Raw genomic sequence first — 144,179 nt, 5'->3', positions numbered from 1 at the left:
TGATTCTCGTATGCAGCAGAGTGTCGGTACTAGTGACACTCAACCCCCTGGCGGCCTAGTACACCCTGGCCATAGACAAACCAGCACTGCAGTATCACAGCTGGTGTGGTGGCTAGCACAAGTAGTGGCCCGCAGCCACCAAGAATTCAAATGCAGATTCGTAGAGCCCATAGTGCCCTTCCTGATGCGCTTGCAAATCCTGATTGGCAGCCCACAGATTCTGCAGTGCCCGTACATCCCCTATTCACTGGTTAACCCAAAATGCAGGTGGAAACAGTCGATTTCACTCCCCTTGATTTTTTTTAAGCTGTTTTTCACAGAAGATCTGTACGAATCTATTGTGGACCAAAGCAATTTGTATGCTAATCAATTTATCACCGCAAACACAAATTTGACCCTTGCAAGACAATTTGGCTGTAAACTTATCACGGTTCCCGAATTTAAGACCTTTCTGGGCTTATCCGTCACTATGGGCATTTCTAAAAAGAGTGAGTTGCGGTCATATTGGTCCACTGACCCAATTCATCATATGCCCATGTTTTCTGCTGCCATGGCCAGAGCTAGATATGAGCAAATATTGCGGTTCATGCACTTCAACTGAACAAATTGGGCCCCTCGTAAATCACTTCAACCAAAAATATGCAGCCTTGTACATCCCTGTAAAAGATGTCTGCGTTTATGAGTCCCTGATTAAGTTTTCTGGCCGCCTTGCAGTTTCTCCCCAGCAAGCGTGCCAGATGTATGAGCTCTGGGACAGGGCAACAGGCTATACATTTAGTTTCCTAGTTAAGAGGGAAAAGATAGCAGGGTGGAGTCCCCCAACTGTCCAGACTACATAGGGAGCAGCGGCAAGATTATTTGGGACTTGGTGTCACCCTTTTCTCTTTCATTCATTGACAGACACAGCTCCTGATCTTCTTAACCATTGGGTTATACAGGAGTAGGACACTAGGCAGAAAACGAACTTGACTACGCCTTTGGGCAGTCCCAGGTGTTATACTCCCTTTCTCTGCTATAGGTACTCAGTTTTTTTCTGCCTAGTCAGGAGTAAGGACCTAGCTCCTTGCTGGGATCTCTGGTCCTAGCAATTTTTTACTTTTAGATAGATTTTTTTTCCTGTGAGATATACAATCAACTGCCGGACTGGGCGACGGGCTGGATAATCTAGATCCAGTGGTCACCCCAGTCTGGCCAGCAAGCGCGCACAGACCTCAGCTCTGTGCTAGGTTGGTGGCAACATAGCCCCACCGGATGGGGGCTGGGCTGCGGGTTTAACACCTTGCAAGGTTGCATAAGACCGGGTCTCGGCCTGCGTCACAGCGTTCCTCCTGGCCGACATTGCCCCGGTGTCACAAACTCTGACCGAGTGGGCTAAGCTTTTACGCCATGATCTGGAGGGTGAGCAGCTCTCCCCTGCCTTTGCAGAGCTGGTGGACCAGTTGGTCCAGGGGCTGCAGTTTATCTGTAATGCCTCTTTGGATGCGGCTCCCCTGATTTCTAGATGGTCTGTTTCCGCAGTGGTCCTTAGGCGTGTTTTGTGGCTCAAATGTTGGTCTGCGGACCAGACCTCTAAAAAAAGCCTTAACTGATCTTCCGTTTCAGGAAGATCGCCTGTTTGGAGCTATCCTGGATGACATCATTAAGAGTCTCACAGGGGGGAGGAGTACCTTTCTTCTGCAGGCTAGTAAGAGTAAGGAACCTCCTTGCAGACGTGGCCTGTCTTTCTTGGCTCACGGGAAGTATTTTCGTCCCTCAGGATCAGCTGACAAGGGTTCAAAGCCTTTCAAGCCCTCTTTGGGAGGATCCAAGCGACCTTGGTCTGGCAAATTCAAAGCGGGTTTCTCCAGACCAGCAGACAAAGCTCCTTCTGTGTGATGGTGCGCCCTCACCCGTGCCTGGGGTGGGGGAATGTCTTCGCTGGTTTCCGGACCCGTGGACCTCCTTGGGGCAAGACAAGTGGGTCCAGGAAAAGATGCGGTCCGGCTACAAGTTTGAGTTTTGTTCTTATTCTCCGGACAGGTTCTTTCCTTCTAATGTGCACCTGTCCCTGAACCGCTTGCAAGCCCTCTTCGTGTGGTGCAAGACCTGTTGCTTCAAGGTGTATTTGTTCCGGTTCCAACTCCGGAAAGTTTTCAGGGGTTTTATTCAAACCTGTTCACGGTCCCAAAGAAAGAAGGCAAGGTGCATCCAATTCTGGATCTCAAGGCCCTGAACTGCTTTGTGCGGGTACAGGAGTTCAGAATGGAGTCTATTCGCACAGTGGTGACATCCTTGCATCAGGGGGATTTCCTTGTCTCTATCGACATCAAGGACGCTTACTTGAGAGGAACATTATCAGTTTGTAGCGTTACCATTTGGTCTTGCCTCTGCTCCTCGGGTCTTCACAAAGGTGTTGGCTGGCGTTTTTACATTAGTAAGGGATTGCAGTGCTGGGCTAACTGGACTACTACAACTTCTCTTGTGAGCAGATTTTCCTACTGCTCTGATGGACAATGTGGACATCACTCTACAGACTCTGTGGGAGTTTGGCTGGCTTCTGAATTATCAGAAGTCTGCTCTGGTTCCTTCCACAAAACTGGACTATCTGGGTCTGACTCTGGACTCGGCTCTAGCCAGAGTGTGATCGTCCCTCCGGACTTGCATGAGGGTGCTGGGCCTGATGGTTTCTACCTTCAAGGCGGTCCCGTTTGCACAGTTCCATACGAGGTCCTTGCAAGTGGAGATCTTAGCCAAATGGGACAAGTGTCCGAAGTCTCCGGATGATCAAATCCAGCTGAGCTGAAAAACAAAAGGGTCTCTGATCTGTATTGGACAGTGGTCACCCCTGATGCCAGTCTGTCTGGGTGGGGAGGTGTCCTGGGTCGGAACCCCGCTCAGGGAGCTTGGACACTGGAAGAGTCCAGACTCCCGATCAATGTCCTGGAACTCAGAGCGATCAGGCTGTGCCTAAATCACTGGATAGATCGCCTACAGGGGGGTCCGGTGCGAATCTAATCAGACAATGCCAGTGCCATGACTACTAGGCTGGAACAAGAATTGTATTGGCAGCTCTGGAGGTAGCCGGCATTCTTTGGTGGGCAGATTTCTGCTGTACACATTCCATGGGTGAAAAATTGTCAGGTGGATTATCTATGTTGGCAGGCATTGGACCAAGGGGAGTGATCCCTTTATCCGGAGGTGTTTCATCAGCTGTGTCTCTGGTGGGGCGCCCCCAAGGTGGATCTCTTGGCATCTCAGGTCAACAGGAAGGTGCACAGGTTTGTGGCACGGTCATGGGATCCTCTAGCGGACGGCACAGATGCGATGGTGGCCCCCTGGGGCCAGTATAATCTGATTTAGGCCTTCCATCATCTCAAGCTTCTGCCAAGACTCTAGCACAGGATTGAGGCTGAAGGAATTCCGGTCATTCTAGTGGCCCCGGATTGGCCTCGCTGGTCTTGGTATGCCGACCTGGTGCTGCTGGTCACTAACGCCCCTTGGAGACTTCCTCTCAGGGAGGATCTGTGTCCCAAGGGTCAATCTTCCATCTTGCTTTACAGTTGCTGGCTTTGATGGCTTGGCTGTTGAAAGCCAGGTACTGAAGGATAGAGGTTTGTCTGGGTCGGTGATTCCTACGCTACTGAAAGCTAGGAAGTCTACTTCTAGGAAGCTCTACCATCGTACGTGGAAAGCATACATTTTGTGGTGTAAGTCGCTTGGTGTTCACCCTCGCTCTTTTTCAGTTGCTCGGGTCTTGACCTTCCATCAACGGGGGGGTTAAGCAGAAATTGGCCTTAAGTACCATTAAGGGCCACGTGTCGGCCTTGGCGGTCTTCTTTTAATGACCCTTGGCTTTGCACTCCCTGGTGCATACTTTTATTCAGGGGGTTCGGCATTTGACTCCACCAATGCTGCCCCCACTACCGCCTTGGGATCTCAACTTGGTGCTTTCAGCTCTACAAAAGCCTCCCTTTGAAAAAATTTGGAAGATTCCCCTGCTTACGCTATCCCAGAAGGTGGCCTTTTTGGTGGCAATCACCTCTGCGCACGGGTGTTGGAATTGGTGTTGTTGTCTTGTCGTTCCCCTTATTTGGTGGTTCACGAAGATAAGGTGGTTCTTCGCCCCTGTCGGTCGTTCCTTCCATCTGAATGAGGACATTGTGTTGCTTTCCCTTTGTCCCATGCCAAAAACATCCTAAGGAAATTGCGTTACATTCCTTCAATGTGGTTCGGGCTTGTCAGGGATTCACTATTATGCGCCGCAAACCGGCGAACGCCTATGCGCAATGCGCGTACGCAGAGGCGCCTTGAATAGTTAGAGGCTTCCATGGAATAGTTCGAGGCTGCCATTGAACAGTTCAAGGCTACCATGGAATAGTTCGAGGCTACCATGGAAGAGTTCGAGGCTACCATGGAAAAGTTGGAGGCTACCATGGAAGAGTTTGAGGCTACCATGGAATAGTTTGAGGCTACCTATCATAATTGGCGCCAAACGTTTTATTTAAGGGGAGTGGTCACACTGAATCCTTGCTGTGTGATCTTCAGCTCTCTGTACCTGAAATTACCTTCTGTTCCTGATCATCTGACCCGGATTGCCTTCGACCTTGATTAGCTGCTGCCTGCCCTGACCTCGGCTTGTCTTGACTACTCTTCTGCCTCACCTTGATCTGCTTATCCGCTACTGGCTATTGGACCTCGACCTGCTCTTGGCCTGGCTGGGGAATCCGGAGGACCGCGACCTGGTGTTAGCATGCAGCCAAATCCATCCCCACCATCAGGGGCCCTGGTGAATACCGGCTAGCACTTAGACTCCGCACCTCTGGTAAACCTGTGTCCTGCTAAGATATCCTGTCAGCATCCCTGTCCTGGGATCGCACATAGTTCCAGACTCTTCATCCGTGATTTTTTATTTACCATAAAATCCATTTCTCTGATGTTCATTGACGGACACAGCACCCACCCCTCAATGGAGTTGTATTACTTCTTACACTGTTTGTAACAAAACTGAGTACCTATGGCAGAGAAGGGGAGTATACCTCCTGGGACTGCCCAAAGGCGTAGTCAAGTTCTTTTTCTGCCTAGTGTTCTACTCCTGTAGAGGGCAGTATAACCCATTGGTTAAGAAGATCAGGAGCTGTGTCCGTCAATGAACATCAGAGAAATGGATTTTACGGTAAGTCAAAAATCCCATTATTTGGAAAGGGGTACCAATTATATGTGGACAATTTCTAAATCTCTTTTTAGGCACCTCTTTCAATTAGGAATTGGCACATGTGGCACTGTGCGATCTAATCACCGGGGCATTTCCAACGGCTTGTAAATGCCCCACTTAGTTAGGGGGAGAGAGCCTGCTTGAGGTGCAATGAAATGCTTGCAGTGAGGTGGAAGGACAAATGGAACATTTTCATTCTGTCTTCCATTCACACAGATATGGCAGTCCAAAATACAACGACGACTGGTGTTGTTGAGAAGCCCCTCTGTGTCCAGGACTACAACAGTAAAATAAAAGGGGTGGACTTCAACGACCAGATGATGGGGCCATACCTAACTGCCCGCAAGGCCAGTTGCTGGTACAAAAAAGTGTCTGTATTCTTTTTCCAATTGGCTCTGTTTAACGCTTATGTACTATACAAAGCATCAGGAAGAAGTGGATGCTTCCTAAAATTCCAGGGAGAGATCATCACATCCCTTCTGTATCCAGAAGGTGGTGTGGCCCAACTTCCCAATCAAGATGCAGTGAGCCGGCTGAATGAGAGGCATTTTCCGGATGTCCTTCCTGGTACCCCTATCCAAAGAGCACCCCAAAAAAGATGCCCTGTCTGTAGCAAGCGGGGGTATAGGATTGACACCCACTATTTTTGTCCCTCCTGTCCTGGCGAACCTGGTCTCTGCATCAGTGACTGTTTCCGTCGCCACCACACACTAGTGGAGTACAGTAAAACCTTGGTTTGAGAGTAACTTGGTTTGAGAGCGCTTTGCAAGACAAGCAAATTTTTTAAAAAAATTTTGACTTGATATACAAGCGATGTCTTGGGTATAAAAGAGAAGAGAGGCGCCTAAGTGTAGCAATATGGTTACATTTAATGAAGGTTCAATAATTAGCAGCTCACATGGTTGATGATTAAAACAGGCACATCTAAGTATGCAGGCATCCAGGGGAAAAGCTGTCTGCATAGACCATCCTCCACACTGCTATCTTCATCACACCCTTCCATGCTGCGCTCCACGAGCGATTCAAAGTCTCACTTTCAGATCACTCTACTGCAGGGTAGTCTTCCCAATCACATTTGCAGACTGACATCGGTGAGAGCCAGTGGTTCAGAAGATGGTCTATGTGGACACCTTTACCCTGGATGCCTGCATACTTAGATGTGCCTCTTTAATCATCAACCATGTGAGTTACTAAATTGTAAACCTGCATTAAATGTAGCCATATTGCTACACTTAGAGGCGCCTCTCTTCTCTTTTATACTCTGTAGCTCCTGTTGGATTTTGCCTCTAATAAACTGTAATGTTTTATTGTTACAATTGTAACCATTGTTTGCTTTGCACGTATGTAATTCTACTGTTTTACTGTACTGTTACTGTGTTTTGGTGTTAACCAATGTTTACTGTACGCCATTCAGCTTCAGCACCTATTTGTTTATTTTGACAGCAACAGGGTTTGCTCTCACGATACGTAAATCCGTGACTCCAGCACTGTAGGAGATGATTTCAACATCGCAGTTAAAAAAAAACATATATGCCAAAGCATAGGGGATGGGGTGGACAAAGAGGGCAGATCTCCCCTATGCTTCAGCCTATTTTTTTATTCACTTTTCTCGATTGATGTGAATGGAGTAATCTGTTAGGTTCTCTTTTTTCGTTCAGCCCACAGGCTGCATGGAAAAAGAACATTACAATATATGCCCAACAAGGACCAACAACGTAGTGGTATGTTGCTGGACTTTGAGTGGTTATACCGGAATGATGCCTACAGGTTTGGGCATCATCTTTTTTCAGCCAAAGGTTGGCTTTCATGTAAAAGCAATCCTAGCGGCTACTTATCACCTAGACTGCTTTTACAAGCAGTGGGAGAGGACGTTCTCCCCCCTCCCCCTGCCTTCAATAGTTTACTCAGGCTCTCCTGTCCCACCGGGGAACCTGAGAATGTAGCCGGTGGTTCTGCCAGCTGACCATAGAGCTGATCGGAGATCAGAATGTCTCCAATCATCTCTATGGCCTAAGAAACCAGAAGCTAAGGGCATTTCATTACTTCGGTTTCCTCGGATACAAACAGCGATATTGGGAAATTGGGAAAGCATCTTATCACACCGATCGTGGTGTGGTCAGTTGCTTTAAGGGCAGATGAGAGATCTAGAGTCTAATAGACTCCAAATTTTGACCCCAAATTTTTCAAAAACGAGTACCTGTCACAACCTATTGCTAACGTAGGGGATATTTACATTTCCTGTGATAACAATAAAAAATGATTTAAAAAAAATGAAAGGGACAGCGTAAAAATAAAATAAAAAAGCAAAATAAATAATAAAAAAAAGTTAAAGCACTCCTGTTCCCCCCACATGTTCCCTAATAAAGTTTTAACTCCCTGATTGCCCCACAGTTAACCCTTTCACTCCCTGTCACAGTGTCAGTGCAGTGCACAGATCGTTTTTTTCTTATCACTGTATTAGTGTTATGGGTGACACAAGTTAGAGTCCGCGTCAGTTAGCGTCAATCCCAGACATATTTTAACCCTTTGATTGCCAGTAACACTAACACACACACACTATATACCTCCATTACTAGTATAGTGTCTGAACGGATCAATATCTTTAGTCTGATCAGAACTATACAAGCGTCCCCAAAAGTATAGTAAACGTGGCATTAGAAGGATCAGCCCTGACAGCTGCCAGCACCTGCGTTTAGCCCCTCCGCCCAGTCCATCCAAACAAGTGCATTATCAATAGATTGCAGCTTTAGCAGAGTCAGGTCTGATCTCTGCTAGCACTAGCAGTTAATTATTTTTTTTCATAGTTTTAGCAGTTCAAACAGTCCTCAAAAACCAGGTGCTTTTTTAACTGTGAGTCACACTAGGTACCTGTAAATTTAGTGTAGTATGCTTAGTATACAAACCTGTAGCCTGCACCCTGACAGATAGCTCTGACAATGGAGTAGAGGTCCCTGATAAGGTCAGGCGTACCCGACCCTATGCTTCTGTTGCTGAGGTGCAACAATCACATGATTCTCGTATGCAGCAGAGTGTCGGTACTAGTGACACTCAACCCCCTGGCGGCCTAGTACACCCTGGCCATAGACAAACCAGCACTGCAGTATCACAGCTGGTGTGGTGGCTAGCACAAGTAGTGGCCCGCAGCCACCAAGAATTCAAATGCAGATTCGTAGAGCCCATAGTGCCCTTCCTGATGCGCTTGCAAATCCTGATTGGCAGCCCACAGATTCTGCAGTGCCCGTACATCCCCTATTCACTGGTTAACCCAAAATGCAGGTGGAAACAGTCGATTTCACTCCCCTTGATTTTTTTTAAGCTGTTTTTCACAGAAGATCTGTACGAATCTATTGTGGACCAAAGCAATTTGTATGCTAATCAATTTATCACCGCAAACACAAATTTGACCCTTGCAAGACAATTTGGCTGTAAACTTATCACGGTTCCCGAATTTAAGACCTTTCTGGGCTTATCCGTCACTATGGGCATTTCTAAAAAGAGTGAGTTGCGGTCATATTGGTCCACTGACCCAATTCATCATATGCCCATGTTTTCTGCTGCCATGGCCAGAGCTAGATATGAGCAAATATTGCGGTTCATGCACTTCAACTGAACAAATTGGGCCCCTCGTAAATCACTTCAACCAAAAATATGCAGCCTTGTACATCCCTGTAAAAGATGTCTGCGTTTATGAGTCCCTGATTAAGTTTTCTGGCCGCCTTGCAGTTTCTCCCCAGCAAGCGTGCCAGATGTATGAGCTCTGGGACAGGGCAACAGGCTATACATTTAGTTTCCTAGTTAAGAGGGAAAAGATAGCAGGGTGGAGTCCCCCAACTGTCCAGACTACATAGGGAGCAGCGGCAAGATTATTTGGGACTTGGTGTCACCCTTTTCTCTTTCATTCATTGACAGACACAGCTCCTGATCTTCTTAACCATTGGGTTATACAGGAGTAGGACACTAGGCAGAAAACGAACTTGACTACGCCTTTGGGCAGTCCCAGGTGTTATACTCCCTTTCTCTGCTATAGGTACTCAGTTTTTTTCTGCCTAGTCAGGAGTAAGGACCTAGCTCCTTGCTGGGATCTCTGGTCCTAGCAATTTTTTACTTTTAGATAGATTTTTTTTCCTGTGAGATATACAATCAACTGCCGGACTGGGCGACGGGCTGGATAATCTAGATCCAGTGGTCACCCCAGTCTGGCCAGCAAGCGCGCACAGACCTCAGCTCTGTGCTAGGTTGGTGGCAACATAGCCCCACCGGATGGGGGCTGGGCTGCGGGTTTAACACCTTGCAAGGTTGCATAAGACCGGGTCTCGGCCTGCGTCACAGCGTTCCTCCTGGCCGACATTGCCCCGGTGTCACAAACTCTGACCGAGTGGGCTAAGCTTTTACGCCATGATCTGGAGGGTGAGCAGCTCTCCCCTGCCTTTGCAGAGCTGGTGGACCAGTTGGTCCAGGGGCTGCAGTTTATCTGTAATGCCTCTTTGGATGCGGCTCCCCTGATTTCTAGATGGTCTGTTTCCGCAGTGGTCCTTAGGCGTGTTTTGTGGCTCAAATGTTGGTCTGCGGACCAGACCTCTAAAAAAAGCCTTAACTGATCTTCCGTTTCAGGAAGATCGCCTGTTTGGAGCTATCCTGGATGACATCATTAAGAGTCTCACAGGGGGGAGGAGTACCTTTCTTCTGCAGGCTAGTAAGAGTAAGGAACCTCCTTGCAGACGTGGCCTGTCTTTCTTGGCTCACGGGAAGTATTTTCGTCCCTCAGGATCAGCTGACAAGGGTTCAAAGCCTTTCAAGCCCTCTTTGGGAGGATCCAAGCGACCTTGGTCTGGCAAATTCAAAGCGGGTTTCTCCAGACCAGCAGACAAAGCTCCTTCTGTGTGATGGTGCGCCCTCACCCGTGCCTGGGGTGGGGGAATGTCTTCGCTGGTTTCCGGACCCGTGGACCTCCTTGGGGCAAGACAAGTGGGTCCAGGAAAAGATGCGGTCCGGCTACAAGTTTGAGTTTTGTTCTTATTCTCCGGACAGGTTCTTTCCTTCTAATGTGCACCTGTCCCTGAACCGCTTGCAAGCCCTCTTCGTGTGGTGCAAGACCTGTTGCTTCAAGGTGTATTTGTTCCGGTTCCAACTCCGGAAAGTTTTCAGGGGTTTTATTCAAACCTGTTCACGGTCCCAAAGAAAGAAGGCAAGGTGCATCCAATTCTGGATCTCAAGGCCCTGAACTGCTTTGTGCGGGTACAGGAGTTCAGAATGGAGTCTATTCGCACAGTGGTGACATCCTTGCATCAGGGGGATTTCCTTGTCTCTATCGACATCAAGGACGCTTACTTGAGAGGAACATTATCAGTTTGTAGCGTTACCATTTGGTCTTGCCTCTGCTCCTCGGGTCTTCACAAAGGTGTTGGCTGGCGTTTTTACATTAGTAAGGGATTGCAGTGCTGGGCTAACTGGACTACTACGACTTCTCTTGTGAGCAGATTTTCCTACTGCTCTGATGGACAATGTGGACATCACTCTACAGACTCTGTGGGAGTTTGGCTGGCTTCTGAATTATCAGAAGTCTGCTCTGGTTCCTTCCACAAAACTGGACTATCTGGGTCTGACTCTGGACTCGGCTCTAGCCAGAGTGTGATCGTCCCTCCGGACTTGCATGAGGGTGCTGGGCCTGATGGTTTCTACCTTCAAGGCGGTCCCGTTTGCACAGTTCCATACGAGGTCCTTGCAAGTGGAGATCTTAGCCAAATGGGACAAGTGTCCGAAGTCTCCGGATGATCAAATCCAGCTGAGCTGAAAAACAAAAGGGTCTCTGATCTGTATTGGACAGTGGTCACCCCTGATGCCAGTCTGTCTGGGTGGGGAGGTGTCCTGGGTCGGAACCCCGCTCAGGGAGCTTGGACACTGGAAGAGTCCAGACTCCCGATCAATGTCCTGGAACTCAGAGCGATCAGGCTGTGCCTAAATCACTGGATAGATCGCCTACAGGGGGGTCCGGTGCGAATCTAATCAGACAATGCCAGTGCCATGACTACTAGGCTGGAACAAGAATTGTATTGGCAGCTCTGGAGGTAGCCGGCATTCTTTGGTGGGCAGATTTCTGCTGTACACATTCCATGGGTGAAAAATTGTCAGGTGGATTATCTATGTTGGCAGGCATTGGACCAAGGGGAGTGATCCCTTTATCCGGAGGTGTTTCATCAGCTGTGTCTCTGGTGGGGCGCCCCCAAGGTGGATCTCTTGGCATCTCAGGTCAACAGGAAGGTGCACAGGTTTGTGGCACGGTCATGGGATCCTCTAGCGGACGGCACAGATGCGATGGTGGCCCCCTGGGGCCAGTATAATCTGATTTAGGCCTTCCATCATCTCAAGCTTCTGCCAAGACTCTAGCACAGGATTGAGGCTGAAGGAATTCCGGTCATTCTAGTGGCCCCGGATTGGCCTCGCTGGTCTTGGTATGCCGACCTGGTGCTGCTGGTCACTAACGCCCCTTGGAGACTTCCTCTCAGGGAGGATCTGTGTCCCAAGGGTCAATCTTCCATCTTGCTTTACAGTTGCTGGCTTTGATGGCTTGGCTGTTGAAAGCCAGGTACTGAAGGATAGAGGTTTGTCTGGGTCGGTGATTCCTACGCTACTGAAAGCTAGGAAGTCTACTTCTAGGAAGCTCTACCATCGTACGTGGAAAGCATACATTTTGTGGTGTAAGTCGCTTGGTGTTCACCCTCGCTCTTTTTCAGTTGCTCGGGTCTTGACCTTCCATCAACGGGGGGGTTAAGCAGAAATTGGCCTTAAGTACCATTAAGGGCCACGTGTCGGCCTTGGCGGTCTTCTTTTAATGACCCTTGGCTTTGCACTCCCTGGTGCATACTTTTATTCAGGGGGTTCGGCATTTGACTCCACCAATGCTGCCCCCACTACCGCCTTGGGATCTCAACTTGGTGCTTTCAGCTCTACAAAAGCCTCCCTTTGAAAAAATTTGGAAGATTCCCCTGCTTACGCTATCCCAGAAGGTGGCCTTTTTGGTGGCAATCACCTCTGCGCACGGGTGTTGGAATTGGTGTTGTTGTCTTGTCGTTCCCCTTATTTGGTGGTTCACGAAGATAAGGTGGTTCTTCGCCCCTGTCGGTCGTTCCTTCCATCTGAATGAGGACATTGTGTTGCTTTCCCTTTGTCCCATGCCAAAAACATCCTAAGGAAATTGCGTTACATTCCTTCAATGTGGTTCGGGCTTGTCAGGGATTCACTATTATGCGCCGCAAACCGGCGAACGCCTATGCGCAATGCGCGTACGCAGAGGCGCCTTGAATAGTTAGAGGCTTCCATGGAATAGTTCGAGGCTGCCATTGAACAGTTCAAGGCTACCATGGAATAGTTCGAGGCTACCATGGAAGAGTTCGAGGCTACCATGGAAAAGTTGGAGGCTACCATGGAAGAGTTTGAGGCTACCATGGAATAGTTTGAGGCTACCTATCATAATTGGCGCCAAACGTTTTATTTAAGGGGAGTGGTCACACTGAATCCTTGCTGTGTGATCTTCAGCTCTCTGTACCTGAAATTACCTTCTGTTCCTGATCATCTGACCCGGATTGCCTTCGACCTTGATTAGCTGCTGCCTGCCCTGACCTCGGCTTGTCTTGACTACTCTTCTGCCTCACCTTGATCTGCTTATCCGCTACTGGCTATTGGACCTCGACCTGCTCTTGGCCTGGCTGGGGAATCCGGAGGACCGCGACCTGGTGTTAGCATGCAGCCAAATCCATCCCCACCATCAGGGGCCCTGGTGAATACCGGCTAGCACTTAGACTCCGCACCTCTGGTAAACCTGTGTCCTGCTAAGATATCCTGTCAGCATCCCTGTCCTGGGATCGCACATAGTTCCAGACTCTTCATCCGTGATTTTTTATTTACCATAAAATCCATTTCTCTGATGTTCATTGACGGACACAGCACCCACCCCTCAATGGAGTTGTATTACTTCTTACACTGTTTGTAACAAAACTGAGTACCTATGGCAGAGAAGGGGAGTATACCTCCTGGGACTGCCCAAAGGCGTAGTCAAGTTCTTTTTCTGCCTAGTGTTCTACTCCTGTAGAGGGCAGTATAACCCATTGGTTAAGAAGATCAGGAGCTGTGTCCGTCAATGAACATCAGAGAAATGGATTTTACGGTAAGTCAAAAATCCCATTATTTGGAAAGGGGTACCAATTATATGTGGACAATTTCTAAATCTCTTTTTAGGCACCTCTTTCAATTAGGAATTGGCACATGTGGCACTGTGCGATCTAATCACCGGGGCATTTCCAACGGCTTGTAAATGCCCCACTTAGTTAGGGGGAGAGAGCCTGCTTGAGGTGCAATGAAATGCTTGCAGTGAGGTGGAAGGACAAATGGAACATTTTCATTCTGTCTTCCATTCACACAGATATGGCAGTCCAAAATACAACGACGACTGGTGTTGTTGAGAAGCCCCTCTGTGTCCAGGACTACAACAGTAAAATAAAAGGGGTGGACTTCAACGACCAGATGATGGGGCCATACCTAACTGCCCGCAAGGCCAGTTGCTGGTACAAAAAAGTGTCTGTATTCTTTTTCCAATTGGCTCTGTTTAACGCTTATGTACTATACAAAGCATCAGGAAGAAGTGGATGCTTCCTAAAATTCCAGGGAGAGATCATCACATCCCTTCTGTATCCAGAAGGTGGTGTGGCCCAACTTCCCAATCAAGATGCAGTGAGCCGGCTGAATGAGAGGCATTTTCCGGATGTCCTTCCTGGTACCCCTATCCAAAGAGCACCCCAAAAAAGATGCCCTGTCTGTAGCAAGCGGGGGTATAGGATTGACACCCACTATTTTTGTCCCTCCTGTCCTGGCGAACCTGGTCTCTGCATCAGTGACTGTTTCCGTCGCCACCACACACTAGTGGAGTACAGTAAAACCTTGGTTTGAGAGTAACTTGGTTTGAGAGCGCTTTGCAAGACAAGCAAATTTTTTAAAAAAATTTTGACTTGATATACAAGCGATGTCTTGGGTATAAAAGAGAAGAGAGGCGCCTAAGTGTAGCAATATGGTTACATTTAATGAAGGTTCAATAATTAGCAGCTCACATGGTTGATGATTAAAACAGGCACATCTAAGTATGCAGGCATCCAGGGGAAAAGCTGTCTGCATAGACCATCCTCCACACTGCTATCTTCATCACACCCTTCCATGCTGCGCTCCACGAGCGATTCAAAGTCTCACTTTCAGATCACTCTACTGCAGGGTAGTCTTCCCAATCACATTTGCAGACTGACATCGGTGAGAGCCAGTGGTTCAGAAGATGGTCTATGTGGACACCTTTACCCTGGATGCCTGCATACTTAGATGTGCCTCTTTAATCATCAACCATGTGAGTTACTAAATTGTAAACCTGCATTAAATGTAGCCATATTGCTACACTTAGAGGCGCCTCTCTTCTCTTTTATACTCTGTAGCTCCTGTTGGATTTTGCCTCTAATCCCCTAGTGGAGGCTGCCATTTGTGGATTGACATTTTATGATGACACAACCTATCACATTGCTATAATCTTTGTATATAGACTATAAACTGAAAGACTTATGAATAAATGGTTGTGGAACGGATCATCTCAGTTTCCATTATTTCTTATGGGAAAATTTGCTTTGATATAAGAGTGCTTTGGATTACAAGCATGTTTCCGGAACGAATTATGCTCACAATCCAAGGTTTTACTGTATTAGTATAGGGTACAGCATGGCACAGTCTAGGGAACACTTTCACACAGGGTCCTGAAAGACGTTGGATGGCTAAAGCATTTTGAGAGACCCTAACTTGGAACAATAGGTGCAATAAAAGTAAAAAAATAAAATAATGAAAACAAAAAAAAATAATAAAGCCAAAAATAGTTGTCGTTTTATTGTTCTTACTGTTTTACTGTTGTTTATGCTATACTGTAATGTTTTATTGTTACAATTGTAACCATTGTTTGCTTTGCACGTATGTAATTCTACTGTTTTACTGTACTGTTACTGTGTTTTGGTGTTAACCAATGTTTACTGTACGCCATTCAGCTTCAGCACCTATTTGTTTATTTTGACAGCAACAGGGTTTGCTCTCACGATACGTAAATCCGTGACTCCAGCACTGTAGGAGATGATTTCAACATCGCAGTTAAAAAAAAACATATATGCCAAAGCATAGGGGATGGGGTGGACAAAGAGGGCAGATCTCCCCTATGCTTCAGCCTATTTTTTTATTCACTTTTCTCGATTGATGTGAATGGAGTAATCTGTTAGGTTCTCTTTTTTCGTTCAGCCCACAGGCTGCATGGAAAAAGAACATTACAATATATGCCCAACAAGGACCAACAACGTAGTGGTATGTTGCTGGACTTTGAGTGGTTATACCGGAATGATGCCTACAGGTTTGGGCATCATCTTTTTTCAGCCAAAGGTTGGCTTTCATGTAAAAGCAATCCTAGCGGCTACTTATCACCTAGACTGCTTTTACAAGCAGTGGGAGAGGACGTTCTCCCCCCTCCCCCTGCCTTCAATAGTTTACTCAGGCTCTCCTGTCCCACCGGGGAACCTGAGAATGTAGCCGGTGGTTCTGCCAGCTGACCATAGAGCTGATCGGAGATCAGAATGTCTCCAATCATCTCTATGGCCTAAGAAACCAGAAGCTAAGGGCATTTCATTACTTCGGTTTCCTCGGATACAAACAGCGATATTGGGAAATTGGGAAAGCATCTTATCACACCGATCGTGGTGTGGTCAGTTGCTTTAAGGGCAGATGAGAGATCTAGAGTCTAATAGACTCCAAATTTTGACCCCAAATTTTTCAAAAACGAGTACCTGTCACAACCTATTGCTAACGTAGGGGATATTTACATTTCCTGTGATAACAATAAAAAATGATTTAAAAAAAATGAAAGGGACAGCGTAAAAATAAAATAAAAAAGCAAAATAAATAATAAAAAAAAGTTAAAGCACTCCTGTCCCCCCCATGCTCGTGCGCAAAGGTGAATGCAAGCAACGGCCTCATGTCGTATGTAAACAGCAAATGCACTATGCATGTGGAGTATCATCACAAATGCCAGAACGAGGCAGTAATTCTTGTAGTAGATCCCCTCTGTAAATCTAAAGTGATAACCTGTAATGGCTTTTAAAGGGTTTTAAAAATGTATGTAGTTTGTCACCGCTGCACAGGCATGTGCAATTTTAAAGCATGTCGTGTTTGGTGTCTATGTACTCGTCATAAGATCATATTTTATACTTTATTAAACATTTGGGAAATAGAGTGTGTTTTTGTGCATTAAAATCCAATAAGGTGTTTTTTTTTGTTAAAATTGTGTTTGGAAAATCGCTGCGCAAGTACTGTGTAAAATAAAATTGCAACACCCACCATTTTAATCTGTAGGGCCTCTGCTTTAAAAAAAATTATAATGTTTGAGGGTTCAAAGTATATATTTTGCAAAAAAAAATACATATGGCTCACATATGCCATGGGTATATGTGGAATTACACCCCAAAATACATTCTGCTACTTATCCTGAGTACGGGAATACCACATGTTTTAGACTTTTTGGGAGCCTAGCTGCGTACAGGACCCTGAAAACCAATCACTGCCTTGAGGCTTTCTGAGGGTGTAAATTGCTAATTTTACTTCCTTACTACCTATCACAGTTTCAAAGGCCCTGAAATGCCAAGATAGCAACCCACCCCCTCCTCAAATGACCCCATTTTAGAAAGTAGACACCACAAGCTATTTGCTGAAAGGCATGTTGATTCCATGGAATATTTTATCTTTTTCCATAAGTTTCGGGCAAATTTTATTTTCTTTTTTTTTACACAAAGTTGTCACTTAAATGGTATATTGCTCACAGGGGTATATGTGAAATGACATCCCAAAATACATTCTGCTGCTTCTCTTGAGTACAGGGATACCCCATGTGTGAGACTTTTTGGCAGTCTAGCCGCATATGGCACCTGAAAACCAATCACCGCCTTAAGGCTTTTTAAGAGCGTAAATTGTTAATTTCACTCCTCACCACCTATCACAGTTTCAGAGGCCATGAAATGTCTAGATAGCACAAAACCCCAACAAATGACCCATTTTCGGAAAGTAGACACTCCAAGGTATTTGCTATGAGGAAAGAAAAGGAAAAACATTTTTTTTTCTTTTTTCAATTTCCAAAACTTTGTGACAAAAAGCGAGATAAGCAAATAGCTTGGGGTGTCTACTTTCTGAAAAGGGGTCGGAAAATAGGAAAAACAGCAGGATGTATTTTGGGGTGTAATTTCACATATACCCATGACATGTGTGAGCAATATATAATTTAACCACATCCATACCGGCGCATAGTAATATGACGCCGGCAGGATGGCTTTACCGTTCCGGGCGGCCGTCATATGACGTCCGCCCGCTCTAGCTGCTACTGCGCGCCCCCGGGGGCGCGCATCGCAGCGATCAGGGATGAGGCTCGTCCCTCGGACATAGCCCATCCCTGATCAAGGTAAACAGCCAATAGAAATTGGCTGTTTACCATGTGATCGGCTGTGTCAATCACAGCCGATCACATGAGCGGCTCCAGCACGAGCCGCTCGTTCTCTCTGCCATGCGCGCCCCCGGGGGCGCGCAGAGCAGCGATCGGGGACGAGGCTCGTCCCTCGGACAGAGTCGATCCCCGATCTAGGTAAAGAGCCAATGAAATTGGCTCTTTACCACGTGACCGGCTGTGTCCAATCACAGCCGGTCACAAATGTCAACAGAGAACACGGTAACTAGCTGTCACCATGTTCTCCTCCTCACACACTGATCCTGTGTGAGGAAGAGAGTGTGGTAACAGCTAGTTACCAATCATAGTGCACCCCAAACACACTGATTGCCCCCCCCCCAATAAAGAGCACCTGTCACTAGCCCATCAAAGTACCCGAGTACCTGTCACTAGCCCATCAGGTACTCTGATGACAGGTACTCGGGTACTCTGATGGGCTGATGACAGGTACTCGGGTACTCTGATGACGGGTACTCTGATGACAGGTACTTGGGTACTCTGATGACAGGTACTCGGGTACTCTGATGACAGGTACTCGGGTACTCTGATGTCGGGTACTCTGATGACAGGTACTCGGGTACTCTGATGACAGGTACTCGGGTACTCTGATGACAGGTACTCGGGTACTCTGATGACAGGTACTCGGGTACTCTGATGTCGGGTACTCTGATGACAGGTACTCGGGTACTCTGATGACAGGTACTCGGGTACTCTGATGACGGGTACTCGGGTACTCTGATGACAGGTACTCGGGTACTCTGATGACGGGTACTCTGATGACAGGTACTCGGGTACTCTGATGACGGGTACTCGGGTACTCTGATGACGGGTACTCGGGTACTCTGATGACGGATACTCGGGTACTCTGATGTCAACGGAGTACCCGTCATCAGAGTACCTGAGTACCTGTCACCTACCCATCAGAGTACCCGAGTACCTGTCACCTACCCATCAGAGTACCCGAGTACCTTCCACCTGCTCATCAGAGTACCTGACGCCTGAAGTACCCGAGTACTTGCCGCCTGCTCATCAGTACCCATCACTACTCATCAGTACTCATCAGTACCTATCACGTATCAGTACTGATCATCAGGAACCATCAGTACAGTATCACCTATCAGTATCAGTACTACTCATCAGTACCCATCACCTGCCTGTCACCTGCCCATCAGAGTACCCGAGTACCTGTCACCTGCCTATCGGAGTACCCAAGTACCTGCACCTGCTCATCAGTACCAGAGTACCTGTCACCTGCCTGTCACCTGCCCAACAAAGTACCCGAGTACCTGTCACCCTTCATACAGCCACCATGTCCAAGTCCAAAAAGGTTTATATACGTCCTCCGTTTAAACCTAAATACCGGTGTTATGGCAGCAGATAGCTGCCATAACCCTGGTATTTTTTTAAACGGTGGACGGTTGGCTTTCCGATAAGGGTGGTCCCAGCGGCGGATTCGCCGTGGGATCACCCTTCCGGGATGGCGGAAGAGGTGCCCCCCCCCCTCCCGCCGCGTCCGGTCCTTTTCCCCGCTTACCGGACCCGCCGGCAGCGGGGAAAACGATCCGGTCCCGGATCCTCACAGACAGGATGTTGAGTGAGGGCAAGCTTGCCCTCACTTGACTCTATGGTCTTGGAGGACCGGAGCTACGGAAAATGTTGTTGCCTAGCAACCGGTTTAAAGGTCCTTTTTTTTTTTTTTTTCATTTTATATAATAATTTTTTTTTTTTTTTTTCTATCTTTTAGTGTACTTGTGAGATCTGAGGACTTTTTGACCCCAGATCTCACAAAAAAGAGGTCCTGTCGTGCCTTTTTCTATTACAAGTAATGTTTACATTTCTTGTAATAGAAATAAAAATGATAATTTTTTTTTTTTTTTTGTTAAACGGTGTAAAAATAAAAAATAATAAATAAAATAAATAGTAAAAAAAAAAAAAAAATTAAAGCGCCCTGTCCCCGTTAGCTCGCGCGCAGAAGCAACGCATAAGGAAACCCCGCCCACTTATGTAAACGGTGTTCAAACCACACATGTGAGGTATCGCCGCGATCGTTAGGGCAAGGGGAATAATTTGAGCCCTAGACCTCCTCTGTAACTCAAAGATGGCAACCTGTAGAAATTTTTAAATTGTCACCTATGGGGATTTTTAAGTACCAAAGTTTGTCGCCATTCCGTGAGCGTGCGCAATTTTGAAACATGACATGTTGGGTATCTATTTACTCGGCGTAACATTATCTTTCACATTATGGAAAAAAATTGGGCTAACTTTACTGGTTTCTTATTTTTTAATTAAAAAAAGTGAATTTTTTCCAAAAAAATTGCGTTTGGAAGACCGCTGCGCAAATACGGTGTGATAAAAAATATTGCAATAATCTCCATTTTAATCTCTAGCGTCTCTGCTAAAAAAAATATATAATGTTTGGGGGTTCTAAGCAGTTTTCTAGCAAAACAACTGATTTTAGCTTGTAAACACCAAATGTCAAAAATAGGCCTAGGCAAGTGGCTAGGATGCATGATGATGCTCCTTGGATGTTGGGCCCCTCTATATGGTTAGGCTGTGACAAAGTCTCACACATGTGGTATTGCCATACTCAGGAGGAGTAGCAGAATGTATTTTGGGGTGTCATTTTTGCTGTGTACATGCTATGTGTTAGGAATATCCTATAAATTGACAACGTTTTAGGAAAAAAAAGAAAAAAATTTCTTTTCTTAATTTTCCCAAGAATTGTGGGAAAAAATTATAACTTCAAAAAACTCACCATGCCTCTTACTAAATACCTTGGACTGTCTACTTTACAAAAAGGGGTCATTTGGGGGGTATTTGTACTGTCTTGACATTTCAGGGCCTCAAGAAAGGAGATAGGCCATCAGTACATCTGGTGTGATCAATTTTCAGTAATTGGTACCATAGCTTCTAGACCAGTGGTTCTTAACCTGGGTTCAATCGAACCCCAGGGGTTCGGTGAGTCAGTCTCGCGGGTTCGGTGGAGGTCAAGACACACACCCGACTCATATGATTCGTGATGACACGCCCCGCTAATTGGCTGCAGGCGATCACGCAACATCGCTTGGCCTATCTGTGTTGCAGGGAATTTGGCGCGCCCAGTAGTCGAATTGTAACTATCGTGATGGTCAGTCATGTGATTTCTATCATAACATCCCTTCATACTAACTATGTCAAGCAAAAAAAGAAAGTGGTCGGACGAATATGTACAATATGGATTCACATGTATAACGGAACGTAATGGGAGTCAGCGTCCTAACTGCATGATTTGCAATGCCAAATTGAGCAATTCTAGTCTAGCACTGGCAAAACTAAGAGAACACTTTCTTAAGCTGCATGGAGATGGAAAATACAAGAACACAAAGCTCGCTGAATTCAATGTGAGTAGAGCTAGATTCGATGAAAAGGCATGAGAGTGGCACTTGCCAAGGTAAAGCCGTGCATTTCTAAACTGGTCTCTGAAAGACAACAGCAGAAGTCACACTGATTTGCAGTAAATATTCATTATTATGTTTTTGTTTTTGTGTGAAAATCATGTTTTAATGGTTTTGTTCTTTGTTCTTAATGGTTTTGTTCTTAAATGGTTTTGTTCATTTTGTGCACCTATGTATAAATAAATACTTATGTTTTGAATTTGAAAAAATCATATTTTATTTTTCCAATTAAGAAGGGTTCGGGGAATGCACAATTTGAAACTGGTGGGGTTCAGTGCCTCCAACAAGGTTAAGAACCACTGTTCTAGACTCAATAACTTTCACACAGACTAAATAATATACACTAATTTGGGTTAATTTTACCAGAGATATGTAGCAGTATAAATTTTGGCCTAAATGTATGAAGAAAAATTATTTTTTTGCAAAATTGTATAATAGAAACTAAAAAAAAGTGTTTTTTTTTTCAAAATTTTTGCTCTTTTTTTGCGTATATCACGAAGAAAAAAAAAAAAACAGTTGTGATCAAATACCACCAAAAGAAAGCTCTATTTGTGTGAAAAAAATGATAAAAATTTTGTTTGGTTACAGTGTAGCATGACTGAGCAATTGTCATTCAAAGTGTGAGAGTGCTGAAAGCTGAAAATTGGTCTGGGAAGGAAGGGGGTCTAACTGCTCTGTATTGAAGTGGTTAAATTAAAACTTTGGGTAAAAATTAAAAAAAAAATGTTTGTCATTATCCCGAAACTTGTGGCAAAATGTAAAATATTCCATGGACTCAACATGGCTCTCAGCAAATAGCGTGGGGTGTCTACTTTCAGAAAAGGGGTAATTTGGGGGGATTTTGTGCTATCTTGACGTTTTAGGGCCTCCGGAACTGTGATAGGTACTAAGGAGTGAAATGAGCAATTTATGCCCTATGAAATTCTGAAGGCAGTGATTGGTTTTCAGGGTCCTATACATGGCTAGGCTTCCAAAAAGGTCTCACACATGTGTTATCCCCATACTCAGGAGAAGCAGCAGAATGCATTTTGGGCTGTAATTCCACATATAGCCATGACATGTGTGAGCAATATATCATTTCAGTGACAACTTTGTGTAAATTGTTTTTTTTTTCTAGATTTTCAATCACTTGTGACAAAAAAAAAAAAAAAAATGAATTATGCAATGGGCTCAACATGCCTCTAAGCAAATTCCTTGGGGTGTCTAGTTTATAAAAATGGGTCATTGGGGGGGGGGGGCTTGTACTGCCCTGCCATTTTAGCACCTCAAGAAATGAGATGGTCAGCCACAAGCTAAAAATTTCGCAAATTTCGTTTGGGTACAGCATTGCATGACTGCACAATTACCAGTTAATACAGCACAGTGCATAATTGAAAAACATGCTCTGGTCAGGAAGGGGTTGAAACCATCCGGAGCTGCAGTAGTTAGAATGGAAGGACAGTAAAAAATATTTTTGGTAGACAGTCTGAGGTTTTTAGTAAGAGGTATGGCGAAATTTTTGAAATTGCAATTTTTTGGTCACAATTATTTGGAAAATTAAGAAATCAAATAAAATTTGTTTTTTTCACAATTTTTTCTTACATACTGTCACCAGTGCAGTACTGCATCATCTAGTGATAGTTTGTAAAACAAAAAAAAAAAATGAACATATTTTAATTAATTTTTTATTCAATTTTAAAACATTTGTTGAACATATTTTTTTTACCATTTTTAATTTTTTTCTTTTTACACTTTGTTGTTACAGTGATGACCAGTGTAACAGCAATGTTTAAACTGTCAGGAATGGGTAACATTCATAACAGCTGTGATTTATTATTGTGTGCTGTGATAGGCCCACTGCTATCACATAGTACAGGGTGCTGTGATTGGCCCAGCTATCATGTGATAGCTGTGGGCCAATCACAGCATCACTATAGGAAACACAGCTCTTATAAATGATATTCATTCATAACAGCTTTTTTTACATTGTGATCGTATTATCGCATAGCGCCGCTGAAGAAGCAAGATGACGTACATTTATGTGATCATGCCTGGCTGTGCCGCTCTGCCGCAGGAAATGTACCTTGGCCGGGTGGCAAGCAGGTAAAAGGGAGTTGAAAAGGAACAGACTTATTGTCAAGATCACCAGGTGAAAATAAAGGAAAAAATATAAAAAAAAAAGTAAATAAATGCAGTCATCACATTTAAAAAAAGAAATATATATATATATATATTATAGCGTATCAATCATTGAATGTGGTGGCTGCAAGCGTTTTCTTTTTGTTTTAAGCTTTTTTTTCTCCTTATTTTGATCTGATGATAGGACAGTAACACACCTGTTTTAGAATGGCTACATTCCCTCCTCCACTGTACTGTATATATGGAGGAGCAACATAGCCACCCTTAGACAGCAGCATTATCGATCAATGAAGAGGGTAGTGTTAGATGAACTGATGACAGAGGACACAGCGATCACAGAGCGCGCCACCTGTGCGAGGCAGCGGGCAAGATCACGTGAGGATGTCATATCACTCCCTCTCAGAATTGGCTGGCTGCGCTGTAGCCTTCATTCAGCTATAGCGCGGTCAGCAAGTGGTTAAATCCAGTAATACCCTATTTGACCCTGCTCTGCACATAGTTGTTATCCATTTTTAGGCACTTCTGAGTTTGTAGAGGCTGATCTGTTGACAGTTTAAAAGCGTAATTAAACCCTCCTATTCTTTACAGCTATGGAAGCTGCTTTTGTTTGATCTGCAACTGCCATGGGGCCAGAGATGTATAGTAACTAAGTAGAACTACTTCTCTACTGTACTTAAAGTGGAGTTCCAGCCATTTCACTCACCTGTCCAACGGTCCAGCGATGCGGCCGCCCGAAGCCTCGATCCTCTCCCTCGGCGCCGGCATCACTGCTGTGGGCACCCGGCTGTGACAGTTTGCGGCTTCACAGCCAGGTACCCACTGCGCATGCGCGAGTCGCGCTGCGCATCTTGATTGGCCTGCAATCTTCTGGGACCTCTGACATGTCCTAGAAGATTGCAGGGAGGGAGGGGGAGAGGAGAACTTCCGTTCAGGCGCCGCGGCGCTCCGAGCGGAAGTAGGAGCGGGTACCTGTCAAAACTAGGTACCCGCTCCCCCCCCCCAAAAAAATGACATGCCAAATGTGGCATGTCAGGGGGTTAGAATACCTAAAGCGGAAGTTCCACTTTTGGGTGGAACTCCGCTTTAAGTACGGAAAGGCGGTATCTGTATTTTCCTGGAGTAGAATTTTTTTCTCCTACTTCCACTTTTACTTTACTACATTTTTTCAATGATTTCAATACTTCTACTCCGATATTTTTTTTTTGTGCTGCATAGTTACTTGTTACAATTATAAAAATTACCACTGCCAGAACAGTAGATGGGAGGTTTCATGAAGCTCAAAACGTGTGTATTATCAGCGCATACGAAAATAAATGCTACTGTATGTATAAATAAAAGCTGCATTTGAAATAATAAAAAACAATATGATGTTCAAACTTTTGACTTCTTTCTTTAACCGGTTGCTGACCGCCGCACGACTATATACTGCGGCGGTCAGCCCCGGCCAGGCAGAGTGACGTATCGGTACGTCACTCGCCTGTCACTGACTTGCGAGCCTATCGCGGGCAGGCGCGCGCCCGCCGCGGCTCGTTCACAGGCAAGTCAGTGCGTGTGACCGGCGGACTCGATGTCTGCCAGTCACACTGCGATCGCTCCTGTGAAGGGAGAAAGACAGAGCAGCTTGTGTAAACAAGCTGCCTGTCAGTTCTCCCTGTGTAAAAGTGAAGATCTGTCCGTTCTACTATGTAGAACGGTCGATCTTTGCTTTTACACCAATAGGAATGTCCCTACACAGTTAGAAGCACGCCCCTAGGACACACTTAACCCCTCCCTGTCCAATAAAGTTAACCCCTTCCCTGCCAGTGTCATTTTTGCAGTAACAGTGCATATGTATAGCACTGATTACTGCAGTAATGTCACTGGTACCCCCAAAAGTGTCAAAAATGTCAGTCAAGGGTCCGATCTGTCCGCCGCAATGTCGCAGTACCGAAAAAAAAATCGCAGATCGCCGCCATTACGCGTTAAAAAAAAAAACACCAAAAATGACAGAAATCTTTCCCTTTGTTAGTAAACGCGATAACTTTTGCGCAAACCAATCAAAATACGCTTTTTGCGATTTTTTTTACCAAACATAGGTAGCATAAAACAAATTGGCCGAAAAATGTTAAAAAATTTTGATTTTTACTTTTTTTTTTGGGGAATTTCATATAAAAAAATGTGAAAAATATTGTTATTTTTGCAAAATTTACGCTCTTTTTTTGTTTATAGCGCGTGATCAAAAAATCGCACAGGTGATCAAATACCACCAAAAGAAAGCTCTGTTTGTGGGAAAAAAAGGACGTCAAATTCGTTTAGGTACAGCGTTGCACGACCGCGCAATTGTCCGTTAAAGTCACGCAGTAAAAAATCGCAAAAAAACCCCTGGTCCTTTAGCAGCCAAATCCTCCGGGGCTTAAGTGGTTAATAACTACATAACACAGTACTTGTACTTTTACTTTCAGTACTTGAGTAGCAAAATTAAAAAAAAAAACTACTTGCAATACTTAAGTACAAAAAATGTTGAATACTTTAGTACTTCTACTCAAGTTACTTTTTGATCGAGCACTTCCACTTCTACTCAAGTCACTTTTTGATTGAGCACTTGTACTTTTACTCAAGTTTAGAGTACTTTATACAACTCTGCATGGGGCTGCACATGTGACCAGTTATGACACCAGCCATTTGATGGTTTGACAGTTTGGTTGAGCACACAAGCAAAAGCGACAGTTAGCAATCCTGGCATTCCAAGGAATGTAACTGTGTTTTGAAACTGTTAAATAGATGGGTTTAGTTCCGCTTTATTATTTACTGCTGTTCAGGGGCCCTGGGCTTCAGCAAAATGGCAGCCTCCGGCAAGAAGAAACAGGAGCAATGCTGGAGGCGATTTACAGCACACACTCATTTTGGTAGCATAATTACTCATGTAGAATGTATGTTTCTCGCTAAAGAACATTATTTTTATTAATTTTATTATGGATAGAGTTCTGCTTTAAGCTCAGTAAAGGAAATCAATCCTCAGAGGGATTACCAAACTAGCGGTTCCTGCAGGGGTGCGATACACAGACCTAAACCCAACAACAAAAATGTACCACGTGTTTCATACTGATCTGTAATATATGCATATAGTATAAGTATTTTGGTATATCTGTTCAATAAGTTCAAAACAATTCCTGTTGTCCCTGCCAGAAATCCAGAGATCTAATAACTTCTTACACTCTGTCCTAACTGTTCTCTTTGTTCTCAGCTTTGTGTGGGGACTACAGAAGCACAGCCCTCTGTTATGTAGAATAGAAGAGGGGTGAGGAGTTCTATGTCTGTCTCCTGAATGAGCATTTACATTCATACACACATGTCACACGAAGACAAGAAATGCATTACTGGATTACCTGGTCAAAAGAAAAGAAAATGAAGCCTAAAGAAGAAAACGTATGAAGTCATCACATTTTATCACTGGTGAGCTACAAAATATTACATTTTGGGTTGAGCATCAGAAATCAGTCTTGATCTCCACAAAAATGGCGTCTGTGACTTGACAGCGACCTGTTTTCTATATGGAATACATATTGTAGTTATTCGCTCGACCTCTAGTGGTGGCAGATTGCGAGTCTCCGCCCCTCTCAGGAAGACCGTGTTTGGAGGCTGGCACATGCGCTGTAAGCTGAGGGAGCCCCGTGTGGGGGTGACGTCAACTCCAGGCCAGCGCCGCCAGGAGGGGAGGAGCGGCATCGTCATCGCCGGCCTCCGCCATGGCTGCCATATTGGATGGGAAGTGAGCTGCCTCCCTCCGCCCACTGAGATTGGCGGCGCCGGTGCTCGTCCATTCACTGTGCCGTAGAGGATCCCCTGGCGCCGCCAGCCGCCTGATTGTTGCCGGTCACACCGAGGGGGGCAGATAGCGGGCAACATGGCCGACCCGGCGGAGTGCAGCATCAAAGTGATGTGCCGCTTCAGGCCTCTGAATGATTCGGAGGTGGTGAGAGGGGACAAGTATGTGGCCAAGTTCCAGACAGAGGACACGGTGGTGGTCGCGGTGAGTGTGGGTGAGGGGCACCGGGGAGCCAACCAAGTGTCTGCTGACAGGGCAGAGCCGCCCCCCCCCTCTATTCCCTGACACCCCCTCCCTTCCCTGACACCCCCCCTCCCCCCCCTGACACCCCCCCTCCCCCCCCCTCCCCCTCCCTCCCCCTCCATTCCCTGACACCGGGGCCCCCCCCTCCATTCCCTGACACCGGGGCCCCCCCTCTATTCCCTGACACCGGGCCCCCCCCCTCCCCTGACACCGTGCCCCCCCTCTATTCCCTGACACCGGGCCCCCCCCCCTCCCTTGACACCGTGCCCCCCCTCCATTCCCTGACACCGGGCCCCCCCCCCTCCCTTCCCTGACACCCCCCTCTATTCCCTGACACCCCCCCTCCCCCTCCATTCCCTGACACCCCCCTCCCTTGCCTGACACCCCCCTCCCTTGCCTGACACCCCCCCTCCCTTGCCTGACACCCCCCCCTCCCTTGCCTGACACCGGGGCCCCCCCCCCTCCCTCCCTCTCCATTCCCTGACACCCCCTCCCTCTCCATTCCCTGACACTGGCCCCCTTCTGTCTATTCCCTGACACCGGGGTCCCCCCCTCCTCCTCCTTGTGCCCCTCCATTCCGCCTCCTCCTGACACCGGGCCCCCCTCACTTCCTGTGCCCCCCCCATTCCCCTCCTCCTGACACCGGGCCCCCCCTCCTACTCCCTGTGCCCCTCCATTCTGCCTCCTCCTGACACGGGGCCCCTTCCATTCCCTGTCTCTGGGGCCCTCCTGCTGTCATAGTGAGTTGTAAAGTGGTGATAGGACTAGTTGAGTTCTCTGCCAGTTAGGCCTCATTCACACAGGTGTATGGTCCCTATGCTTGTGTGAAGGGGCCATCTTTGCCTTCCCGGGTTGCACAGGAGTTGTGTGTAGGACATCCAACATGCTGCTGAAATCATTTAGAGGGCGGCATGGAGCTCCGTGCTTCTCCTAGTGTCCATCCGTACAGGGCAGAACGCAGTCAGCCCCTTCTATGGCTGTATGGATGGGTACACCTGTGACTGAGGCCACCTTACTACAGTCCTACCTGACCGAGCTCTCACTAATGGGCTATCTGTCATCCCCATGGCCTCTGCCATTCTACAGCCATCATGTCCAGCTTGGTATGATCATTGTCTTTCCTATAAAGGCTACCAGAAGTCCTAAATTCTATTACTGGTTGGACTGGTATGGCTGATGTCAGGACTGGTGTGGTTGGAGTGTTCATGAATTTTCGGTCTAGGCTTTGATACGTTCTCCAAGTAAAAATTATCCAATGAAATCTCTCTCTGGTCTTTCCTGTCTCCTCTTTTGTCACCAGCACTATGACAGTTGCTGCCATTATTGAATGTCTTCCTGCCACTTTCCATAGCATAGTTGGCAGTGCACCAGTGGTACCAGCCACAACATGCAGACCCCAATTATCATTGTGTCTGGTGCTGCTGGCTTCCTGCCAACATGAAGGACTTCTGCCTCTGCTCCTAGTCTTCTCTCTTCCTGAATCGCTTTTATGTATTGCCACCTGTCCAAAATTGTATCGGCCAAGTTGCAATTTGGTGTAATTGATAATATGGTTACCCAGTAGCTTAGACTGTCATACTGAAGCATTGCATGATATTTCTGGGCAGTGCTTACTTTCTATGGTAGTCTGATCACCGACTGGCTATATGGGACATGTAGTTCAACTAGAATAGCATTTGTTACTGACTTGCTTCACTACAGCGTGGTCACAGAGCTGAATGGTGGAAGTTTCTATTTGTTCCCCAAGGATGGCTTTGTCATTTCTAACCAGATTTCCGGGATTGATTCAATATCCAGCCTTCAGTTGTTTTAGTGCATATAGGTGATTGATTTGTTAGTGTTATCCCAAGATAAACATTCCAGCTTTGAGGTGAAGTGTGGTCTAGTGTCTTTTTAATGAAGGTTTGTTGTACTTTGGAGTGAAATATTAAACGAGATAACCATAGATCTTTGCTTTGCAAGGAAGCTGTGATTCATGCCATCTTGTGCAAGAGACTTTCATTTTAAAGGTGGATACACTTTCTGTATTTATAGTCAATAGGAGTTGGGCCCTAATACATCTCCAGACTTTGCCAGGTCTGTGTTCGCAATGCATATATCTTCTGCTTTGTTACTGCATGCTGGGATGACATTTATTATTGCTGAATTTGTACATCTTCTGTTAGTAGGCTGAGTCTTGGCTTGGCAGCTCTATCCTGCGCTCTTCATAAAATCAGGCCAAATAAGATGCTAAAATTTCACAGTATATATAATGTGTTTTTATTCGTCAGAACAGATAGCAGGACCAGGCTTGTTCCAAAGAATAGATTTTATATTTAGTGGGTGTTTATTATAAATAATATTTATATAAAGTCAGTTATGCCTCGTACACACGTACCGATCGTCGGCCGACCGATCGGCCGTCTTTTGTCCAGGGCTGTCCTGTCCGCTGAAAAGTGCAAAAGACTGCACACGAATTTTGTCGGCCAACAACAGCCGACTGCAGAAGTGATGTCATGTGATGGTTAACTTTCCTTGTCTTTTTTCTTTTCTGAGCATGCCTAGTCTTGCAAATCTGCTGTTTGTCGGCCGAATTCTGTACTGACTGAGGAACAATCGGCCGTTCTGGTGTTGGCCAACAAAAATTTTAATGCCTGCACACCAGATTCTGTTCGGCCAAAAATGCGCTGTCGGAAGCATCATACTAACAAGCCTACAATCGGCCGATCGGTCGTCGGCCGAATATTTACGGCCGACAATCGGTACGTGTGTACGGGGCTTTAGTCTAAAGTCAATGTAGCCAAAGCATTTAAGAACAAATTTTACAAGGGGCCTGATTTTTTTTTCAGTGTCTTCTGTTGACAATGACAACCAGAATGTATTTCCTGGGGTCCTTTCACAGAGGCGTGTTTGGATCAGATTCACTTGTCAGTTTTTCTAGTAGACCTGCAAGGAAGCTCCATGTTATGCCCCATACACACGTGCAGATTATCTGCAGACTTTTGTCTGCAGACTTACCTTTTCTATGTAGTGCAAGGGCCTGCCGGATTGCATACAAATCGAAAGTGTTTAGGTTTGACCTCATATTATATGGTTTTGGTAAGTCTGCAGACAAAAGTCTGCAGATAATCTGCACGTGTGTATGGGGCATAAATCTATGGGCAGGACTAGGTCTGAAAACAGAAAAAGGTTTGTGCCCGTCTTTGGTTTTTCAAACCTAAACATGACAGATCGGAGGTAAAAGGATTTAAATGGATGCATGTTTGTTTACATTCTCCTGCCTATACCACTAACCTGGGTCTAATAAAGTTACACATACATTATGCAATTTTTTTCCTTCAACCATGGGGTAAAGGGGAGAAAATTGCTTGATTTCCCCATCAACAAAGTATTGATGGGGGAATCTCTATTGTGTTCTGCCAGCAGAGAGCATAGGAAGCATCCCCTCCTCATTGTACTGAAGTCGCTTGATGGATCCTATGTATATTAAAAAGAAAACCCTGTCCATTTCATTTTTGGACAAGTGAACCTTGAAGTTTCGGTTTTGATCCAGAATTTTTATTTCGGTGCGCCACTAATAGTACAGTGAGGTCCTCGTATTTTTTTTTTTTTTTTCAACCTACTGGGTTGAAACCGTTGAATGGAAAAAAAAAATCTATCTGTGCCAGGCTTTATTGTGTGGAGTTCTTGGGGAATTGTCTTCCAGTAACTGAATTTCCATATAAAGCATTCGCATATAAGAATGCTACTGGACACTTTTATTTAGAAACGAATAATTCTCTTATACTAAATGTCCTCTATTGACCCGTCCTGCCAGAAATCTTGTGAACGGATTACTTCCTGTGCTCCCCTTCTTCGCTGCACTGTTATCAAGTAAGTTGGCCATAGATGATTTGTTTTTCATGTTCAGTCAGTGCGGTGAATAAAAAAACAAATGGATGCTTTCATTCACACAAAGTGGCTGATCATTTTCTACCTCACTCTTTGGATTTTTCCAGCAATGTTGGATGGGAGAGCTCTGGAAGGGCCACCTACAGCCAGTGCCATCTTAAGAGCATTAAAGGGCCCCGGGCAATGCAGTGCACTGGGGCCCGGCCTACACAATCACCCACGAGAAAAAAATGTAAATTATCAATAAGGTGATATTTATTGGTACAGCAGTGCAAGGCTTATGACAACTTCCAAGTTGGGGCGGCTGGGTCCAGTGAACACACACACACGGATGGGAGTCACTCGCCTGTCCTGTGTGTGCCTGTTCCTGTGGAGGCGGACGGGCGTTCCTGTGGAGGCGGACGGGCGTTCCTGTGGAGGCGGACGGGCGTTCCTGTGGAGGCGGACGGGCGTTCCTGTGGAGGCGGACGGGCGTTCCTGTGGAGGCGGACGGGCGTTCCTACAGTTGTGGGCTCCCCTCCATGGCCCAAGTGGCCTGACAGCAGTGCAGGGCTGACGGGTCATTGCCACCTGCTAATTTCGGCGATGGGATGCACACCGAAATCAAGACTAATGCTTGGCTGGGGCTGGGTCCCTGGGCAAGTGGGGCACCCGGTCAACTGCCCAGCATGCCCATTCGGTAAGATGGCCCTGCCTACAGCTCAAATTTCTGCTCAAATTTTCTCCGTGTATGGCTAGTTTTAATAAATATTAACACATGTTTCTTCCCTGGGCCTAAATAATCAGGCATTACATCTTGGTGTTTGATTCCAAGAATACAAAAGAACAGAGTTTTCTATTCAGTCATCAGACCAATTCTTTATCTTCCTCCTCTTACTTCCATAAAGGAGATTGTCTGTCTGCTGCTAGGAGGAACAGATTGTGCCTGATCTGGCAAAGGAGCCAGGAGTCTGGGCCTGCTGAGTCCAGATGTTCTTTCATTGGGGCTTTTTTAGTGAAAATCTGTTTGCTGTAATAAAACGTTCTTCGAAATATCCCAATGCAGACTACATTTGTGATCTATAAAAATGCTCAAGTGGCCTGACAGAAAAACGTTCAGGATTGCTGGTTGTAGGAAGGGCTTTCAGACTGCTTTAGTCTGCACAGTATATATGTAATCCTTTTAATAATTGCTTTAACTGTAAAATCTAAGATTTAATTTAGTGCTGCCAAGCCTTTAAATCAGGCATGTCTGGCGTATTCATGTTCTCCTTTGAGAAGCTTGATAGATTACTTCATTGTTATTGTTTGCGGCTGTGAATAGCCGGTGTCACCTGTGGGATTTGTTACTCCCTCTGCTCAGTACGGATAGCTGGTAGCTGGGTGCGCTTTGTTAGTCATCCCACTCATCTTGCTGGTTCTTGTAGAGTAACTCATCGAAAATCTTCCTCTCTGCGGACCTGTTAGTCATTGAAGTGCTGGAGGTGACCGTTTAAAGGAAACCTGTCCTGAGAAATAGAAGGCTGCTATTGCAGACATTTTTCCTTTTATTCCTATAGGTGCTTGGAATTTTCTGAAATAAAATGTGTACACTCTAACAATGGGCGACTTCTTCTTTGGTTTCTTTTGATATGATAAATATACCACATGGGGTGTGGAAATCTTTGAAGAAAATGACTTGTCCATGGGACTAAATCTGGGTCCCTCGTGACAATTTACTTGTCCTGATAACAAAAAAAATGTATATATATTCTTTCCCAGGATGGAAAATATGAATGGTTGATGTTTTTTATTAGGCCGAGGTGCTTTTAGGAATGTCTGGGGCTTTTAAATAACGAAAGGGCTTCATGGTGACTTAACCACTTCAGCTCCGGAAAGGTTTTACCCCATTAATGACCAGGTCTTTTTTTGCGATTCGGCACTGCGTTACTTTAATGAAAAATTGCGCGGTCGTGCAACGCTGTGCCCAAATACAATTGATGTCCCTTTTCCCCACAAATAGAGCTTTCTTGGTGATATTTGATCACCTCTGCGGTTTTTAGATTTTGCACTATAAACAAAAATAAAAGCGCCAATTTTGAAAAAACCATATTTTTTTACTTTTTGCTATAAAACATTCCCAATAAAAAAAATTGAAAAAATCTAATTTTTTTTATCAGTTTATGCCAATTTGTATTCTGCTAAATATTTTTGGTAAAAAAAATCCCAAAAAGCGTATTTTAATTGTTTTGCACAAAAGTTAGTGTTTACAAACTATGGTGTAGATTTTTGGAATTTTATTTTATTTTTTTGTTTTTATTAGTAATGGTGGCGATCAGCATTTTTTTAAGCGGGATTGCGGCAGACAGATTGGGCCCCTAAATGACATTTTTGACACTTTTTGGGGACCAGTGACATTAATACAGTAATCAGTGCTAAATATTATGCACGGTTACTGTATAAATGAAACTGGCAGGAAAGGGATTAACACTGGGAGTGATCAAAGGGCTTAATGTGTACCTAAGTATGCTTACTGACTGTGTAGGGGGATGGTTCTGTGACAGGCACAGAGAGATCAGGGTTTCAGCAAACTTCTGATCTCTCCTTGCCTCTCTGACAGAAGACATGCCTGCTTTGTTTACTTAAGCAGGTGGGTCTTCTGTTTATCTGACGATTGCGGGAGGCCGGCGGCAATCGCCAGCGCTCTTCTCGCGGGCCCATCTTCCACTGTGTCCAAACACAGCTGGAGCGTGGCTCCTGCGGTGCGCGCACGCCGCTGAGACCTCGTGCACGAAATCACGTAGTACTCTGTGATTTTGCACAGCTGAGCCGCCCTGCCGCAGTAATGCTACGGTGGGCAGTCGGCAAGAGGTTAAAGGGTAACTCCACTTTCGTGAAGAAAAAAATAGCAAAAAAAAAAAAAATCTATAGTGTATACAATTGCAACACAAGTCCTATTGTAATTGAATGTTGTTAATAATGACCTTTCCTTTTCCATCTGCAGCTGCTGTAGTTTTCTGAAAATGCAATGCAATATGGCTACCTGGAGGTGTTCTGTCTACAGAATGTATACTGACCACACCCCAGAAAAATAATTTACTTCTTCTGTGATTGGCTCACCGATTTTCCCAGAAGTCTGCACTAAGATGCAACTTAGGTTTCCGGCATCCCCTGCAACAAAAATGTCCTTTTTTGGGGAGAACCCCCCAAAAGGTAACATGTCTAATGGGATGCCGGCCTTTCATCTGATTCATAATTATGAAACCACTCCTATTAGATTCACTTTCCCACATGGACACAGAGAAAAACATAGGGGGTTTTTCAGAATAACAAAAGGTAGGAATCTGCAACAAAGTTTGTTCAAATCTTTGTAATGTACATAGAGGGGGGGTGTTGCAATTTTTTTGTGTCCCACGGTATTTGCAGCGGTTTTTCAAACGCAATTTTTTTTTGGAAAAAAAATACAATTTTGAATTTTAATGCAAAAAAACACAATGTATACAAACCAATTTTCTGGTAAAATATGATGATACGCCGAGTAAATGGATACCACCATGCAACAGCGACAAACGGCATAAATTTTACTATCCATAGAAGCTTTAAAAGCCTTTACAGGTTTGCACTTTATATTTACTCGAGGTCTGGTGCTAGAATTACTGCCCAGGTTCTCTTTAGTGAGGCATCCTGGGTCTGAAAGACCTTGCATGTCTCCCCTGTGGGCCACTGAATGTAATACAATGCACATCGCACTGCATTACGTTCTTTTCTGGCCTTGATGGCTGTCAACGGGGACCCAGAAATGACGTTGCATGTCACTTCTGGGTCAACAACTAGAAGGGAAGGAAAGCAGATGTGTGTTCACTCTCCTCCCCCTGCCCCTACTACCCGGCAGCACTCGCTATCCTGGTCCCAGTCCCGCAAATTGGCAAGCAGAGACCCGATATACATAGTAGGGGGCAGACAAGGCGCCAGGTCGAAGCTTCTGGTCGCTATAGTTCCCTGGGGTATGTAAAGCCCTGAAGTAATAAACGCAAAAAAGCACAAATGTTAAATTTTGCAGCTTGCTAATTCTTAGGCTCCATGTACACGGGACGTTGTAAATGGTCGTTTAGGAGCAGTTGGGCGTTTTTTTCAGAAGCCCCTGAACCCATTTACATTTTATCTTATCTGTCCATGTACACAGGGTCGTTTACAGTCATTTGCAGGCAGTTGAGTTCAGGGGCGTTTTTTGGAACGCAATTATTTGCGTTCAAACGTGTGTTTCCCAGCATTTCAAGCGCAGAAACGCGGCCGAACGTGACCAAACCTGACCGAACGTGATGAGCATACGTTCAGCCACGTTATATAAAGTTTTTTTTTTTCTTCCATTCAAAATCAATGGTTCCCTATGGGAGCCTATTAATTTGAATGGAAGTCGCACCGCAAGTCGAATCAGGATGATCCGTCTTGCAGCGCGACTTGCACTGTGAAAATCTTGAGGGGGAACTCCACGCCAAAAATGGGAAAAAAACTGCGTGGGGGTCCCCCCCAGGTTCCAAACCAGGCCCTTCAGGTCTGGTATGGAATTTGAGGGTAGCCCCACGCCGAAAAAAAACGTTGTGTGGTCCCCCCCAAAATCCATACCAGACCCTTATCCGAACATTAAGCCCGGTAGGGCAGGAAGGGGGAGAGGACTAGCGAGCGGCCCCATCCTCCTTGGACCCTACCAGGCCACATGCCCTCAACATGGGGGGGTGTTGGTGCTTTGGGGCAGGGGGAGCTCTGCACCCCCACCTCAAAGCACCTTGCCCCCATGGGGGCCTCATCCCCACCACCCTGGCCGGTGGTTGTGGGGGTCTGCGGGCAGGGGGCTCATCGGAATCTGGAAGACCCCCAGATCCCGGACCCCCTCCCTATGTGAATGGTATGGGGTACGCTGTACCCCCTACCCATTCAGCCCATAAAAGGCAGTGTATGTAAATAACGACAGGAGACGTTTTGGAAAGTTTATTAAAAATCTTCATCTGTTCTTCTCTGCTCTGGTCTTCTCACTCTCCTGGTATTCTGGTCTTCTGATCTTTTGCTGTCCGCTATTCTGCTCTTTTGCCCTCGGCTCTTCTCTTCTTCTTCCTCCGGTCCTCCTCCAACGATGTCTCCGGTGATTATGCCGGTCTCCGGTCTCTGCAGCTTGTTATATAGCCATTGTGGGCGTGGCCCCCAATGACGTCATCGGGAGGCCCCACCCCCTCATGTCACAGATGTCATAATCTGACATGAGGGGGTGGGGCCTCCCGATGACGTCATCGGGGGCCATGCCCACAATGGCTATATAACAAGCTGCAGACACCGGAGACATCGTCGGAGGAGGACCGGAGGAAGAAGAAAAGAGCCGAGGGCAGAAGTGCGGACAGCAAAAGAGCAGAAGACCAGAGCAAAGAAGAACAGATGAAGATTTTTAATAAACTTTCCAAAACATCTCCTGTCATTTACATACACTGCCTTTTATGGGCTGAATGGTTAGGGGTACAGCGTACCCCATACCCATTCACATAGGGATGGGGTCCGGGATCTGGGGGGCCCCCTTGTTAAAGGGGGCTTCCAGATTCCGATGAGCCCCCTTCCCGCAGACCCCCACAACCACCGGCCAGGGTTGTGGGGATGAGGCCCTTGTCCTCATCAACATTGGGGCAAGGTGCTTTGGGGTGGGGGGTGCAGAGCTCCCCCTGCCCCAAAGCACCAACACCCCCCCCCCCATGTTGAGGGCATGTGGCCTGGTATGGTCCAGGGGGGGTGGGGCCACTCGCTCGTCCCCTCCCCCTTCCTGCCCTACCGGGCTGCATGCTCGGATAAGGGTCTGGTATGGATTTTGGGGGGGACCCCACGCCGTTTTTTCGGCGTGGGGCTACCCTCAAATTCCATACCAGACCCGAAGGGCCTGGTTTGGAACCTGGGGGGGACCCCCACGCAGTTTTTTTCCCATTTTTGGAGTGGAGTTTCCCCTCAAGATTCTCACAGCGCAAGTCATCCTGATCCGACTTGCAGGGCGACTTCCATTCAAATCAATAGGCTCCCATAGGGAACCATTGATTTTGAATGGAGGCAGAAAAAACGCTGCTAAAAGCAACGTGGCCAAACGTGCAATAACGCAAATGGAAAAAGCTACTGAAAGCACGTTTTAACAGCTGCTTTTTCCCGGCATCAGAACTAGCTTTGCAGCATGTTTTTTCTAACGTCCCATGTACATGGAGCCTTAGTTGGGATGGCTGCATTGGTTTTCTTGTTTAGGTGTTTTTCTTGTTGTTTTTACCTGGTGATCTGGCCAGTAAGTCTGTTATTTCTTTATCATACACCCCAGGACACTGGGCATCTTCATATTCATTACGATGGTGTTATTCTGCCACCTTTAGGAGATTAGACACTCACAACCCCTCTCAGCTAGGCATGACTTCCATTTTTTGCTAGTGTTTTAACGGCCAAAATTCCACTGTTCCTGGTGAGGACTCATTTGTACCAGAAGCCATAGTACTTCCTGGGCTCTTCAACATCAGGCTTTGGTAGCTTAAGGCCCCTTCACACGGAGTCCATTCAGATCCGCCTATCAGTTTTGGATGTCCCATGCATCTCTATGGGGCATCGGATGTCAGCGGAGACATGTCTGCTGACACCCAATCCGTCAAAACTGGACGGATGGAAACCCTATTTTCCATCCGTCTGGTGGATCGGATGAGAATGGACAGACGGTCCGTTCCCATCTGATTCCCCCATAGAGTTGCATGGGACCTGATAGCTCTGTCTCCGCACACAACGCGGAGACGCAGCTGTCATCCGCATGCTCAGCAGGGGATCAGTGGATCGATCCCCCGCTGAGAAAGAGTCCGCCTGGTGGACTCTGTGTGTGAAAGAGCCCTAAGTTAGTAAGACTGCTACCTGGTCTTCAGTTCACACTTTTACAAAATTTTACTAAGTGTCTGTTCATACCTCTGAGGACCTAATCTTTGGTCAAAGAGTCTTGAATGCTGCTGCGTGAGGTTCCCCCCTGTTCTAGTTTAGTTGTTTGTGACCTGTTGGCTTGTTGCTGTGTTGCCCTCCCCTCATATTCACTGCTTTTGAAACATCCCTATCTAAAAATGGTTGTAAATTTAGAATCGCCAATAACGTGCATCTCTGTTTTATCAAGATACAAAGTACCGTATTTGACGAATAACACCCACCTTCATTTCAGGAGGGAAATTTCAGGAAAAAAAATGAAATTTTATATAAAGAACTTTGAAGCAAAATAAGGGTCAGTGCTAGGGATGCACCGATCCGATGTTGGGATCGGATATCGGCGCCGATACTGCCACAATAGCTGGATCGGGGGATCGGTAAAATTAACAGATCCACGGGCCGATCCGGTTTTGTTGCAGCAGCACCTACCGCGGTGTCTGCTGAGTCCCGGCTCAGCTGTCCCTTATTTGCATGGAGCAGCTACTTCCTGTATAGGTCCGGCTCACAGGTGGAGTGATATCAGATGCACTCCGCCTGTAAATGGAGGAACCATACACATGAAGCAGCGGTTTTGCTCTGTACTGCAGCCGCATGCTTTGTGTGTAGTTCTGTATCGGTATCGGCAGATACACAATGCCAGATATCGGTATCGGGACAAAAGAAGTCAGATCGGTGCACCCCTAGTCAGTGCCCATTAATGCAGCCTCGCCAGTGCCCATTAATGCAGCCTCGCCAGTGCCCATTAATGCAGCCTCGCCAGTGCCCATTAATGCAGCCTCGCCAGTGCCCATTAATGCAGCCTTGCCAGTCCTGGATTACACAGAGGGATCTCCTGTTTACTCAGCGCTCGCAGTCACACATAGTCCTGCCTCCTGGAACGGCTCCTATGATAGACAGAACGCTGGTCCAAAGCCGGGACGTGTGACGTCTATCCTAGGAGCAGGTCCGAGGGGAGGAACTGTGGCTAACTGCGAGCACAGAGTAAACAGGAGATCCTGGCTCTGTGTAATCTGTGCTTGCCTCCCCTCCCCACTGGGGCAGCCAGGTAAAATATCGGCGTATAACACGCAGACATGATTTGCCCTCTTTTTTCAGGGGGAAAAAGTGTGTGGTATATGCCGATAAATACGATACTTTGTGTCCGTTTTTTTAAAAATTCTAATCCTAAATACCTTTTCTAACAGCACCACTGTGCTGTCACATGTCCTTCACGCTAGTTCCCCAATCTAATCTGATGTCAGCCGGCCAAGAGGGGAGGGGCCGGGAGGAGATCGGAACTGGTAGGCCGGGGGGGGGGGGGGGGTAGAGGGAGAGACTCTGAGCAGAGAGTGGGATGACGGAGGCATGTAAACTGACCATGGTATCATTGATCAGCAGCCTTGAATCCTGAGGTTTGGCACATGATCATGCAGAATCAACCAGGAATTTTACAAAATAGAAAGGGGCAAATTTACGCTGCAGAAGCATTATGCTATAGATCAGTGTTTCTCAAATCCAGTCCTTGGGGCACACTAACAGGCCATATTTTAAGTATTACTTTGGGGAGATGCAGATTAGAATACTGCAATCACTGAGCAGCAAATGATATCACCTGTGATTTCAGTTTTCTTGCAAATCTGGCCTGTTAGTGTGCCCTGAGGACCGGAGTTGAGAAACACTGCTATAGATCATGACCTTAAAGAACAGAAGATTCTTTTTTCTCCTTTTTATGGTTACAACCACTTATTGAATATGAAGATGCCCTGTGTTCTGGAATGTAAAATAATGTAAATGGGTAATTTTGGTTACCTGTAAAAACCTTTTCTTGAATTGCATCACAGGACTCGGGGATCCCACCCCTTTCCTTTATTTCTTGGTTTACTAAAATACTGAAGCCATGCCTAGCAGGGAGGAGTTATGTCTGGGCAGGGCTTTCCTTTCTTGTATTTTTTCCAGTGTGCAGTCACCCATAGGTGGCAGCATAACCCTATCATAATGACTATGAAGGTTCTGCTAATAGAACTGCTTGATTAGTCATTAAAAAATCGCAATCTCGATTCAGCCACCTCCCGATCTTGATCTGGCATTTCCACGATTCATGTTAAAGAGTAACTCCACTTTCGTGGGGGAAAAAAAAATAGCAAATAAAGAAAAACCAATCTAGTATATACAATTGCGACACAAATCTTATTGTAATTGAATGTTATTAAAAATGACCTTTTCAATCTACAGCCACTGTAATTTTCTGAAAATGCAATGCAATATGGCTACCTGGAGCTGTTCTGTACACAGAATGTATACTGACCACACCCCATAAACATAATTTCCTCGAAGTCTGCCTTAGATACAAGTCAGATTTCTGGCATCCCCTGGAACAAAAATTAAATTTTTGGTGAGATACTCCCAAAATGAACATGTCTAAAGGGATGCAGACCCTGCAGCTTCTCTTATTAGAGCTCTGAGCTGCCACAGCTGATAGATAATTTTGAAACCACTCCCATTAGAAACACTCAGCACAGAGAAGCAAACAATGATTTCTTCAGAATAACAAAAGATAGGAATCTGCCACAAAGTTTTTTAAAATCCTTGCAATGTACGTAGATCACACAGAGGGGAATGTTTTTTTCTCAACAAAAGTGGACTCTTTAAACAAGTGCAGAGTTGTTGTCTGCTCTGAGCTGTCAAATAAATAAAAAATAGCAGCCGGAAAATGTTTAACATTGCTCAGTGCTGAGAGATAAATAGAAACATTGTATCATTTGGTTCTTTTAGATCGAAGGGATAAACTTAAGCAAATGAGGTCAGTTTAACCACTTAAAGTGTTTGTTACCCTAAAAAAGAAAATAGAGATCCTGTTCCCTTATAGCAGATTAAACGGCACAGTGCTTGTGCTGTCTAAACTGCCTTTCTCTAAGCTGTAAACAACCTGGCTGATCCTGCCACTTCCTGTGTCCTGCCACTTCCTGTGTCCTGCCACTTCCTGTGTCCTGACCATGATAATCATGGCTGCTGAGCCTTGATCACTGTGGTCTGCCTGCGAGCCTCCGTCGTCTGCAGCTTTCCTCTGTCCTCCTCACCCCCTCCCTCCTTGCCTTTCAGCTCCATATGTGTCTCTGTCTCTGCCCCCAACATCCCCCCCTGCTGCTATTTAGTAGAGAATAAAATCTTACCAATTGTCACTGCCAGCACCCCTATTATATCTAGACATTCCACACTGTATAAGTGATTTAATAAAGTTAAGCTTGTAAATACCTTTTCTCTTACGTCCTCCGACAGTCGCCGCCATCTTCATATTCGTCACAATGGGGGTATTAGACTTTGCTCCGTAGGAGTAGCTAGGCAACAGAATATGTTAATATTAAAGCTTGTAACATATCCGACCCCCAGGGGGTGGTCCCCTCAGTCAATACCCTCCTACTTCCTTTATCCATACCTCCAGTTTCAATGTCTAGCTTGTCAGGAGTAGCTGGATCTCTCTATGCTGGGGCATTTTGTCTCAGCCTTTCTCTTCTTTTTTGATTTATTTGATTTTTTTCTCTTTCTTTACTTAGCTGTTACTTTTGTCAGCATTAGTTAGTTCTTCTGATGAAGAGGATCATGCGGGCTGGGTCTCGGGCTGATCCCCCTGGTCGCAGGTTGTGGGTCAGTGGCTTCCCAGCCTGCCATCGAGCGTTCAGTCAGGTACTTCTCCTGGCATTCTGAACGACCCATCCCTGTTCGGTGCAGGGATGCTATGGTGAGGTAGCTACCTCACTGGACGCTGTGCGGTTTCTCAACCCCAGTTCTTCTGCGTCCTGGATGCGACTCTCCCTGTCACATGTGCAGTGGCTTGTTCGCCTGTGCGGGCTCCCCACGCCATTTAGGAGGTAAGTGTATCTGTGTGGGGACCTGTCTGTTTGGGGGGTGTCAGTCTGGGACTGTGTAACCCTGCCTTTGGTCACACTGTTGGACTCCCTGTCTGCTGGCTGCATTCTGTGGGCTACAAGGAGGGGGGCTATGCTGCACTGTTCTGTGTCAGTTTTATGTGCTGTGTCTCACTGTGTGACAGGCTGTGTGCTGAGGGGCATGATTGTATCGTGTTATGCACATTGCGGCGACCGCTGCGGCAGTCCGCCATTATTTTTATTTGCTGCATGTGTTTTTGGCGGTTTCGCTGTGGTGGAGGAGCGGCATCCTTGCCTGAGTTGTACTTTTTCCCTGTGGGGGTCGGCTTGTGCTGGTGTGTGTGTGCGGTGGGCTGCGCTCGCCGCGCTTTTTAAAGGGACAGTTAACCCTTTATTCTTCCACATACTTTGGGGCATGGATTCTCAGGAAAGCAAATTTCCTACCACATTGGTGGGAGGCCAGGGGACTGCTGTTTCCCCCCCAGGGGGGGATTTGGCTACAGTTGTGGCTAACCTTGCTGTTCAGGTGCAAATGCTTGTGGCTGCTCAATCCACTAAACGGCCCAGAGTTTCAATTTCCTCTGATTCAGAGGGTGATGGTGATGGGGCTGCTATGGTTGGGGTCTCCTTATCAGGGTCCCGTTCCTCCCTGGATCTTGTGGGGTCCGAGGTGGAGGCTGAGGTTGAAGGGGTTGATAATTCTCCCCCTGGCTCGTCTGAAGAGCTTGCACTCATGGATGAATTGGTTGCTTCTATCAAACAAACACTGCGATTACAGGATGAACCATGTCCTCCTGCTGCCCTGGCGGCTTATGGGACGCAGAAAAGACGCAAGACATCGCAGGTCTTTCCCTGCACTGATGATTTTCAGCGCGCTGTTAAGGAACAATGGCGCAATTTACGCAAGCCTTTTGCTGTGCCAAGTAGGTTCAAGCTGCGTTATCCTTTCACGCCCGCTACTGATGAGCGTTGGTGTGTACCGCCCCCGGTGGATCACGCGATAGCGGTTTTGAATAAGTCCACTGCGATTCCTGCAGAGGATGCCCCGGTGTTCCGGGATGCCACGGACAGGAGGCTGGAGTCTCTTGCCCGTCATACTTATTCTATTACGGGTTCTATGCTAAAAGCTCTATTTGCTTCACTTATGGCAGCCCAGGCTGTCGTGAGTTGGACGCAGGTGCTTAGACGCGTCCTGGTGGCTGATTCTGCCTCACCGGCGACATTGGATACGGTGGATCAAATCCATCAGGGTGTCATGTATTTGTGTGATGCGGACTTGGATATAGTACCGTTGGCTGCACGTGTACACAGTGTGGCGGTATTGTCTCGCCACCTGGTTTGGTTGAAGTGTTGGTCTGTGGACCAATCTTCGCGCAAGACCTTAGCCAATCTGCCCTATCATGGATCTCGCCTTTTTGGCGACTCCTTGGATACACTGATAAAGGGGATCACGGGTGGTAAGAGCACGCTCTTGCCCCAATCCCACAAGGCTAAGGCGGCTCCTGGTAAGAAGCATGCTTCCTTTCGGCCCTCTCAGGGGTCCTTTCGTGCCTTTCGGTCGCACTATAAGGGCAAGCCATTTAAGGGTCAAGGCTCCCAAAAGAAGCCGTGGTCAGGTAAGCAGAAGTCCGGCCAGTCCGGACCCGCTGCCCATAACAATGCGGCCTGAAGGGGCACCCTCACCCAGTTCTGGGGTGGGGGGACGCTTGCTCGGTTTTCTTCAACCCTGGCTGGCCCGTGTTCGGGACAGGTGGGTTCAGGAAATCGTTCGGTCTGGCTACAAGATCGAGTTTCTCTCTCGGCCGGAGAGCAGATTTTCTCCCTCAAATCTTCAACTGTCTCCGGAGCGTTTGCGGGATCTGCACCTAGCGGTGCGGGACCTGCGGGCTCAGGGAGTGGTGGTTCCGGTGCCTCATCGGGACAGATTCGGGGGTTCTATTCCAATCTGTTCACCGTTCCCAGGAAGGAGGGCAAGGTACGTCCAAATCTGGACTTGAAGGCTCTGAACCGCTTTGTGCGGGTTCGCAAGTTCCGCATCGAATCTCTGCGGTCAGTGGTGGCTGCCCTGGTTCCAGGGGAATTCATGGCCTCCATCGACTGGAAGGATGCGTACCTTCACATCCCGATTTTTGAGGGTTACCAGAGGTACCTTCGATTCGCCATTGCGGAGGATCACTACCAATTCGTGGCGTTACCTTTTGGTCTCGCTTCGGCTCCACGGGTTTTCACCAAGGTGCTTGCACCGGTTCTGGCTTTGTTGAGAGCCCAGGGCATCTCTGTCCTGGGGTATCTGGACGACATTCTGGTTCGGTCTGCGACCAGCCAGGGTCTGGTGGAGGCCCTGTCCGTCACGATGCAGACTCTGCAGGAGTTTGGTTGGACGATAAATTTTCCAAAGTCAACGCTGTGTCCGTCGATTCGTCTTTCCTACCTGGGAATGATCCTGGACTCGGTCCAGGCGAAGGTCTTCCTTCCAGACGACAAACTCAGGACTCTTCAGGAAGAAGTCAGGTCCCTCAGGGACGCTCCGTGTTCATCCCTCCGGACGTGCATGCGGTGTCTGGGATTGATGGTCTCTGCTTTCGAGGCGATTCCTTTCGCCCAGTTTCACACGCGGGGTCTCCAAGCGGAGATCCTGTCCAGCTGGAACGGGCGGCCGCAATCTCTGGATCTCCAGATTTCGTTGAGTCATCGCACCAGAAGGGATCTTCTGTGGTGGCTCCAGTCCCCGTCGGTGTCGGGGGGGCAAGTCTTTTCGTCCTCTTTCATGGACGGTGATCACCATGGATGCCAGCCTGTCGGGCTGGGGTGGTGTTCTGGGCGTTCTGTCCGCCCAGGGTACTTGGTCGGAGGAGGAATCCTCCCTTCCGAACAACATTCTGGAATTGCGAGCGATAAATCTCTGCCTTCGACGTTGGACGGACAGGCTGCAGGGCTGTCCGGTTTGGGTGCAGACGGACAATGCCACGGCGGTGGCTTACATCAATCACCAAGGGGGCACCAGGAGTGCCCGAGCGGCTCGGGAAGTGGCCGAAATTCTGTCTTGGGCCGAGACACACGTCCCGGCAATATCGGCGGTTCACATTCCGGGGGTGGAGAACTGGCAGGCGGATTATCTGAGCCGCCAGACCCTGGACCAGGGGGAATGGTCCCTCCACCCGGATGTCTTCCAGATGTTGTGCGCGAAGTGTGACGTCAGACGCGTTGGTAGCTCCGTGGCATCAGTACCGACTGATGTATGCGTTCCCTCCGATTCAATTGCTGTCCAGGTTCCTTCGCAGGTTGACCTCGGAACCAAACGCGGTGATTCTTGTGGCACCGGACTGGCCTCGCCGGTCCTGGTACGCAGACCTCGTGAATCTGGTGGTCGACGCCCCGTGGCGTCTACCCCTTCGAGAAGATCTCCTGTCTCAAGGGCCGATATTCCATCCTGCTTTACAGTCGCTGGCTTTAACGGCCTGGCTGTTGAAACCGAGGTCCTGAAGAACAGGGGTCTCTCCCCTGAGGTCATTCACACTTTGATCAACGCGAGGAAGTCTTCCTCGGGGAAGGTCTATTACCGTACTTGGAAGGCCTATTTTGCCTGGTGCGAGTCCAGGGGGTTTTCACCTCACACATACTCGGCACATACTCGGTGTCTAGGGTGTTGTCCTTCCTTCAAACGGGTGTTGACCAGCGTTTGGCGCTGGCTACGATCAAGGGTCAGGTGTCTGCGCTGGCCGTTCTTCAACGTCCTGTGGCATCTAACTCCTTGGTTAGCACTTTTGTTCAAGGGGTGCGACATCTGGTCCCTCCTAGGAGGGAACCTCTGCCCCCTTGGGACTTGAATCTTGTTCTGTCCGTGTTACAACATGCTCCTTTTGAACAGATCAGGAAGATCTCGTTGTCTGTTGTCCAAGAAGGCCGCCTTTTTGGTGGCGATCACTTCGGCAGAGTGTCGGAGCTGGCAGCTTTGTCCTGCAATTCTCCGTATCTGATCATTCACTTGGACAAGGTGGTCTTGCGACCTAACCCTTCTTTTCTTCCGAAGAGGGTTTCGGAATTTCACCTCAATGAGGACATTGTCTTGCCTTCGCTCTGCGCGAAGCCTAAACATCCGAAGGAGGTGGAGTTGCACTTCTTGGATGTTGTTCGGGCGATTAGGGTTTACCTGAAATCGACTGAATCCTTTCGCAAGTCGGATTCCTTGTTTGTCCTTCCGGAGGGTCCTCGGAAGGGCATGGCGGCGTCGGCTTCTACCATCGCCAAATGGATCAGACAGACCATTGAACAGGCCTATGCTTTGAAGGGGAAAGTTCCCCCTGTGCCTGTGAAGGCGCACTCTACCAGATCTCTGAGTACGTCTTGGGCCTGTCGTCATGGGGCTTCTGTGGCCCAGGTGTGTAAGGCGGCGACTTGGTCGACCGTGCACACCTTCACAAAATTCTACAGAGTGGATGTTCAGGCATCGGCAGATGCTTCCTTTGGCCGCAAGGTTCTTAGTGCGGCGGTTCCTTAGAGCCCCTTGTTTTGGGCTCCTTGGCTGTTTGGGATATGTTTTTGTCCCTAGGATTATTTGTTTTTTCCTGGGTTATTGCTCCTGTTGAGCAAGTTTTTTCTCATGTTGCCCAGCTGGTTTCCTTCCTTTGGTAAGGTTCCTTTCTTTGATGTGGAGACTGCGTTGCCTTAGGCGCGGCTGCGTTTTCCACTCCTCATGTTTGCACTGCTTTGGGACGTCCCCATTGTGACGAATATGAAGATGGCGGTGACTGTCGGAGGACTCAGAAAGGAATTTTACAGGTAAGATTTTACAAAAATTCAGTTTTTACAGCTTTTTTCAGGCTGGTCACATGACTCCACTCCGTCTCCTACTCTGATCAAGGGCTACTGCTGGAGGACTTAGCAGCCACGTGACCTTCCCGGCATACATCAGAGGGAGATCTCGGCCCCTCCCGCTGTAGACAGGCCAGGAGTCAAGTGACTGGCCTGAAGATAGCTGTAAAATGTATTTACAAGCTTTGTTTTAATAAAAAAAACATAAGCCTCGTACACACGCAAAGAATTTCCGCCGACCGGTCGTCCGTCTTTTGTCCAGAGTGGTGTCTGTTGGTTGGAATGTGCTCTAGACTGCGCATGAATTTTCCCGCAAGACAAAATTCTGCTTCAGAAGTGATGTCATGTGTTGGATTGCTTTCTATGTGTTCTTTCTTCTCTGAGCATGCCCAGTCTTGCTCATAAGATTTTTCCCCATCGATATCTGTACTGACTGCACGAAAATCGGACGTGTTTTGACGGAGGACAAAAATTTTATAGCCTGCACACCAGGATTTTTTTGGCCGAAAAGTCGGAGTCGGTTGTCGAGAGCACCATACTAACGGTCGTCGGACGAAAATTCCCGGCCGATTTTCCACTCGTGTGTATGGGCCTTTAGCCTAGATACTATAGTGGGGCTGGCGGTGATATCTATTGTTGTGGTAACAACCACTTTAAAGACTAATGGGCCATACACACTATAAGATTTTCTGAAGACTTTTTCCTTTAGACTTACCAAAACCATATAATATGAGGTCAAACCTAAACACTTTCAATTTGTATGCAATCAGGCAGGCCCTTGCACTACATAGAAAAGGTAAATCTGAAGGAAATCTAACCACAAAAGTTGGATAGCGTGTATTCACCTTTAGCCTTTTTCTCTCCTCGCCTTCCAGGATGGCCCAACAGTGAGAGATGAGAGGCTCCTCCCCTACCGGAAACACAATCAATTAAGATTAGTTAAAAGGCCCACCTTTCCCTCTAGCCCTCAGTTTAGATTGTGTTTCTTCCTACAAGAAACGTTGGTTACGTGTTACTCACCTGCAGACTCCTAGAGTTGAAAGGTACTCTGTGAGCCAGGTTCAGCAGAAGGCCACGGGTTCCCTCTGGGGGACCTTACGAGCGGAGCTTTACCTGCCATCCCCTTCGGGAACTCACAGGTCGCCCACTGATGCACATGTACTCTAATAGAACAAGTTGAAGTTGGAAGCTGATTGGTTACTATGCATAGCTGCAACAGTTTTAGTAAATCAACCCCAGAGGGTTATAAGGTTAAAACAAACTATTACTGACAAGGGTGCTTACAATGGTTAGCTTTTATTAATTTATGTAAAACCTTTATCCCCTTTAAGAAAAAAAAAAAAAAAAAAACTCTTGCTGTAACTGTTTTAAAAGCATCAAGCTTGGTCATACAATGTACAAAGTTTGGTCTGTCCCGGAAGAACAACTTGAAATTTATTCTATTTGTGGACCCATTCCATTTACAAATATCAATTGTTCAGCTTTTGTTGAAGGAGTCTGCTGGAATTTTTCTTGGCTGATCAGTGGCTGCATCCAATTAAAAAATAATGATGGTGATTGTGGGGGATTGTTGTAGCGTTTGCTGTAATTTGTACGTACTTTCACATTATTATGGCAGACTGACCTTTTTTAGTTTGCCCTTTCTGTCGCTACTTTGAATCTTTGTGTGCCTTTCTAAGGGCTCTTTCACACGGGCGATCCGATCAGATCCGCCTGTCAGTTTTTTAGGCGGATCTGATCGGATCCTCCATGCAGCTCTATGGGGCAACGGGTGTCAGCGGAGACACCTCCGCTGACACCCGCTGCCATCCGTATCCGATCCTGTCCGTGAAATCTGGACGGATGGAAACCCTATTTTTCCATCCGTTCAGTAATCGGATCTGATGAGAGCGGACAGGCGGTCCGCTCTCATCCGATCCCCCATAGAGGGCAGCGGGGGCTGAGACACCTCCCTCTCCGCTCTGCAAGCGGAGACGGAGCTGTCACCCGCCGGCTCAGCGGGGATCGCGGATCGATCCTCGCTGAGCAACACGGATCCGCCTACGGAGGCGGACCGTGTGAAAGAGCCCTTAAAGTAGAACTAAAGGCAAAACTTTTTTTTTTTATGGATGGAGTAAGGGCTATAAGTTAACCCCTGTAAGGAAGGGAGAGGAAAACCGTTTTCCAGAGCTTGTGCTCCCCCCCCCCCATTGGAAGGTTTCCCTTCTTCCTGTTCTCCATGTTGCTGTCCCCCAAACATTTTCTACTTCCTGATGCAACAGCTTCACTTAGTATACGTCCTGTGAGCCCAGAGAGTGATAGATGCATTCTTTTGGGGGGACTTTAATCACAAAGAATCGCATTGCAATGGAAATCGCATTGTTTTCAATGGTGCCTGTTAACATAAGTGCAACTCAGCATGGCACAATTTTGGAAAAGATTCCTGTATTACTTTGGTGCGATTCTAGCACTATTTTCGCCCCATAGAATTTGCAGACCACTTCAAAGTAGCATCCAAGTTGCACTACATAATCGGATAAGAGCAGTGTAAACCTAGCTCGATTGACGAGTTGGGCTACCTTGAAGGACAACTGCAGACATGGCTGCTGAAAATGAGTCTTTGCAGTCATATCTGCATAATATATTGGGTTATTTCTACAGTGCATTGAAAACATATTCATGCCACTTGAAATTTTCCACATTTTGTCATGTTACCAAAAATGTAAATGTATTTTATTGGGATTTTATGTGATAGAGCAACGCAAAGTGATACATATTTGTCGAGTGGATGGAAATTGATAAATGGTTTTCAAAATGTTTTACAAATATGTGAAAAGTGCGGCGTGTATATTTATTGAGCCCCCCTGAGTCAATACTTTGTAGGACCACCTTTCGCTGCAATTACAGTTACAAGTATTTTTAGGGATGTCTCTACCAGCTTTGCATATCTAAAGAGTGAAATGTTTGCCCATTTTTCTTTGCAAAATAGCCCAAGCTCTGTCAGATTGGATGGAGTGTGTTTTGTAAACAGCAATTTTCAAGTCTTGACACAGATTTTCAATTAAATTTAGGTTTGGACTTTGACTGGGCCATTCTAGCACATGAATATGCTTTGATCTACAGTAAACCAGGGTTTCCCTATAAATTTTTCCCTTGGAACCCTTTGACATGGTATAGCAAAACTTTGGAACCCCAACAAAAAAATGTGTGCCATGAGTAGCGCAGCGCAGACTTTTCAATGAGCAGAGTGTATTGTTCTCTTTTGCTGGCAAATTCTTTTTATATCTGATTTAATTGTTGACAATTGTATTCACGTGTCTGCAGTTGCATCAAGTCAATTTCAATACTTTGTTTTTGTTGCAAAGTAAAGTGAGAATCCAGTTTCACATAAGTATGTGCTTGCAAATAGCAACAGAACTTTGATTGCCCCCCTTGGACAATTCTGGGTATTCTTTGCGTAAGGGTCCATTCACACTAGCGCGACTTGGTCGCCTGACAAGTCGCAGTCGGACGCCTGCCATTGATTAGCACAGGACCCGTTCTAATAGGAGCGACACAAGTCGCTCCAACTTAGAAAAAGGGTCCTGTACTACTTTGGGGCGACCTGGAGGCGACTTGCATTGACTTCAATTATATGAAGTCCGTGCATGTCGCGGTGCACCGCGACTTCACAGGTCGCCCCAGCAAGTCGTGTTGCCCCTGTCTGGGCTCTTAATCATCCCAAAAAGCACTAAGAGAAACTTCTTAACATTATTGGCTCAATTGACTGTCAGAAGTTATATTGATCAGATTCTCAAAATCTGCATCAGAAAAATTGGCTGGCTTGTCTTTTATGAATGGATTTCAAACCCAGTCATTATTGTTTTAATTCAAGAATGGAAAGTACTGATTGATGTGATTAAATGGCGACGATGATCTACAATTTCATTGCAAAGTTCATCTTTAGTCTCTGATTCTTCAAGAAAATCCTTAAGTGTTGGCAAAGAGTTCAAATTATTTTGCTCAACAGAATGAGGTCCAAAACTGCAGTTTACGAGACAGTGAAAATATTTTCTCTTGCATTAAAAATATCCGTGTTTTTTTCCTTGGAGTGATAAACATACATCATTTAATTTTGTGAATATGTCTGCAAGATATGCTTCTTTTATAACCACAGAGTGTTAATCGATCAGATAATTCAAATTTTAATAATCCAAAGCGGGCTGGGTGATGGCAGGGCTGACGTCCGGGCGGGATTAAGATCACGCTCCCGCGATCTCTGCTGTTTCCGACCCTCCGGGAACAGCAGTCGACGTCCATCTTGGATGTGGCAAACTACCGTGAAACCCCAATTTTGTTCTTGTGGAACACCAATTGGGAAACGCTGATCTAAAACATTCCATTGTAGCTTTGGCTGTATGTTTAGGGTCGTTGTCCTCTAGGAAGGGAAACCTCCTCCCCAGTCTCTAGTCTTTTGCAGACTGTAACAGGTCTTCGAAGATTGCCCTGTATTTGGCTCCATCCATCTTCCCTGTTCCTGCTGAAGAAAAGCATCCTCACAACATGATGATGCCACCACTATGTTTCACAGTGGGGATGGTGTGTTCAGGGTGATATACAGTGTTGGTTTTCCGCCACACATAGCGTTTTTGCTTTTAGGCCAAAAAATTAAATTTTGGTCTCGTCTGACCAGAGTACCTTCTTTTACATGTTTGCTGTGTCCCTCACATGGCTTCTTGCAAAAGGGATGACTTATGGTATTCTTTCAACAATTCTTTCAACAACAGCGATGATCCCCTGATGACGTCAGCTCGTACTGACGAAACGTACGTCGGGAACGTGCGACCGTAACCACTTCCGGGTTGGAGGAACACTAGCGTCCAGCAGTGCTCATCGTCCCGCTAATGTGATACTTTATACAAGCGATTTGACATGGAGATTGTAGTAAGTGCAATATTTTATCAATAAACCGAAATGTTTTAAACTTGCTGCACCATGAGAAGTCTCTTTTGCTTTACACATATGTCTGCATTGAGATCCCGGTTTTCTATCTGAGAGCTCGCCATAGGAGTATGGATATTGGAGCTGAGGGGCTGAGGATCGTTGTACTGAGTGGATTCAAATGTCTATATGAACCCCTATAATTAAGGGGTCATATACTTCTGGTAAGAAGTACCTTGCTTGAACACTGGGTGGCAGTGTGGAGGTGGTGGTTATTTTCAACACCACTATCAAGTCTTTGCTTTATTTCATATAGTATTGTCAATGCTTCATGGACTTTGATTCTCTGTTGCTGTATATGGACTTTACAATTTTGATATCAAGCTAATGTTGAGACTTTTTCACACCACTTTTTATGTATATATATTTGCACAAGCACCTTGATTACGATATATGTTGAGCGCAATATTTTACCCTTTTAAATTGTCACAGCTTTTTGTTTGCTGCTCACAGTGAGTAAGAAATTCCCCACATTTTCACATTTATTCACATATATTTACTTATATAAGGTTGTATTTATCACTGGGTTTTTTAACCCTTTTAGAGAATTAATCCTTTTGTGCATTTTCCTTTGGTTTTCACCAAATCTTATCTATTCTTTCAACAATGGCTTTCTTCTTGCCACTCTTCCATAAAGGCCAGATTTGTGGAGTGCACAACTAATGGTTGTCCTGTGGACAGATTCGCCCACCTGAGCTGTGGATCTCTGCAGCTCCTCCAGAGTTAACCATGGGCCTCTTGGCTGCTTCTCTGATTAATGCCCTCCTTGCCTGGCCTGTCATTTTAGGTGGACGGCCATGTTTTGGTAGGTTTGCAGTAGTGGTGCACCGAACTTTTCGGCCGAAAATGGGCTTATTCCATTTCGGCCGAACATGGGTTAAAGATGCCGATATTAATGATGGCCGCCGCGGGCGCAGAGCAGGCTTCAAAAGACCCGCCTCTGTCGGGCGGCCCGTCTCCCGGTGATGTCACTACTACTACGATGTGCATGAGTGAACTAACACACTGGGCGGGCGAGCGGCCGCTAATAGCTGTAACGAAGTGAGCCCTTCACTTCCCTATGAGGCGGGTATCTCCGCTGACAGGGAAGTGAAGGGCTCACTTAATTATAGCTATTAGCGGCCGCTTGCCCGCCCGCCCGATGTGTTAGTTCATTCATGCAAATCATAGTAGTAGAGAGTCACCGGGAAGCGGGCTGCCGGCCAGAGGCACGTCTTTTGAAAGGAAGGACACCGGAGGACTGGAGCTGAGAGTAAGGAGATTGCATCATTGGGATGAGGGGTGGGACGCTGAGGCAGGGGGAGGGACGCTGAGGCGGGGTGGGGGAGGGATGCTGAGGCGAGGTTACCAATGGTATTAGTATTATGAAGCATGAGGGGGTTAATGTATTGTCACTGCCACTGGTCAGTCACTAATGCATCAGTGACCAACAGTGGCAATACATTAACCCCCTCATGCTGCATAATACAAATACCATTGGTAATAAAATTAACCACCTGCCAACCCATCACAGTACATATACTGTGACAGGGTGGCAGCGACAGGTGTACATCTGTTTTTGGTGTATGCCCCTGTTCTATCTATTTTAAAATAATTTGGTGGAAAAAAGTCGTTTTCGGCCAAGGGCATCCTGCATTTTCGGTTTCGGCCCAGAATTTTCATTTCGGTGCATCCCTAATTTGCAGTTGTGCCATACTCTTTCCATTTCAGATGATGGATTGAACAGTGCTCCGTGAGACCCCGTTCACGCAGGGGCGACGCTACTTGCTGGGGCGACCTGTGAAGTCGCGGTGCACAGCGCGCACCGCGACCTCGGCGCGACATGCACGGACTTCATATCATTGAAGTCAATGCAGGTCGCCTCCAGGTCGCCCCAAAGTAGTACAGGACCCTTTTTCTAAGTTGGAGCGACTTGTGTCGCTCCTATTAGAACGGGTCCTGTGCTAATCAATGGCGAGCGACCCACCGCGACTTGTCAGGTGACCAAGTCGCCTGACAAGTCGCGCTAGTGCGAATGGGGACTGAGTTTTTCAAAGTTTGAGATATTTGTTTATAATCCAACCCTGCTTCAAACTTCTCTAAAACCTTATCTTTGGCCTTCGTGATGCTGTTTTTACGAGGTTCTCTAACAAACCTCCGAGGGCTTCATAGAACAGCTGTATTTATACTGAGATAAAATTACACACAGGTGGAATCTATTTACTAACTAGGTGACTTCTGAAGGCAATTGGTTCCACTAGATTTTAGTTAGGGGTATCAGAGTAAAGGGGGCTGAATACAAATGCACGCCACACTTTTCAGATAATTTGTAAAAAAAAAATTGAAAACCATTTATCATTTTCTTTCCACTACACAATTATGTGCCATTTTGTGTTGGTCTATCACATAAAATCTCAATAAAATACATTTGTTTTATGTCCCAACTGTCAATGAAGATATGAAGCTGTGTCCGTCAATGAATGGAGAAAACTGGATTTTTGTCTTACTGTAAAATCCTTTTCTCTGATGATCATTGACGGGCACAGCACCCGCCCCTCTGTAGAGTTGGGTTATGTATTCTTCTGACACTGCTTGTTACAGAACTGATGTCCTATAGCGTTAGCGTTACAGACGCTAGACGTTATAGCGTTACGTCAGAGCTAACCAACAGCCTTCGACTTCTTTAGTAGGGGTCAGGGATATTCCCTCACTGTGAAGGGATTTTCTCTCACTTCTGTTTTGGCTATGGAACAGGAAGTGAAGGGATAGCAGCTCCATAATGGGACACTGAGCGAAAAAATAAACCTTACAGGGGTTAAAACCCAAATTAACTATCAAAAAAAAAATTTTTCTTTGATTTTACTTTAGGTAAAAGTTCACCTTTCATAACATGTTACACCCATATTCAGGGTGTAACATGTTATGAACAGAGCAGCCCCCACTCCGCCGCTTTTCAGCTAGCAGGCGATCTGATGTTCATTGGTGCAATGCTTCACAGGCTCCTGCAACAAAAAATAATAAATGAACATTTTTTTACCTGCAAAAAAAACATTTTATTTATTTTTGTCGAAAGGTGAACTTAACCTTTAAGGGCTCTTTCACATTGTGTGTCCGTCGGACGGACTCAGTTTATCTCAGCGGGGGGATCGATCCGCCGATCCCTCGCTGAGCAGGAGAATGACAGCTGTTCTCCGCACTGTGTGCAGAGACACAGCTGTCAGAGCCCCATACATCTCTCTATGGGGGAATCGGAAGGGGACGGACCGCCGGTCCGTTCTCATCTGATCCCATCCGATCCGCTGGACGGATGGTAAATAATAGGGTTTCCATCCGTCCAGATTTGACGGATTGGATGTCAGCAAACATGTCTCCGCTGACATCCGATGCCCCATAGGAACGCATGGAGGGACCAATTGACAGGCGGATCTGAACCGGGTCAGCCTGTGTGAAAGGGGCCTTAAGCTTGGGCATACATGGGTCATTTTTTTTATCGATTAGCCACCGGGCTGACCAAAAACAAACTGAACATCAACACATTAGAGGTGGATGGAGGAATCCTCCCTGCTGTACTATTATTTTGACAGTGGGGAGACTCCTCCTCAGTCAGAATACACTGATCAGAGTTGCCGGTTCACACTAGCCCGACTTGTCAGCCTGACAAGTCGCGCTCCCTCGCGGTCCATTGACCGCTACAGGACCCGTTCTAATAGGAGCGACACAAGTCACTCCGACTTAGAAAAAGGGTCCTGTACTATTTCGGGGCGACCTCGGAGCGACTTGCATAGACTTCCATTATGTGAAGTCCCTGCAAGTCGCTCCGAAGTCATGGTGCATGGTAGTGCACAAGTCGCCCCCGAAGTAGTAAGGAGTCGTGTCGCCTCAGTGTGAACCGACTCTTAACAAGCCTGTTGTGATTTACATTGAGAGGTTAATTTTATATAGATAGTTTAATACTACTTTCATTTGTTTTCTTTCAAGCAGAATATCCAAGAATACAGCCAAGAAACCGACTTACATTTATGGTGATGTGGGGCATTCCTTTAAAAAGAAATCGCAGCACAGCAATAGGGTTCAATAAAGCAATTTGAATCCTCTTGCTGTATTGGAACAATAACGTTGTTCTCTGATCATTTTACAGCTCCTACTGATTGCCCTTCCTATTTTCTGGAATAGACTTTTCTTTGTTTCCTGTGTCTGCATCTATTTCCTACGTCCTATAAATATTTCTGTTACTGGCTCTTCTTTTCAGAGCAGTACGTTTGTATTTCTGGGGGAAGTAAGTGTAAGCTCTAATATTCAGTACAGTTGGAACATGTGTGTAATCTGTCCGCCCTGTTTCATTGTGATTTTTCTCCTAAGGTGAAGGTGTGTCCTTTAGATAGAAAGGGTTGTTTTCCTTCAGTATCCTGACTAAGCAACTTTGTGAAATGAAGGCTTGGGCTGGCAGGGAGGATGGCAAAGTTACAGCAGGAATTTTTTTTATAGGTTGAGTAATACAGTTTGCTTCAACACCGGTAATCACACTGATGTGTCTAGATATAGTCATGTAATTATGGGGACTGTTGTTGCTGACCAGCTCCTGAAAATGTTTGTTGCCTGGACTGTTTTTGGCCTCAAAGCTTTCTGCGACAGTTTTTCATAATCAATTAGTTGGCCGATATATTTATTTTTATTTATTTTTTTTGTTTCGATTCATCAGATAACCTTAAAATGTGGCGTATAATTTTAATTAATATGTACAAGTCCCAAAAAACACCTAAAAAAAAAAAAAAAAAAAAAAAAAAAAAAAGCCCTTAAACACCTGAAAACGATACGCTCAGGTGTGAGTATAGCCTTAGGCTCCATTCACACCTGAGCGTATTGTTTTCAGGCGTTTTGAGGCAGGCATCGACATCTAACAAAAACACTTGTAATCTGCCAAAAAAAAAGCTCATTGTGAGCTTCAGGCGTTTTGCTTCAGGCGACCTAACGCTCATATGTGAACAGAGGCCATTGAAATGAATAGGATTTTGCTTGTTGGGCGTTTTGAAACTTCAGAGATGAGCGTTTTACGAGCTGAAAAACACTCAGGTGTGAACAGGGCTTTAAAGACTAAGGGCTCTTTCACACTAACGGACCGTTCAGATCCGCCTGTCCGTTTTTTTTGGCGGATCTGAACGGTCCCCCCCATACATCTCTATGGGGCATCGGATGTCAGCAGAGACATGTCCGCTGACATCCGATCAGTCAAATCTGGACGGATGGAAACCCTATTTTCCATCCGTCGATCGGATCGGATGAGGACCGACTGACGGTCTGTTCCCATCCGCTTCCCCCATAGAGATGTATGGGGACCTGACAGCTCTGTCTCCGCACACAGCGCGGAGAACAGCTGTCATCCTCCTGCTCAGCGGGGGATCGGTGGATTGATCCCCTGCTGAGATAAACTGAGTCCTTAGCCCAATTTTTTTGTGTAATGTAAAAGATGTTACACCGAGAATCGTGATCTTTATTCTAAGCCAAAAAATTGTGATTCTCATTTTATCCAGAATCGGGCAGCTCTACTGCTTCCAAACACCTGCAAAAAACTCCCCCAAAAAATGCCTGCAATCGATATGCTGAGGTATGAATGGAGTGCCGGGTCACACTTATGCGATACGGGAAGGCTGCGAATTTGCAGCCTGTTCCTGCTTTGCAAACGCACCCTTGGCAGTTCACACTGCCATATGCGATACGCTGGGGGTGTCAATGAAATGTTAACGACACCCCCAGTTTGATTGCATATCGCAGTGCGATCTTTACAGTTCGCACAGGATCGGATCGCATAAGTGTGAACCACTGTGCGATCCGATCCTGATGCGGCTGAAAAAAAGGGTCATGTCCGACTTTTGTGCGGGTGCAGTGCGAATTTAGCCATACAAAGTGTATGGCTAAATTCGCACCGCACAGCCGATCGCATGTAATGAAGGAGCAGTGCGCTCCGATATTACATGCGATCGCCGCAGCCGCAAGAGTATGAATCGGCACGGAGCCACAGGCTCTGAACTGCAAGATGTGTAAATAAAGGCTTGTTTTTTTTTTTTTTTTTAAAAACTAATAACATGTTATACTTACCTGCTCTGTGCAATGGGTTTAGCCTAGAGTAGTCCTGATCCTCCTCTGGTCCCCCACCGGCGCTTCTAGCTCCTCCTTCTTGATCAGTTCCCCCAATAGCTAGCTGCTTGCTATGGGTGCACTGCTGCGTGGTAGCTCCGGATTGACAGCAGTGGGAGCCAATGGCGAGAAAGACCAGGGACAACTGAGGATCCTGTGAAAATCGCTGGATGGGGGGGGGGGGGGGGGGAGCAGCACGCTTAAGGTATTATACCCTAAATGCATGAAGGTAAAAAAACATTCAGACTTTTTTTAAGTAAACTTTTTTTTTTTTTTTTACTTTTGTATACAGGCATTAGAACATTTGTCAGTTATTGCTGTCTGTGTCACCGTTGGGGAGATTCACCATCACTATTTGTCCTGTTTACTATGATTTGTGAAAGTAAAAACAAATGCTGGCTGGTACGGATGGTGGGAAATGCTGGCTGGTGTACGGATGATGGGAAATGCTGGCTGGTGTACGGATGGTGGGAAATGCTGGCTGGTGTATGGATGGTGGGAAATGCTGGCTGGTGTACGGATGGTGGGAAATGCTGGCTGGTGTACGGATGGTGGGAAATGCTGGCTGGTGTACGGATGATGGGAAATGCTGGCTGGTGTACGGATGGTGGGAAATGCTGGCTGGTGTACGGATGGTGGGAAATGCTGGCTGGTGTACGGATGGTGGGAAATGCTGGCTGGTGTACGGATGGTGGGAAATGCTGGCTGGTGTACGGATGGTGGGAAATGCTGGCTGGTGTACGGATGGTGGGAAATGCTGGCTGGTGTACGGATGGTGGGAAATGCTGGCTGGTAGGGCTGGGCGATAATCGATTTAATCGATTTATCGATTTTTTAGTTAGAAACGTTTTTTTTTGGGAAACTCGAGTTTTTTTGTATAATACTTTTTCTCCCTTGCAGCCGAACTCTGCACCGCCGTGCCTGGATGTGACGTCAGCTGCGGGGCGGGCGGTGCGTCTGTCCAGGCCGGGGGTGCGGCACGCTGTGATAGGTAAAGTCTCCCCGGCCTGGATGTGACGTCAGCTGCCGGGAGAGGAAGTCACATCCAGGCGCGGCGGTGGGGAGTTTGGTGGCTAGTAGGTGGCGCTGCTGTATATATATTGTTTACAAGAGAAATACTGCTGGGGCTGCCATTTGCTGGGGAGTCATGTGGAAAGATGGAGTGCTGAGCCAGGAGGGGGCCCCCAGGTGGAGGGGGGTGCTGCCTCTGGCTGGCTGTGTGGTTGAGGTGTGTGTTCCTTCGCCACAGTCAGTACTGGTTGCTGGCATTCCTAATGTTAGTGAAGCGCAAGCACCCCAGTGAGCTGTACTGTGAGCAACCATTCCCCTTAGAAACAAGGATCAGAGGTAGTGGGGCATCTGTACATTTAAAGCTCTATAGGCAGACAAAGGGAAAGAAGCAGCCAGGCACAGGGCCCAGCTAGTTTCCAGAGATCCCAGGAGGGATTACACCCCTTGCTTTAGGAGGACTGTGAGATTCTGTATTTAGAGACTGTGGGGTGAGAAGAGGAGTGGAAATACAGTTGATGCAGTGTATGTGACGATTTACTGTTAAAGAGACAGCGCCACATAAGAGAGGTTTCTCTTGGGTAGTCTAAGGATTACCTAAAGAGACAGGGTCCTCAATGTATAAAGTTAATGGATTATTGGCAACCTGGACGTTTCCCATATCCCATCAAAGTTTAAATCCCCCAATAAAAATAAAAACAACAATTACATTGACTGTTTTCTGACTGCTGTTGACTGTTACAAATGCTGGTTGCTTGGCTGCCGGGCTGGAATGCCACCCGCCTGGCTGCAGACACAAGGTGAACCTTTTTTTAAAACTAGTAGCCCTCAAGGGGGCAGCGCTACAAACCTATTTAAAAAAATGCAAAGCATATATGCCTCATTTTCAACTGTGTTCTATGGGGCCATGTGACAGGCAAGGTCCCTCCTCTTTTTCCTTAGCATTGGTTTCGGTGGTCTAATGTCTAGTAGTCTATTGTTTTGGGATTCTACGCATTTTAACTCTTGAGGAGTTAAAATAGCAAAAAAGTTGCACTTTTGACACTATATCTGATGTCTGAAGTCATTTTTTAAGTGCATTGGAAAAAAAATCGAATCGAAACTCGAATTTTTCTTTAAAAATCGAAGATTTTTTTTTTTAGGCAAAATTGCCCAGCCCTACTGGCTGGTGTACGGATGGTGGGAAATGCTGGCTGGTGTACGGATGGTGGGAAATGCTGGCTGGTGTACGGATGGTGGGAAATGCTGGCTCGTGTGAGGACACTGTACCACAGAGTGAAGAGTGGCGCCGGGCTGGAGGAAGCATGCTGCCGAGCCGATGCTTCCTCTCTCGGTTAGTCCTGACAGTCTGAGTCACAGGCAGAGTGATATCGGATGTACTCCGCTCTCCTCACAGGCGTTTGATATCACTCTGCCTGTGACTCAGACTGTCAGGAGTCAGGATGGTGCCAGAACTATACAGGAAGCATCGGCTCCATTCTGACAGCTCAGATGACAGCCGAAAAATCACGCGGGCCGGACCAAATGATTTTGCGGGCCAGATACGGCCTGCGGGCTGTACGTTTTCCACCCCTGATTAATAATTCCTTAAAATATAAGTAAGTCAAAACTTTTTTTTCTGTTTTGGATAGAATTAGGGAGGGTTCTAAACCCTGTCAGTTTCCCATTGGGAAAACTTTTACTTCACTTCCTGTTCCAAAACCAAAACAACAAGGGAGGAAATCCCTGGTTATCCCCAAGGTCACTAGCACTAGTACCCCCATTGGAAGATTTCCCCTTTTATTTATGTTCCTGTGACAACCCAATAATTTTACCTTTAGTGAATATTGCTAAGCAGTACAAATATGGTGAATTTCCCTACCAGAGACACAGCAAGAAAAGCCTGAGAAGTGTTCTATGCCATCTCCACCTTATTCAAAATGTAAACAAGTTTTTCCTTGTACTTTAATGTAGTGTTTTAAATATAAGCTGTGCATGTACCTGAATTCTACTTGCAAAATCTGTCTTTTGCAGTCTTTGTACAGCTGAGCTTAGACTGGGAGAGAGGAAAGCCGCACAAAAATTAAACTGGTTGTGCTGCTGTGCAGGGAGCATACTGATTGGAAGAGAAAGCATTGTGACCAAGAGATTATCTGTCTATTTCTGCTCCTTTCACAATCTAGTCCATGGGGGGCTAGATGTAGGGGAGGCCTGAGTGTTGTTGAAAAAACAGGGCTGTGTTGTGTGGCAGGATGGGCATACAATTCCTTGGGCAGGTATACCAGTGCCACGGTTCCATGTAGGGATGCACTGATATGATATATCGGCCACCAAAAATAGGGTTGTCAGCGATGGAAAAGAAAAAGGGTCCCCATAATGTCTTCTCTGTTGTGGGAATTTGGCCGCTACCAGCTGTCCATTGGGCGGTGCATGAAGGGAGTGGGTACAGCTTTGACAGCTTGGTTCCGCCCTGCTGCCTTTATCAATGGGGAGCCGTGAGTCGCGCTGCCCCCCACTCCTTTGGTGGAGGCGCGGCTGCACAGTGAGGATACCTGGGCTTTGCAGTTGCGCATGCCCAGTGGTAGTGGCCACGCTGCTGGGTGACGTCCCTCGCCGTGGCATCCATATACCTGGTGACTGGGAGCATATTTAAGGGGCTAGCTATGAGAGAGCCGGTTGTGTCTCTCCTGAATGGGACCTACATGTTATATGGTGTGTGTGTGTGTGTGTGTGTGTGTGTGTGTGTGTGTATGTATGTGTGTATATATATATATATATATATATATATATATATATATATATATACTGCTCTTTTGGGAAGTTGAGTTTTGACAACCAAAGAATAAAATAGAACCTTGATTATGCATGGGATTTACAAGGATAACATTCAGTAGCATGTTATTACTGACAACAGGGTAGTGCATTTTATATATGTGTATAAAAGATGCAGGCATAACTTGCATAGCAAGACAAGAAGAGATGCATGGTTTTATACAATATCCGTAATGCAGCTAAAGTCATATTGATAATACAGTAAATTATCTCTTTATAAAAAATCAATTAAAATATGATTTAAAATGATTTCAGTTTTGTCTTTAGGCCAGGTGCATCTTGAATTTTCGGTGTCGGTCCAGAATTTTCCTTTTGGTGCACCACTACTTCAATTGAACTCTCTGGGGTTTCTCTGGTTGCTAGCGGTTCCTTGAGCAGTGAACAATTTAGAGAAGTTCCTGCTGACACCATTGATGATCTGCATAGTCGAGTTGTTAGAAAGAAGCCTTTACTGTGCCAATGCCACAAAAAGACCCAGTGAAGCATTTCAAGGTGTTGTTGGGCATATTGTAACCGGGCTTTTTTGTGGAATTGAAGAGCAGTAGATGCTTTTTTGGCAACTAGGCCATGCAGATAATTTTTGTTCAACTATCATCGTACTGTGCGCCTTAAAAACAACCACGCTGTCTTTTTTCAGAGCATCCTGTATTTCTCCTGATATTACATGTTTTTCTTTATATCTACCTGACCATGGCTTGGTATCAAGATCCCTGAATTTTACACTTAGCCCCGGTTCACATTTGTGCGATCAAAGAGATTGCATGTAATTCGGAACGCACTGCTCCTAAATTACATGCGATCTCATGTGCGGTGCAAATTTCAGCCATACAGTTTGTATAGCTGAATTCGCACCGCATCCGCACTAAACTCGCACATGACCCTTTTTTTTTATCCGCAGCAGAATTGGATTGCATAGTGGTTCACACTAGTGCGATCCGATTCTGTGCGAACTTGCAGATCGCTCTGCGATATGCGATCTCAACTTGGGGTGGTGTTACGTTTTTTTTTTTTTTTATTGAAATTTGCAAATTACATTTTATTCACTTCTGTGCACTGCAGCAGTTGTCTATTTTATGCAACCCACCTCAACAGAATGTTCTGGTCAGAACCGGGCACATAGAAAACCATGATTTCCTATGTGCCAAGCATTGAGCCTGTGTTGATCTATGTAGATCAATGCAGCTCAGTTGATGTAATGTGAACAACCAAAAACCTGTGTGTTACATTTGTGTTGTGTGTACAAATGAAGCACACAGTTGCTGTGGTTAGGCTTATTTGCTTTTTGTTTCTTAAAGGAGTTGTAAAGTCAGAAGGTTTTTATCTTGATGCATTAAGATAAAAAAACCTTCTGGGTGTAGCAGCACTCCTAATACTTACCTGAGCCCCAGCGATGTTCACGAGTCCCTCGGCCGTCCGGGACTCTCCCTTCTGATTGGCTGAGAGACAGCTGCACCATTGGCTCCCACGGCTATCAGCTGTTCAGGAGAGAGGGGACAGGGCCAAACCGCAGCTGCATGTCTGAATGGACACAAAGCTGCAGCTCGGCTTGGGTGCCTCCATAGCAAGCTGCGGAGGGAGGGGCCAGGAGCAGCAAGAGGGACCAGAGAAGAGGAGGATCCAGGCTGCTCTGTGCAAATCCAACTGCACAGAGGAGGGAAGTATAACCTAATATTAAAACAACAAAAAAAACAAAACTTTAAAATCGCTTTAATTGTAATGAGGTTGTTTGTGACAATCAAGTGATACATTGTGGAAAATATTTTTTACTAGCCAGGACAGTACAGCCTAGGGTTGGTTCTTGAAACTCTGCTTTGTTCGGGGAGTGCACTGGGATTGGGCGTCGAATCACACAATATGGCTTCTCCCTGCAGGCATGCTTCCTCTCCAGTATAATTCTCTATATTGAATTACTACATCACCACCGTGTAGTTATCTTATTAGATAATTGATTTTAATGTTTCTTGGGTCTTGTCCATCTTTTGTGATTTGATGCTTTGTAGGCAGCCGAGGGTGTCGCTCCAGTGTGTTGTTTGTCAGACAAGTTGGATGTTTCCCTTTGGACTAGCAGCAGATGCATTTGGATAAGGGCTGATGTTGAAAGTAAAGAAAATTTAATTTGGTCATATCTACTAAAAGATGAAGGTGGAATGTCAGTCATAAAATGTTGTAATGATTAAAAAAAAAAAGTAAAAATGTATCTAACAGATCCCCAATACTTGGACCAAGTATTCCTGTCTTGGGTCTCCAGAATCTCACGTGATGCAGTGACCTGGCCCCTCAACTCCCCCCAAACATCAGCCTCAGCTCGATGAAGGGTAAAACAAAAGACACTTTATTCAACAACTCACTTCCAATATATACAGTCTCATGTGTTTGATTTCATTATCATATGCAAATGTAATTGTATACAGAACATAATCAACATACCTTGGTCATCTGAAAAGAGACAATAGGGGAATGAAACTGCAACATTAAAATAATTAACAAACAACAAGCCCCCAAAACAAAGCCGAATGCGTATTCCAAGAAGTGTAAATACAAAACCACCTCTAAACAGATGACCGCAGAAGACGTAGACTCGCAGACTGCCCGTCTTCGTTTTCAAAACACCTTACTATAAGTTTCAATACACATCCCAACCGTAGATAATAGCTGAGTTTGACATCGTTAGCATCTCTTTAGTCTCATTGTGTGGAGAAATCCTCTTCTGTAACAGGCAGCTTTAGGCCTGTAACATGGATCTTAGTCTCAGAGTCTGTATCTTGGGGGTGACATGGATTTGAGTCCAAAGCAACACTACTCCCATCATGGTCCTCCAGCATATACCCCCACACAGAGGTCCACTCCCCTACAAGCCAGGGCCCATAGTCCGTGGGCAGGAGTCTGGCCTCCACACACCTCCAGTAGCCCGTGGCGAACGTCCCAGCAAATGGGCGTATGTCAAAGTATCTGTCTGTCTTGCATTTTGGATCCCAAATAATATTCCACAGTTTTAGTTTTGTGGCCCTTGGCACTGAAAAGCAGCACAGCCACCTTCTCGTCACTGCATTCATTTGGTATATGCTTCCAGAATCATTTTCAGGATAGAAATCCTGATTTAGGCTCGGTTCACACTGGTGCGATGCGGGAACCCTGCGAATCCACTGCGGGTTCCCGCATCCCACTCGAATCGCATGCAGTTCACAACCGCTGGGAGTGTCAATACAAAGTTAATGACACCCCCAGATCAGTTCGCATATATCAATGCGAAATGTCCATTTGGACAGGAATCAGATCGCATGTCAACACCCATGTGATTCGATGCTAGTGTAGACCAAACAAGAGTTTGGTCCTAATGCAAATTCAGGCATACAATCTGTATGGCTGAATTCGCATTGCACAGACCTCGCATGTGATTTGCACAGCAGTGCGGTGCGAATCACCGGTGATGTCTGTCATTGCTACAGTGTAATCTGGCCCCTAAAGTGTTATCAAATGTAAAAAGGTTTTTACCCTAATGCATTGTTTACATTAGGGTAAAAAACATTTTCAGTTTCCGCGTGCCCCCATTTCCCTGTGTGAAGCCAGGGGAAAATAGATCAGCGCTGTGCACGGCTGCATCTATTCTTTTCTTCCTCGTCACACAGCATTCGAGAAGCAGCAGGAGCCATTGGCTCCACCAAAATCGCATAATGGTTATCATCCCTGAAACTCAGTTCTGATCTTAGCGAGCCGGCGTGTACTCCGTGTGGTCCGTCTGTTCTCCCTATATTATAGGGAAGATGTGAGGGGTTTAGAGCCTAGGTTCACTACAAACTGTCCGAATTTGCTGCGGATCCGGCTAAACATCTACATTGCAACCCGTCCAACTGATAGTGCAGTGTATGTTTAGTTGACAACACTCCGCAATCAGTTTGCAAAATGCAGCACGATTTGTATAATCGGATGGCATGGGTGTGAACACCCATGCGATCTGATTATGTTGAGGACAAATAAAAGGGCACCAGTTGGGTGCGAATGCGGTGTGATTTGAGGGATACAAATCCATTGTTCAAACCGCACCGCATGTAATTCACACAGGAATATGCTTTGATTGTGATCTGTGTCTCACACCGCAGCAGTGTGAACCCGGGTAGTTAGACTGAAAATTCTGCTGGTGAAGGAATACAATACCTTGGTGTAGTAAAGCATGAACATTTCTCCAGAATTTCTCTTTCAGAAATTATAAACTAGTATAAAAGTAAAAAAAAATCTTGGTTATGAAGCAGAATAGAAGAAAAAAATATGTATATAAATCCTCTTTTTATGTGTATGAACTATGAAGGACACGTTTCATTGCTCATGTACCAGAAGTTGTCAGATGTGTGATGATTTAATGTGGCTCCTGTGCTGTAGCTAACTCGTCTGTGTTAAAGTGGTGTGGCCTTATAACGGGTCATATGCCTGTACTGTATATAATGAGCCATTGTATAATTATAGCTCGCCATTTGTTCAAGGGGAAAATGATTGCTGCATTTAGCTAACCATGTGTTCTTTTTTCCAAGTATACTCTGCACATGCTTTAATAACAAAAATAAAAAGGGTGTACACACACACACACACCCACACACCCACACACTCACTGGCCACTTTTAGGTACACCTGTTCAATTGCTTGGTAACACAAATTGCTAATCAGCCAATCACATGGCATGCATCATGTGGTGAAGATAACTTGCTGAAATTCAATCCAAGCATCAAAATGGGGAAGAAAGGGGATTTAAGTGACTTTGAACGTGGCATGGCTGTTGGTGTATTAAAAAAAAAACTGCTGATCTACTGGGATTTCATGCACAACCATCTCTGGGGTTTACAGAGAATGGTCCGAAAAAGCAAAAATATCCAGTGAGTGGCAGTTGTATGGATGAAAATGCCTTGTTGATGTCAGAGCAGACTGGTTTGGAATCATAGAAAGGCAACAGTAGCTCAAAATAACCACTCGTTACAGCCAAGGTATGCAGAATACCATCTCTGAACACACAACACATCGAACCTTGATGCAGATGGGCTACAGCAGCAGATGATCACACAGGGTGCCACTCATGTCAACTAAGAACAAGTGACTGAGGCTACAATTCGCACAGGCTCACCAAAATTGGAAAAACATTGCCTGGTCTGACTCTCGAATTTCAGTTCTGACATTCAGATGGTAGGGTCAGAATTTGGCGTAAATTACATGAAAACATGGATGCATCCTGCCTTGTATCAGCAGTTCGGGCTGGTGGTGTAATGGGGCGGGGGATATTTTCATGGCACACTTTGGGCCCTTAGTACCAATTGAGCATCATTTAAACGCCACGGCCTACCTGTGTATTGTTGCTGACCATGTCCATCCCTTTATGCCTCCAGTGTGCCCATCTTCTGATGGCTCCTTCCAGCAGGATAATGCACCATGTCACAGAGCTGAAATCATCTCACCACTGGTTTCTTGAACAATGCAATAATTTCACTGTACTCCAATGGCCTCCACAGTCACCAGATCTCAATCCAATATAGCAACTTTGGGATGTGGTGGAAGAGAGAGGGAGATTCACATCATGGATGTGCAGCCGCCAAATCTGCAGCAACTGCGTGATGCTATCATGTCAATATGGACCAAAATCTGAGCAATGTTTCCAGTAGGGATAGACCGATTATCGGCAAAGCCGATATGCACTCTCCCCGATATATCTGTATCAGCCCCGGAACTGGCCGATATTTTTGTGACAACATTCTGCCTTCTTAGGTCGCCTCCCTCACCTTGGACAACCTCGTCTGGAGTCAGGACTAGTCTCGCAGGAGTGTATCACAGCCATACACCCACCCACAGCAGCCCAGTGCCAGCCAGCCACCCACATCCACAGGCCCTGTACCAGCGAGCCAGCCACCCACCACAGGGTGCCAGCCAGCCACCTACAGGCCCTGTACCAGCCAGCCACCTACAGGCCCTGTACCAGCCAGCCACCTACAGGCCCTGTACCAGCCAGCCACCTACAGGCCCTGTACCAGCCAGCCACCTACAGGCCCTGTACCAGCCAGCCACCTACAGGCCCTGTACCAGCCAGCCACCTACAGGCCCTGTACCAGCCAGCCACCTACAGGCCCTGTACCAGCCAGCCACCTACAGGCCCTGTACCAGCCAGCCCCTTACAGGCCCTGTACCAGCCAGCCAGCCCCCCACCCACAGGGTGCCAGCCAGCCCCCCACCCACAGGGTGCCAGCCAGCCCCCCACCCACAGGGTGCCAGCCAGCCCCCCACCCACAGGGTGCCAGCCAGCCAGCCCCCCACCCACAGGGTGCCAACCAGCCAGCCCCCCACCCACAGGGTGCCAACCAGCCAGCCCCCCACCCACAGGGTGCCAACCAGCCAGCCCCCCACCCACAGGGTGCCAGCCAGCCACCCACCACTGGGAGCCAGCCATTAAGTATTAAAAATGAACATGTTCATTACCAGATTTGTGTCAAAAACTGTCTTTATTTTTCAAAACTTTAACTGTACAAAATATCGGCCGATACGTTGTGACCAGAATATCTGTATCGGCCCTGAAAAAAACATATTGGTCTATCCCTAGTTTCCAGCACCTTGTTGAATCTGTCACAAAGAATTAAGGCCATTCTGAAGGCAAAATGTGGTCCAACTCAGTACTAGCAAGGTGTACCTAATAATAAAGTGGCCTGTGAGTGTGGGTATACTTGCATGCACTGCGTTTGTGTGTGTGTGTGTGTGTGTGTGTGTATGTATATATATATATATATATATATATATATATATATATATATATATATATATATATATATATATATATATATATATATATTCTATCTATAATATTGTGTGTGTGTGTGTGTGTGTATATGCTAATGTTTGCTATACCTGATGAAGGATCTTAACAGATCTGAAATTTTTTTATTTTTTTTGTTATTTTGAGGTCTAATAAATATACAAGGTGCTGCAGATTGGATCTATTTTGTTGCTCATTTTGTACATTTGCTCACTGACAAAGACATTATCAGTCTATAATTTTAATGGGAAGTTAATTTAACAGTGACAGACAGAATAACAAAAAAATCCAGAAACGCATTTAAAAAAAGTTATGAATTGATTTGCATTTTAATGACTGAAATATGTATTTGGCTCGTTCGTTAAACATGCTTTAGTAATTGGTGGCAAAACTTTTGCTGGCATTCACAGAGGTCAGATGTTGTAGTTAGCCACCAGGTTTGCACACATCTCAGGAGGGATTTTGGCCACCAGGTTTGCACACATCTCAGGAGGGATTTTGGCCACCAGGTTTGCACACATCTCAGGGGGGATTTTGGCCACCAGGTTTGCACACATCTCAGGGGGGATTTTGGCCACCAGGTTTGCACACATCCCAGGGGGGACTCCTCTTGGCAGATACTCTCCAAGTCATTAGGGTTTTGAGGTTGACGTTTGGTAACTCGAACCTTCAGCTTCCTCCACATATTTTCTATGGGATTAAGGTCTGGAGACTGGCTAAGCCACCCCAGGACATTAATATGCTTCTCCTCGAGCCACGCCTTTGTTGCCTTGGCCATGTGTTTTGGGTTATTGTCATGCTGGAATACCCATCCACGACCCATTTTCAATGCAATGGCTGAGGGAAGGAGGTTCTTACCTCAGATTTAATGGTACATGGCCCCGTCCATCATATCTTGGATGCAGTGAAGTTGTCCTTTCCCCTTCGCAGAAAAAAAACCCATAATGTTTCCACCTCCATGTTTGACAGTGGGGATGGTGTTCTTTGGGTCATAGGCAGCATTCCTCCTCCAAACATGGCGAGTTTAGTTGATGCCAAAGAGCTCTATTTTGGTCTCCTCTGACCACAACACTCACCCTGTTCTCCTCTGAATCATTCATATGTTCATTAGCATATACATGTACATGTGCTTCCTTTAGCGGGAGACCTTGCAGGCGCTGAAGGATTTTAGTCTTTCACGGCATACTGTTACATTTTGTCTTGGTGACTTTGGTCCCAGCTGCCTTGAGATCATTGACTAGATTCTCATGTGTGGTTCTGGGCTGTTTCCTCGCTGTTCTTATGATCATTAAAACTCCACAAGGTGAGATCTTTGTGTAGGTCTACAATCTTGTCCCTGACATCCTTGGACAGCTCTTTGGTCTTGGCCATGGTGAAGAGATTGGAATCTGGAATCTGATTGCTTCTGCGGACAGATGTCTTTTATATAGGTAACAAGCTGAGATTAGAAGCACTTCCTTTGAGAGTGCTCCTAATCTCAGCTCGTTACCTGTATAGAAGATACCCGAAGCCAGAAATCTTGCTGATTGATAGGGGATCATTTTACTTATTTCACTCATTAAAATGCAAATCAATTTTTAACTTTTTTGAAATGCGTTTTTCTTGATATTTTTTTGTTCTGCCTCTCACTGTTAACCACTTAAGCCCCGGAAGATTTTACCCCCATTCCGACCAGGGGGTATTTTGCGATTCGGCACTGCGTGAATTTAACGCACAATTGCGCGGTCGTGCGACGCTGTACCTAAACGAATTTGACGTCCTTTTTTTCCCACAAACAGAGCTTTCTTTTGGTGGTATTTGATCACCTGTGCGATTTTTTGATCACGCGCTATAAACAAAAAAAGAGCGTCAATTTTGCAAAAATAGCAATATTTTTCACATTTTTTTTATATGAAATTCCCCCAAAAAAAAATGTAAAAATCAAAATTTTTAAAAATTTTCGGCCAATTTATTTTATGCTACCTATGTTTGGTAAAAAAAATCGCAAAAAGCGTATTTTGATTGGTTTGCGCAAAAGTTATCGCGTTTACTAACAAAGGGAAAGATTTTTGTCATTTTTGTTGTTTTTTTTTTTAACGCGTAATGGCGGCGATCTGCGATTTTTTTTGCGGTACTGCGACATTGCGGCGGACAGATCGGACCCTTGACTGACATTTTTGACACTTTTGGGGTTACCAGTGACATTTCTACAGTAATCAGTGCTATACATATGCACTGTTACTGTAAAAATACACTGGTAGTGAAGGGGTTAACTTTATTTGGAAGGGAGGGGCTGTGTGTGTCCCTAGGGGCGTGGTTTCTACTGTGATTGGCTGTGGCTCTAGCTGTAAGGACACTGATCAACGGATCTACATACCAGATCCGTTTTATCAGTGTCTTTGCAGCGAGGAGAATGACAGGCAGTTTGTTTACACAAGCTGCCTGACATTCTCCCTCTCCCCCGCCGATCGCCGAGTGACCGGCGGACATCGGGTCCGCTGGTCACACGCGCGGGGGGGTCCGTGACCACGCGGGAGCGGGAGCGCGCCCCGGGGGGCGCGCGCTCGCTCCCTAGACCCTCACAAGCAAGCAACGTAGCCCTACGTTAGTTTGCCTGTGAGGGGCTGACCGCCGACGTAGATAGTCGTGCGGCGGTCGGCAAGTGGTTAAAATAAACCTACCATTTTTAAATTATAGTCTAAATATTTCTTTGTCGGTGGGCAAACGTACAAAATCAGCAGAGGATCAAATACTTTTTTTCCTCGCTGTGTGTGTGTGTGTGTGTGTGTGTATGTATGTGTGTGTATATATATATATATATATATATATATATATATATATATATATATATATAATGTGTATGTGTGTGTGTGTATATATAATATATATGTATATACAGTACAGACCAAAAGTTTGGACACACCTCATTCAAAGAGTTTTCTTTATTTTCATGACTATGAAAATTGTAGAGTCACACTTCAAGAGGTAGTCACCTGAAATGGTCTTCCAACAGTCTTGAAGGAGTTCCCCGAGATGCTCAGCACTGGTTGGCCCTTTTGCCTTCACTCTGCGGTCCAGCTCACCCCAAACCATCTGGATTGGGTTCAGGTCCGGTGACTGTAGAGGCCAGGTCATCTGGCGCAGCTCCCCATCACTCTCCTTGGTCAAATAGCCCTTACACAGCCTGGAGGTGTGTTTGGGGTCATTGTCCTGTTGAAAAATAAATGATGGTCCAACTAAACGCAAACCGAATGGAATAGCATGCCGCTGCAAGATGCTGTGGTAGCCATGCTGGTTCAGTATACCTTCAATTTTGAATAAATCCCCAACAGTGTCACCAGCAAAGCACCCCCACACCATCACACCTCCTCCTCCATGCTTCACGGTGGGAACCAGGCATGTAGAGTCCATCCGTTCACCTTTTCTGCGTCACACAAAGACACGGTGGTTGGAACCAAAGATCTCAAATTTGGACTCATCAGACCAAAGCACAGATTTCCACTGGTCTATGTCCATTCCTTGTGTTCTTTAGCCCAAACAAGTCTCTTCTGCTTGTTGCCTTTCTTTAGCAGTGGTTTCCTAGCAGATATTCTACCTAGAAGGCCTGATTCACACAGTCTCCTCTTAACAGTTGTTCTAGAGATGTGTCTATTGCTAGAACTCCGTGTGCCATTGACCTGGTCTCTAATCTGAGCTGCTGTTAACCTGCGATTTCTGAGGCTGGTGACTCGGATGAACTTATCCTCCGCAGCAGAGGTGACTCTTGGTCTTCCTTTCCTGGGGCGGTCCGCATGTGAGCCAGTTTCTTCGTAGCGCTTGATGGTTTTTGTGACTGCACTTGGGGACACTTTCAAAGTTTTCCCAATTTTTCGGACTGACTGACCTTCATTTCTTAAAGTAATGATCGCCACTCGTTTTCCTGTACTTAGCTGCTTTTTAGTCTATTCAGTAGGGCTGCGCATCTTCACTTACCTCATGATTCGATTCGAGTATGATTATTAGGGTCGCGATTCGATATGATTCGATTCCACGATGCATCACGATTAACGGAAGTAAGCAGAGCTGTTGCGCAGTAGAGCTAGGCGGGAAGCGGACGCCTACATGCGTCTTATCCAGCAATGACAGAAGAGGGAGGGGGAGGAGCCAGAAATCGATTATTCGGGGGGTCCGCATCGATGCAGAATCGTGGGTGGCCGAATCGCGATGCATCGATGCAACGATTATTTTCAACAGCCCTACTATTCAGTAGGACTATCAGCTGTGTATCCACCTGACTTCTGCACAACACAACTGATGGTCCCAACCCCATTTATAAAGCAAGAAATCACACTTATTAAACCTGACAGGGCACACCTGTGAAGTGAAAACCATTTCAGGTGACTCTACAATTTTCATAGTCATGAAAATAAAGAAAACTCTTTGAATGAGAAGGTGTCCAAACTTTTGGTCTGTACTGTGTGTGTGTGTGTGTGTGTGTGTGTGTGTATATGTGAATATATATATATATATATATATATATATATATATATATATATATTTTCAGTTTTGCTCAACATTTGTGCCATATCATATAGGCTTATTGATGCTGAGCTAATTTTTTTGGTCTAACCTCACTGCTATAATATGTATAACTCATCATACATAGCTCATTATACCCAACTTCTGTATTAGGCTGGGTTCGCATAAATCTGGTGCGAGTTTCCAAAGCAGCTGTTCAGTAGTTCAGCTGTGATTTAGATGCAAATTTTTGGAGCTGGTGACTTTAACATTCTCTAGTTGTTAGGGAGCAGGCCGGGAAGCCAGCCATCGCGTCCTTAACGGATGACTTATCAGCTGTCAGCGGAGCTAAATATAGAAAGCCATCTACCTGCCCGGAACTGCATGTCCCGGGCATCCGGCAATACCAATTGCGCATCCCTGAGGGGGGGAGCTTGAACTTACTCATCCCTCAAACCCCCCCCCCCTTCCTTTTCCTGCATGTTGGATGAGGGTCTGATATGGATTTTGGGGGGGTGGAGACATTTTTTTTTTTTGGTGTAGGGGGTACACCTTAAAATTCATGCCAGACTCGAAAGTGCCTGGTATAGATTGGGGGAGGATTGCACGCTGTTTTTGGGTTGATCAAATTCGTGTTCAAAAGTGATGACCTGTGCGATTCAGATACATTCCCATAGAAGGCTATAGCCGGGGATTCGCATCTGAACTGCACCGCAGTGCGCAGGACTCTTTCAATTGGCACTGCCGCTGCACTGCATATATGGGAACCGGCTCCATAGAGAAGGCTGCTGGTTCACATGTAAATCAGGTGCTGTTAAAAGCCCATCCAATTCACATATATGTGAACAGGGCCTTAGATGGAATGCTAGTACAAGATGGCATATTGGTAAAAAAAATTGTATGCTATATATATCTGTCTTAACCTGTATCAGTTGAAAAAAAGTGGGAAATGGCCCTGGATCCATTAGGTTATTATATTGGTAATCTTAGCAGGTATTTAAGTTGGAATAAGTAATCTGGTTCCCAGAGGGGGGCTTCTACACCCACACCCTGGAATTTCTCTACATTCTCCTTGGCTTGTAGTGTAATGTACAAAAATGTATATTGAAGTGCCACACCACCAGTGAAAGGTCCAGATGAAATTTTATTCAAATAAAGTCATAGGGACAATCCAAAAAGTTCCAAAAAGAGCTTGATTGGAATCAATGTGAATGCACTAGGAAAGAACTGAACCTTTTTATTGAAATTTCTACCAGTGTGATTACAAGCATGGCTCTTGTCTGCCAAACCAGCTGCTGACAAGACCCGTGCTTGTAATCACACTGGCAGAAATACTATTACGTCTGCAGTTTACTTCTTGTCCATTCACATTGTTTTTAATTAAGATGCATCGGGTATTTGGACCCCTGAAACTCATTGGCTACTTTTCAGGTTGTCCCCCTGACTTTTATGGGAATGAGGTCATATCTGGACCTTTTTTTAGCAGTAGTGTTGTGCTTCAATTTACATTTCTGTTACATTAACCTGTATTGGGTCGGGTCCATAGTATTTCCCTTATAACTAAAGCCCTGTACACATGCTCCGGATGACACCGGCCGGTTCAATAAAAACCGGCCGACATTCTGCCTGTGTGTATGGCAGCCGGCCGAGCATGCTGTAAAACCAGCAGCCAACCGGCTCCCGATCAGAGCTCCCAGCTAATGGCTGATAGCTCTGATCAAAGTGTTCTGGCAGGGGAGCTGTCCCCCCTGTCACAACACAACAGCTCAGCAGTGGGATCGCTGTACTAACGTCAGATTGTTAGTACAGACGCTCCGACTGGAGCTGGGTTGAATGGGGAAATATAGAATTGTGTACCAGGCTTGACATTATACTCTGTACCACCAGAACCATTACCATAGCCTGTCCTCTATAACCTTCATGCTGATCTGACTCTTTTTTTTTTTTTTTCCCTCCTTATATAGGCGAAACCTTATGTCTATGACCGAGTATTCCAGTCAAACACCTCTCAAGAACAAGTTTACAATGCCTGTGCTAAAGCAATTGTTAAAGGTAAGAATAATTGATAATAAAATTCTTCAACCATAAAAAGGTGTGCTTTTATTAGTTATTGGATTTAAATGATCTAGTGCCATAACTGCAGAGGTTTGTAACCGCAGTATTCTTGCACATTTAGGGCCTGTTTACACCAGAAGCTGTGTTGGAACACAGCTGCTGGTGTGTGGTGTCCCGATAAAGGCTGTGTGTTTTTTTTTTTTTTTTTTTCAAACTTTAGTGATATGTCACAAAATATTTTTGAACGTATATCACCAGACACAAAGCAGCTACTATTGGACACTGACAAGAAAAGACAGGAAGTCTCTTGTAAGTCATAACCCCTCCCATGTAGGAGAGGCTTCAGTGATGATGGTCACTGCTATGCAGCTTTCTGCATGGTTTTCCAGATTCCAGATGATTCCTACAGGGATCAGGAGACTGATTCAATCCTCATTTATTCCTACAGCTATAATTGCTCAGAGGAATGGTACCTGGACTCGGCACTAGACTTGGCATAGGACAGGAGGTTGCAGTCATTGCACTTCCCGATGTCCATACCCCCCAGCACCCTTCGCTCTCTAGCAGGGTTGGCGTCTTTGCTGTAGGTAGGGACAGGAAAGTTCTCCCCCTCTTGGAAGATGCTGACGATGGTCACCAGCTTAATGGGCTGTGGGGGAGTTCTGGAATACCTTTTGGTGCAAGGACTTGGTCTCCACAGGAGTGAGTGTTGTCCATCAATATTCTAGAACAGCAAGTGATCTGATTTGCTCCTCTGAATTGGTCAATGCAATAGAAAGTTCTCCCTATAGCAGTTTAGTCTGACAATAGTTCTCTTTGGGGGAGTGGCTCTTTACCTGGAGGTGTTCGAGAAGAGCGGTCGATGGACGAACATACCAGTTCTGGATCTTCTGGTGTCCAGGTTCAACATTGGACCAGTCTCTCCTGACTTATGGCTTTCCTCCAATAATGCATCAGCTCCCCAGTATTTGGGTTGAAGAAATACTGGTGATTCTATTTGTTCCATCTTGATCCAGGGGAATGTGGTGGACTGTCCTTGGGTTCTTCTGGATTGTCCCGACCTCCTGGCGCTAGGTTCGCTCTTCCGTCCTTCTTTATGGTTGCAGGCTTTAACTGCCTGCCTATTAAAGACAGTCTTGAGAGATGGAAATTTCTGATTCTGATATTCCTACTCTTTGAAAAGCTAGACAGGCTACCTTGAGGAAGATTTACTACTGGCCTTGGAAATCACATTTTTCCTGGTGAGACTAACCAATTTCATCCTCGCAAGTATGTTGTGGTCTGTATCTTGGGGTTGACATTTTTTTGGCCTTGAGTATGATCAGGGGGGGTCAGTTTTCAGCTTTGGCCTTTTTTCTTTCCGAAAGCTGATTGCTTTTCTCAGTTTGGATCTTTCTGTTTTACAGAAAGCACAGTTTGAACCTATTTGAGACTATTCTTTGGTACTTTTGACGAGGAAGGTTGTATTTTTGGATGCAATTACTTAAGCTCATAAGGCTTTGGAACTGGCGGCCCTTTTTTAAGGAAAAATTACTGATTCTTCGGCCTCAACCATCTTTCTTACCACGTGTGGTTTTGGTTTTTCCATTTAAACCAGGACATTATTTTACGTGTTTTTGCTTCTCAGCCTCAGTCATCGGGGGACAAAGCACCACAGTTTAGTTGTGGTCAGTGCTATTAAAAGTTGTCTGAAGTCTACTACTGATATTCAATCAGATGCTCAATGTGTGATTCCTGAAGGTCCAAAGATAGGTCATGCAGCTTCCAAATCTTCAATGTTTTTTGTTGGATTTGCCTGGAAATTTCTCAAGCTTATGGGTTGGAAGGCATGGTTCCACCTTTTCCCAGTGACGGCTCTCTCTACTAGTACAGTTGGGCTTCCTGAGCTATCTGCCATCAAGCTTCCGTGGCTCAGGTTTCAAAGCCACTACTTGGTCTTACGTTCAAGCTTTTGCAAAGTTTTAACAGGTTGTTAGTGTTGCTGTGCACACTTATTTTGGTCGCAGTGTTTTTCAGGCTGCTGCATGAGGTTCTTTTTGGGTTGTTTTTGGGGGATTGTTGCGGTTTCCCTCCACTCATTTAAATGCTTTGTGACATCCCTGATGGTAAGGATTATTAAAGCTACTGTGTCCCGTGATGTACTACATAGTAAAATTGTAATTTTGGCTTGCCTGTAAAATCCATTTCTTGGAGTACCTCATGGAAGACGGTGACCCTCTATGACCCTCCCCTCTATGTTGTGGTTTATGGCTTGCTACAAAACTGAAATGTCTCCTACATGAAAGGGGTTATGGCTAGGTTACGGACTTCCTGCTTTTCTTGCCAGTGTCCAATTACCTGTAGGTGGCAGGTAACCATAATAGTAAGTATTATTAAAGCTGCTCTGTGTCACTTGAGGTAGTCAAAATGGACTTTGCAGGTAAGTTGAAAATCTAATTTTCATACATTTCTGTTGGCAGCAGTACGTGTACCATGCTGCGCTAAAAAAGTTCTACATGCTGTATTTTTTTTCAGTGCACACCACAACTGGCCTTAGTGCCGGTTCACATGTATACAATGTCGGGAACCCTGCAAATCCACTGTGGGTTCCCGCATCGCATTCAAATCGCAAGCAGTTCAAACTGCCATATGCAAATTGCTGGGGGTGTCAATACAAAGTTAACGACACCCCTAGATCAGTTCGCCTATCGCATAACTGTCAGTTCGGACATGGATCGCATAGGTTTGAACCACCATGTGATCGGATTCTGCTGCGGACCCAAAAAAAGGTCCTGTGCGTGTTATGGCTGAATCCGATGCAAATTCAGCCATACAATCTGTATGGCTGAATTCGCATCGCACAGACATCGCATGTGATTTTCAGAGCACTGTGCTCCGAATCACATGCAATGTCTGTTATCGCTATAGTGTGAAGCGGGACTTAAAGTAAAACAGAATATTTTTCATCCTTTTCATCCTGTCGTATGTGGATCTGTGGTAACATTACTGATGCCTATATTAGAACCATTTTTGCGCTCTATCCATGTCGTATTTGTTTTTAAAGCTGTTTACATTGTTATATACTGTGATCAAAATGTGCATCAAAGCTCAGGGAATACAAAGATACGTAAAAAAATGTTGTGTGAATTTTAGACATACAGTAGCCCTGCGTGTTAGATGTTTAGCTTGTATTGAATTTGCATTGTGAGAGTAACAGAATTGAGGTTTTGATGTCTTGCTGTACGTTTTATGGCATGCTTTTGTACATTTGGTACACAAAAAATGTAATAACATCCGCAAAAGAAGTGACTGCTTACTGATGATACCTAACATAAAGGTAAAATTTACATCATCACAGCAGCAAGTAATGAAACGTTGGGTGAGAATTATGGTAAAAATGCTTTTACCATATGATAAAAGGTTTGACAGCTATTTACCATTCTCTGAAATAATGGTGCAACAAAATGAAATATTTTTAGCTGTGACTTGGGGAAGTGAATGTTTACAATCCCTGTAAAGCAAGCAATTCAAAATCCATACTCGCCTATTCTGCTACCCCACCAATAAATTTTGCTCACGAAAGATCTTCTGTATTTAGCACACTTCCAAGTAGCTGCTTGATTTGCTTGGATTGCCTTTCACCTTTTCCAATAGCAACAGAGTTGCTTTAAGAGGCTTTTCTGAATGGGGAATGATTACATTGTCGTAGTTTGCTAGCATTAATATCTAACACTTTGTCCTCCAGATGTACTGGAAGGATACAATGGTACAATATTTGCCTATGGACAGACATCGTCCGGAAAGACCCACACCATGGAGGTAAAAAATCATGCAGTTTGCTGTGGTATGTGTTGTGATGTTGTGTTACTTTGCAAATAAGAATGTGTTTTTTTTCTACTTAGGGAAAATTACATGATCCAGATGGAATGGGGATTATTCCTAGAATAGTGCAAGATATATTTAACTACATTTATTCCATGGATGAAAACCTGGAGTTTCATATAAAGGTAAACCGAGCATAAGTTAAATTGCCTTAAAATATGCAGTCTGAGAGCACAGAAGTGGCATCTCCCCTTCTGCACCCCCTTTTTTCTGTCTCATAGAATGTATTGCTCTGATTTTTGCCTTGTGGAATTATGCACTGCTTCCAAGTCTTCTACCTTCAGATCAACTTTTTTTAGAACTAGTCTCCTTTCTTTTGTAATAAAAAATACTTTCATTAGCAAGGCCCGTGTTTAAATCTGACATGGGCTGGTGTTAGGTTATATAGCCAAACGTTTGTGGACTCCCTTCCAAATTGGGTTCATATGATTCCAGTGAAGGGTAGTGTTTGAGGCTTTAGCATACAGTGCTAAGACATTTTAGTCTATTGTGTGCTTCAAACCTTGTGGTCACTGTTAAGTGCCATTTTCTGGTCCTGTATGAACGTACCCCTGTGCTCTGTAAAGACAGTTTGTCAAGTCTGACATGGAGAAACTCAAGTGACCTAAGAACAGCCATAGATGTTGGATGAATCTCGGCCGGTTCAGCAGGAACTGGGTGAGATTCGAACTGTGTATGGGCAAGCTGAATGTACAACCAGCCTGCCGGATTTACTTGTGATTTTTACTAGCGACAATCTCACTATATCACTAGCAATATTTACTGTCTTCTCCCTGCGGGGATGGCATCCCACACTGGGAGAATACAATGTCTCTGGCAGGAGGGATTCCCCTGTCAGCGCTGTCTCTGTTGATGGGGGAATCATGCAAATTTCTTTCCTGCAACCTGTGGTTGCAGGAAAGAAATTCACGGTCTTTGGCCTGCCTTACTTTAAAGTAGAACTATAGGCAAAACTTTTTTTTTTTTTTTTCATTTTGGATAGAGTAAGGGAGGGTTATAATGCCTGTCAGATTTATCTTCACCTTCTGTGTCCCATTGCAGATATTTTCCTTCATTTCCTGTCCCATAGCCAAACATTAAAAGAAAATAAAGTTCAGCGCTAAGATATAAATAGTGCATAAAATCATTAAAACATCAACATTAAAATGTATAAAATGCACATAAAAGAGCAAAGTTCATAAAGTCCTTAAAAGCTGTTTTCCCATGTGAGAATGGGAGATTGATAGACCACCACTCCAAACGTGATTCCACCACCACAGATATTACAGCCTCTCACCTCCAGTACTCGACCACTAGGGGTCACAATACTCAACAGCAATATTGGAGACAGCCAGAAGATCAAGACATCCAGGATTTCAAAGGGATCTCAATGATTCACATATGACAATCCAGGAAAAAATAAATGGAAAAACGATCTAATGCTCTCAGTATATCAAGGACATTTATTAAAGTAAAGGTAAAAACTTTGCACTCACAAGTAAGGCACTGTCACAGTGCCAGAAAGCAGACAGGATTGCAAGCAGACATGTAAACGAATGTTCCAGGCATCAGAGCGGCGCAGGTGACGTCAGACTCCTCCCCCCGTACGCGTTACATCTGTGGGCGTGACTTCTTCAGCGGGGTGAGGAGAATGAACGTACCTGATCTTTTTAAAGCTGTCTCATAGCAACGAGATACCGGTAATCTGGAACCAGGAAGTGGAGGGGAATGATGAAACTCCGCCCCCTCCACCGACACTCGCCCAGCTTCCTGCAGACACCGGATCTCCAGATTCAATGCTGGTGGAGCCATCAAGCAATTTGCAGAGGAGAAAAATCACGGATTAACCCCTGCACCACTGCTACAGCTCCATATTCATAGTGATTAAATTGCAAATAACCAAAAGTTACACTTTGCCCGCAATTCATTGCCTAAAATAGACAAACAGGCAGTAAAAAATATATATAAAAATGTCAGAATATGACATCAGCCGCGGCTCTCCAGTTGGAACAATATACACATAAATTATAAAATCACGTAAATATATATAAAATACATATATATACAGATGAATCACGCAAATACTATAAAATGCAGACATATACTAAAGAAACTAAACATACTAAAATCAACTATTAGAAATGAAACAGTTAAGGTCAAAATCAGCGTTTAATCCTCCTGGTGACAGCACATTGGTCCGGTAAATCCAGAAGGATTCCCTGCGACCTAATTGTCGCACGAAATTTCCACCCCTCCAGTGGTGGGCTGTTTTTTTTCTATACCCCAAACATAGCCAAACATGAAGTGAGGAAATATCTGCAAATTAAGGGAATTCCTTGGGGCGCCCCCACCTCACCGGAACTAATATTCCCATTTGAAGAGTTTACCTCTTTTCTGGCAACAACCCAAATTTTGGGGTTTTCGTTTACTTTCAGTGACAATGGTAAGCAGGACAAGTAGAGAGGATGAGTCTCCTTAAAGGGGGGGGGGCACAGACTGCAATAAAAAACTGACAGGTGTTCTAATCCCTCTCCACTCTACTCAAGATTATGAAAATATAGTTTTGCCCTTAGTACTTTATACTTTAACATTCATGTAGCACCTTTGGAATGATTTGGGAACCAAGTCTCATCATCCAGCAGCCGTACCTAAACTACTAACTGCTCCTTTGACTGAAGGGGCACACATTTCCACAATCACACCCCAAAATCCTATAGAAAGCATGTCCAGAGAAGTGCAAACAATTTTACATGCATGGGGCAGGGACAACTTAATAATATTGTGCATGGTTTTAGGATGCTATGTTCATCTAGCACACATAATGGTTGTTAGGTGACTACAAACTGTTGGCCTTTAAAGACTAAGTTCACCTTTTAAGAGAAAAATGCACACATTTTTGCAGCTAAAAAAATGTGTATTTTACACAGGAGCTGTTAAAGTATTGCACCCACATCAGTGGATTGCGGGTACAATATTAGGCTCCTGCATCCACTTCCTACAGCTCTATGCTCATACCTGTGTATGGGCTTTCAGTTATTAAGCTTCAGAAACTATCAATAGACTGAGTGCACTGATCAGCATGCTCGTAGTCCATTGAGAACTACAAGTCCATCTGCCACTGTGGAACATAGGACTTGTAGTAGTATGCTTCTGTTCATGCACAGATTTCTGTGAATGAATAACGTGCTGTGCAGGTGGAACCCTTGCCCACTGTCATGGAGGTTGGGGGATCGGGGGCTGAAGCTTAGGGTTCTTGGGAACATGTTGCATGCTGAAGACGGGTGTAACCTGTTGCTAGAGGTGGAGATGGCCTTTAAAAGTGCTACCCTGCCCACTGTGCTTCTTGCTTCCCAGTTCAGCTGCTTCTTTGAATAGACCTGCTGTGCCTGCAACCTTCTAAAGGCAGCTGATGCCTGCCTAACCTAAATGCAAGCTTTGCTAAAGAAAATAAAGCTATCTAATAAGAAAAGGGTCAACTTGCTGTTGCTTAGGCAAAGAATACTATTAAAAAAAACTTGCAGTGAAATATGTTTGTGTTGCTCATGAGTGGTTTGTTTTGTTTAGGTATCCTATTTTGAAATCTATCTAGACAAGATTAGAGATCTGTTGGATGGTAAGTTTTTTTTTTTTTTTTTTTTTTTTTTTTTTTTTTTTTTATATGCAGATTACTATTTTTAACTCCCATGTGGTGCATGGATATGATGGAGTTGTTGCAACGTGGCACAGCCACTTGTAGTCTGCATCAGGGGGACATGTGTTACAGGGTGACAACACAGGGGCACATATGGGACCAAGCTGCACACCCTTGTTAATCCACAATCGCCAGTATTTTATTTTTTCCAATAAAAGATGCAGATTTGAAAATTATGTTTTAAAATACATTAGCAAGTTAAAGCATTTCTAAACCCCAAAACAAAATTTTAATATTTCAGCTTACCAGTCCATAGATGGGCAGACTGCATTTTTTCAGCTAGTTCTCCTTTGAATACCTTTTTTTCTGGCATATAAGACGACCCCCCCTACTTTTCAAGTTAAAACATAGGTTTTGGGCTATACTCGCAGTATAAGCCTACCCCCCATCCGAAGCAAAGGCAACACCATATACGCCGAGTATAAAAAAAATCCCAAAGGTAATTAAGTAAAGCTGGATACACACTATCCAACTTTTGTTGTTAGATTTCCTTCAGATTTACCTTTTCTATGTAGTGCACGGGCCTGCCAGATTGCATACAAATTGAAAGTGTTTAGGTTTGACCTCATATTATATGGTTTTGGTAAGTCTAAAGGAAAATCTTATAGTGTGTATGGCCCATTAGTGTAATCTATGAAAGCGCTGGCTGTCTGTGCCCTATTCATCTGCAAGGTACCGTAAGTACCATTAATGTATTCTTATAAATAAGGTATTGTAAGTATTACCGGTAGATGTATAATCTCTCAAGGCGCTGGCTGTGCGGGAATCCTGTACTGGTATACCGTAGCTTCGGCTACATACAGTATACCGTGCTGAGCCAAGCACGGTAAGCGATGTATTCTATTATTGAATGCAAAGCCTGCTCGGATTGGCGGAGTCAGAGAGAGTAACATCATCCCGCCTCTATGACTTCGCCAATCCAAGCAGGCTTTGCATTCAATAATAGAATACATCGCTCACTGTGATTGGCTCAGCGCGGTATACTACGTAGCCGAAGCTACGGTACAGGATTCCCACACAGCCATCGCCTTGAGAAGATTATACATCTACCGGTAATACTTTTACTTACAATACCTTGGAGATTTATAAGAAAATACATTTATGGTACTTGCGGTACCTTGCTGATGAATAGGGCACAGACAGCCAGGGATTTCATAAATTACACTAAATTATTTAGGGGATTTATTTGAGGTTCAAATGTTGTCTTATACACCGGAAAATACAGTAACACTTCCTGTCACTTGGTGGATAAATTTATTTCTCCACTGTGTTTATGGAAGTTTCCATGTTTGCCACCTAGGATATACTTCAAACATTACTGCCCTTGTTCATCTCTGCTACATGGGGGATGCAGAGTTTAGTAGTTTACAGATGGAAGGTATCATTGTTATATGCTTCCAGGTCAGTTTATAGGAAGTAACCAGGACACTGCAGGTAATTTTTGTACTTGTTAAAACATTTTTTTCTTTTTCTGAACAAAGAAAACAAACACCACATCTAAGGACCAGTAAGCTGCAAAATGTAACATTTTTGTTACCTGATTTTGGTTTATATGAGGGGCGTTCAAGTCAAACTGGGACTGTTCATTTTACAGGTATAAAAAGGATGCTAGTGTTACGGTACTATATGCAGTAGTAAGTGGCAAGTGTCCTATTACTGATGGGCAATGCAGATGTTGCAAGCCAGTCCAGAGACGGTTAATCAAGATGGCAGACAACAGGGTTAGTGCGTGTATGGAACAGCCCATGGTGATATAGTTTCTTGTGAATGAAGGCGTAAAGCCCATGAATATCTACAAAAGACTTCAAAGTACAGTGATGAGAGGCTCAGCCTAAAGCCTCGTACACACGTACCGATTGTCGGCCATAAATATTCGGCCGACGACCGATCGACCGATTGTAGGCTTGTTAGTATGATGCTTCCGACAGCGCACTTTCGGCCGAAAAGAATCTGTCGTGCAGGCATTAAAATTTTTGTTGGCCAACACCAGAACGGCCGATTGTTCGCCAGTCAGTACAGATTTCGGCCGACAATCAGCAGATTTGCAAGACTGGGCATGCTCAGAGAAGAAAAAACACAGGGAAAGTTAACCATCACATGACATCACTTCTGCAGTCGGCGGACAAAATTCTTGTGCAGTCTTTTGCACTTTTCAGCGGACAGGACAGCCCTGGACAAAAGACGGCCGATCGGTACGTGTGTACAAGGCATTAGTAAGACATTTGAATGGTGTGAACATTTAAAGATGGCTGTACATCCATCAGTGACGATTCTGGCCCACAGCAGTCATTCCTGTGAACATTCAGCGCGTGAAACACCTTATCCTGAATAATCGACGCATAACCTGTAGTGAAATTGCACAAATTACTAATCTTTCTGTGAGAACGGTGAACAAACCTTTGCATTGTCGAAAAGTTAGCGTACGCTGGGTACCAAGACAGCTTTCTTCATTTGACTGCCACACAAGAGTTGAGTTGAAGTCTGCACTGTGTTGAAGCGTTTTGACAGGTAAGGCCAGGATTTTCTGGATCACATCATTACATGTGATGAAACCTGGGCACATAATTTCACTCTGGAATCAAAATGAGCATCAAAGCAGTGGAAGCATGCATTCTACTCCTTGAAATGTGTTTTTATTTTACGAACTCAAAAGTTCCAGTTTGACTTGAACAACACTCGTGTATACTGTAACATCCACTTATGTCTGCCTTGCTACTTGATTGCATAAAATGAAGAGGATGAGAACTCTTCACTGAACCCTCTATTCTGCAGACTCCAGGTCCCTTTCTCCCCTTGCTTTTTGAACTGCAAACCTACACTGGTGACATTCATCCTGAGCTTGGTCTCCTGTAGGTTCATTAAGCTCCTCCTTTCTACCAAAGAGATTATAGAGAAGGTACCACTGGTGCAAGACCAATTTTGGCTACTGTGGGGCAGCTTAGTTTAAAAGTGGGTTCAAAGTCTCAGCTCAATTTGAAAAACAAACCAAGGGCTTGTGTACTCCCCAGTTAATTTTGTCCTGTTTGCCATTTACAGCTTCAAATAACTCATGCAGAATCTTTCCCATGTAGAAGCTTGATTTTTGAAAACTAAAATCACAGGTTATCAAGTTAGTGAAATAGGGAATTATATATATAGTCTTAGGACAGATGGTGATTTTTTTTTTTTTTTTTTTCTTCTTTTCCACAAAAAAGTCTGAATATGGGCAGATGTTACCGTCCTCAGCAAGCAACCAGACAATGCTTGTCTCATCAGTCTGTAGGTGCAATGCTAAATTCTGTAAGCGACTCTAAACTGTCACAACGGCTTTCCCCTCAAGTCTCTTGAAACTTTTTTCTGAAACTACTGTGCATAAACCTTGACTGACATAGTACCCGTGCAGAGACTATACAGCTAATGTACTCAGATAAATTCAAAATCTTTCATCTCTTTTATTCTAGTGTCAAAAACAAATCTGTCTGTGCATGAAGACAAAAACAGAGTTCCGTATGTAAAGGTGGGTCTTTTAATTATTTGTTATGTGTGTGTGTGTGTGTGTGTGTATACACACACACACACACACACACACACAATCTCACGAAAGGGTACACCCCTAACATTTTTGTTAATATTTTATTATATCTTTTCATGTGTCAACACTAAAAAATGACACTTTGCTACAATGTAAAGTAGTGAGTGTACAGCTTGTATAACAGTGTAAATTTGCTGTCCCCTCAAAATAACTCAACACAATGTCTAAACCGCTGGCAACAGAAGTGACACCCCTAAATGACAATGTCCAAATTGGGCCCAAAGTGTCAATATTTCTCTATCATTCATTGACAGACACAGCTCGATCTAGTCAGAGACTATAGGGTTATGCTCCTATCATGAATAGGCACTAGGCAGGAAAAAAGCTTAACCACACCTATGGGGGCTATCCCTGCAGACATAACCCCACACACCCTTCTATCATCAAAGCAGTTTGTTTCTGCCTAGTTTAAGGAATAGGTCCTAGCTTCCTGCTGGGACTTTGGTCTTGGCTATTTTATTTTCACTAGTTAGTTCCTGAGGGCCAAGATCCAGAGGAACTACAAGCAACAGCCGGCTTTCGCACTGGATAATCCAGATCCTTAAGGTCTCCCAGCCTGGCCAGCAAGCGTGAGCAGGTTATAGTCCAGAACTAGGCCTCGCCACGACAGTGCCCAGATAAATGGGGACGAGCCTGCGAGTGGACCGTCTCGCTGTGACGCACACGACCTGGAATGCCCTGAGTCGCAGCTTCCCCTTTGCTGACAGCACCCCATCCCGGGTGGGAGGTGATCTGTTTCGGAATGGCGTCCACCTGGTACCGTGGTATCGTGAGTAAATTGTCCCCCCAAAAACCCATGGCCGTCTCGGGTGGATGTGGGCCCTTCTCTGGAATAGTCGGACCTTAGGGGCTCCCTCGGTAACCCCTGACACCTCGGAGGACTAGTCCTGTGTACCCCTCGGCATTCCCCTACCCCAGGCAGGTTTTTACCTGGGGGGGGGGGGATAATGCGGCCGTTGTGGCGCTTATTTGAGGGTTGTGACTTGTCCTGTGTGGGCCCCTGGGCAGGGAACCTTTACGATGCCTATTGTTCTGGGCCCCATTTTGGGGGGTCCTGGAGACCGCATGGCGTGCCCTGAATGGCCGCCATTTTGCTGTGGATCATGATTTTTATATTCCCATTAGATTTGTTTTTTTATTTTTTTTTTTTAATTATATTTTTTTTGAAAAAAAGAAACATTACAAAAACAATCAACAAACTAAGGGACAGTGTCCCTGTAATAAAATAAAATTGGACAACGAATTGTCAGCATGAAAGTACCAAAGTACAAAATATCACAGTATTGCACATAAAGAAAAAAGGGGAGATAAACAGGCCTCGGTGTAACCCAGAAGAATGAAGATCCCAATCATCCCAAACAGCATTAAACTTTGTTTAAAGTTCATCATGGACCGTTGCCGTAAGAAGTTCCATTCCCCGAATATCCGAGAGCAAACGTAAAAGAAGGGACTTATCAGGGGGTATTTGCTGCAGCCAACAGAGCGGAATAGCTCTTCTAGCGGCCAAAAGGAAAAAAGATAGCAATTAGTCAACTTGGAGACACTGGGGAATGGAAGACCCAGCAAATAATGTAATTGATCCAGCGGCAGTTGCAAAACAGTAAATATCAATGACATAATGATTGATCAAAAAGGCTATATAGCAGAACATTGCCAAAAGATATGATATAACGTGCCCAATTCCACCCCACACTGCCAGCACAATTTTCAAAGCAGTCTCTGTACCACGCATCTAGAAGATTTAAAAGCAGAAGTCCAAATTTTACTCCCACATAGGGAGAGTAATGGTGCGTTGCAAAATCCCAGACCATTTCCGCATATAGGAGTGATACTCCTCAGTCAGCGGCAGGGCATCATGAAGGATATTGTAAATAGGACACCAAGTGTCCCTGGTAAGGGCCATGGGCACATAAGTATTCAAAGGCAGAGGGCCTCTCCAGATACGGGGAGGCCGACAATGATCTGAAAAAATGACGTTTTGTAAATAAAAATAAAAGGAGTGTTTAGGAAGAGCAAACTTATCACTTAGTGTTTCGAAAGAAAAAAAAGTGCGGGACACCAGATGGGCAAAGTTATGATGGAGTTGAAAGAGTGGGGCTCATGTCCAAGCCCACACCCGACCAATATGAAGTCCATCCGGTAACAAGGGATTGAATAAAACGCTAGTGAGAGGTGGGCATGGCGAAGAGAGAGAGAACTTAAAGCATTTGCGCCAGACCTCCATAGTGACTGCCATGGAAGCCAAGCACATACCCCTCAACACTCGATCCGTATGCAACGTAGGAGACCAGAGCAATGAGCAGGGATGGACTGGAAAAATCGCACCCTGCTCTATTTCTGACCACCGATTGGGAAGACCAGGAGGCCACCACTCGGAGGTTGGAAGCATAGTAATAATAATATCTGGAGCCCCTAGACCCCCCGCCTCCTAGGAGAATACACCACAGAGGCGGCCACCTGTTCTCATCAGCCGCTGCATGGGAACGCGCTTTGGTGGAAGCTCTGATAGTTTCAGTGCGGGAAACCTTTAAAATTTACTGATCAATCCACAGCGCCGGGTAAGCAGGTGTCTTTTTGCTCCCGCAAATCCCGTAAATCGGGCAAGGTGCTCCCTTCCCCAGAACTGTTTCATACTATTGTGGATGAACAATGGTGGCGCATTAAGCACATGTTGGTGGTGCCTAAGCGTTTTGCACGCCGTTTCCCCTTTGCCGAGGCAGTGTCCGCTAGGTGGACTGTACCACCAAAAGTGGATCCCCTGGTGTCTAGGTTGAATAAAGCGACTCCGGTACCGGTGGAAGAGTCTCCAAATTCTGTGGGACAGGTGGACTCCTTGTCCTGCCATATACACGTGGTAGGAGGTCACATATTGAAGGCTACCTTATGAATGTTTTGGTAGCGCAGACTGCTATGGAATGGGTGGAGTTACTTAAAAGTAACTTGGAAGCTGAACGGCTCCCCCCTGCGGTGTTGAAACTACTGGACCAGTTGGCTCAAGCCCTGGTGTTCATGTGTGCTATGTCCCTGTATTCAGCCCCGTTGGTGGCCAGGGCTTCGGCAGTGGGGATTGCTATTAGGTGCATGGTGTGGCTAAAAAGCTGATCGGCAGACCAGGCTTCTAAAAACACCTTGACTGATCTTCCCTTCTTAAGGGAGAGGCTGTTTGGACCCTCTCTCGACGAGTTGATCAACTGTATTACAGGGAGAAAGAGAGCATCATCTTCCCCAATCTTCTAAGGGCAAGGCGCCGTGTCCTAGGCGAGGGCCTTCCTTTAATACTCCTAAACGTCTTTTTAGTGCCTCCGGGTCACAAGAAAAATGTAAATCATTCATTCAGGTCTTCTGGACCCAAGAAGCCGTGGTCAGGGAAAGCAAGACAGGCCAATTAGGACCTGCAAATAAGTCCTCGTCTGCATGAAGGGGCGCCCTCACCCGATTCTGGGGTGGGGGGGGGGGGGCGTCTGTTTGTTTCTTTCTGGAACACTGAACCTCCTTGATTCAGGACAATTGGGTTCACAAACTGACCTGATCTGGGTGCAAGATCAAATTCCTGTCTCGCCCATCGGACAGGTTCTTCCCGTTCAATCTTCGACTATCCCCAGTCCGGTTAAGGGACTTGCGAGGGGCAGTACACGATTTTCTGTCGCAAGAAGTGATTGTACCAGTGATTGTACTGGTTCCTTTTTTCAGGAACATTTTCAAGGGTTTTTTTTTTCAAAACTCTTCACCGTGCCCAGGAAGGAAGGCAAGTTGCGTCCCATCCTGGATCTCAAGGCCCTGAACTGCTTCATGTGGGTACAGAAGTTCTGGATGGAATCCATCCCCATGGTAGTGGTGTCACTACTCCAGGGAGATTTCTTAGCCTCCATAGATATCAAGGACGCATATCTACGCATCCCTATTTACGCTGGACACCAGCAGTTTCTTCACTTTGCGGTCGCAGAGGAGCATTATCAATTTGCGGTGTTACCCTTGGTCCCACCTCAGCTCCCAGAGTGTTTACCAAGGTCTTAGCACCGGTATTGGCATTGCTGCACCAGTGGGGGGATATCGGTACTGGAGTACCTAGACAATCTGTTGAGAACGGATTCTCCTTCAGTCTTCTTTGGGGATCACTGTCAGAACTCTGCAGGATTTCAGTTGGAACCTCAATTTCAAGAAATCCGTGCTGAAACCTGTATTGAGACTGGATTATCTGGGCTTGACTCTGGATTCAGCTTTGGCCAAGGTGTTTCTTCCCCCAGACAAGCTGCAAAAGTTGCAGGAGGCGATTCGGTTGTTGTTGGCGAACAATCTGTCCTCTCCGAGTTTGCATGTGGGCCTTGGGTCTGATGGTAACAACCTTCCAGGTGGTTTCGTTTGCTCAGTTCCATACTAGAAAGGGAGATTCTTGTCAAATGGAACAGGGATCCAAAGTCCTTGGACTCTTTGATTTGGTTAAGCCACAACACAGTCTGCTCTGTAGAAGTGGATTCGGTCTCTAGCACTATGCCAGGGCAACTCCTTCCTCCCATTGTTTTGGACGGTGGTGACCACAGACGACAGCCTCTCGGGCTGGGGTGGGTTGCTGGGGAAGCTCTGTGCCCAGGGTACCTGGATGATGGAAGAGTGGAAGCTACGATAAATGTTTTGGCGCTCAGAGCAATAAAGCTTTGTCTGAGCCATCGGACGACTGGTCTGCAGGATTGTCCGGTTCGGATTCAATCAGACAATGCCACGGCTGTGGCTTACATCGATCACCAGGGGGGCACCAAGAGTGTCTTGGCTGCCAAGGAGGTGGCCGAGATTCTGGCCTGAGTGGAATAATTAATTCCAGCCCACTGCTGTACACATTCCAGGTGTGGCGAACTGGCAAGCGTGTTACCTGAGTCGTCAGATGTTTGATCTAGGGGAGTGGTCCTGCACCCGGAGGTATTTTCATCTCCTGTGTGTAAGGTGGGGGACTCCCGAGGTCGATCTGTTTGTTTGCTTCTCACCTCAACAAGAAGGTTCAGAGATTCGTAGCCAGGTCTCGATCCTCTGTATGATGCCACAGACGCTCTGGTGGCTCCTTGGGGGTCAGTATTGGCTAATTTATGCCTTTCCTCCCTTGTAACACCTGCCGAGGCTTCTGCGCAGGATAGAGATGGAAGGGATTCTGGTGACCCCAGACTAGCCTCACCGGTCTTGGTACGCAGACCTATTAAGGTTGGTCGCGGATGCTCCTTGGAGGCTTCCTCTCAGGGAAGATCTGCTGTCTCAAGGTCCAATCTTCCATCCTGCTTTGCAGTCGCTGGCTTTAATGGCCAGGTGTTGGGTGATAGAGGTCTTTCTGACTGTGATTCCTACACTATTGAAAGAAGTAAGGCTAGGAAGTTGACTTCTAGGAAGATATATCATCGTACGTGGAAATCCGTATATTTCATGGTGTGAATCACTGAAGGTGCACCCTCGCTTGGCTTGTTTTCAATGGCTAGGGTCTTGGCCTTTCTGCAGAAAGGAGTTGAACAGCGGTTGGCTTTGGGCACTATCAAAGGCTAAGTGTCTGCTTTGGGTATATATTTCCAACGCTCGTTAACTACACTTCCTTTTGCTTCGTACCTTTTATACAAGGGGTGCGCCATATGGCTCCTCCGAGAAGGTCCCCGCTACCTCCGTGGGACCTCAATTTGGTATTATCTGTTCTTCAACAGCCTCCTTTTAAGAACATTCAGGAGATTTCTCTGCTTTCGTGGTCCCAGAAGGTTGCCTTCTTGGTGGATATCACTTCCGCTCACAGAGTATCTGAACTGGCGGCGTTGTCCTGCCGCTCACCTTATCTGGTCATACACAGGGTTGAAGTGGTACTTCGACTTAATCGTTGCACTCTTTGAATGTGGTTTGTGCGATCAGGGTCTATCTGGAGACCACTGAGTCTTTTAGCATATCAGGCGCTCTTTTTATCCTTACCGAAGGATCTTGTAAGGGATTGGCTGGGTCTGCGGCGACCATATCCAGATGGTTCAGGCAGACGGTAGTTCAGGCTTATTCACTGAAGGGTCAGGTTCCTCCTTACCCGGTGAAGGCGCATTCTACGAGGGTGCTGAGAGCCTGTTGGGCTTTTTGCCATCAGGGCGTCGGTGCTGCAAGTTTGCAAGGTGGCAACTTGGTTTACAAAATTCTACAAAGTAGATGTGTTGGCATCTTCAGATGTTTCTTTTGGCTGCAAGGTTTTGCAGGCTGCTGTTTAAAGAGAACTGTTTTTGTTTTTTTGTTTCCCTTAGAAGGGTTTATTGTGTTTTCAGGGTGAGCTCCATTTGTTCCTGGTTGAGCTCCATGTTCCCTGGTTGGCTAAGTGTAGCCTTTGAGGAGTTACGTTTCCGTTTGCGTTGTCTTCCCACCCCTCATGAATAAACTGCTTTGGGACATTCCTATAGTCTGACTAGATGGAGCTGTGTCTGTCGAACGATAGAGAACTGGATTTTTGTTGAACTTACCGTAAAATCCTTTTCTCTGAAGTTCGACAGACGCAGCACCTGCCCCTCTACTTCTGAGTGAATGGGGTTTTTTCTATTCTAAACACTGCTTGCAACTTAACTGCTTGATGATAGCAGGGAGTGTGGGGTTATGCCTGCAGGGACAGTCCCCATAGGTGTGGTTAAGCTTTTTTCTTGCCTAGTGCCTATTCTTGATGGTCCCACTGATCCATGTCCTTAGTTTGCTTGTCTTCAGCAAACTGTGGGCTTTCTTGTGCATCATCTTTAGAAGAGGGTTCCTCCTGAGACGACAGCCATGCAGACCAATTCGATGTAGTTTGCAGCATATTCTCTGAGCACTGACAGGCTGACACCCCCCCCCCCCCATCTCTATAAGCATTGCAGCAATGCTGGCTGCACTCATACATCTATTTCCCAAAGACAACCTCTGGATATGACGCTGAGCGCATGCACTCAACTTCTTTGGTCAACCATGGTGAGGCCTGTTCTGAGTGGAACCTGTCCTGTAAAACTGCTGTATGGTCTTGGCCACAGTGCTGCAGCTCAGTTTCAGGGTCTTGGCAATCTTCCTATAGACTAGGCTATATTTATGTAGAGCAGCAATTCTTCTTTTTTTCAGGTCCTTAAGAGCGTTCTTTGCCATGAGGTGCCTTGTTGAACTTCCAGTGAGAGAGTGAGAGCGATAACAACAAATTTAACACGCCTGCTCCCCATTTACACCTGAGACCTTGTAACCCTAACAAATCACATGACACAGAGGAGGAAAAAATGCCTAATTGGGCCCAGATTGGACATGTTCACTTAGGGGTGTACTCACTTTTGTTGCCAGCAGTTTAGACATTAATGGCTGTGTGTTTTATTTTGAAGGGGACAGCAAATTTACACTGTTATACAAGCTGTACACTCACTACTTTACATTGTATCAAAGTGTCATTTCTTCAGTGTTGTCACATGAAAGCTATAATAAAATATTTACAAAAATTAGGTGTGTACTCACTTTTGTGAGATACTGTGTGTGTGTGTGTGTGTGTGTGTGTGTGTGTGTGTGTATATATATATATATATATATATATATATATATAGATATAGTGCATTGCAAAAATATTCACCCCCCTTGACTTTTTACCTAATTTGTTACATTACAGCCTTAAGTTCAATGTTTTGTTAATCTGAATCTTCTGTGATGATCAGAACACAATAGTCTAAGTTGGTGAAGTGAAATGAGAAAAATATATACATAAAACTAATTTTAGAAATGGAAAACAGAAAATTGGCATGTGCGTATGTATTCACCCCCTTTGTTATGAAACCCAAAAAAACCTGGCGCAACCAATTACCTTCAGAAGTCACATAATTAGTGAAATGATGTCCACCTGTGTGCAATCTAAGTGTCACATGATCTGTCATTACATTTACACACCTTTTTTGAAAGGCCCAAGAGGCTGCAACACTTAAGCAAAGAGGCACCACTAACCAAACGCTGCCATGAAGACCAAGGAACTCTCCAAACAAGTAAGGGACAATGTTGATGAGAAGTACAATGTTGATGAGAAGTACAAGTCAGGGTTAGGTTATAAAAAAAAATATCCAAATCTTTGATGATCCCCAGGAACACCATCAAATCTATCATAACCAAATGGAAAGAACATGGCACAACAGCAAACCTGCCACCAAAACTCATGGACTGGGCAAGGAGGGCATTAATCAGAGAGGCGGCACAGAGACCTAAGGTAACCCTGGTGGAGCTACAGAGCTCCACAGCAGAGACTGGAATATCTGTACATAGGACGGCAATAAGCCGTGCGCTCCATGGAGTTGGGCTTTATGGCAGAGTGGCCAGAAGAAAGCCATTACTTTCAGCAAAAAACAAAATGGCACGTTTTGAGTTTGCGAAAAGGCATGTGGGAGACTCCCAAAAGGGTATGGAGGAAGGTGCTCACATCAACCCAACACATCACATCACCCAAAGAACACCATCCCCACAGTGAAATATGGTGGTGGCAGCATCATGCTGTGGGGATGTTTTTCAGCAGCTGGGACTGGGAAACTGGTCAGAGTTGAGGGAAAGATGGATGGTGCTAAATACAGGGATATTCTTGAGATAATCCTGTACCACTCTGTGCGTGATTTGAGGCTAGGACGGAGGTTCACCTTCCAGCAGGACAATGACCCCAAACACACTGCTAAAGCAACACTTGTGTGGTTTAAAGGGAAACATGTAAATGTGTTGGAATGGCCTAGTCAAAGCCCAGACCTCAATCCAGTAGAAAATCTGTGGTCAGACTTAGTTTTCTGTTCATAAGCGCAAACCATCCAACTTGAAGTAGCCGGAGTAGTTTTGCAAGGAGGAATGAGCAAAAATCCCAGTGGTAAGATGTGGCAAGCTCATAGAGACTTATCCAAAGCGACTTGGAGCTGTGATTGCTGCAAAAAGGTGGCTCTACAAAGTATTGACTTTAGGGGGGTGAATAGTTATGCACATTGACTTTTTCGGTTTTGTCCCATTTGTTTGCTTCACAATAAAAAAAAAAAATCTTCAAAGTTGTGGGCATGTTCTGTAAATTAAGTGATGCAAATCCTCAAACAATCCATGTCAATACCAGGTTGAGGCAACAAAACACGAAAAATGCCAAGGGGGGGGGGGGGGGGGGGGGAATTCTTTTGCAAGGCACTGTGTGTGTGTGTATATATATATATATATATATATATATATATATATATATATATATATATATATATATATATATAACACCCATATTTCTATATTATGTTCCATTACATGTTCATTCATTTCTTTTTGTTTTTTGCTTTAATGAATTTCCGTTTCCTCTGTAGGGTTGTACTGAGAGGTTTGTTTGTAGTCCTGAAGAAGTCATGGATACTATAGATGAAGGAAAATCTAACAGACATGTAGCTGTGACAAGTAAGTTGCCCATGACTGACATGATCCTCTTTTAAACTGGAACAGTCCTGGGAGATTGGGAGCTGCTGGTACTTCATTTTATTTATGGGGCCAGTCTGCTGTATTTTCAGAAGAGTTTAGTTTCATGCATGTTTAGTGAAGGCAGATTCCACATTATCTATCCTATAAGGTTCATGTTAAATGCTGTTGATGTTTAAAATGGCATTATAACACAAGCTCTTTATCATAGCCTTACTCATCTTACCCTTAATTCTTTATTTTCATTTGGTTTGTACCTGACATGTTTGTAATCATGACATGGTTTGCCATTAACTTTAATTCTGGTAACCTTTTGCATTACATTTTTTTATTAAAATGGTTACATGTTTGCCTGCCATAGACCTCTCTTACAAGACCCTTGCTTACAAGGCATTCTCATGCTACGATTGCTGGGCAATGATCCAAGATGAGCAAAATTGGAAAGTTAAAAGTCTGAGTCCTGTTGGCATGTTGTATTTTTTTTTTTTTTTTTCGTGTCCTCTTTTATATATGGCATACCTCCTGTTCTGTGTCGTGGCTGGACAGGGTAAACTCCCATAATGCTCATGAGCTGTTCTTTTTCCGCTCCAGTAAAAATTACTATCTCAGCTCCCTCTCATAATTATGCTTATTCACGCAAATGGGAACGGGGGAAAGTGCTGGGAGGTGGAGGGAGAAACCTGTTGCATTACTTTGAGGGGAGCTCTCCTGTCCTTGAGTGTTCTGAAGCGGTATGTGGAGAACATTCAAGAAATGCACTGTGCTCCGCATTTTATGAATGAAATGTTAACTCTGCAGCCTTTGTGTGGGTTTTCACTGTAGTCCTTTTGGAGTGTGCACTCATTATTAGGATTTTTTTTGTTCCTAGGATGTACTGTAGCAGAGATGACCATCTCCAGTTGTCAAAACACATTTTTAAGTCCCCGTTCACACTGAGGCGACCTGGTCGCCTCCCATAGGGAAACTGCGGACTCGTTCTAATAGGAGCGACACAAGTCGCTCTGACTTAGAAAAAGGGTCCGGAGCTTCTTTGGGGCGACCTGGAGGCGACCGCCATAGACTTCAATGTTATGAAGTCCGTGGCGGCCGCTCCGAGGTCGCGGCGCGCTGCTCGCACCGCGACCTCGGAGGTCGCGGTGCGAAGTAGCGTCGCTTGTATGTGAACGGGGCCTAAGTTCTAATCTTATGTTTTTCTCATGCACATTACCAAACAAAGCTTTGTTCCCAGTTTTTCTGTAAAGAAAACATACACTGTTAAATAATCAAGGATAGGAGTTGAACTTCACTGTACAATATCGGGCTACAATGGAAAGTGTGATCCTCTGCTTTAGATGTAGTGAGATTCTTTCCCCTCTTTTAGATATGAATGAACACAGCTCTAGAAGCCACAGCATTTTTCTAATCAATGTAAAGCAAGAAAACACTCAAACAGAACAGAAACTGAGCGGTAAACTTTACTTGGTTGATTTGGCCGGTAGTGAAAAGGTAAGCTGCTTTAGGGATTGGTTTAACGTTGTGTGTGTGTGTATATATGTAATGTTGTCATCCGTTGCTGTTCCTATATATACTCGGGGACTAAAGCTTGATCATACACTAGTGTTTTTTTTTTCATTCACAAGGAGCCGGATGGTGGGGCTGAATCTCGATAAGCATAGAATCGGATACATACAAGAAGGTGGTCAAATCTAGATAGATGGGCATAATCAGTCCAGGAACGCCAAGTCCAGAGGAACTTATCATGAGTCCTCCAAGATGGCTGTCAACTTGTTGTTAATCATACAGTGATACCTCGGTTCACGAACTTAATTCGTTAACTGACTCTGGTCGCGAACCGAATTGGTTGTGAACCGAGGCACATTTTCCCATAGGGTTCATTGTAAATCTGGTTAATCCGTTCTGACTTTTTTTTTTTTTTTTTTTTTTTTTTGAAGCACAAAAATATGAAACAAATTACAATACACATTAGTACAGTATAGTAATGTATAAAGAGAGAACACTAACCTTGCTTGAGATGACTTCTGGCATTGGGAGTCCAGTACAGTAAGCACTCAAACGGGTGAACTGTACAATACAGTAAGTACAGTATTGTACAGAAGTACTATACAGTATTGTACAGTACAGTACTGCATGTGCTAAAAAGCACACCAAAAAGCAAAAAGTGTCTTCACAGTACTCACAGTACTTCTTTCTGTGTCTCCTTCTCTCCACGATCTTCCTACAGGAAGTCACGACCATGTGACAGCCTGGAAATAGCATTAAAATGGCCACGGCTCCTGTTCGTGAACCGAAGCAGAGTTTGTGTACCGGAGCATATTTTTATGAACTTTTCGGTTCGTGAACCGAGTTGTTCGTGAACAGAAGCATTTGTGAACCGAGGTATCACTGTATTTGTCATTCATGCTGTGTTTTACTACCTAAAAATTAAGGGTTGGGGGTTTTCAAGCCCTGACAATAGCTCATTTAGTAGCTGTAAAGAGATTGGCAGCCAATTGTCATTCCGAACGGAAGGGAGAGTTGATTGGCTTTTGAAGTAGAGCTTCAAAGGTTTTTTTTAAAAGGGAAGCTCTGCTAGTTCGCATAACCCCCCCACTGGCACATTTGGCACCACTTTTTAGCAGGGGAGGCGGGAGCTGGTACCTGGTAGGATTGCCACACGGCGGTCTCTGCCATGTCCAACCCCGTCTCCTTTCCCCCCTCCCCCTCTCCTTTCCCCCCCTCCCCCTCTCCTTTCCCCCCCCTCCCCCTCTCCTTTCCCCCCCCTCCCCCTCTCCTTTCCCCCCCTCCCCCTCTCCTTTCCCCCCCTCCCCCTCTCCTCCCCCCCCCCCCACTTTGTTGGACCTGTGTGTGTGTGTCCCAGAAGACGGCGGGACCATTCAGAAAGCGCAGTGCAACTTGCACTTGTGTAGTAGGAAACCGGCTGTGAAGGCTTCACTGTCAGTTTTCCTTACTTGCAATGCCAACGCCTGCACCCGAAGCCAATGGACAAATTGGCTTGTGGTGCCGACATCGCTGGGTCCCTGAACAGGTAAGTGTCCTTATTAAAAGTCAGCAGCTGCAGTATTTGTAGCAAGCGAGATGATATCTGAAGAGTATGGGCGTGATTTGCAGTTACTTTTAAAGGAAGTCAGGCTGGAAGGTGGAGTTTGCTTACGAAGAATTTGAAAAATAAAATGTCTAAGCTGCAGGTAGTGAAAATTCTCCCGCAATGTAATTTGTATAAAGTTCATTAGTTGAAAGGTGCAGTGTGATTGGTTGCTAGGGTTTAACAGCTCTTTTAAATTTCTATGTGCTTTGCTGAATAAGCTTGTGTTTTCTGAGATTATGAACATGAAGCAGAAAGTTGGAAGTATTTGGAACACATTAGGTTAGGGTTTAATTTTGTGAGTCCTTGTTTCTTAGTAATGTGGCTTTCATGCTTTTCCTTTAACGCAAGCACACCAAACTTTTGCTCTTCATTTTAAACTGTATTTCGTTCTAATGTTTTTAGGTTAGCAAAACTGGAGCTGAAGGAGCTGTGCTTGATGAAGCTAAAAACATCAACAAATCTTTGTCAGCGCTTGGAAATGTCATCTCTGCCCTGGCTGAAGGCAGTGTAAGTTGTCAACACACTTAAATTGTATTGTTGGTATTATACTCTGAATCTTGTTTTCTAGCAGTTTTCATTGCTTTCAGTTAGTATTCATTCACCCACTGGAATTTTGTTTCATACATATTTCAGCTGAACATGGCTGTAATATGTGACTGCAGACATGGGGGGGGGTGGGGGATATTCACTGCGGTTCTGCAGTTTCCAAGCCATTGCTCCACCTCTAGCTGTGAATAAAATCGCACCCATTTCTCTCCTGTATTTTCACCTGATTACTTCAACCATCTGCCAGTCCTGTTGAACAATGAAGAGCAGGAATTGCCAATAAAAGCTTATTATTTTTGTAGGTGTATATTTACACAGAGTTCTTCATTAAAGTGAACCTTTTAAGGTGTTCCCCTTAAAGTAGCTTTGCACATGCATAAAATGTGTGTGTGTGTGTGTGTGTATATATATATATATATATATATATATATATATGTGTGTGTGTGTGTATATATATATATATACACAGTGGCTTGAAAAATATTCATACCCCTTGAAATTTTCCACATTTTTGTCTTGTTACACCAAAAAAACATACATGATTTTGTTTTAAGGATTTTATGTGATAGACCAAAACAAAGTGGCACATAATTGTGAAGTGGAAAGAAAATGATAAATTATTTTCAAAATGTTTCACAAATACACCCCCCCCTCCCCCCCCAAGTCAATACTTGCTAGAACCACCTCTTGCTGTAACTACTGCTACAAGTCTTTTTGGGATGTCTCTACCAGCTTTGCAAATCTAAAGAGTGAAATGTTTGTCCATTCTTTTTTGCAAAGTAGCCCAAGCTCTGTCAGATTGGGTGGAGAGTGATGGAGAGCAATTTTTAAGTCTTGCCACAGATTCTCAATTGTATTTAAGTTTGGACTTTGCTTGGGCCATTCTAACACATGAATATGCTTTGATCTAAACCATTCCATATTAGCTCTGGCTGTATGTTTTGGGTCGTGGAAGGTGAACCTCCACCCCAGTCTCAAGGCTTTTGCAGACTCAAACAGGTTTTCTTCTAAGATTGCCTTGTATTTGGCTCCAATTATCTTCCCATCAACTCTGACCAGCTTCCCTGTCCCTGCTGAAGAAAAGCATCCCCAACATGATGCTGCCACCACCATGTTTCACAGAGGAGATGGCGTGATCAGGGTGATGTGCAGTCTTTTCCACCACATGTAGCGTTTTGCTTTTAGGCCAAAAAGTTCAGTTTTGATCTGATCTAAACGGAGCACCTTCTTCCACATGTTTTCTGTGTCCCCCACATGGCTTCTCGCAAACTTCAAACAGGATTTCTTATGGCTTTCTTTCAACAATAGGTTTCTTCTTGCCACTCTTCCATAAAGGCCAGATTTGTGGAGTGCAGGAATAATAGTTGTCCTGTGGATAGGTTCTGCCATCTGAGCTGTGAATCTCTGCAGCTCCTCTAGCGTTACCGTGGGCCTCTTGGCTGCTTCCCTGATTAATGCTCTCCTTGCCCGGCCTGTCAGTTTAGGTGGACAGCCATGTCTTCGTAGGTTTGCAGTTATGCCATACTCTTTCCATTTTCGGATGATGACTGTATATTCTGGAAAGAGCTTTAAAAAAAAAAAAAAAAGCACACCTATTTTGGCAAGGAATATGAATACATTTACTGTGTTTCCCTGAAAGTAAGACCTACCCTGAAAGTAAGACCTAGTGTTATTTTTGGGGAGGGCTGCAATATAAGCCCTAGTTTAGTGTATGAAAAATCCTAGGATGCACTTTATTAGTGTTTTAAATAATGTCCAATGTGTGTTTTTGTAATATAATACTGTGAAATACATTCCTTGCATCGCCGCTCTGCTTTCAGCTGATTCTGTCTTTCTCCTCTCATACCGGTAGCTGTCAGAGGGGGATCTCAGCCCCTCCCCTCTGCAGTGTAACACAGAAGCACCGGTATTCGATTAGAATTGTGGGAAATACCTTCGATACATCGGCCCTTCCGTGACCCCCAGCTGTCAGCGGGGGAGAAGAGGGCGGCAGATCAGCTGAGCCCGGAGCTGCGATGAAGAAGGTATTTCACACTATTGTAATCTAATCTACCCTGTGCTTCTGTGTAAACTGCAGAGGGCAGGGGCTGATATCCCCCTCTGACAGCCAAGGTATGAGAGGAGAGGATGAGAGACAGTATGAGAGACAGGAGACAGTGGGAGACACAGCAGTGATGTAATGAAAGTATTTTACACTATTGTATTACAAAATCACACACTGGACATATGTAAAACACTAATAAAGTGCATCCTAGGATTTTATATACACTAAACTAGGTTCACACTGGATTCTTGGCACACAGGGAGGGCAGAGAGGGACAGAACATTATAAGACCTACCCCGAAAATAAGCCCTACTGTGTCTTTTGGTGCCAAAATTAATATAAGACTCGGGCTTATTTTCGGGGAAACACAGTAATACATTTCTTAACTTGTTTCATTGGCTGAGCATTGTAAATAAGGTAATTTACATCCTCTGCTAAACCATTATATCTGGCCCTGGTTCTAGTAAGAATTCCTAGCCTGTTTTATTGTGTTTGAAGGAAACCGTCAGCAGTGTTAGTTCAAATGTTTCAGCTTGCTTGATATGACATTATGTCCCCATACAGGTCTATATTCCATATCGAGATAGTAAAATGACTAGAATCCTCCAAGACTCCCTAGGAGGCAATTGTCGAACCACTATTGTAATTTGCTGCTCACCATCCTCCTACAATGAGTCTGAAACAAAGTCTACTCTACTGTTTGGTCAAAGGTGAGAAACACTGTGCATGATGTGCAACTTAACATCCACCACCACCCCACAAAAAAATTTGCTTACCAATATTCAAGCTGATTGTGATTCTGCAATGTTAAGTTAAAAATTTAAAATCTATTAGGCTGATTTTGGTAATTTGTTTTATCTGTTTATTGTTTAAATTCTATTAATAATACAGACATAAAACACCTGTATGTAGAAAGTGGCATGCAAGTATTTTAATAGCTCTTACAAGTGATATATTTCAAGCATTTCTTTCTATTGAATTTTAATGATTATGGCTTATAGCGAGTAAAAACCCAGAATTCAGTATCTCAGAAAATTAGAATATTGTATAAGACCAATAAAGAGAATTATATAAGACCAATAAAGAGAAAAAAAAAAAGATTTTGAATAGAAATGTTGTTACTGAAAAGTTTGTACAGTATAGTATGCACTCAATACTTGGTCGGGGCTCCTTTTGCATGAATTACTGCATCAATACAGCGTGGCATGGAGGCGATCAGCCTGTGGCACTGCTGAAGCCTAGGTTGCTTTGACAGCGGCCCTTAGCTTGTCTCATGGTTGGGTCTGTTGTCTCTCATCTTCCTTTTGACAATTCACCACAGATTCTTTATGGGGTTTAGGTTAGGGGGAGTTTGCTGGCCAATCAAGCACAGTGACACTATGATCATTAACTTATTGGTACTTTTGGCAGTGTGGGCAGGTGTCAAGTCCTGCTGGAAAATGAAATCCGTATCTCCATAAAGCTGGTCAGCAGAGGTAAGCATGAAGCGCTCTAGAATTTCCTGGTAGAGGGCTGCGCTAACTTTGAACTTGATAAAACACAGTGGACCAACACCAGCATATGACATGGCTCCCCAAATCATCACGGACTGTGAAAACTTCAAACTGAACCTCATGCAACTTGGACTCTGTGCCTCTCCACTCTTCCTCCAGACTCTGGGACCTTGATTTCGGAATAAAATGCAAAATTGTTCCACAGTCCGTGATGATTTGGGGAGACCAGTCATCTGCTGGTGTTGGTCCACTGTGTTTTATCAAGTCCAATGTCAGCTCAGCCCCTCTACCAGGAAATTCTAGAGCACTTCATGCTTGCTTCTGCTGACCAGCTTTATGGAGATGTGGATTTCATTTTCCAGCAGGACTTGGCACCTACCCACTTGCCAAAGTGCCAACCCCTGGTTTAATGATCATGGTATCACTGTGCTTGATTGGCCAGCAAACTCACCTGACCTAAACCCCATAGAGAATCTGTGAGGTATTGTCAAGAGGAAGATGAGACACCAGACCCAACAATGCAGACGAGTTGAAATCTTTTATTTATTTTTTTTAAAGTTTCGGAAATACAGAATTTTGGGTTTTCACTAGCTGTAAGCAATAATCATCAAAATTAAAAGAAAGAGATGCCTTAAATATATCACTCTGTGTGTAATGGATCTATATAAAATATGAGTTTCACCTTTTGAATTGAATTACAAAAATTAACTTTTTGATAAAAAAAATTCAAATTTTACGAGATGCACCTGTGTGTGTGTGTGTGTGTGTGTGCGCGTGTTTTATCTCTCTCTCATAGATAGATAGATAGATATAGATAGATATAGAGATATATATATATATATATATATATATATATATATATATATATATATATATATATATATAATCAAACCTAGCCTAGGGCCATTTGTATTCTTGCATGCCAAATCGTCTCTTACTGAAGACTGTATTGCTGAATTTAAATTCTGTACATTTTTCATTACCTTGGCCTCAATCTATTTATTTATTTATTTTTTTTGAGAGCGAGCTGTAATAAAATGTTGAGTAAGCATCATAGAACACAGTATTTAACCAGCAAAGTTCAGGGTTGGTTACACATTCTTAAAATGAAACTGAACTCAAAAAGTAAAGAACTGTTAATTGTGCATAAGCAATACACTACAATATTTGACCTTTTTGTCTGAAATGAATCCTGAAAAATAGTGCATTTCCTGGTATTTGGATGTGCCTTGGCACCCCTGTGCCTACAGCCTCACAGATGTATGTCTGCAATGTCAGAGTTTGGTTTGGGGATATCACTACTGTGTTGCTCACTGTTCTCTTTGCTGTGGGCTCTGAAATGCCTTTACCAAGATGACTGCCTCACAGAAAAATTGTGTTAACCAAAGCATGGTAAGTCAGTAGTGGGGAAAAGATTATCTGCAAGGAGACCACAGGTAAAACTGGTGACTAGTCCTTTGCTCGTCTGTCTGCCTTTTTGTTGGCCACATCTTCCAGAGTTAGGTTCCCCTTCATAGCTCATTTCTAGTGAGCATAAACCGTTATTAACGTGGCAGGGCATTATAGACTGTTTCCCTTTTGGTATTAATGCATAAATGCCATTTAGTTACACAGCTACATTGTTCTAGCTCTAAGTTCAGAAGAGCAAAACTAACAATTTTTTTTGTTTTACTTTCACCAGAGCGAAGACTATTAAAAACACTGTGTGTGTTAATGTTGAGCTCACAGCTGAACAGTGGAAGAAAAAATATGAAAAAGAAAAGGAGAAGACAAAGACGTTGCGAGCTACAGTGCAGTTCCTGGAAAGCGAGCTTGCTCGCTGGCGTAAAGGTGAGGTCAAGCATAGTACTGGATTTATAATGAGAACTTTACTGATGAACCTGCTTCCCTAAGCTTGGGTAATGTCAAAATGCTCCTACAGGGAGCTGAAAGTGATCCAGCAGCACTATCAAGGAATCCCGAGACTTTTGCTCCCCTATGTGAAAAATAGAAGGGGCAAAAAAATGAGTTTTACCCAAACGCTTAAACCCCTCAAATCCGCCCCAACATGCAAATGTGTAAACGCATGCATCAGGGGCCTATATATAAAAACCTCAATTGAGCTACACATTGCATATTGCCGCCTGCACTGGAATGAGAGCAGTAAGTCTGCAGCCATTTACGGTTGAACCCAAAGGGATGACCTTTAGGAGCTTTTAATGAGTCACATATGATAAAATCTGGGTACTGAAGTTCTTTGTAATTTCATGGGCGCACACAATTTTAAACTTGACACATTTGATATCTAGTGACTTGGCGCAACCCCTTGTTTTATATTTTACCAAGCATTTTTTGCATATGTATGGCCTTAATGAACTTTAGTGTATTTTTTACTGGAATTTTGGCCTGCTGCACTAACATCAAGTGACACAAATTTGTAATCCTCATTTTATTCTCCAAGGTCTCTACTTATAGAAAATATAGGTTTGGGGGCTTTAAATATTCATGCCTAAACTTTTTTTAAACCTGTGCAAAAAGGCATTAAAATGGCTCTGGCAATAAAAAGGGTTACCGTACTTTACCACAAAAGCTCATGTGCTTTATTTGGTTGTAGGCCAATTTTTGAGTACAGATTTAACCTTATTGTGATTTATTGTCTAAACTGGCTGTGTGATAGTTAACCACTTAAATACTGGGACCTTTACCCCTTCCTGCTCGGGTCAATTTTCAGCTTTCAGTGCTGTCACACTTTGACAATTGCGCGGTCATGAAACACTTTACCCATTTATTTATTTTTTTTAAACCGAGCTTTAGTTTAGTGGAATTTAATCACCCCTGGGGTTTTTTAGTTTTTGCTAAACTTAAGACAAACACTGAAAATATTTTGAAAAAGGAAAACCTTCTTCTTTTTTTTTTTTTTTAAACCTATAACATTTTGCAAATAAGTAATTTTTCTCCTTCACTCATGTGCGCTGCTGATGCAGCACTAATGGCTACTGATGGGGGCTTACGATCAGTGCCCTGATTTAGATGTGTAGATGTCCCTGTCACACTTGCCGGTTACTGACTCTCCTCACAGAGCAAACTGGTTTACATGTGAGCAGCTGTGATTGGACACAGCTGATCACATGGTAAATGTCCACTATGATTGGCCCCCAACTCCAATCTGAGCTGATCAGAACGGACATGCAGGGGGGACAGGGTTCTGGGAGGACGCCCTCCTAGAACTTTACGACCGCGCTGTAGCCATGTTTTAGCCCCGTTAAGGAGAGTCATACAGCAATCTTCCAGACACAGATAGCAAATAACGGGTTAAAACCCTCCCAAAGTACTATATATATATATATATATATATATATATATATATATATATATATATATATATATAATATAATATAATATAATATAATATAATATAATATAATTTATTAGTACTAGTAATCATTACAAATGGCTTTGCTCCTTGCAAGTTGAAGGCTGCAACATGTAGCACAATATAATGTTAATTTAAAGAAAGTTGAATTTTAGATTTACAGACTGATATTGATTGAAGGACTGTGTGCTAAAGTATAATTCCTGTCTGTGTCCTGCAGGGGAGACGGTGCCTATTGAAGAGCAGTTTGACAAGGAGAAGGCCAATCTGGATGCATTGGTTGTGGAGAATGTGGTAGTCAATGATAAGCCAGCTGTGACACTTACTGCTAATTTCACTGATGCTGATAGAAGACATCGTGATGATGAAGTTGCTAAACTGTATAAACAGCTAGATGACAAGGTAAATGCTATGCTGTACGTTTATAGAGTGTGGCACGAATCCATATCAGAGTTGTTTACGCACAGTAGTGATGTGGCGGTCAGCAGTAGGAGCCACAGGGCCCAGCCGGAGACAGGCTATCCAGCGCACTCAGAAGTGTTGGGTAGCAGGGATGCCTGTATCTCTTCAAGAGAACTAAGATATCATTTGCTGCTCTTTGGGAATGCAAGTATTAAACCTCGTTCACACAGAAAAAAACTGCCCTCCTATGGATTTTCATGGCAAGTATACTGCAGATATTTGCGGCCGGTATCCTAGGTGTTCCGACCGGTGGTTGCTCTGCCTGTAGAACTGCACATCCAGTGGTTACCTGTGATTAAGAACAGATGTCTGTCCCTGATGGCAATCTATCTGCATTTAGAGGCAAACATCTGTTTCTAACAGCAGATAACCACTAAGAAGGACCAAAAAAAAAGCACACGAGGGCTCAATTGGTTTTTAAAAACCTAGCATCTAGCACACTACCATAATACTTAGCATAATAAACATCACAAAACAATAGTGCAGTGCTAATATAAATTAAATTGTATGTGCAATACAATAGTGCACTGCAAATGCAGTTTATCAAACGATTATGTATCACCACAAATTGAAAAAATTAAAAAAAAGAAATCCAAATTTGAAGCCAAAAACTGAATTATGTGAGTCTTCAATTATGAGGGAAATGACAGATGTGGAAACCAAACGCCACCAAACATGATAAACCACACAGCACCTTTGTGTGCAACAGAGGGAGACTTACCATAATCATATGACCCCCAATTAAGAGTGGTCAATCAGCGCTTGTGTATCAATCCAAGTTATCCAGCTTTCGTCAAAAGCACTTCAAACGATGGTACTGCTGCGTTGCAATAAATTGCTGTGCGTATATATACTCAGTTGGACACACAGTATCATGAAAAAAGAGAGACATGCTCTCCATAGTGTAATTCTGATTAAAACACCAATTTCATTGGTGAACATCCTGTCATTGTAAATGCACTTACAATGAAGAGATGACAACCAGGCACCTTAATATCATCATTTAAACAACTCCTATTCCTGAATCCAAGATGGCCATGGCTGGATCGCATATGCGTACTTGCGTGTTTCGTCTCTGCCCTACTAGTTTCATCAATTTTACTCTTAAGCCACAAGATGGCACATTATAGAAGTTGTCAACACTTGCTATATAGCATCATTCAGGAGACGGCACTGAATGTGTTTGGCGCACTGCAATTTGTATGCAGGGTTAACTATCAATCTCCACCCTGTGTATGTTGCTCTAATAAGGATGTCTTCCTCCTTGTGGCGTTCTGTATAAAATGGAAGAGTGGAAGCGTGTGTCATGCTTCTGATTACGTCATCTTTGACAAAACTAGTAGGGCAGAGACAGGAAATGCGACACTACCCATATGTGATTTCTGCCACGGCCATCTTAGATTCTGGAATATCAGTTGTTTATATGATATGAAGTGTCAGGCTGTCATCGCTTCATTGTAAGTGCATTTATCTCATTAAATTGCTGTTTTTATCGGGATTACACTATGGAGAGCGTGTATTTTTTCTTTTTCATGATACTATGTCTGAGTATATATGCACATTGATCTTTTACAATGTAGCAGTACCATCGTTTGACATGGATTTGGGGAAAGCTGGATATCTTGGATTGATGCACAAGGGCTGGTTGACCACTGATAAAAAAGGGCCCTATGATTCTGGTAAGCCTCCCTCTGTTGCACACTGAGGTGCTGTGTGGTTTATCATTAAGAGCCAGTTCACACTGAGGCGATCCGACTTCGAGGGGCGACCTGTGAAGTCGTGGTGCACAGCGTGCACCGCGACTTCGGCGCGAATTGCAGGGACTTCACATAATGGAAATCAATGCAAGTCGCTCCCAGGTCGCCCCAAAGTAGTACAGGACCCTTTTTCTAAGTCTGTGTCGCTCCTATTAGAACGGGTCCTGTGCTAATCAATGGCGAGTGACCAAGTACGACTTGTCAGGCTGACAAGTCGCGCTAGTCTGAATGGGGTCTAAGAAGTTTGTTATCCACATCTTTCGTTTCAGTCAGAAGAATCTGAGAATTCACCATTTTTGGCTTCACATTTGGATTTCTTTGTTTTTATTTTTTCAGTTTGTGGTGACACAATAGTTTGATGTATTTTCATTGTACTATTGTATTACACATACATTCTAATTTATCTTAGCGCATACTATTATGTTTGTTAGGCAGGTAACCACTGGCTATACTGATACATGCATATACATGCTTACAGCTGTAGAATAGTGTGGCTGCTATCAGCCTGTCATTCAGTTGACCTGGCTGAGCAGCTGCTGCTTATTAGAACACCTAGGATTCCAGCTGCAAGTGTCGGCAGCATACTTGAAGCAGAAATTTGTAGAAGGGCATTTGTTACTCACATGAATTGGGCCTTAAAGAGGTTGTACACCGAGATTTTTTTTTTTCCTCTTCTTTAAATCCTGAAAGAGAAACCCATAATGAGCTAGTATGCATCGCATACTAGCTCATTATGAAATACTTACCTTAGAACGAGCCCCCGCCGTGCCGTCCGCTTACCTGTATGACGGGCGACATGTATAGTCGCCCGTCTTCCGGGATCGCGGCATCCGACCATCTGATTGGCCGGAGCCGCGGTGACGTCACTCCCGCGCACGCGCGCGGGGGCCGACGGTCACGGCACGGGGCTCTGAAGAAACGGCACGATCTGCCGTTCCTTCAGAGCGCATGCGCCAGTGACGTCACTGGCTGCATTAAAGGTAAATATCTCCTAAACGGTGCATGTTTAGGAGATATTTACAGTACCTATAGGTAAGCCTTAATATAGGCTTACCTATAGGTACAACTTCCTGAGGAGGGTTTACTTCCTCTTTAAAGAGTGCCTAGGTTTAATTTTTTGTTTTGTTTTTTTTTTCTGTGGTGACTGACTTTTGTCAGTTCTAAAGTTCATTGTAAATACAACCAACTGTATTTTTAATGTCCTATTTGCAGATTATACCAGAAGGAATCCGTGACTTGGGAACAAACTTAGATTTTATCTTGCCTCTGTCCTATTACATGGAATTGTGGTGTGCAGAAAATAGGTATTGGGTCACGTTTGCACAGCTGTGTACAGGTGTTGGAGACTTGTTTCTCCTTTTTTTTTTTTTTTTTTATGACTCCAACTTAGTGGCTGCAAAGTCACATGTATTGATTATTTTAATTCTTTCTGTTCCATGTCCCTGTTCAGTGCAGTGTGTTTTTTCCTAAAATTATAAATATGTGAGTACAGTGGAAGGGGCTGAGATTCCCCTCTGATGAATGCAAGCTAGCAGAGGGAGGTCACGTGTCTGCACAGCAGGGCTCTGCAAAGCAGGTATTTAGCATTATAATTTTAGGAAACGCACACACTGTACTGAACAGGGACCTAAAACAGAAGGGATCAAAGTAATCAATATGTTTCTTTACAAGCATTGGAGCAGCTGCAGAGAATAGAATTATACAGGAATGAGAGGCGAGGGGAGGGGTGAGGAGGAGATCGGCTCTCAACAGACTACAGAAAAGACAGGAGAGCGGGAGGGGCGAGGGGAGATGCAGAGATGCTGAGGAGAGAGCAGGATGACGGAGGCACGTAAACTGACCATGGTATCGGGGATCAGCAGCCATGATCAACACGGTCAGTTTGTACAATACCTGGTTGATTCTGCCTATTCCTGTCTTCCCCTGTTTAATTGTAGAATGGAATAAATGACACTACATAAACACTATGCTATATATTATGCCTTAAAAGGGGCAGGGGCATTTTTTCCTAGGATCACCACCATTTTAATAGAGAAAATCAGACTTCTCCCTACAGTTGTCCCTCTTCTAATTGTCTCGAAGTACTGAAAATGTCAAGTTGGCTGACATTCTTGCTGCTGTGTTTAGAACATTTCATGTTTGTCTTGCAGCATCTTCATTTGAACATTTTTTTAACTTGCAGGATGAAGAGATTAATCAGCAGAGTCAGTTAGTAGAAAAACTGAAGCAACAAATGTTGGATCAAGAAGAGGTAAGCTGTTGTACAGAAACATGAAGATCTTTTAAGCGTTATTCGAAGGCTGTATGTACGGTATCATTCAAGATTAACATCACAGCTACTTACAGTATGCAGCACTGTGTGTCGGGCTGAGTGCTTCTCTACTATTCAGAGAAAACCTTGTATTTTTATTGATTAATACAAGGCTTCCTCTGGAGAAGCGGGCTGCTGTTTCCATGATCTCCACTTTCATAACTTCTCCTTTAACCTGTCTGTCCATATCCCATCGTACATCTTTCATACTGCCTCCCTCCTTTCCGCCTCTTTCTTGAAAGATTATTACATATGTGAATTCATGCTTGTGTTTTACGTGAATGTCCTATATATTCTATGTTTATGTATTAGTTTTAAAGAATATTTATCTCTCAGCTTCTGGCCTCCACAAGGCGGGATCAGGATAACATGCAGGCTGAATTAAACCGCCTACAAGCTGAAAATGATGCCTCCAAAGAGGAAGTGAAAGAAGTCCTGCAGGCCCTGGAGGAACTGGCTGTCAACTACGATCAGAAGTCTCAGGAAGTAGAAGACAAAGCTAAAGAGTATGAGATTCTTAGTGAAGAGCTTAGTCAGAAATCGGTGAGGTTCAGAAGGTGTCTTGGTTTATCAAGGTTGGGTTAAATGATATTTGTAGCTAATTTAACATGCTTTAGGAGGAATTCCCCCTTTTATGTGGCAACATTGAGGAAATACCAACCAATTCTGCAGCTCTCATTAGGCTGTTTAGTTTTACAGAATGTACTTGTTGCTTACTTGCCAGTAAGAGTTAACATTTTAATATGTATGTATTTTTTTATTACATTGAGGGTCTCCAAATCAGACATGTTTTCTATTTTTTCTTGAATATCCCAAAATGAAAAAAAAATTCGTTAACCTGAAGGGAAGAAACATTTTACCACCTAAAGACTGTCCGCATTGTACTACAGATGAGGTTCCGGGATTAGGGCGCACCCCCCCGGCTTGCTCCCGCTGTGATTGTACTTGGCGGGAGTCTGTCAGCAAGTCCTGGCTAATGATTCATGCCCGTACATTCACAGTCCAGAGCTCTCTGTTGACATTCAACACAGGGCTCTACACCGGGAACAATCTGTGTTTCTCATCCCTGCAAAGCAGGGATAAAAAAAATGTAGAGATCTAGTAAAAGCAGCACACATTACACAGTTGGGCACATATTTAACCGCTTCCCAGCCAGTGTCAGTAAAGTGACAGTGTATATGTTTAGCCCTGAGCTCTATATTAATGGCAGTGGTAATGCCAGTGGCAGTTCCACTCAGTGTCAGATTTCCCGCTGTACTATTGCAGTCTCATTATAAGCCATTGATCGCCACCAAAAAATGTACTGTCTTTTTTTGTTTATAAAAAACTATATACATTTTGTTTGGGTTCTGTGTTGCATGACCGATGTATCGCCAGTAGAAGTAGCACAGTGCCGAATAGCAAACAAAAATGACCTGGTCATGAAGGGGGTAAAATCTTCCCGGAGAAGTAGTTAATTTGCCTTCAATTCAGCCCTCTTTTAGTTACTTTAAAAACATTTGCTATTAACACAAGCTGTAGCTACCTAAAGCAGTTCTAAAGTTAAAATATTTTTCACCTTAATGCTTTCCTTGCGTTAAGGTAAAAAAACTTTTAGCACTTGCTGTGCCGACCACCACACACCACACCTGTTTCCTGTATTGATCCAGCACTGCCCGGCTGTAGCTATTCTCTCCCCTCTCCCCAGAAGCTGCACTGATGGCAGCGAGAGCCATTGGCTCCTGCTGCTGTCAATCAAATCCTGAGAGGGGGGTGCACCCAAGCCTTGTGTGTGTGTGTACACGCCCAGCTTTGAAGTTCACCCGCACGTGTGCACACAACTTGGTAAGGGGCGGCTCTGTGCAATATTATGCACAGAGCAGGTAAGTATAAAATGTTTGTTTAATTTAAAAAAGTTAGCCTTTACAACGCTTTTAAAAATTCTATGATCCCCAAATGGCAAATTTTTTTGAAGGACTCGGGCATTCCAAAGTGCTTTTACGGTTTAGAAAGTTAATGGAGTGTGTGCTGTGCTTAAGAGTGGTGAGTGGCACTAAATACAGATACAAAAAGCCGAGTTGGAGGGTGGGGACCAGCTTGCTGCATGTATACACTTCAATACCCTGCATTCTGTTTAGGGGATTATCCTTTTTAGTTGTCTAAAAAAGCCAGCAGGCATTAGAGTGGTTCTAAAGCCTTTAAGGTTTTTCACCTTAATGCATTCTATGCATTAAGGTGGAAAAAACTGTGCTGGAGCTCTCCCACAGCCTCTCCCTCTCCCCGATCCAATCCAGCGATGTGCAAGAGAGCAGCGTCTCCCGCCGTTGTCTCCCTCCTCATGGGCCTGCTGTCAATCAAATGCTTTGACACGGGGGGCTCAGGAGCGAGCATGCACGTGTGCCCCCATGGAAAGCCAGTTTCCATGGGGGCCCCTGCCGAAGAGGAGGTGCCTGGAGCACCGGTGGGGAGCCCCAGAAGAAGAGGAATCGGGGCTGCTCTGTGCAAAAGCATTGCACAGAGCAGTTAAGTATAGACAGGTTTGTTTTCATTTAAAAAAAAAAAAAAAAAAAAAAAAGGTGTTTTATCACTTTAAGATTCTAGGAAAACTCGTGCATCTAATGACAAAAATGGAGAGAGCCATAATTGAGCCATCTGGCAACGTGTCCTCTGAAAGTATTGATTCCTAGCTCAGTTCCTGTCTGCTAAGTTATAGCATTGTGATTAGGCGGAGAATCGCTCCACAAGTTGACCTTTTGTATACCTGTTTTTATTTTTAGGTTATTCTTAGCAGCTTAGACTCTGAACTCCAAAAACTTAAAGAAATGACCAACCATCAAAAGAAACGAGCTACAGAAATGATGACCTCTTTACTGAAAGATCTTGCCGAAATTGGTATCGCAGTAGGAAATAATGATTCCAAGGTAACTTGTCTGCCTTTCTTCAATGTATTTAGTAAATATTAATAATGCAAACGTTCCCTGCTCTCAGTATGCTTTTTGCAGGCCCTTCCTTGCTCCGATACATCCTCACTTAACTAATTTTCTCTTGCGTTCATTGATGGACACAGCTCCTTATCTTCATAACCATTGCATTATACTGCCCTCTACAGGAGTAGGACACTAGGCAGAAAAATAATCTGGCCTACTCAGGAGTAAGGATCTAGTTACTTGCTGGGATCTCTGGTCCAGGCAAAATTTTTTCTTTTAGATAGAAATTTTTTCTCCTGGTTTTGTTTTTTTTTACCCTGTGAGATCTACAATCAACTGCCGGACTGGGCGACGGGCTGGATAATCTAGATCCAGTGGTCACCCCTGTCTGGCTAGCGAGCGCGTGCAGACCTCAGCTCCTCGCTAGTTTGGCCCGCGACGTAGCCCGACTGGACGGGGGCTGGCCTGGGAGCTAAACTTCTCACGAGGTCGCATACAACTGGGTCTTGGCCCAAGTCGCAGCATTCCTCCTGGCCCTCAGCCCCCCCCATTTTGATGGCGAAGGAGTTCTGTCTGGAGCAGTGCCCGCCTGGTTCCTTATATGGTAAGTAGCTGTCCCACTCTCCCCCTGGAGGGTTTTGGGGTGGACGTGGGCCCCTCCTTGGGATGGTCGGACCCCTGGCTTCCCCTCCTTACTGTCAGGCACCCCCCTTTTATCTGTCCCTCATCCTACCCCCCCTCCTCCACTAATCCTGGGTGCTATGCTGGCAATGCCAGAATCCTCCAGGAGCCTTGGCAGACAGTGTGCCTAGTGCAGTGTTTCTTAACCTTTTTTCAGTCGGGACGCCCTTGAAAAGTATTTTCAGTCTTGAGGCACCCCTGCCCAAGGTTTGATTCACGTTACTGTGTATTGCAGAACACTGTGTATTGCACGAAGACTCGTGCTCGTTCCTGACACACAGACAAATGCTCTGCTCTTTAGGTGTGCCATTAATTCTTAATGGCACCCCACACTTTAGCAAACATTGGGGTGCTTTGGGTGCGGCACAAGTTTAAAAAAAGGGTCAGGGACTTCTTTCCCTGCATTTCTGCTGGTAGGGAAGCCCTACACGCAGCACACATCCACACAGGGCTTGTTCACATGTCAGGTTGGAGGGGCAGTAAAACCACATGGTTGAGCTGTCTTTACTACCCTCAGCTGCTCCCCCTTTAGCTGCAGAGGCAGCATCTGGGGATGTACACATGAGGTGGCTGCAGCTGGAGGTATACCCAGGGGGAATGAGGCTGCACTGCAACCACACTGCCACTGTGTGCATGGCTGCGGTGTGGCGGTGCTGCATTTCCGGGCTTAAAACAGGAGGTGAGAAGCAACATATTGCCTCTTTACCACCTGCCAAATGCCTCTGAAAAGTGATCCAAACACATACACACACACACACAAAAATGTACAAACACACATGCATATACATACAGACGCATGCACAAACACACACACATACAAATGCACACACATGCATACACATGTATACATGAACACCCACATGGACACATGCGCGCGCGCGCACACACACACACACACATATACAAATACAAACACATGTATACATGCACACACACATTCAAACACATGTGCAAACACACAGACACACCCACATGCACATGTGTACACACATATATATATATATATATATATATATATATATATATATATATATATATATATATATATATATATATATATATATATATATACACATATTCAAACTTTAAAAGTTCTAATACAATACCTTTCCTCACAGAGGCCGGGTGCTGCACTGTAGGGGGAAGCAGAGAGCACAACACACTCTCCCCCCCCTTTACTTTCACCTTGCTGAGGCTGTTGGAGCTTCCTCACAATGCCGATGTACAGCAGAGGATCGAGAGATCGGGCTCATCTGACAGCCCTTCTCTCCCATGATCCTGCAGCACACCTGAGGACCTCTGGTGGCACACTAGTGTGCCGGGGCACACCGGTTGAGAAAGGCTGGCCTAGTGCCTTAACATTGATTGTGGGACCAGCAGAAGAAAGGGTCTTTATTTTAGTTATTAGTGTAACAGAAAAAATTGTATCATTTACACTAACATATCCTTATTACATGCAACTATTTAAATAAAATTTTCATATCAGGGCATGTTTACAAGTTGGCTAAGACAGCCTTTGCCCCGTGACTGTAGATGCCATTATTGGGCACCAGGGGTAGCTATTAGGTCTAGCGGATGCTTGGATGTATTAAAGCTAAACTCTGGGCAAAGAAAAAGTTTACTTTGCAGTGGACCCGTGTTTGCATTGCAAAGGTTAATTGGTTCTTTTTATCTAGGGGAGAGATGAAGGGAGATATATACTTCCCTGATCCTTTGATCCTTCAAGCTGAACACAGGTTCCTGCATCTCCAGCACCTGTGCGCTCTAGCGGTCTTGAGCGGTGGACTGTTCTTGATGATGTCAAGCCCAGAGCAGGCTTCATAGACCTGCTTTGGACATGAAGACACCAAGCACAGTCCACCGCTTGATCATTGGGGAGTACCCATTGTCAGAGAGTCGGGGATCCGTTGAGTATAAGACTTTCTCTTATCCCCTGGCCAACACAAGCACTTAACCCTTGCAGTGCTGGCACTGGAATATTTAGTTTTTGCCTGGAGTTGGGCTGTCAAGAAACTTGGGTGTAATCAACTAGCAATTTTTGTGTGGGGGATTAATTTTTTTTTTTAACTCCATATGGAATGCTACATCTAAAAAAGGAGCCACCAATTCAAAAATGTTGTTTGTGTTAATATTTTTAATCTGTCACTTGGTTTAATTGAGGTGACCAGTGCACCCTGCTTTTCACTTGACTGGTTATCTGTAAGCCGATTTGTGAATACTACTTTTTGGTCCATTTGTCCAAATTAAATAAACCTTTGCCAAGCCATAAGCAAATATCTCACAGCCTGCTTTCTCCTGTTAGCAACCTGAAGTGAGTGGCATGATTGACGAAGAGTTCACAGTGGCCAGACTGTACATCAGCAAGATGAAATCCGAGGTGAAGAGCATGGTAAAGCGCTGCAAGCAGCTGGAGGGCACCCAGTCTGAGAGCAATAAGAAAATGGAGGAGAATGAGAAAGAGCTCGCTGCATGTCAGCTCCGCATCTCTCAGGTGAGTTCCGCAACCCACGCGTGGGTAATGGGTGTTTTAAAAAGGTATTGTGTACCATGGCTAGATAGAAGTCAAGTAATAAAACTCCAACTGAGGCATGGACGCTGCACATATGGTTTTTTGAATTTGAACTCTAGGTAGTTAGAAAAAGCACAAGTTAATGCAGCTGCTTATCTATTAATACATTTTTGAATGTTTACTTTTAATGCAAGCATTGTAAGGACCCAACTCTGACCTGGTATCAGCTTCTTGCAATCCCCTGTACAGCAGAACTTAGACTGGGAGAGAGAGAGAAACAACATAAGTATCCTATCTGTGCTGAACATGATTTTAACACAATAACTGGCCTTCCAGAAGGTTGTAAATGAATGGCCTAGTCTTGTTGATCTCCTAGTAGTAATTTCTGTTAACTGTTTTTCTGTGTATATCACTACTGTAGTCTGTTAAATGAAAGCCAGGTGTGAGATAACATGTCAGCAGTTGTATAGAGAACTGAACTATCCGCATTGGGTAAAGTTATCCTTAAAGCAGAACTTCACTCATTCAATCAACATGGACTTTTTTGAATCCTTATGCTACAAGCATTAGTAAATAGGATAATATATCGCAGTGGTCTCCAAACTGTGGAGGGGCCAGATGCGGCCCTTTGCTATTATCTGGCCCTTGGGGCACTATTTCATCCCCCGATACCAACAATGGGGCATAATTACCCCGAGTGACACCAATGAATGGGGCACAATTCTTCTCAATAACTCTAATGTTGGGGCACAATTCCACCAACTGACACCAACAAAAGGGCACAATTCTTCCCAATGACAGTAATGATGGGGCAAAATTCCTCTCAATGACATAAACGATGGGGCGCAATTCCTCCCACTTTACACCAATATTGGGGCACAATTCCTCCCAATGACACAAACGATGGGACCCAACGACATTAATGATGGGGCACAGAATTCCTCCCACTTACACCAATAATGAGGCACAAATACTCCCACTGAAACAAACATTTATTTTTTCCCACTGACGTCGGCACCTTTTCTACTCCCACTGGCCACTGTCCAGCCCTCATGAAGTCTGAAAGACTGTAAACTGGCCCTTTGTTTAGAAGGTTTGGAGACTCCCGGTATATCGTATTTCCTTGTTTTAAACTTTGTTTACATTTCTTCAGTTACTTCCTGTTTTCCATGCCTAAGCAAATACATCCCACATACATACATCCCACGTGTCTTCAGGAGGAGGGAGTGCTCTGAGCACAGCCTATGCCTGAGCTAATGGCGTATGAATTCCAGGACGTAAATGTTATTTCACCTGCGCCAACTCAAGATGACCACTGCCAGAAATGCCAGAGGGTGGTTTTCAAAGTGATTTCTCAGAAAAATAAAGCATGAAGAGATAGATGAATGTGGGAGATTACTTTGAATTTTAAAAAATGAACTAAATGGCATTTTTGGTTTGTGATGCTCAGATGCAGTGCAGTTCCACTTTTTATATAAATATTAGGTCTCTGTAGAATTGTTTCACCTCTAGAATTGTTTCACTGCTATACTTTGTAAATCCTTGTATTGCATTGTCTATTTCCAATAAAAAGTTTGCAATAAAAAAATGCTACTTATTGTGACCCATTGGTCTAGGTTTCCTGCACCTGTGTCTGTTGGTAGGCAATACATATGTTAATGCATTACTTCAGATCTATATTATGAATATCTAATGTTGTTGTCTGTTTATAGCATGAAGCAAAGATCAAGTCCCTGACAGAGTATGTACAGAATGTAGAGCATAAGAAGAGGCAGTTGGAAGAATCCGTGGACTTGCTGAATGAAGAGCTTGTCAAGTTACGGGCACAGGGTGGGGCTTTATATAGTGTTAAGTTGTATAAACCATCTCTGAAATTCATTAGAAACTCCTCAGACCAGATATTCGAGAAAACCTGCTAAGAATTTTATTAAAGCAGGGAGGGGCAATGTGGGCAGGTAAAAGTGCACTATGGCTGGGCGTGCTAATTATTTTTATTCATACCTTTTCAGATTTTGGCATGAATCTGCTTGCTTTTAAGTTTTAAAGTACAACAAAGTGAACTTATTCACGATCATCACAGAGCTCATATTCTGGAGGCTGCCATTGCCCTACTGATATGAGCTGTGCTGGTTTCAGGGCATAGCACAACCTTGCAGAGCTGTGATCATTGATGTTTATGCACAGATTCTCACCGCTAGGCAGTGGCGGTCTTTAGCATTGGATAGGAACTCAGTTGGGCTAATTCAGTCATTGTGCTTGATTCCAATTACCAATGGCTGTAATCTAGCACAAGTCACACCCTCTTCCCCGTCCTGATTACTTCTACGGGTGCCATAAGGATTGTCAGTGAGGGGAAAATCTCCCTCTAGGGGTCAGAGGTGGAAATTCTGACATTTTAACTCTTCCCCCTTTTTCAAAGCTACAAAATGACTTTTTCGCATGTGTTAGACTTTAATGTTATAGAGACATTCTTTGTTTGACTTGGGGCTTAATTTTGCATTGTCTCATAATACCTTTAGGGGGGGGGGAGACAGACATACCCCTTTCAGAGCTTTTCAAACATTGGGCTTGTCCTACACATTCTTAGCATTAAAAGCCCATTGCTGTCTTTAGAAGCAATCTCCTATCATCCAAACATTCTTTATTATTCAATGAATGGGTGACTTACCGCAAGCACATTGGGCTGAAGTTCATATTTTTCAGACTGCATGATTGTTCCAGGTCACTGACCCTCTATGTAGTTGGTCCCAATATTGGGATGGAAACCCCAAAACATGCCTCTTTCAGCTACAGATGAAATCCAGGGGACATTACTGGACGCAATTGATTTTTTTTTTTTTTTTTTTTTAATTTTTTTCTAGAAAAAGTTCATGAAATGGAGAAGGAGCACTTAAATAAAGTACAGACTGCCAATGAAGTTAAGGTATGTTGTTGAGTCTTTTAGGCTACTTTTTACTAAATGTGAAGTTTTATTAAAACAAAAATATTTAAAGTGGTATTTTCCTCACTTAGCATGCTGTGGAGCAGCAGATTCAGAGTCATCGGGAAAGCCACCAGAAACAGCTGAGTAGTCTGAGAGATGAGATTGAGAACAAGGAGAAGCTGATCACAGATCTTCAAGAGTAAGTGATAAAGGTTCACCTGCTATAGAACAAATAAAAAGTAAAAATTAAAGACTAAAATAATGTGGTTTCATAAGTGTGCGCACACCCTCTTATACCTGGGGATGAGGCTGTGTTCAGAATTAAGCAATCACATTCAAACTCATGTAAAATAGGAGTCAGTACACACCTGCCATCATTTAAAGTGCCTCTGATTTACCCCCCAAATAAAGTTCAGCTGTTCTAGTAGGTCTTTCCTGATATTTTCTTAGTCACATCCTACAGCAAAAGCCATGGTCTGCAGAGAGCTTCCAAGGCATCAGAGGGATCTCATTGTTAAAAGGTATCCGTCAGGAGAAGGGTACAAAGAATTTCCAAGGCATTAGATATACCCTGGAACACAGTGAAGACAGTCGTCATCAAGTGGAGAAAATATAGCACAACAGTGACATTAACAAAAACTGGACTTTCCTCCAAAATTGATAAAAAGACGAGAAGAAAACTGGTCAGGGAGCCTGCCAGGAGGCCTACAGCAACATTAAAGGAGCTGCAGGAATATCTGGCAAGTACTGGCTGTGTGGTACATGTGACCACAATCTCCCGTATTCTTCATATGTCTGGGCTATGGGGTAGAGTGGCAAGACGGAAGTCTTTTCTTACGAAGAAAAACATCCAAGCACGCCTAAATTTTGCAAAAACACATCTGAAGTCTCCCAAAAGCATGTGGGAAAATGTGCTCTGGTCTGATGAAAACCAACGTTAACATCTTTGGCCATAATTCCAAAAGATAGAAGATGTTTGGTACAAAAACAAAACTACACATCACCAAAAGAACACACTAACCACAGTGAATGCTTTGGAACTGTTTTTCTTCAGCTGGAACAGTAGCCTTGGTCAAGGTGGAGGGAATTATGAACAGTTTCAAACACTAGTCAATATTGGCACAAAACCTTCAGGCTTCTGCTAGAAAGCTGAACATGAAGAGGAACTGCATCTTTCAGCATGACAACGACCCAAAGCATACATCCAAATCAACAAAAGAATGGCTTCACCAGAAGAAGATTAAAGTTTTGGAATGGCCCAGCCAGAGCCCAGACCTGAATCTGATTGAAAATCTGTGGGGTGATCTGAAGAGGGCTGTGCACAGGAGATGTCCTTGCAATCTGACAGATTTGGAGTGTTTTTGCAAAGAAGAGTTGGCAAATATTGCCAATATAAGTTAAAGATGTGCCGTGCTGATACCCAAAAAGACTTGAGTGCTGTCAAAAAATCAAAAGGTGCTTCAACAAAGTATTAGTTTTAAGGGTGTGCACACCTATACAATTATATCACTTTAGTTTTTTATTTTTACTTCCCTAGTTTTACAGTTGATAAGTCATATTAAAGGCGGAAAAGGTTCTGAAACTGATCTTTAAATCTTTTTTTTCTTTTACGTCCTCCGACAGTCGCCGCCCACTCATACAGTCTTCACCAATGGGTATTGACTTCCTCTCCCCAGGAGTAGCTAGGCATAAGACTTGTTAAAAACAAAAGCATTTAACATAGACACACCCATGGGGGCTGTCCCACTGGTCAATACCCCCCTGCAATAAGCCATCCCAACTCAGTTTGTCTTCTGCCTAGCGTTAGGAGTAGATAGGCTTCCCTGGGCTGGGGCTACAGTCTCAGCCTTCTAATCTTTTTTTTTTTTATGATTTTTTATTTGCAAGAATGTCATTTTTTTTCTTTGCTTTACTAGCGGTTTATTTTGTCAGCTTTCGTTTAGTCGGATCTAGGGACGAAGATGGATTTTGCGGAGCTGGGAATCGGACTGGTTGCCCTGGTTCTCCAGGGCAGAGGGTCAGATGGATCCCCAGCCCGCCATCGAGCGTTCAGCCATGTGTTCGCCCTGGCATTACGAACGACCCATCTCTGTTCGCAGGGATGCCGCCTGTGAGGTGGCTACCTCACTGGACACATCTGCGGTTTATTCGCATGCTGCAGTGTCCTGCGTTTTGGCTGACGGCCTTCCCTGCCATCTGAGGGCAGTGGCTTTCTGTTTAATGAGAGGCACCCCACGCCATCCGGTACAGGTAAGTACTCTCTGTGTGGGGCCTCTGTCTGGGTTGGCAGTCCTGTGTGCTTTGGTGTCCCCTCATGTCTGTGCGTTTGTGGGGCTCCCTGATGCGATCCCTGCGGGGGTCTTTTTTATTTGCACTGCTGGCGCTGTGTGTGTTTGGGGGCCCCTCTCCTGTGTCACTTCGGTGTTTGGAGGTGCAGACTGTGTGTGCGGCGGCCGCTGCGGGGTGAAAACCGCGCGGTCCGCCATTTTAGGTGTGGGCAGCATGTCTGGCTTCACTATGGGCTTTTTACACAGCTTCTATGTAGTGGTTTTGGCGCCCTCCGACGCCATCTTGTGTGTGGCAATAGATCGTTCTGTGCACATGTCGGCAGCCATCTTGCCGAAGCCTCCCATTGCTTCCTATGGGCAGCCATTTTCCCTTAGCCTGCAGCATTAAGTTCAGTCTCTGGCGACCTCACTTCCTTTTCCTCTGGAGCAGCGATCTGTGTGGTAACACTCTGTGGGGCTCTGCAGACTGTCCTTTCCATTTTCCTCTGTTTTATCCTTTCTGGCTCAGTTTTGTACCTGCGGGGGGTCTGTGTACACAGTCTATTTAGCAACCGCAGCGCTCTTAAAGGGCCAGTACCTTGGAAATTTTTTTTTCTACAATGGAATCTCAGGACAGCAAATTCCCCCCAGCCTTGGTGGGGGACCCCAGTTCTGCTGAATCCCCCGCCCTGACTAATTTGGCCGCTGTGGTGGCAACTTTAGTGTCCAACATGGAGGTGCTGATGGCTGAACGGGCTGCTAGGAAAAGGCCTAGGATCTCTTTCTCTTCTAATTCAGAAGGTGATGTGCTTGCTGTGGGTGGCGTACCCTTTTCGGGGTCTCGCTCTTCTCTGGACCCGCTAGGGTCTCAGGGGGAGGCGGAGGTGGAGGGGGGGTAGATGATTCTCCCCCTGGATTGCCTGAAGAACGCGCAGCTATGGATGCGTTAATTTCTTCTGTTAAAGAAACACTACATTTGGAGGATGAGCCCCATCCTCCGGGCATTGTGTCCTCTTTTGGTACACATAGGACCCTCAAGTCGGCGCAGGTTTTTCCCTGCCCCGCTGAGTTTCATCAAACGGTGAATGAACAATGGCGCAGTTTGAAACGCCCTTTCACGGTGCCAAAACTGTTTCAACTGCTTTACCTCTTTGCGTCTTCTATGGATTCGCGCTGGTGTGTGGCTCCCCAGGTGGATCACACTGTGGCCGTGTTAAACAAGGCTACCCTGGTTCCCACTGAAGATACCCCGGTGTTCCGGGATCCTACGGACAGGAGGTTGGAGTCTCTTGCCCGCCATGCTTACATGGTGGCAGGTTCCATGCTAAAACCTATTTTCGCCTGTGTCATGGTGGCTCAGGCAGTGGCGGATTGGACTAAGGTGCTTAGATGTACTCTCGTGACTGATTCTGCCCCCCCTGCTACGCTGGAGATGGTGGACCAAATTCATCATGGGGTCATGTATTTGTGCGATGCGGACTTGAATGAGGCCCATTTTGGCTGCGCGCCTGTCTAGTGTCGCGGTACTTAACCGTCGACTGATCTGGTTGAAGAGCTGGTCGGCTGACCAGACATCACGGAAACCGGTGGTTGATTTTCCTTATGCAGGGTCTCGCCTTTTTGGTGAGGCCTTAGATACTTTGGTTAAAGGAGTCACTGGGGGCAAGAGCACTTTGTTGCCCCAAAATCCGAAGAACAAGTATTTTCGCGGTAAGCGGGGTCCCGCCTTTAAACCCAATCAGGGGTCCTTTCGTGCCTTCAAGGCACAGAACAAGGGCAAACCTTTCAAGGGCCAAGGTGGCCAGAGAAAGCCCTGGACGGGCAAGCAAAAGACTGGCCACGCCGGTGCGGCGGCTCCGTCCGCCTCTGCCTAAAGGGACGCCTCATCCGTTTCAGGGGTGGGGGGACATTTGCGTGGTTTCCTCCAACCTTGGCTGCTCCAAATTCCGGACCGGTGGGTTCAGGAAATCATTCGATCAGGATACAAGATCGAATTCCCTTTCGCGGCCGGCGGACACATTCTTTCCCTCAAATCTTCATTTGACCCCAGAGCGTTTACGAGACCTGCATTGAGCGGTGCAGGACCTCCTTGCCCGGGGGGTGATTGTCCCGGTGCCTCATCGGGACAGGTTTCGGGGGTTTTACTCGAATCTGTTCACTGTGCCCAGAAAGGAGGGCAAGGTACATCCGATCCTGGACTTGAAAGCTCTGAACCGCTTTGTGCGAGTTTGAAAGTTCAGTATGGAATCTCTCCGCTCGGTGGTGGCCTCCCTGAGTCCAGGGGAATTCCTGGCCTCTATCGACCTGAAGGATGCGTACCTGCACATCCCCATTTTCGAGGGTCATCAGAGGTACCTCCAATTCGCCATAGCGAAGGACCACTATCAGTTCGTAGCGTTACCTTTCGGTCTCGCTTCGGCTCCAAGGGTCTTTACCAAAGTGCTGGCGCCTGTTGCGGGCACAGGGCATTGCGGTCTTGGGATATCTGGACGATCTCCTGTTAAGATCGCGTGTCAGTCAGAGCCTGTTGCGCGATCTGTCGACTACGGTACAGACGCTCCAGGAGTTCGGTTGGACCATCAACGTTCAGAAGTCAACTTTGTCTCCTTCGGTTCGTCTTCTCTATTTGGGAATGGTTCTGGACTCTGTTCAAGCGAAGGTGTTTCTGCCGGAGGACAAGCTCCGGACCCTACAGAACGAGATCCGGTCCCTCAGGGACAACGAAGTCTCGTCACTCAGGACCTATATGCGGTCCCTGGGGTTGATGGTGTCAGCCTTCGAGGCGATACCATTTGCTCAGTTTCACACGCAATCTCTCCAAGCGGAGATCCTGGCCAGGTGGGACAGACTGCTTCAGTCCTTGGATCTAAGTGTCTCGTTGAGTCGCCAGACCAGAATGGATCTTCTGTGGTGGCTTCAGTCCCCGGCTGTGTCGGGAAGGGAAATCCTTCCGACCGTTACTGTGGACAGTGATTACCACGGATGCTAGCTTGTTGGGCTGGGGTGGAGTCCTGGGCAACCTGTCTGCCCAGGGCACTTGGTCGGAGGAGGAATCCTCCCTTCCGATCAACATATTGGAATTGAGAGCGATCAAATTGTGTCTCTTCCAGTGGTCGGATCGACTTCTGGGCTGTCCTGTACGGGTACAGATGGACAATGCTACCGCGGTGGCTTACGTCAACCACCAAGGGGGCACCAGGAGTGCCCGGGAGGTAACTGCCATTCTGTCTTGGGCCGAGACTCATGTCCCGGCGATTTCGGCAGTTCACATTCCGGGTGTGGAGAATTGGCAGGCCGATTATCTGAGCCGCCAGACCCTGGATCAGGGGTATGGTCCCTACACCCGGAGGTCTTCCAAATGCTGTGTGCGAAGTGGGGATCCCCGGATGTGGATATGTTCGCATCTCGGCTAAACAACAAGGTGGAAAGGTTTGTGGCAAGAACGCGCGATCCTCTGGCGGACGCCTCGGATGCGCTGGTGGCCCCTTGGCATCAGTATCGTCTGATGTATGCCTTTCCTCCGATTCAGTTGTTATCCAGGTTCCTTCGCAGATTGGCTTTGGAACCGACGTTGGTGATTCTGGTGGCGCCGGACTGGCCACGCCGGTCCTGGTACATGGGCATCGTTCACCTAGCCGTCGAGTCTCCTTGGCGGCTCCCGCTGCGGGACGATCTTCTGTCTCAGGGACCGATCTTCCATCCTGCTTTACAGTCGCTGGCTTTAACGGCATGGCTGTTGAAAGCCAGGTCCTGAGAGACAGGGGTCTCTCCTCAGAGGTCATTCCTACTTTAATCAAGGCTAGGAAAGCCTCGTCTGGTAAGATTTAATACTTGGAAAGCTTATTTTGCCTGGTGTGAGTCCAGGGGCTTTTCTCCTCGTTCATACTCGGTGGCGAGAGTGTTGGCTTTCCTCCAGTCTGGTGTGGACCAGCGAATTAAGGGCCAGGTATCTGCACTGGCTGTTCTTTTTCAACGCCCTGTGGCGTCTCATTCTTATTTCGCACCTTCATTCAAGGTGTGCGCCACTTGGCCCCTCCCCGGAGGGCGCCTTTACCTCCATGGGACTTGAACTTGGTTCTGAACTTGATCTTGCCTTTCTAGCGGCGATCACTTCGACTCGCAGGGTGTCGGAGCTGGCGGCATTGTTTTGCCGCTCTCCTTACTGGTGGTTCATAAGGATAAGGTGGTCTTGCGACCTAACCTGTCATTTCTCCCTAAGGTGGTGTTTGATTTTCACCTTAATGAGAATCACCTTAATGAGGACATTGTTTTGCCTTCGCTCTGTGCGAAGCCTAAGCATCCTAAGGAGGTTGCATTGCATTCCTTGGATGTTGTCAGGGCGATCAGGGTTTACCTGTCGTCCACTGAATCCTTTTGAAAATCTGATTCTCTTTGTCCTTCCTGAGGGACCTCGGAAGGGCATGGCTGCGTCTGCGGCGACCATTGCCAAATGGATCAGACAGACAATTGTTCAGGCCTATGCTTTGAAGGAACGGGTTCCACCCTTCCCTGTTAAGGCGCACTCTACCAGATCGATGAGTACGTCCTGGGCCTACCGGCATCAGGCTTCGGTGGCCCAGGTGTGCAAGGCTGCGACTTGGCCCTCGGTGCACACCTTTTCCAAATTCTGTAAGATTGATGTTCTGGCATCAGCTGATGCCTCCTTTGGCCACAAAGTTCTCTGTGCGGCAGTGCCATAGGGGACCCTGTTTTTTTTTTTTGTGGGTCCCTGGCTGTTGGGGTTGTTTATCCCCTGGGTTATTTGCTTTCCTGGGTTGTTGCTCCTGTTGAGCCTTTTTCTGTTGCCCAGAAGGTTCTCTTACTGTTCGTGTAAGGTTCCTTTCTCTGATGTGGGTACTACTGCGTTGCCTTTTCTACGGTTGTGTCTCCCACCCCTCATGTCTACACTGCTTTGGGACATCCCATTGGTGAAGACTGTATGAGTGGGCGGCGACTGTCGGAGGACGTAAGAGAAAACTGAATTTTTGTAAAATCTTACCGTAAAATTCCTTTCTCCGAGTCCTCCGACAGTCGCTGCCCCCGCCCCTCTTTTGGGGTTTTCTTGTACACTTACTGCTATGCTACCAAACTGAGTTGGGATGGCTTATTGCAGGGGGGTATTGACCAGTGGGACAGCCCCCATGGGTGTGTCTATGTTAAATGCTTTTGTTTTTAACAAGTCTTATGCCTAGCTACTCCTGTGGAGAGGAAGTCAATACCCATTGGTGAAGACTGTATGAGTGGGCGGCGACTGTCGGAGGACTCAGAGAAAGGAATTTTACAGTAAGATTTTACAAAAACTCAGTTTTTCTTTTACATCACAGAAACCTGACATTTTGACAGGGGTGTGAAGACTTTTTATATCCACTGTGTGTGTGGGTAGATGTTATCTTATTGCATATGAATGATTAGCTTCTTGTATTCTGTGATACTTAAAGGTTCCAATTTCTTGGTGTAGATCTATTAGTGTGCGCTCAGACTAATTGCAATCAAGATGAATGTATAACCTACTGCACATTTACAAATACATCAATTTACTGCAGTTACTAGTTGTAACGGTAAATCATAAAACCAAATATCTCTAAACACTATGGCATTCAGTTATTGTTTCAAAAATCCTGCAGCAAGGTAATTTATATCCTGTGGATCTCTTTTCGATAAATAGCAGTGCTGAGTACAGTTCATTCAATTCTAAATGGAGTCAACAGGATGTTAATGTGGCCAACATTTTTAGCTCTGCAGCTATTGAGCAGGAATGCTAATCCTACTAATAGACATACTAGAGGGAGAATCTGTAGAATCCTGTATGAAATGCAATCATGAAAAAATGGGAAAGTTGCATAAAAATATTACTTTCAGGGTAATTTTTATAATATTAAAATGTGTACTCCTAGAAAGTACACAGAGGTTTTTTGTGATTTAAACTTATTTTGACATAGTTGTGCTGTGCAGCCATTCTGTAAGAAACTAATAGTTGTTTCTAATACCTGATGTCTTTCTATCTCTTTGAAGTGTCAATCTGGAAAGTACATTTTAAAACTTCTCCAAAACTATATGTTCCTACATGTATGTAAAGACCAATTCTGTTTTTCTTCGGGTGTATTATGTATAAAAGAAAGAGTTAAAGTATAAGGAAAGGCAAAACTTTTTTTTTTTGTTTTGGATAGTATAGAGAGGGATTAGAACGCTTGTCAGTTTTTATTGCTATCTGTGCCTTCCTTAAATTCCTCTCACTTCCTGTTTGGCTATGGGACAGGAAGTGAAGGGAAATCTCCCCAATGGGACAAAGTTGGCAAAAATAAACCTTGTGGGGGTTATAACCCTCCCTTGCGCTATCCAAAATGAGAAAAACAGTTTTGCCTATACTATTTTAAGTAGGCATTTCCAGCATCCATAGGGATGTCACTCCAGAGAAAACACATCCCTGTGTATTCTCGTACCATCCTTCGGTCATAGTGCGTGGAATTGTGCTCTGCTGGTTAGCGGGTACATAACAGACGTACATTTTAACCTGACATATTTAAATGTATTTACATAACATGGACAATACTAATTATTTTAATACTTTGCTTTGTCTCTTGCAGCCTAAACCAGAAGATGATGCTGGAGCATGAACGACTTCAAGTGGAACATGAAAAGCTAAAATACGCTGACCAGGAGAAGAGTAAGAAACTCCATGACCTCACGTAAGTAGATGTTCAATTGAAGCAATGTGGTAGCCTGCAGATAATTTTCGTCAGGTGCACTGATGTTAGGTAAGGGATGAACATAACTGATTTTTAAATGCTTGAGATGCTTGTGGTGAAGTTTTCAGATTGAATGCCTATTTGGGTTTACCAAATGCTCACCACTCTTCTGCAGAGGAAGAAAAGTCTAATCTACCTTTCATCTTTATAAATCAAAAAATGATTAATTTGTGATCAAATGAGTGGGGTGGCAGCTTGAGATAGATGCTGATTGGAGTTGTTTTATACAAACTTTTCCTCCATGGGGCTCATCCACAATATACTGGTGCGATTTTTAGTTCACAATAGGGCCTGGGGTACTTGGGAAGGGAAAATCTTTGGCTGTGAAATTTTTATGCCTTCTGTTCAGGATTAAAGTAATTGTAAAGTCTCTCTCTTCTATCTTATTTTTTTTAAATTACAAACCTGTGAAGTGGTTTTGCACAGGGCAGCCCAGATCCTCATCTTTTCGGGGTTCTCTTCTGTGCTCCTCCCTCCTGTTGAGTGCCCCCACAGCAAGCGGCTTGCTATGGAGGCACCCAAGCCGAGCTGTAACTCAGTGTGTCCATTCAGACACGGAGCTGCTCTTCTACCCCGCCCCCCTCTCCTGATTGGCTAACTGACTTTGACAGCCGCCGGAGCCAATGGCGCCGCTGCTGTGTCTCAACCAATCAGGAGGGAGAGTCCCAGACGGCCGAGGGACTCGTGGACATCGCTAGACAGGGCTGAAGGGGACTGCTACACACAGAAGGATAGAATGCATTAAGATCAAAAACCTTCTGCCTTTACAACTCCTTTAAGTGATTGGAAAAAGATAAATGGCACTTTCCAAATGTTCAACATCTTCATAGCATTTAAAGTTGGTTACAAAAGGAATCCTAGCAATTATGTGAATGTGGCTAGCATGTAGCTCAGGCTTTTAAACTATTCGGTTTCTTTTTTTGCCCTGAAGTGGTTATAAATAAAGCCTAAACATTTTTTTTTTACTGTAATGCATTCCTTGTATTAAAGTGGTTGTAACCCTAAAAAAGGAATAAAAAGCACAGTGCTTGTGCTGTCTAATCTGCCCCCTTCTAAGCTGTAAAAAACCTGGCTGATCCTGCCTTTGCCTGTGTCCCTGTCTGTGTGCTGACCATGGTAATTATGGCTGCTGAGCCCTGATTACCATGGTCAGTTTTACATTCCTCCTTCATCCCGCTGCTCTACCCCCTCCCTGTCCGCTCCTGTCTCTCCCTCCCCCTCTCTGCTCCCCCCCCCCCCCCCTTGCCACTTTTTTTTAGCTGGCACAAAAAGGAAAGAACAGTTACAGCCAGCGCTCCTGTTCTAGTAATTTCTCCTGCACTGTGTAAATGTTTTTTTAAAACAATGCCTGTAAATACCTTATGTTCGATCTCTTCTGGCCGGTCTTGTGACCTCAGGCCACTCTCCTCCCCCTATTTCAAAGGCTACCATGGGAGAGGCTGAGCGGCCAGTACATTGTTCCCTTGACCCTCGCTAGCTGGCATCAGAGGAGATCTCAGCCCCTTCCGCTGTAGCCCGTAGCTCGGAGAAATAGAGCCGCCGCAGGTCAGGTGACCGGTCATAAAAGATCGAAGATGAGGTATTTACAGGCATCTTTTTAGAAAACATTGTAAGAGAGATTAATAGGACAGAGGTGCTGGATGTAATTGTTCTTTACCTTTACAACCACTTTAAGATAAAAAATGTTTAGGCATCTGTTTTGTCATGTTTTTGGGGCTATATGTTCGATATGTGCAAAGAGAGATCACACAAATACCTAAAAGTATAACATTTATTAAAAAATTGACAGATAATAGAAAATATAACAAAAATACATACCCAAAGATGCCGTTTCCGCCACGAGTCCCTTCATAAAGGCGTGGCTAGGCAATCAGACCAGACGCTTGCATGTTTCGTGAGACAAAGGTCTTATAGGATTTGGCTGTGGTATTCTAGAATTTGAATGTAAGAAAAAGACCACTCCCGGCCAACTCCCCTTGTAAGCAACAGTATGACCTTCTAAGGAGGCACATTCCTGAAGAGGGGGGCTGACTTGTCCATGGAGTCAGCCTACAATCACCTTCCAATGACTAGAATAGCCAAGTTTTTAGAAGCTTTATTAGATATTTGTGAGGCCAACCTTAATAAGGAATATGAAGTATGCAATATCCCCATCAGCATCATTCTTACCTGAGCCCTCATTTGATCCTGCAGCTCTTCTCTTTCCTCACTTCCATGTCTCACTGGCTTTCCTTAGGCAGCGGGAGCCATTGGCTCTCGCTGCTGTCAAGCAAAGCCAAACTGTTGTCCAAAGCAAGAGAATTCAGAGTTCATTTTTATTTATTTAGGTTAGAGAGTTGGATAATGGTTAAAATTGTATGCAGGTTTTGTATAATTCCTTGCAACAGCTACATGCAGTTCTCTTGGCCCACTTTCAGTCCTTTACCTTGGTGATTGTCAGTTTTCCTAATGTACTGCACTATTTCGTCAGGGTAATGCAAGATAGAAGAGAACAAGCACGGCAGGATCTGAAGGGACTAGAAGAGACTGTGGTGAGTAAATCATTGAATGAATACATACATTGCTGTTTAATTCTACTGCTCGAGTTTCTAACAAAAAAAATAAATGTATTTTTGTAGGCAAAAGAGCTTCAAACGCTGCACAATCTCAGGAAGCTGTTTGTTCAGGATTTGACTACTAGAGTAAAAAAGGTATGTCTCGATCTGCTATATGTTATGTCTCCACCTACTGTCCTTGCACAGTCCTTTGCTCTGGCCACCCTATGTCTTAACAGGGTACTTTCTTTGTAGAGCGCAGAAATGGACTCTGATGACACAGGGGGAAGTGCTGCACAGAAGCAAAAGATCTCCTTTCTTGAGAACAACCTGGAACAGCTCACAAAAGTCCACAAACAGGTATACACCCCCTTCCCCCCAAGTTGCTTTGTCCATGGCATGAAGTAACGCAGTAAAAATTATAGGTAAGCATATGTTTTCTACTTTATTGTAGTTGGTACGTGATAATGCAGATCTTCGTTGTGAGCTTCCAAAGCTGGAGAAACGACTTAGGGCTACAGCTGAGCGAGTTAAGGCCTTGGAGTCTGCTCTAAAAGAAGCCAAAGAAAATGCATCTCGCGATAGGAAACGGTATCAGCAAGAGGTGGATCGTATCAAGGAGGCCGTAAGGTCCAAGAACATGGCTAGAAGAGGACATTCTGCACAGATTGGTAAACACAATTCATATAGTTATTACTGAAAAAGATATTTGCACTTTCCAAAAAGTCAGTCAAGCTCATAGACCACATTATTGGTCATTGTTGAGTTAATTGGCAGCCTCTGACTAGTAGTGAGTCCTGGGAGGATTGAGGGGGCTTTGAAAAGTTTTTGGCATTGCCTGCAAGTTTTGTTTATAGAGCACACCGTTTCAAAACTTCCTTGGCACTCAGGCAATATGACACACATTTACGTTTAAAACGGACATGTCCTTAAAAAAAAAAAAAAAATTTACATTGCTAACCTTCTCTTCTAAAAATACTAGCTACTTGACTGATTAGCAGACCCCTTTATTGAGTCAAAGAAAAAATACCCCTCAAATCACCCTTTTTGGAACGTAGACCGTCCAAGGTATTTAGTAAATGGCATCGAGTTTTTTTTTTTAAATTGTAATTTTTGTCTCAAGTTTTTGTTTTTTGTTTGACAAAGTTGCCATTTTAACAAGTTATGTCTCACAGCAAACGGCATACATATAATTATAAGCTGAAACACATTCAGGTATGCCCCCTGAGTATGATATCACATGTGTGAGACTTTTTCACAGCAGTTATGCCCCCTGATGGTGAGTCATTCAAGTGAATAGGGTTGCTAGTGCAGGGTTAAAGCAGGTGGTGAGGGAAGCAATACAATTCCTGCCTGTCAAATGGTCTCTGAAGAGCCATCCTAACATGGCCATTTATCTTTCTTTCATAATTCATTGTGTACTACTGTGAATGCTGAAATTGACTATAGCTATTAGATGGTACAGGTCCAGTGTGATTGGACCTGTACCATGTGATCACTGTGACCAATCACGGAGATCACAATAATAAACAATGCTATCATGAATGGATGCCATTCATTTAAGCTTTTTTTTTTTTTAACTATTGGACATGGGATCTCTGTGATTGGCCAATCACAGTAATCCATACTGAGCACTGTAATCTGCTGTGTCTGGTGGACACAGCAGTCACAAATTGTGCCAAGCAGCACCTGTTTTTGAATATAGAAGCACTTGCCTGGCCATTTATCTACATTGGCCAGGCAGGAACCAGTAATTGGAGATGTGTATCTTAAATTTTGCAGTTATTATCTCCAGTCACACCAGCAATCAATACAATGTATAGCATTGCCATGTTCTTGCGTTTTAGATGCGCTTTAACAGGACAAAGTTCAATCTTAAATGTCTGAGACTTATCTCAATTTTACAATGATTCACTTGCTAATCATTTTTTCCCTTTTTAGCTAAACCCATCCGTCCTGGACAGCACCCAGCTGCCTCTCCAACGCATCCAAATGCAATCCGTGGGGGAGCTGTGTTCCCTCAGAACAGTCAGCCAGTGTCTCTTCGTGGAGGAAGTACTAAACCCTGACAAAATGTAAGCTTTAATGTTTGTTTCTTTTTGTGAGAACATTACTGATAGGTTATATTCAGAGTGTTTTTTTTGCATTGTTAATGCAGAACTACACCCCCTTATTCTTTACAATCAAAGAAGCTGCCATCTTAGCCCCTATTTGATCTGCATTTGTCACAGTACTATACATATGACCAGTTTTGACACCAAACGTTTGATGGCTGGAAGGTTTGGTTGAGAGCGTAAACAAGTGTGGCTGTTATTATTCACGGCGTGCCTTTTTAGATAACTGTTTTGGGAAACAGTTAAAGTGGAACTAAAGTTCTGCTGTTACATAATGTGAACAGGTAGGCTTTTTAGCACAGAAGAGACATGCGATTTCTCTTCTGCAATAAAAAACTTGCCTGCTCAGAGCGATCCCCACAATGTGTAAACTGAGCTGTGCATGTGCAGCTCACATTACAGTGGCTGGCCTGTACCCTGTGTGCCAGAATGACTATCTCCTGATCATGTAAAGGAGTGACGTCATCCTGCGTCGGCCAGTAAAGATGTCTGAAAACCAGCAAACAGGAGAAGAATGCCGCCAAGGAACTGTTTGAAAAGTGAGCATTTATACCTTTTAGTTCCACTTAAAATTAATGGGTTTAGTTCCACTTTAAAGCAGATGACAATTCTTCCATAAGGTGTTCTATCGTAAACCAATTGCCTTAGTGGGGAAGAACCATTTACTGTAACTCCTACAACCACTCCGATTCAAGCAAGTAGTTAAATATGGCAGTTGGACAGTAAAGGTTTGGATTAGATTCATTGCTATGAATTTAAGACAGTAAAGGGTTGGCCCATACCCTGGTGAATTGCCCACTGGCTTCCTATCTCTTTTCAATCCACGAGTTCCTAGCATATCTTTTCTAGAATGTGGAGTCTAGTGTAGTATGAGGAACCAGACATGCCGGAGAGAACATTACAAACTTGTAGCAAAGTTGTTGACGACATTTTGTTTGTGCTAGATTTGCAGTGCATTTTATGTCCACAAATTTAGCTAATGAGGGTTACTATCTGCCTCCTTTCCAAGACTTCTAACTGGTTTGTGCTTGTTGACAGATCAGTGGAGCTGGGCTCTCTATTGGCACTTTTCCACTGCAAGTACCGGCTCGTACCGGCTTGGCTCTACTCGGCCCTGCTTGGCCCGGTTTGCTTTTCCACTGCTGGTACCGCATGGTATAGTGTCGGAACGGTTCGGTACGGTACGGTATAGGTTTGCTTTTCCACTAAAGTAGTACTAAAGTTAAGTGGGTGGGATAACAACGGGGTGGGTGTGATTCTCTGACCAATCAGTGGCTAGTAGTGACTGCATGCAAAGGATTGTGGGATATGGTACCAGTTTGGTACCTGTTGGAACCACAATCGAGTAGGTACTGTTTTTTCAGAGCCGTACCGTACCGTACCGTTCGGTTCCATGCAGTGGAAAAGCAAACATATACCGTACCGTACCGAACCGTTCCGACCCTATACCATGCGGTACCAGCAGTGGAAAAGCACAAAAGCGTGCCGAACCGGTACGGTTCCATGCAGTGGAAAAGCGCCATATGTAGCTCCACTTCCTACGTCTTGTATCTGAATCCTTTTTCCTGCTTTTTTACTGTGCCCATTGGCCCAGCCCATTTTTCAAATGTCAGTTATTGCCAAGAATGACATTTACCTACAGGAGACCACAATTTATACAGGAAAATAGCAGCTAGAATTTTTGTGTTAGGACAGAAGTAGAACATGCAGGGTAGTCTGAAGAATTTCTATTAAAGTACAATAAAGCCTTGGATTGAGAGTAACTTGGTCTGAGAGTGTTTTGCAAGACAGGCATAATTATTATTTTTTTTCAAATAAATTTTATCTTAATAAACGAGCGATGTGAGAGGTGCCTCGAAGTGTAGCGATATGGTGACTTTTAATGAAGGTACAAAATTTAGCAACTCACATGGTTGATGATTAAAACATGCACATCCAAGTATGCAGGCATCTGGGATAAAGCTGTCCACAGAGACCGTCATCCCTTTCACACTGTGCTCCACGAGCACTTCAGACCTCACTTTTAGATTGCGCTACTGCAGGGTAGTCTTCCCGGTCACGATTGCAGACTGACAGCTGTGAGAGCCGGCGTTGCGGAGGATGGTCAATGTGGACAGCTTTACCCTGGATGCCTGCATTCTTAGATGTGCCTCTACATGCTAAATGTTGTACCTTCAATATATGTAGCCATATTGCTATACTTGGAGGTGTCTCTTTTATACTTTGTAGCTCCTGCTGGATTTTGCTTCTAATCCCCTTGTGGAGGCTGCCATTTGTGGATGGACATTTTATGGTTACACAACCTATCGCACTGCTATAATCTTTTTATATTGACTGAAGGACTTATGAATAAATGATTGTGGAACAAATCATCTGAGTTTCCATTATTTCTTATGGGGAAATTCGCTTTGATATGCTGTGGATTACAAGCATGTTTCCGGAAAACACATTATGTTCCCAATCCCAAGGTTTTACTGGTATATGTGTAAAAAAAAAAAAAAAAAAAAAAACATTCAGTATATGTGTGCAAAACAAGCACACTCCCTGATATGTCCCTTTTTAGAGTTGGTTCACACTAAGGCGACACGACTCCTTATTACTTCGGGGGCGACTTGTGCGTTACCATGCACCACGACTTCGGAGCGACTTGCAGGGACTTCACATAATGGAAGTTTATGCAAGTCGCTCCGAGGTCGCCCCGAAGTAGTACAGGACCCTTTTTCTAAGTCGGAGCGACTTGTGTCGCTCCTATTAGAACGGGTCCTGTAGCGGTCAATGGACCGCGAGGGAGCGCGACTTGTCAGGCTAACAAGTCCAGTGTGGACCGGCTCTTAAAGTGATTGTAAAGCTTTAGTGTTTTTCTTTTTACATTAACAACATAAACATGTTATACTTTCCTGCTCTATGCAATGGTATTGCACAGAGCAGCCCTGAAACTCCTCCCTTGCCTGCCTGCACTCTGTGCTCCTCTTCTTCTGTGGGTACCCCCATAGCAAGCGGCTTGCTGTAGGAGCTCGCATGCTGGAACGCTCCTAACCCAGTGTGTGTGTGTTCGCTGTCAGTCTCTCAGTGTGACTGCAGGAAGAGCGGAGAGAGGGTGGCTGCCAGTGGGGTATCCTCAAAATACTAGTGGTTAGACTTTGCCTGTGCCACATCCCTCATGAACTATACAAAAATTGTTTCCCCTGAATATTGGGACTTTTAAGGAACTTTTAGGTTTGATCATACAAATGAAAAAAATGTTTATAAAAAATGTATATATTTTATTAATACATGTTAAAAAATTGGTTATTACATATACAAAAAAATACATGCCAATGTTCACATGACACAATGTATACATATTAGGATGGACTGCGAATACACCAACTGTGAAGGATGTGATGATGAAGTTGTAACTTCTTCCATCCGACGCGTTTCAGAGAGCAAAAACTCTCCATCAGGGGTATGGGAGGTGTCACTTAAAGTCAATCACATGGTATTGTGCATAGACCTTACATGTATCCTCTTAAAAACAAAATCTGAAGCTTCTGCTTATCCACACAATTTTTGACACCCTATGAGGCTTGTTCATAAAACAATGGTGGGGAGTTGTAATTTTAGAATTTTTTGTGGTAAAACAGCCACAAGTGTGGAAACGGGTGTCACTGAGACCTGAAAGACGCCATCCCTGAAACTCCAAGGCTATAATGAATGTGCTCAGGTTGGATTCAAGTATTGGATTCCCTGGAAACTAGTTATCGGGATGGTGTGTAGTAAGGTGTCATTGGTTGGAAGCACAAAGCTGGGATACAGTGTTGGATCGAGAGTTGTGTCTGGTAAGTGTTTAGGGGACAAGGGGAGGCACACACATTGGAAGGTTTTGCCTTTTAGAACCACTTTAAAATACAGGTGATTCTTAGTTGTACAGTACAGCACACAGTATTTTTAGCCTTTACCAAGGAGTTGTATGCAGCTACCTTCAGACTATTGGTCACCGGCAAAAAAAGAATGCTACAGGAACATCTGCTACATAGAACCTTCCACTCCCAGCTAGCCTCCATTTTTGGCCAGTGTTATTAGGTGATGGAACTCTTCTCTCTGAATACCTCTTTCCTGTGAAGATTTTTTGCTGAAGTTTTTTTTTCTCCTATCAACACTTCTGGCTGCATCATAGTCACTGTGCTACTTCTGCAGCTTCCAGGTCAATTTACTTAGTTAATCCCGTGTGGGCACTCACCTTGGCACAAGGTGCATTGTGGTGTTAGCCACAGTGTGTTACACAAGTCCAGGGCATTGGTCTGCCCACAGCACACCTCTGTCCCTGAAGACTCCGAGTTATGCCCAATGTGGTGCCCAATGTGGAGGGTGACGCTACTCGCGCTAGGGTGTGAGAAGATGACATGTGCCACAGTAGGTGCTTGGCTTATGCCCGTTAAATGTCCCCCAGCGTGTTGGTGCTCTTATTAGTCACCAAGATGCAGCACTTTAATCGGTTTATTGCATCTGTGGATGGGAACTGGTGGCTGTTTAAATTTGGTGTCGCTTTTGTGCATGCCATTTACCTTCACTGGGCATGCTTTCTCCTGGCTGCCACCAGCAATCCAAGGCTGCCTCTACTGTACAGCACTGGCACAGAAAGCTTAACTCTGCCTCTCCATAGCAACAGAGGTTTTAAGTACTCTTCTGGGGACAATTTTACACTGCACATGGCGTATCACAAGAAGTGCATGGATAAGGGGTACTGATGGCCTTGTTGGCACAGACTCAACACCTGTCTCTAATGGGGTGGTGAGAGTTCTTCTGGCACTCCGCTGGCTCTTCTGCTGCTCTGTCACCCTTGTACATATAACAGGGGTCATAAGCAAGCCTCTTCATTCTCCCATTCTTGGTTGATCTTGGACTTTACCTTTTGCCTTGATGAAAAAAAACTTGCACTTCCACAGGTGGACTTCTTAGGCCTCCAGCTCTGAACTGTAGGTTTAGCTTTAGGATCAGTCCTCCCTTATACCTGCCAGCCAGTGTCAATGGGACAGTGCAGACTCTACTGCAGAGCTTCAGTTGGATCTTCAACCTTCAGAAGTTCTTCCTAGAACCAACTCTCCAATTGGGTATCTGGGTCTGACATTGGCTATGGCCCTATCCACAATTTTCCTGCACAGGGACACGCCTCTGTATTGGCAGGTGGATTTTCTCAGTTGTCAACCTTGGTATCTGGGTGATGGGCTCTCCATCCAGAGGTGTATCAAGCCCTTTGCCACAGACAAGGAACAGTGAATGTAAAGTGGTAAAAAACTCCAAACCAAAAATGAAATGTATTGCAGTTTACCAATCCTTAAATGCTGTGGCAGCACTAGTTTTTAAGGCCTTTCCGCTCTATTTCCACCTGGTGATCTGGCCAGTAACACACCGACTGTATTGGAGCGCCTTTACTCTGTACTACTTTACACAGGAACATCTTTGGACAGCATCAGTATTAATATGGGGGGAGGGGAGTGTTAGATATACTAACAGATTTAGATGCACTAAAAAAATGTAAGCCAAACTCTAGTAAACACTTTGTAAGCAGTTACAGAAAACTGTTTCTTTTGGAATAAAGGTTTTACAAAAATAAAAGCTGATCATTGTAAGCACCCCTGTCAGTGTTAAATGGTTTGTATCAACCCTTAACTGTTACTTTTGCTGGGCAGCTTGTTCTGTTGAAAAGTAACAGAGTTCATGGCAGGGTCCCCAGATAAAAATAACAGAAAAAAAAGCCTTAAAATACCATTATTGCAGCTACCACATACAAGGACTGGTAACCTGCAAAAAATTGGGTTTAAATGCTTTAAATCTTTGGGTGTCTAGATTCAGCAACAAACTGGACTTTGTCATTGAGTTCTGGCACCTTCATGTCTTCCACAGGATCAGTCCCACCTGATCTATGCCTCACTAGCTTCTCCCTCCTCTGCTTTGCAGAATTGAGTTGAAGAGAAATCCAGCGATTCTTATCGCCCCAAATTGGCCAAGGGGTGTATGGTACGCAGACATGCCCGGACTTCTGGCAGACTCTCAGTGGGATCTTCCGGAGCGTCTATACTTTGTGTCTCTAAGGTCAGTCCACTCTCTTGCTTCTTGGTCTTTGGCTTTAATGGCTTAGCTGTTGAAGCGCAGATCCTGAGGGACGTGGACTTATCACATTCGGCCATGCCTACTCTCTTGAAGTCAAGGTGGTCAATTTATCAGGTGGTTTACCACTGCACCTGGAAACACTATTTTGAGTGCTGTGATGCTAGGAAGCTCCATCCTAAGAAGGTACTCAGTGGAACACATTTTGTCTTATTCTAGTCCGGTCTAAATCGGCATCTGGATTTGGGTACCATCAAGGGACAAATCCCTCAGCTTTGGCCATTCTTTTTCAGAGATCGTTGGCATATAATTTATTAGTTATTCAGCTGTGCAGGGTGGTAGCGCACATCCACCCCCTCTGTCCGTTTCTCTTTGTCTTACTGGGACCTTTGCTATCACCTCTGCGTGAAGGTTACCTGAGTTAGTGGGGCTTATCCTGTACAGAGCCTTTCATACTGTTAACCAAAGACAAGGTTGTCCTGAGGCCTAAATCCTCTTTTCTTTCTAAGGTGGTTTCCTCCTTCCACCTCAAGACGTTATCCTTCCTTCCATTTGGCCTGCACCTAAACATCCTAAGAATTTCTCTCAACTGCCTTGATGTGGTATGTGCCACCAGAGTCTAGCTCTCGGGCTACAGCCTTTTTTAGGCTGTCGGACTCTCTTTTTGTACTTCTCGTGGGTTCCCTGCTTCTCACTCCACCACTGCTTGGTGAATTAAACAAATCAGCCTTCGCACTTTAGGCTAAAACAATAGGGTTCCTCTCTTTCCTGTTAAAGTGTACTTTACCTGATCTGTTAATGCTTTGTGTCTTTTCAGTAACATTCACATGTTTTTCAGATTTGCAAGACACCCACCTGGTCTCTGGTCACGTTAAGTTTTACCAGGTGGATGTTCATGCCTCCGTTTATTGCTAGATGCGGACAAAAGGTGATACAAGCGGCTTAGAGTTCTGTTGGGCCTTTCTTGACCCATTTGTTATGTGAATCTGTTAGTTGCTGTGTTGCAAAATTCTCAGTTGAACTGCTTTTAGCTGTCCCAAAGATAGACTAAAGATCATGTCATAATCATCAACTTTTGACTTGTCTGTAAAATCTACTGTACAGAACACAGGTCTGCCACTCTGTTCTTATGATCTCCCTATTGCTTGCTACAAAACTGAGGCTATTTGGGAGTGGGAGGGGCTATATAGGCGGAAGTCCCTGCATCTTAATTTTTTGTGTCCAATTACCTGAAGGTAGCCACATATAGCCCATGGTTAAATACTAACAGTGATGGTCAGTTCTGCCAGTGTTCTTTGGTGTACAACAATACACCTCCCCTCCTGTAGCCATGAAAATCTATATTGCATCTGTTTTGGGGTTACATTTATTTTCCTTCAAGTGGTGGTAGTCTGGGCAATAATAATAAGGGGCAATGTTCTGCAGGAGCAGCAAAATACAAGCAGGACTGACAACACTGTTTGAGATTTTAGTGCAGTAGAGGCCAAGTCGTCGGCTAACTACAAGAAGATAGGGGCTCATTGGATTTCTGGCAGATCAATAGAGGTTATTCTGTACGTGCAATGTTTTCATAGAGAAACATGCATGTTTTTCAGCAATGTACTGAATGTTTTTGTTATAGAAAACTGTACATATAAAATACCAAGGATATGGCATAGAATACATTTATTTGAGCTTTGTTTCTTTTAGATCATGGCATGAATGAGTTAGGGTCCATTCACACTAGCGCGACTTGTCAGGTGACTTGGTCGCCTGACAAGTCGCGGTCGGTCGCCTGCCATTGATTAGCACAGGACCCGTTCTAATAGGAGCGACACAAGTCGCTCCGACTTAGAAAAAGGGTCCTGTACTACTTTGGGGCGACCTGGAGGCAACTTGCATTGACTTCAATTATATGAAGTCCGTGCATGTCGCGCCGAGGTGCACCGCAACTTCACAGGTCGCCCCAGCAAGTCGTGTCGCCCCTGTCTGAATGGGCTCTAATACAAATACGTTTTGAGTTTTGGATGGTTGGTCTTTCCATAGAATTGCAATTCATGTTTACACATCGTTTTTTCTTCTGTGTTTCAGATGGTGAAGGATCATTGAATTACCGATCAGAATGACAGCAGTGCCCAACGGCCATTTTTGGGGTTCATTTACCTTTTGGGATTGTAGGATTGTTTTTTCCAATTGTAATTTATATCTGGCCTGTACAGCTCTTCCTTTTTATTCCCAACAAATTTTCTTTTTTTGGAGCAAATTTGTAATGATTTGCAGCAAAACTAGAGTGCAATTTTGATGTCTTTGCATACAACATGTAATTTAAGGTATATAGCTCCATCTATTGCACAGTTTGTTATCCATGTCTTAAAACTTTAGTCTGCACTGTGCCAAGTCTGAATGTATGTTGCTGGTCGAGTAGAACCTAGATAGGTCTCTGTAAATCTTTCGTCTTGGGGACATGGAGCAAACATTAACGGTTTATTACACTTCAGGTTAACCTGTTTAATTGCATAACACTACTGCTTTATTATACAACAGCAGTAGAGAGCTTTCTAAAGTGACTTCATTAAATGGCGATGCTAAGATATGACACTGTCATATTGTACAGTGTACTACAGTGTCTGGCTATAAAAGTGTGCTTTACACCAAGCTGCCACCAATGCAACTAGCAGAAAATCTAAATTTCCAGTTCCTATGAGGCTGCTCTACTATTATCCAGTGGAATAGCCAATTGCCATGCTGTCTTTGGTTTAAATATGTATAGTAATGAGATACAGGAGTAAAACTTTTATACATGACAAACATTGACTGTCCTATAGCAAGCATTAATGTGTCACAACTGCTGTGAAAACATTCTGCTTCGTTCTGTTAATAAATGTGTATGGGATTATCATGAGCTATTTAATCATTTTACTGTAATATGGAGCTTGCACTGGCAGTTAGGGTGTGTGTGTGTGTGTTTTTTTTTCTGTGTTCTTCTAATACCACTTGTAAGTGTCCAGCTCAGCTAAGAGATCAAACATTCCTAGCAACAGTGGTTTTCTGAAATAATGTATGTGTACTCAATGGGAAGCAGCAGTTTATCGGCCAAAACATTTTCCCTACTGATTTACTGCAATACCTCCAAATTCCTAAGAGCGAACTGGATTTTATGCTCTCTTGGGAATTTAATGTATTTTTTTTATTTTTTTTAAATCTTAAACATGGTTACAGGAATGTGTATTTTAAGGGAACATTGCAAAGGTTTTTATGATAAATCTGCATCTCTGTACTCTTCTAGAATACTGGGAAAACGGAAGAGGGCTGTCTGTTGTCACGCTTAAGGTATATAACAGTGTTAAGCCTTCTCTGTTATACAGTTAGCTACTTGGGCAGGCAATGTCCATTGGGAGACAGCTGTTCATAAGGCCATTGTACAGAGCAAAGTCTGAAAGATTTGATGGCATTTTGGAGCAAACCAAGTGTGTCAGTACTCTGGTTTTGGTATGTTTTTCTTTCTGGGGATCACATGAAAGGTGACTGTGGTGCATTTACAAGAAGTGGCACTGTTGCACATGCACATAGCGGTTAGGCAGTCAATTTTAAAACAAGTAAAGAGATTGGATGTAATAGACAACACAGCTCTTGCTCTTAATTTCATAAAGCGGAAAGCTTTCAATGTAGTGTGGAGGGCTAGGAGCATCGATCACCATCTGTGGCCATGTTTAGTAAATAGATTTGGCACTTTTTTGCAAATTGTCTATTAAAGGAAACTTGCACTGGGGAGAGTAGGTAGGCTGCGACTGCAGTCATTTTTATTCCTTTTTAGGCCCCTTTCACATTAGTGCGACTTGTCCCGCGATTTTGGACCGCAAAATCGCATGTTAAGTCGTTTTCCATTATTTTCAATGAGCCCCATTCATATCAGTGCGTTTTGAAGTCGCACCGACTTCAGAGTAGTTCCTGCACTACTTTGCCACGATTTGATTGCATTTTGAGCCATAGCCATTGCTTTCAAAATCGCGCCGTAAAATCGCGTCGCATAAGTGTGAAAGGGGCCTTAAAAACAGAAAATCTAAGTTGTCTTGCTGTAACCCAGAACTAGCACGCAGCAAGTAGAGTGTTAACTGATCATATTTATTCCAGTCCATTGGCTCAAAGTTTAGTAGCTACTGAATCAGGATGCCAGCCAGCACTGGTGGCCGTCCATAATTTTCTCGGTAAGCTTTCAGGATATTGCCTTTTCTGTTATGTAGATATAGTATTTGTTTTTTGTGTTTTTTTTTTTTTTTGTTCAGGGAGTTAATGTCATTAGTTATGCACTCTACCTCTTTACACATTGAGATTACCATGTATAGTTTTTCACCCCCCCCCCCCTTTTTTTCAAATATAATGCGCAACTTTTAAAAACCACCCATTTTAAGAGTCAAGGGCAGATGTTAACCACTATCTCCAATTGAAGTAGATTCAGTGCTTACATATAATGCAGTCATCTACCATACAAGGTGGCTCACTTAGTAAACTGACATACTGCATTGTCCGCAATATTGTTTTGGTTTATAGTCTTCTGCTGTTATAGATACTTAAATGGCATATCCTGTAGTGACCGGGATAAATCAGAGTTTATAGAGCTTGCTGCCTGTCCATGGTGGTCTGGTGTCCTATTTTTGTTAGACGCTTTGCCTGGTCATTTGCAGTAGTTGCATGATAGTGTGGGCAGCAGTAATGGTAATAGATCATGCAGGCCAAAAACTATATATACTATATATAGACTTTTAGGTGGCTTTAAATACCCATAGCTGTCCATCACTGGTAAGTTTTAGAATTCTATTTAAATACCTCCTTTTAATGTCTACACTCCATATCTATAAGTTATAACTGCAAAATTGGTTCTG

The 144,179-nt window shown here is 44.7% G+C and overlaps 1 protein-coding gene across 1 annotated transcript; it reads left to right on the top strand.

The window, feature by feature from the left end:
- Positions 1 to 26,945: 26,945 nt before the first annotated feature.
- KIF5B (kinesin family member 5B) lies at positions 26,946 to 142,477 on the top strand. The gene is made up of 26 exons (XM_082259193.1): positions 26,946 to 27,299; positions 74,915 to 75,002; positions 78,730 to 78,803; positions 78,887 to 78,991; positions 82,410 to 82,458; positions 85,977 to 86,032; positions 95,398 to 95,485; positions 96,864 to 96,988; positions 98,991 to 99,095; positions 101,743 to 101,888; positions 104,353 to 104,506; positions 106,249 to 106,425; positions 110,425 to 110,493; positions 110,890 to 111,096; positions 113,310 to 113,453; positions 116,443 to 116,631; positions 118,362 to 118,479; positions 119,511 to 119,572; positions 119,662 to 119,771; positions 128,424 to 128,525; positions 131,056 to 131,116; positions 131,204 to 131,275; positions 131,375 to 131,479; positions 131,574 to 131,790; positions 133,061 to 133,194; positions 141,391 to 142,477. Exons 1-25 carry the CDS (start codon positions 27,174 to 27,176, stop codon positions 133,186 to 133,188), a joined length of 2,877 nt encoding a protein of 958 aa, XP_082115319.1. The 5' UTR covers positions 26,946 to 27,173; the 3' UTR covers positions 133,189 to 133,194; positions 141,391 to 142,477.
- The last annotated feature ends 1,702 nt before the right edge of the window (positions 142,478 to 144,179 follow it).

This window comes from Pelophylax lessonae, assembly GCF_965119305.1.
Source record: "Pelophylax lessonae genome assembly, chromosome: 5".
Taxonomy (NCBI): Eukaryota; Metazoa; Chordata; class Amphibia; order Anura; family Ranidae; genus Pelophylax; species Pelophylax lessonae.
Note: the sequence above shows the minus strand (reverse complement) of the source record. Positions and strands in the feature narration are given on the sequence as shown.

What these genes read in the sequence shown, in the direction of transcription:
- KIF5B (XM_082259193.1), top strand. Translation starts at nt 27,174, where the DNA reads ATGGCCGACCCGGCGGAGTGCAGCATCAAAGTGATGTGCCGCTTCAGG. An exon ending in AAGAGCTTAGTCAGAAATCG is followed by an intron (nt 111,097 to 113,309) that starts GTGAGGTTCAGA and finishes TTTTATTTTTAG; the next exon opens with GTTATTCTTAGCAGCTTAGA. An exon ending in AGACTGCCAATGAAGTTAAG is followed by an intron (nt 119,573 to 119,661) that starts GTATGTTGTTGA and finishes TTCCTCACTTAG; the next exon opens with CATGCTGTGGAGCAGCAGAT.